The 126,695-nt window shown below is 39.4% G+C and overlaps 4 protein-coding genes across 4 annotated transcripts; 2 read left to right on the top strand and 2 right to left on the bottom strand.

The window, feature by feature from the left end:
- Nucleotides 1-34,879: 34,879 nt before the first annotated feature.
- Nucleotides 34,880-35,779, bottom strand: LOC124166921. The gene is made up of 3 exons (XM_046544635.1): nucleotides 35,658-35,779; nucleotides 35,345-35,416; nucleotides 34,880-35,182 (listed from the first exon to the last, which is right to left on the bottom strand). The coding sequence occupies exons 1-3, from the start codon at nucleotides 35,725-35,727 to the stop codon at nucleotides 34,953-34,955; spliced, it is 372 nt and encodes a 123-aa protein (XP_046400591.1). The 5' UTR covers nucleotides 35,728-35,779; the 3' UTR covers nucleotides 34,880-34,952.
- A 299-nt stretch (nucleotides 35,780-36,078) lies between these two features.
- Nucleotides 36,079-36,973, top strand: LOC124166918. Its single transcript, XM_046544633.1, has 3 exons — nucleotides 36,079-36,195; nucleotides 36,437-36,508; nucleotides 36,671-36,973. The coding sequence occupies exons 1-3, from the start codon at nucleotides 36,126-36,128 to the stop codon at nucleotides 36,898-36,900; spliced, it is 372 nt and encodes a 123-aa protein (XP_046400589.1). The 5' UTR covers nucleotides 36,079-36,125; the 3' UTR covers nucleotides 36,901-36,973.
- Nucleotides 36,974-60,422: 23,449 nt separating this feature from the next.
- Nucleotides 60,423-104,110, bottom strand: LOC124166601 (importin-11). Its single transcript, XM_046544193.1, has 19 exons — nucleotides 103,794-104,110; nucleotides 103,610-103,710; nucleotides 103,417-103,530; nucleotides 102,727-102,958; nucleotides 100,157-100,325; nucleotides 99,805-100,068; nucleotides 98,865-99,020; nucleotides 98,739-98,779; nucleotides 87,230-87,412; nucleotides 85,140-85,472; nucleotides 75,828-75,992; nucleotides 74,200-74,392; nucleotides 68,455-68,534; nucleotides 66,629-66,786; nucleotides 63,998-64,094; nucleotides 63,757-63,914; nucleotides 63,524-63,616; nucleotides 62,523-62,664; nucleotides 60,423-60,866 (listed from the first exon to the last, which is right to left on the bottom strand). Exons 1-19 carry the CDS (start codon nucleotides 103,929-103,931, stop codon nucleotides 60,762-60,764), a joined length of 2,922 nt encoding a protein of 973 aa, XP_046400149.1. The 5' UTR covers nucleotides 103,932-104,110; the 3' UTR covers nucleotides 60,423-60,761.
- A 3,505-nt stretch (nucleotides 104,111-107,615) lies between these two features.
- Nucleotides 107,616-122,694, top strand: LOC124166654 (ubiquitin-like protein 7). Its single transcript, XM_046544278.1, has 7 exons — nucleotides 107,616-108,075; nucleotides 108,424-108,522; nucleotides 108,628-108,734; nucleotides 109,097-109,230; nucleotides 116,839-116,986; nucleotides 118,929-119,204; nucleotides 121,421-122,694. The coding sequence occupies exons 1-7, from the start codon at nucleotides 107,856-107,858 to the stop codon at nucleotides 121,655-121,657; spliced, it is 1,221 nt and encodes a 406-aa protein (XP_046400234.1). The 5' UTR covers nucleotides 107,616-107,855; the 3' UTR covers nucleotides 121,658-122,694.
- The last annotated feature ends 4,001 nt before the right edge of the window (nucleotides 122,695-126,695 follow it).

Here is a 126,695-nt window from a genome sequence, read left to right as displayed (position 1 = left end):
AAATCATTTAAATCGCACTGCCAACACTCATCTATATAGTTTACTTCGTAACGGTTTCTAACAAACTTCTTTCTTGCCGGCTTGTGACGCGTGTACGCTTCTTGAGATTCCAACCACTCGCGAATTGTTTTTATCGATACTCCAGTCGCTTTATTTAATTTTTTATCTGTGGAGAAACCAGCAGGATTAGCGGGATTGTTATACACGCTAGCTATTATGTAGTGTCCCACTCTGCTCCGAACATTTTTGGTACCCTTTTTCGCTTGGTTCGCCTTGGAATCGCTCTCGGAGATGTCCATCGCTCCTTTGGAGATATTCTTTGCTCCCTTGGAGGTGTGCTTGGCTCTCTTGGAGTTGCTATTATCCGCTTCATTTTTCTCGGTGGAGAATCGCTTTCTATTTGTTCCTTTATTCGTGACCATGTCGAATCCAACTCCGAATTTGTCCTCTTAATTTCGGCTAACCGCCTTCTCATTGCATCGCTACCCTCATCTTGTCGTGATGGTGGTGAGTGTTTCACTATCGGAACGTGTACGGGAGATTTAAAGTCTGACACTGAGTCGAGATATTTATCGAGTATTCTTTTATACAAATGCCACTTGTCAATGTCCTTGAGTCCTTTCCTCGCCAACACAACTTTCATTTGCTTGTCCAATGTACTTAGCCTAGCCTTTGCATGGCTTCGATCGAAGACTTCGGGGCTCACTACGAGCATTTTTTTTAAACTCATTTTCCCAGCAGGCTACCGATCACACCGCTTAAAATAGAACCTAATAATAATGGTAGAAATCCGCCTTTTTGTACGAGAAGCAATCTTTTTCTCTTTAAACTCGTTCCCCGTTCAGCCAACGTTCTCAGCGTTTTTCGATGCTTGGATAATTTATGTTTCAATCCAATATCAATCTTATGGTTTCCGTTCAGCGTATTCAGGCAACAATCACAGATGGCTTTAATCAATTCGCTGTCGGAAGATTTTAATATCGCAGCGCGCAATTTCGGTCTTGCACACTTTAATGCATGGAGCAAATGTTTATTGTTCTTCAATCTTTTCATCGTGTTGGGGCATGTAAATGACGGTGGCCCCGTCTTCGGGAAATATTTTTGTTCTAAAACGGAATCTTTCGTCTGTATCCTGTCCGAGGTCCAATACTAAATAACCAAATGGTTCTTGCGTAGCCTGTTTATATACTCTCTCCAATTCCCCCGATTTTTCCGGATATACCTGCCTAGCCAAATGTCCAAATTGTAACTTATCTCTGGGATTTTTGAACGCAACAATATACTTTGAATTCAAAGAAATATTTCTCGAATGAGAGCTTTGATAAAAAATGTTCTGTGTTATGAGAAATACTGAAACGTTAAAATGATGACTTCCTCTGGTGAATAATTTACACACATCTTTGCTGTAGGCCCCCTCACTCATCAAATCATCTATAACGTACATAGTTGGAACGCCTTCAAATTCTTCAAAAGGTGGTATTTCAGAGTAAAATTGAACTGGTATTCGTATTTTAGGCTCACTTCCTGGGGCACTGCACCAAACCACTTGCTCTATAGGACTATTTAACATATGATTCAAGTTTTCCAGAAACTGCGTGACAAATGTGGTTTTTCCACAGCCTGACGGACCCGCGCAGATGCATGTAAAAGGATGTTTCCAGGCTAACGTCATGATTAATACTGGAATTTTTGATTAAAAAGTTCATTCTTTTATAATTTTAATCGTTACCGAATGCCTGATGATGCGTGCGTTTTCGAGGGATCTTATAATGTCCCCAAGGAAGCGTGTGAATTCCATCTTCACAAACGTATCGCTTGTCATCAAATGCGTTCAATGCAACCTTATTCATTTCCATAGAGTAAATTTGGTGTAATTTACTGCGGATAACGCACATTTTACGAAATTCTGTAGAATTTTCTTGTAAACAGTGGATATAATCATCGAAATTGATGCTTTTTGCAATAACTGATTTTGTGATTCCTTTTGCCTTCTTCTTTTCTTTAGATCCGTGAACTTTGTACGAGTAAAGTTTACTTCGCAACCCCACAAAATGGGTCATAATTTGTCCATCACATTCATCTTTAAATTTTCCTAACACTTTCTTGTTCTTTTCCGAATAACAGGGGTGGTTTTTTGGATAATTCGATGTATCAAATGTGTCTAGGTTTCTGAGCATATCACTGTAAAAGTCAGAAGTTTCAATGTCATATATGAAACTATCTGTGTCACTATAGGCTAGGGAAATTTTTCTGTTGTACTTGGGAAGCATTGTTCGGTAGTGAAAATCATACATTAAAGTCTTGCTGAGGTCTAGAACGCAAAAACCAATGTAAAGGGGAATATTCATTTTAATAGCAGTTTTTCTCAAATGAACACCGACAAGAGACTCAGTAAAGATTGTCCTGTCCAAGAACTGTGATTTATTGATTAGTTTCTCCAATCTTTTTTCACTAGATACTAATTTCATGTTTATATGCTTGCGTACATTCATACAACAACGTCCAAAAAGGGAATTTGACATGTACTTATAGAAATCCTTTTCAAAGTCACTTGTCGCCATTTTTCTACGATCTGTATTGAGATCAATGTATGGTTTCAACCAAGGGGATTGGTTGAACTCAATGGCTCTATGCACCTTTTTTAGAACAAGACCTAACGAAAGAGCCTGTTTCAGATTTACGTAGTGAATTATATATTTTGACTTGTCATAAAGAGTAGTTAAAAGTTTTTTGTGTTTTCCACCGGGTGGAATCTTATTTTCAGGACAAAGAGGAAAATCAGAATGTAAGTCGTGAAGGTTTTGTGGGTAATATAGATCGACTTCGAGTACATATCCGACATCACCCTCATCTGAAATATCCAGAATTTTTAAGCTTTCAATTTCCTTTGACGACAGCCATCTAAAATTTGAGTGAGGGAGGGGTTTAGAAAGAGCCCAACCATACAAGTTATTTGCATCCAAATATGTCAAGTAATTAATTTCTTTTTTACTGTCATGTGCCTCTACGTATTTATTATTTGCCACACAATATCTTTTGCTACATTGAGATATTCCTCCTCGGATTCCCTTCTCTATCATCAGTAACATGTCATAATCCGTCAGCAATTCCAATTCTATTCTCGTGAATTTTAACATCGCGTCAAAGGTTAACGATGGAGCCGTGTAATACCATGTAGGATCTAATTTGTACATGCTATAGCAGACGCTGCGAAAATTTTCAAAGACGTCGGCTAAAAGTGTCACATCGCTTTTCAGGTAGATATCACTATATTGTCCGAGAGTGTTACAGTTGAAGGTATTCCACACATTGATTGCATGTTCATAATCTTCGTTTGAAATATTTTCCATCGTAAGCCTACTAAAAAATTTTTCTATCGTTGGCAATTGTTTTTCATCGAGTTTTTCCCAAGAATCAGTGTATTCGTAGGGGTAAACTCCCTTTCGAGCGACAAGAGGTGTTTTTTCACCAAATATTTTCTTAGTAAATTTTAACTCTTTCAAATTTGTAACCAATGAGGCTAAAGATGCTGACATGAAGCGATAGGTATCGATAAATCTGATGCTGAAATTGTCATTAATAGATTTCCCGAAAGAAATATACTTTTCTTCTGAATTTGGAAGAACGAATATCTGTCTCTCATCATAGTCCAGCTCTCGTACAATGAAATGACCATCATACGCTGTCAAGTTATGTACGAAGATTGATAGAAATTTTGGCATTTTATAATTGATGTTACAATTATTGTGTGCAGGTCCTCTATACATTCCTGTCAAGTGGTCGTGATCCTTAACCCTATCCTCGTGCAATTCTTTTTCGCAAATGTGACACGTGTTAGCAGTTTTAAATTCTAATTCTTCCTCTCGAGTGAGAGGATTTATAGGAATTGTTTTTTTTGTAAATCGAATATACTTTTTCAGCCTCCTGTTTCATGCACTGAATAAAAACTCGCGCTGCGTTTGGACCACGATAGAGCTGAGGTTCCTCGCATCCTTCTGGTGTCATTAACAAGTAGCAGAAGCTGAACGGCTCGTGTTTTTGTACGTTGAGTGTGAAAGAGGCATGGGGATTTGGTTCACACGTGCTAACATTCTCGAGGAGACATTCAAAGTCTGCGTAAATCACATAAGGTACTCTAAAGGAATGATTGACATGCGTAAATTTCAAAGTTTTATCTTCTTCGCTAGGCATTACAATTTTTGTGGGTTCACCCGTACCTCGACATAGTTCTTTGTGAGCTTCGAGTCTCGCTTCGTCACTGTAATGAGTGAGGCAGCGTTTGCAAATAAAGATTCTACTACAATGTTTTGTAATTTGGGAGCGTACCAGTCTTTCAAAGTTCTTGATCCAGCAGTAGTGCGCTGTTGTTTCATTGGTGATATAAAGGAGGTCGCGATGATTTTCTAGCTCTTGATCTACAATTTTTATGGGGTAAACGTTATTTTTATCATCCAGTCCGAATACATTGACTGAAATGTTATTGATACGTTCGAATTTAGTAATATCGTTCAGTTGGGTGGGATAAGTGATGCAATCCCAGTCGTAAGCTTCATGAAATTCGTTAGTGTTAAAATTTGGAAACCAATCTGGACGTAAGACATTCTTTGTCCAAATTGCATATTTAAAGCAGCATTGATCACTGTTTTTAACGTTAATTACAGCCTTTTTCCTACTGATCTTTGTTGGGAGTGGAATGTAACTAGAGCCTCTTAATGGTGTATACTTGTTAATGCGCAATTCCAAGCCAAAGACTTCGGATAGGGACCATCCCGATCCTTTGGCTTGGAACTCTGACTTTTCCTTTAAAAGTTTTGAAAAAGCTGTGTTAATTATCTCCTCGATATCATCAGAGATGAGCACGCGTCGATTTTGCGTTTTAAATGAAGTTTCCAAATGCTCTCCCTCACTTTTTTTAAATTGACAAATAAGGACTAAATTAAACTTTATTGAGTTATTTTCCACAGTCTGTTCATTGATTTTGGCAATAGTCTGTGCCTTATTATCGTCTAAAAATGAAACTATGTCACTATTCCCGTCTTCTGCAGGAGTAATCCAAAATGTTTTTACTCGCGATGCAATAGCTGATTGAATTTCATTGAAACCTCTTCCTTGTTGCAAAGTTACATTACGTCTATGTTCGTTAGTATTTTCATGCGGTAAGGCTTCGTCCAAGCTATAAAACTTTTCACAATATATACAAAAACACCTCCTTTTTAGGTGATCTAGCTCATCTTTCATCAAACTAAAGGATTCCATATCGTCTATGACATCATTGTTCAATGCAATACGCTCGTGAATATTAATAATAGCCTGTTCTAAATCTTCTTTTGTTTTATATGTGTTGTTTTTGAAATTGTAGATAATGTCTCGAATGTTTGACATGATTGATGCGTAAAATCTGAAATGATTGAATGTACAAAAGAATTCATAAAAATTTGCATAAAGTATTTAATTTATATAGAATTAGGTATCTGAATAAAAATTAAAAAGCTTAGAGAATGTTTGATCATACCGCGTTTGGATTATGTCAAATCCCTCTAAGTATAAAAAATAGTATTCTTCTACTATTGTATACACTTTTAAACGATCAAATATACAGTGAGGAAGCATATCATAAAAGTAATTTAATAACGTATCCACATTATTCTGCATAACTGTTCGTAGGGGTTGCACAAACGATCGATCGATAAGCGTTCGATCGTTAAGCGTTCGAATCCATGCGGTATGAACAATATCTTTGGAAATAGTGGATATAGAAATGTTAAATAATGAAGTGACTGATGACATGATGTGAAATTAAAAAGGGTAACTGAAATAGAAGGATTAGATTTAAAACTGAATTCAACGAGGAACAGAAATTAATGGGAGAAATTACAAAGTATGGTTTTACTTACAATTTGAAGATGTATCTCCCGCAGATGACAGTTGAAGACTAAAAAAAACACGCTCCTTGATAGAAATATAAACTTTATTCTCGTTAAGCGGATGTGTGTAGTGAACGAGCAAGTGAGGAAGGTACGCCTATGCATGCCTTTATATACGGAATGGAACCACGATAATGGGAAACATTAGTATGCAGGAAGGAATTGAGGAGACAAACCTTTCACCTGCCTTCATTTGCATGCAAAAGATGCGTGTCGAATCAAGCATGCAGTTCTTTCATCGGTGACCGAGGTTGGCCGAAGGTATTTGTGATGCATTCATTATAATGCAAAAGGTGTGTGTGTGGAAAGTAGGACTAAAGGTCGTACGATCCATTTGAGAATGGAGTATCTCTTTTCAGATGCGTTTCTCTTACGTATTTTTCATTGTGAACTGCGATAGCTATTTGTAATTATAGTATTTTATTCAGGGCTGGGGAGACTGTATGACTATGAGAAGTTATTATATTAATAATTTATTTCTGACCCATCGTAAATTAAATTTATTTCTCGCCAAAGTCTCCATCGTAAAAATAAGAATGTTTAACAATCTGAACAGTCTCGCAATAATGAAAAGTGGAAGGAGGAGGGGGGGGGTACTCCCCATCGATGAGGGGGGTCAAATTAACGGTATTTGCTATAGAAAAAGCATAAATTAAATCTCTGGGCAGAACATACAAATCTACTCTACTCTTTTCCACACACTACTGTATTCTCTTGGGTCCTTTAATACGTCCCACATTCGCAATTCTTTCCCTGAGCTTGGCCTTTACCAAATAATGGTCTGAATCACAGTTCGGGCCTCTTGCAGACCTTATGTCAATGACTGAAGATGCATGTCTTCTGGAAACCAGAACGTGATCAATTTGGTTGACCACTCCTGTACCTGCCATTTTCCATGTTCCCTTATGAATACCTTTGTGAGCAAAACAGGTACTTTTGATTATTAGCCCTTTAGCTTCTGCTAGCTGGCTTAGCATCATTCCGTTTCCATTTGTTTCAGTATGTAAAGAGTGTTTTCCAGCTACATGCTGCAACAAGTCCTCTCTTCCTATTTTTGCATTGAAATCTCCTAGGAGAATCAACATATCATATTTAGGTATCTTGCTGCATTCTCTATCCAGTTGATCATAGAAGGCATTCTTCTCATCATCATTAGCATCTTCTGTGGGTGCATAAGCTGAGATGATAGATAAGTTTCTAAAACGTCCTTTGAGCCTTATCTTACACATTCTATCCCCCAGAGGTTCATACCCTAAGCAGCTTTGCTTCATTTTGTTATTAAGGATAAACCCTGTTCCACATTGTCCAGTTCTCAGTTTAGGCCCACTATAGAACATTGAGTAGTCCTTCTTATCCACTCTTCCATTTCCGTTCCATCTTATTTCTTGTAACGCCACTACATCTATCCCATATTTCAATACTTCTTCAGCGATCTCTGCCATTTTTCCAGCCTTCAACATGGTCCTTACATTCTATGTAGCTAAGGTCAATGTTGTATTCCGTTTTCGAGTTCCTGATCGTTTTCCAGTGTCATTATTCTTAAATCCGTCCGTATTCCGAGGCTTCTTTATGGGTTTCGTAACAGAACATTTTTTTACGGTGTGGGATTGTTAGCCCCACGCCCAACCCCCAACCTGGAGGACCAGGGTATCTCTTTTTGTCTGGCCTATCCCCTTTGACCTGTCCGGCTTGGGTGGCCCTACCAGGAGCTTTCGCTGCCTCCGGCATAGCTCTCAGGTTCACTTAGGCACGCAAGCCCCTTCATCACGACAAGATAGAGATACCAGCGAGGGGGACATAATATTTAATATTACTGTTTATACTTGGGTGGAGTTCGGTGGAATTATAATCTTCTGATCCTGTTGAAACCCGACAAACCTCAGGTGTAGATGGTACAGCATAAATTAACACTGTGGCTAATATTTTATAGATACCAGAATAAATTAATTTGTATACAATATTTTGTGTATTCTTTTTGACTTTCGTGCTTGTAATTCAAAATATGTACCAGAATATTTTACATTTGTATTATTTTTTTGAGTTCTTTTTAATTTACGAGGGCTATTTTTTTTCATCCTCCGATGAGTCATGAACATGGGAGAAGTTTAGAGTTTTATGTAGATGGGAAGGGCAGCAATTCTGCCGGGGGTTTAAGTGCTATGGAACATCTTCCACTTAGCCCTTAGGTGTTCAATAGCCCTTAAATGTTCCTGAAAATTTTGTTTAAAATGGCCTGTAATAACAACATTTTAAGAACTACACGGAAAAAAAAGTTTAGTTAGAATTATCGATTTCTGATGAAATTTATCAAACTTTTGGGCTCATATACCACATTAAAAAATTCAGTAATTATTACCAAACCAGTTTGATAAATTCTATCAAACTGGTTTGATAGAATTTCTAAGCGCACTAAGCGAAAATATAAGTATGTGGCCGATCAAGGCGAACGAACAAAAATTGTACTAATAAAAATATAGACACACGTAAAAAAGGAACACTCACAAAAAAACGTTCTGACGTTTCAGCGGATTGATCCGCTATCCTCAGTGCTGGAGGTGAACTGCTGCAGGCAGGGTAAGTTCCTCCAGTCGCCCTCCTTGGTGAGGTAGTGGGGGTGGAAGAAGGGGAAGGGGAGAGGGGGGAAAGGGAGGGTAGGGTTTGTTTTGGCTTTTAATGGGCGATGTTTAGCCCGGGCGTTTCAAACACCCTTTCAACCCAGATGTGGGCCATCTCCCTCGTCCTCACCTCGATGATAGTTGCCCTCTCTGGCAAAACTTCAATGAAGGTTAGGGAAAAACATTGGTCGAAGGTACTGTTGTGTGAGGAAGTGTGAATGGGGATGGGTTCATGAAAGGGGGGAGTTTTGCAGGAGTGCCTGTGGTTATTCATTCGGATGGATATGGGTGTGGTACATTCTCCTATGTAGTACGAGGGGCAAAAATTACAAAATAGCCTGTATACAACGTTGAAGGAAGTGCAAGACGGTGTGGAGGAGGATCTATTGATGACAGGTGAAGTGGTGGGGCGTAGAAGGGGGCAGCACTTGCAACGGGGGCGGTTGCATGGAGTCAGGGAGGAAAGTGGGGGCAGTGCGTGCCGTAGGAGGGGGCGGGTGGATTTTAAAATATTACCTAAGTTAGGTGCTCTTCTGTAGGCAATGGAGGGGCAGGATGGAAGAAGAGCAGCCGTGATTTTGTTTTTGCTGATGATAGGGTACAAATCTTTTAATATTTTTTTAATTTTTTGAGTGCCCGGGAAGAATGTGGTGGTGAGATTAAGTTTCCTGGTTTGTTCTTTTTTGGTGCGTGGGGTGTACTGTTCGGAGGGAGAGAGTATTTTCTTTTTAAGCAGGGGTTCTGGATACTCTCGTTTGAGGAGAGCATGATGGAGGTTGGTAAAGGAGGTTGATGAAGGTAAGGGAGGAAGCAGAAATTGATGAAGTGAAAGAAACGGATGAGGTGGAGTTGAGAGATGCAATGAATGTGTCTAGCGAATCACGCCCATGGGCCCATAGTAAAAAAATATCGTCGATGAAGCGGACCCACAGGAGAGGCTTAAGGGGATAGGATACTTCGGGAGAACTCCGCTGCAACGGTCTCTGGCATTTAGTTCCGAAAGCGACCGCTGCGTTTGAATTGGAGGGGAAGTTGACTGGGTGGAAGGGGAACTCGAGAGCGAAGAAAAATTCATGGTTGGGGAGAGGGACTGAACTCCCCTTCTGCGGTGTCAGATTTCGGTCCGCTGGCGGTCGGGATCTCGGATAACCTATGCAGACCCCACGGAGTTGTTTGTGTTGCAAAAAAACTCTTGAGGCCCAAAAAACTCTTTTTGTGTTCTTTGTGTTACTTTAGTTGATCAGCCCTTCCGTCGGTCTCTTTTTCTCTGGATAGTTCCCGCATTGAATTCCGCTCGCTTTCTTCACGGTGTCCCATTTCTATTCATCCTGTACCTCAATGAATGCATCGTAAATAAGATTGCAGTTTATAATTTATAATATAAAAATAAAATAGACCGTATGACTTGACTTATTTCACGCTGGTAACCAATATTGCACCATATAATTAATCGAAACGAGAACGCGAGAAATCGTGTATCACTTTCGTTAATTGCAGTTTCATTTTTCTCTCTACCGTTTGTTGTTGCAATCCTTCACAAAATCCACGTTTATATTACCTCAATACTCCGTTTTATTGCGCACTTCAATTATAATTTTTTCCTATGATGGCAACGACAGCATAATTTTTAGTACAGCTGGGAGGAATCCTAAATTACCTCTATTTCGAAAGCTTCAACTCCAAGTATGAAAGGTGAAAGTATGTCTTAAAATTCGAAAACTTTTACAAGTGGTCTATTTCATATGATACATATACGTGTTTATGATTACATTTATAAACATTCATACACAGTTATTAAATCTCAACTCCCCTGGGATCATGCAAAATTAATTTTTTCTTAACTTTGAAGTCTGTAGCGCTGTAATCGGCACTGAAGCTGAGGAGTCATGATATCCTCATTTTTTTATCTTACTCGTTTGAAAATGCCCGGAGAAAATTAATGTCGCGCCGCAGCACGAAAAATTTCGACTCGGTTCACAATTGGTAAAGGGTATTCAGAGGTGGAATTAGTAACTTCATGTATTGCGATCTCATTACCCTGTAAGAATCCCATCTCTAAAGGCCGTTTTACACGGTACACGGAATTGCGCAATCTGACGTACGTGCGAAGGCGCAATCAAAATTGCGTCGTGTAAAGCGGTGAATTGCTAGAACACATGCGAGAATGCGTGGATGCGAGACGGCAAAATAGCCACTTTTTTAATTTCGTTCATGCATTCGCGCAATTCCGCGCCATTTTAGAAATTAATGCAGCTCTAACCTGCGCAATTCCGTACCTCGTGTAAAACGGCCTTAAGGCTGAAGCCGGAAACTTTTGATGCGCGCGTGACTCGATAAACAATGCGGTCGCGCGGCTGAAAGCTATTAATTATTTCGATGTATGTATAGCATATTGTAAGCACTAATGGAAGTCGCACTTAAATTTGTTACAATATTAATTAATTTATAAAATTGGTCGAGAAAAGAAAAATGCGTCTTACTCAGCCATGCCATAATATATATGCGATAATCCAGGAAAAACCAGTGGCCGGGGCAGAAGGCTGCTGTTGGCCACACCGCGATATACAGGGATAAAATATTACCATATTTAGTCTCCAGGAGGCCGGTGTGCAAAGAGAAATGAAGGGTAAAAAGTTGAGGGAAAGTATTGATTAAAAAACATCAACTCCGGTACAATTATTTATTGTAACCAGGTGTATTCTGGCATATTTTAGGCAACATAAAGTTCAGGTAAAACTCTTTTAATTTATCCACCATTGCTGTGGCCCAAAACTGCTTTCCCTTTGAATTCTGTCAATTATAATCCCATGAGGAGACCACACAATAAAATCGCAATATTGTGTATCCCATATTTCCAGCTGTCCCTGTACTTGATAAAAATATCTGTTTCTCCTGCGTAACTTATATTTTCCTTCTTTCACTTCCATGAAGGTAGCTCTTTTATTTTTAACTCCTTCCTCAGGAGTAATATCCCTACAATTATAGGGGCACTTGATTTCAACCAAGCCTTCACCATCAGATATTACCCCATCAGGACTAGCAGCCAAAAAAGGTAATTTGTCATCAACAAAGAGACCTGCGGGTAAAACTTTATATTTGATTGAAGACTCATATTCCCTGATGGCAGATTTTTCGTTAGCATTTCCCCAATCTGTAGCCTTGTTTCCTCTGAAGGAAGGAAACAAAATATCGTCTGCCACTTTCTCCCGAGATGTTGTGGGCCTTAAATTGCAAATACGGCCAAAGAAAGAGGCCGTCAACCTTTTCCACATTTTCGCCTGCCACGTCGCATTGAGCATTTGCTCTCGTGTTTCCCTCTCCAACTTTTCCCTTGAGGTTTTATCCATTTTTAGTGATGATAGGAAATTATTCATGGAATCTTGGCAGGCCAATGCGATGTCACTTTGTACATCAGGAACAAGCCCATAATGTTTGTCTGGTCCCTCAATTCGCAGACGTTTCTTTTTTGAAGTTTCAGAGAATTCCAGTCGTCGCTTTCTTATGTACTCCCTATTCCTTTTGGAGGAAACAGAATTTTTTTGGGCATTCTCCTGGGCTCTTGCTCGTCAGTCCTTTATGAATTATGCCATGTACATCATCTTTCACATTGAAGGCTACCGATGCAATGGCACACCTAGTTTCATAGGCCCCCCTTAAACATAAATTTAACCTTTTCCCTCCTACGTACTTAGCTACATAAGAGTTGTAGGACTCCGCAAGATTGTTTGTCACGTTATATATCAAACTAGCGGAGTTACGAGATAATAGACTGTTGGCATAGGTGATATCCTCCCATATGCCGCAACTAATGAAATGAGGGACCAAGTTCTCCTCTCCTTCTTTGGGCCCTTTGCAATAATATTTGTCACATTTATTATGGTCACCAAAAACATGATTCGATCGTTGCTCTATGTCCTTCTGTAGGAGTTTGACCCTTTCCGACCCGGCCATTTTCACTCTGAAGGAGATTGCCCCACTCACAGCTACCCTCAATCTTTGCTAGTTATTGTTTATTGTTCTCCTGTACCCAACGGGCACTGCCCCTTTTGAATTTCTTGGCCGTCGTGCAATATCTTGCAGTCTACTGCTGTAATTTCTAAGTAGGTGGTTGACGCATTCTACTTTTTGCACTGGTAACTTCTGCCCATATGGCATTTCCCTAGACAGCCTTTGCATTATGCTACTATCACCATCACCTGTAATAAAGAGGATTTCATTACTTGAGAGCGATGTTGTTTGATCGTGAATGATTTCATGATAAAAATATATTAAATATTCAAGTTTTAAAATTAACTTCCAACTAAAGTATTGAAAGAAAATGAATGCATATAGCTTCTAATGAACAAATATTTTATGCACATTAGCTACGTAAGAGTTGTATGACTCTACAGGATTGTTGGTGACATTATATATTAAACTAGGGGCGTACAAAATAGGAGACGGTGAACTACATTAAAATGCGTTTTTCAATTCTGTGAGTTTGCGTATTCAAAATTATGTTCCGAGTAATTCAACCTAACCGAATCAACAAATCCACCAAAGTCTTATTGCAATTACCTATCCGTTTTTTTCCAAATGATCCTCAACTCTGAGAAGGCAATCGTCTACGTCTGATTGCTCAGCTCGTCGATATTCATCCTGTTCCTTAGGGTCCATTTCTCCACCATGCCAATTGCTGCATCCAGGCTGAGGTGATGATGGCCTAAGGGGAAAAAACTAATTTTGAGAAAACGAATTTGCTGACGGTGATGTAATTTACACGTTAATTATAATTAGCAATTAGAGCTCCATTGAATATTTCTGAACTATTATCAACTAAATCGTAGGTATAAGATATAATGTAATTATTTTGCAGCAATATTTACCTTTCCACTACACCTGTTCCGGAACCCAATGGCGATGATTCTTCGGAATGAACGCTTCCGGTTTCAACTGCTACAAAATAAATTTGTAATAAGGCTTCAGGCAAAGGAGGGAATTTTTATTCTCGTTATTTTTCTTGAAGCTTAAATAATTGGTACACTATTAATACAAGAGAGTCATTTTTTAAACGCAAAATGAATTGAATTTCATTGTGAAATTACCTGCTTCCTTAGGTTTTGGAGGGTGATATTTCCTCTTCTTTGGCTGATAACACTTACGATATCTCCACTTCAGGTAAGGAGTTTGTTTTTCCATAATCTGCTGTCCACAATCAATCTCGACACTGACCCGTCGAAAAACACAGGTCTATCTTGCTCTCGTAGAACGCTTGAACTCTCCAGCCTCCCAAATATTTTTTTTCTCCTAATATGACGCCCGACGTAGTGGAGCAGTGTGAGGGGAAGGAAGGCAAGGGATTGGTGGTGGGGGAGAGAGAGGGGAAGGAGAGAGACCGCCAAAGAGAGGGGAAGTGGAGGTGGGGAATCCTCCTCTGGAAGACGACAGCGCCAGGTCCCCGCCAGCGCTGGGATAGACGTTGAGCCGTAGAAAGGCCAAAACATCCATCACGCTCAAGAACATAACGCGATTCTGGTTGCATGCACGCTCTACCGGTATATATATTTGAAATTATGAAAGACGCAGCCTTGACTCAAATGTTTGATCATCTCTGAGTCTCAATTTGGAGCGGAGTAATTCTCACGAGAAAAAAGCGATTTTTTTGGGAAGTTTACAATTTTTTTCTCCCAATAGGTTTTTACGTGTGCAACTGTGAAGACATACAAACCAAGGCTACATATATCCTATATTTTTTAGTGGAAACAGTTCCTCGTTACATGCAAAAATGGCCCCCTAGCGACCTAAATGGTAGGTTGCTGCAACGGCACATTTCTGGCGTGGTATCCAGTCCCCTTAAGGGTTTGGGAATTTAAAAAAGAGTTTTCCAGGTGACCCATGTAGAGATTTGCGTAGGCTGGGGCCATTCTGGTTCCCATCGGGACTCCTCGCTTCTGTAGGTAGATGGTGTCGTTGAAGTTGAAGGCGTTTTTGTTTAGAATCAGTTCAGCTAATTGGATGATGAAGTTGGTGGAGGGAGAGTGAGGCTGAGGGCGTTGGGCAAGAAAGTAGTTGAGGGCATTGAGGCCTTCGTGGTGGGGAATGGAAGTATAAAGTGAAACGACGTCAATTGTCGCCATTAGGAGATTGGTACCGGTAGGGATAGGGATAGGGGTTGAGTTAAGTATGCTTAGGAAATGATAGGAGTCTTTTATGAAAGATGGGAGGGTGGTGACAAGAGGTTGCAAGTAGTGATCTAGAAGGGCTGATATTCTTTCGGTTGGGGAATTGCGGCTAGACACAATGGGACGGCCAGGGTTATTGGGTTTGTGTATTTTGGGGAGAAGATAGAATTGTGGAGTGTTGAAATCGGCAGGTGATAGAAGATTAATATCGGAGGGGCTAGGTCCTTCTGCGGGGCCAAAATTTTTAAGAAAGGAGAAGATTTCTTTCTTTCGTGGGATAGGAACATATAATGGAAAAAGGACAAAGGTGCAATGGTAGATGGTAAAAGCCAGAAAGCAGAGGGTAAAAATGCGGCCTGACTGGCACTCGAACCCAGAACTTCCTGGTTGCTTGTTGTGCTGCATTGGAACATGGGCAAAACCCACTTGAAACACGCGCCCCCGGTGAAGAACGCGTCACCACGTGACCCTCCCCACTCCACCGGAACGCTCTCCTCATCTCCTCACCTTCCCCACTCCAGCCCGCTGCCTTCCCCTCACACCACGCGATTCCCCCACTCCCGCGTCTAAACGCACACCTGCTCTCACACCACGAACCTTCCCATCCCATTCTGATCGAAAGCGTCACCTCGTGACCCAGCGAAGCACCCTCATTGGACGGAGGGAGGCCAGGGTTGGATATAAAAGACGCTGCCCGGACCATGGAAAGCAGTCGGGGTTGAGGAGGCCGCAGCTAGGACTAAGAGCGAGCATATCCTCATAGTTCCTACCACAGGCCCTCAATCGGCCGGATGCCCCGCAAACTGCGGGTGGACCGGCGCCGCACTCTGCCGGATGCCCCGTAAACTGCGGGTGGACCGGCGCCGCGCTCGCACCCTCCGCGAGGAGCGCGCACGCTGTCCCAGAGGGTCCTCTCCCCGGACACCGCCGCCCGCCTGAGGTCATCACCCGCGGAAGCAGACGGAGGACGAGGCCCATGACCCCGCCGTAGCGCCTGGACCCGCCGCCAACGCCGGAACCCCGCCAGAGCTGTCGCGGATCCACGGAGATTCCCAGAGAGGCAGTTCCGGACAGAGCCGGACCCAGCCACGCGGAAGCAGCAGCCGCGGACCTCGCTCGTCCTTGCAGACCCCCCCTGTAACTTTCTGATACTAATAAACGCACCTCCGGGTATTTTAAAATTCCTATCCCGGCCTTTCCTTTACTAAACGCCATGATCACCCGATCCCAGGTCTCCCTCGCAACCGAGAATGTCGCTGGAGCCGCGACATGCTGTCCAGGTGCCCTACCAGTTGAGCTACCGGGACGCTTAGATTTACCATGATTTCGGCGGGGGTTTATAGACAGGAAACTCCCTTTGCTTAGGCCCACAAGAGTAACCAATAGATGGCACTGGGGCAGCTCACCACCCGCCAACAGAGGGAATGGACGAGGACACAAGGTATATACAATGTTTTGGAAATATGAAATGCACGTAGCACGTAATATAAATAGTTCAAGTCAATATCAATACACATAGAGACACAAAAAAAGAAACACTCACACGGGAAAATAAACTCGGAAGCTTCCGAAGTACTAACTTCTTTCTCAGCCTCTGTAAGAATGGGGAGGAAAGGAGAGTGTTGGAAAAAGGAAAAGAGGGGAAGGTGTATGGGGAGAGGGGGTTAAGAAGAGACGTTAGGAAGCGACGTTCAAACCCGGAAAGCTATTGGTTTTGTAACTTTTTTTTTAATCTTCGCTGCTTTATAAACAAATAATTCCAATACAATTCGAAAAAAACTCTATATTTTGAAACTTAGAGCATAAAACCAACATCAAAAGCCACCATGATATCACAATTCCATTTATATCTACCACCATCACTCACTGAACCACCGCACAGTGGTCGGAAATCGAAAAACGCCGGACAAAAGTCCGAAATGGCTTTTTTTGAGGTAGACAATTGAAATTTGGCACAAATACGGGGAAATAGTTGCTGATTTTGAAATAGCAAGTCATTTTTATTAAGTCTCAGCCGTTACGGAGTTACGGAGGCTTAAACATGACGAAATTTCGAAAAACACGCCATTTATCATTTTTCTTCGAAAATGTAAAAAGTTACGCAGATGGTAGAGCAGTGGATGGATTTTCATGAAAATTTTAACATGTTCATCTGTCATTATAGTTTCTTGCCTGTACTTTGCCTAAGTTTCAGACATTTTTGTTGATATTTGTGTGCTGTAATGTATCAAAATGGCGGAAGCTTTTTTCAAGCAAAATTTCACTTAAAGCAGTCAATATCTTTTTTATAAGAAATATGTATGTCGAGATATTTCGTAATAATGCTAAGAAAACATATTTAAACGTTTGTCTGCAAAAGGTTTGGGAAAAAGTTTGCGGCCCTGAGAGAAAATTCGAATATTCGACCGCGCGTCGCGGTCCGGCTCCACGCGGCGGACCCCGGTAATATCGATTGCGTGTGATGGTTGAAGTTGTTTGCACCTAAATTCCTCAAATTTGCCTTTTCAAAGCAAAAAATACTTTTGTGGATTTCCTAAGGTTCTATATCGAAGATATTTTGAAAGCAGTATTGGTCATTAGGTCATAAAATGGCGGACATTTTGTTAGGCAAAAGTTAACATAAAGTAGTCATTATCTCTGGTTTTAGAAAAATGTATATCATGATTTTTTGTCAGGGTACTAAGTAAACATAATTTTAAAGTATTCTGCAAAAATCTACGGAAAAAGTTTGCGACCCTGAGAAAAAATTCCAATTTTCGATCTCGTTTCGCGGCCCGGCTCGGCTCAGCGCGGCCTCGAAACTCCGACTACCCGCACTGACGAATTTCTGAGGACCTTAATGTCCTGTTACTCGCCTTACTCAAGACATCCATGCTGTCAATGATAACCAAATGTCATATATTTATTATCATGGAGGGATACTATACGCTTAAGACCTGAAAAGAGGGAAACCGATTGTATTTTAATGCGTACTGAGTGGAATACAACAAAGTTTGCAAATGAGCATTTTAATTAATAAAAATATATATTATGGACGCAAAAATAAATTTTGTTGTATTTGACACAGTATGCATTAAAAGCCCAACCGGTTTCCTTCTTTTCAGGTCTTTAGCGTTATTGTAAACCTCTAGATAAAGACCTGAAAATATCGAAACTGGTTGAGTTTTTTCATTAGTATTGTATTGAATACTAAATGGTTTAGTTTTGAATTTATAATGTCACCATACCGCGAAGTGAATTTACAAAACATTATTTCAAATGTATATATACGTTCGTGATCGTCTATTTCATCGCCTGGTGTGGTCATAAAAGTAAAAATGAGCAAAAATTGGTCTCGATAGGCGATGGAAACTCTCAACTAGGAAATTCGTAATAATGAGTTGATCTTTAATAAGAAGGAAGCGATCTTTAGAATCGCAATACAAGGAGGGATGTTTTGGAAATAATAAAAGATTTACTTAAGGTATCGAGACCGAATTCTACAGGTTATCTTTGTGGCGGGCATGCAATCCGAGCGAGCAGCTGGAGAAATGACTAATATGAAATGACGATTATACCTGTGAAACACTACAGCTGCCCGTTTCTATCACTATTATTATAGGATAAGGACCTTATTTTAGCAACTGCTAGATTAGGAGAGGAAAAATGTGATTTAAATGCACGTTTACAGCACTATTCATAACATCTTCTCAACCACAATGTCCATCATTTATTAATAATATTTTCACCGTGGGAATAAACTGCCTCACGTTTGTATCCTGCCGTATTATTCTGCCCTCGACCTTGCTGATAAGGGACATGCAAATATCCTCACTTATCGTCAATTATTATCGATAATATACGGGAACATCGGCGACTAACTCCTTCTCCATCATGTTTAGCATGCTTATTCCAACGCTTTCATACCCCTTTCCAGCCAAGGCCAAGTTCAGCATTCCTTCTGTTATCTTTTTTTCGCCTCATTAATGTTCAAGAGGCCTGTGCAGATAATTTAGCCTGCTAAAAAAGACAGAATCCTTCACTTCCATAAGCTTCCAAATTTGTTTACATAAATATCGTCTTTTTCCTTTTCGTCCAAATGATATGCATCGTGGGACACCTCCGTCCAGTTGCATCAAAATATTTGCATCAAAATTTTTGTCCAAACATTTTGATGCAAATTTGACCGTGGGACACCGGCTTAACCTATGTGGCCTCTGTGTCAGTGCTTGGCGATGCTTTTCTGTCAAGGGCCCTGTGAATGGTTGGTTTCATCCAATTGGATGAAAATTTAGAACCTGTCCTATCCATTTGGACAAATAGGTGTTTTGTACAAATGATAGGACCAAAAGCCAGTTGGATGAAATTTTGACCGTGGGACAGAGTGCGCGTTAGTTGCATCAAATTTTGATGCAAATATTTTGATACAAATTTGACCGTGGGACATCGCACAGTGGGCGGAAATCGGAAAAAGCCGGACAAAATTACAAAATGACTTTTTTTGAGTTATAAACTTGAAACTTCGCAGGTATACTCAAAACTGATTAAAATTTAAGGATATGCACTTCATTTGACAAAAATTTTACCCGTTTCTGAGATAAACAGGCTTAAACGTGAGCAAATTTCCATAAAAACGCCCGCCTTCAATTTTCTCTGAAAATCTTCCAAAGTAAGTAGAAGGTGAAGTTATAGATGGATTCTTGCAGTATAAAAAACCACATAATCTGTTGGCATAGTGTTTTTTCTTTAATTTTCCGTAATCTTAAAGAATATCATCGATAAATTCTTACCGTGCAGTTACAAAATGGCGGATACTGTTTTTCGGCAAAGTTTTACATTGAGGTAGAGTTTCAAATGGTTTTTCGGCAAATTCACGCCGAGTATTTTATATGAGAGTATTTTTTGTGTTAAGGCAGTTATCTTGGAAATAAGTTTGCAACGCCGAAAATTACATTGATTTATCGATCGCGCGGCAGGGTTCGTCTGCGCGCGTCGGGAGTTGGATTAGCCGCGACGCGGTAAGGTTATTGAAACTGTAAGGGTTTTAACGCACAGCATTCACCGTTTTTATGTTTTTCTTCAAGACACCGATTCTCAAATGGTCTATGGTGAAGACAGAGGAGGTATTTTATCCGAGGTGAGTGCACGTATCATTGAAGTTCATTTCGTTTTCTTTGGATACGATCGAAGACCATGCTTCTATTAAAAGCGTCCAAACTTCGAAAAAGTGACTTGTTTTCCCGGGAATCATACAAAAAGACCTACCAGAAAGATACCAGCTGAGATTCATACCTTCTTTACTCTCCGATCCCTCACCCCCAGGATTCTACTGCGAAAGCGGTCGTTTTATGACACTGCAGAGCGGAGCCTTTGACCGTCTTAACGGGGTATGTCCACGGGAACATTTAATATCTAATAAGTATATTTGTATAAATTTGTACTATTTCAAATGGCTCTAAAACATCAAGCCTTGTGCCTTTACTGAAGGGGTGGAGAAAATGGTGAAGGAGTTGGATGGTAACGTATGGGCTGTTGAAGTTTCTGTGGCAAAATGATGGAGCTATTAATATTATATTTTGGTGAAAAACCAGGCAAATGCCTAACGATGATATTTAATTTAGGGGCTAACTTATAAAATTAGAGCAGGAAGATAAAGCTTTTTTAACACTTTTTTGGAATCTATCCGTTGGATCACGGGGGAGAATCACGAATGAGGTATCCTCCAACACATCATCACATTTGGCGATGCATGAGACCTTATTACGGATTAGCACACTGTTCCTTTTTTCTGCTTTGGTTATAATCAAATCTTCTTCGTTTACCTTCTAATCGATTGATCAAAATCAACTTGGTTGTGATTAACTTTCATACGGTGAGATGTACTTGGATTAGCAAAGGTAATATAATTATATATATCGCACAATTTTGTTTTCCTACATTCTCGCGCCGGAGGGCTACTTGTACGTCTACTACGTCGACATTTTTTTTACATCAGATGGAAGTTTTTTAACCTTCTAAAAACACATCACTAGTTTTTACTCGTCGGGACATAAGTCCCCAACAATGGAGGAAAATGAGGATTACACCTCGGGAAAATCATTGATAGATGACATTTCAGCCACTCAGAGGAAGTATCTCCGGAAAAGCTCGTCAACAGGTCGGTTGCAGTTCGAAGTTTGGCCTTAAAACTTTATGTTGCATATCTCTGCATTCTCTTCGGGTTTCCACCGCGTCCGTTACCTTTTGGTGATAACAGTTTCGACAAAAGCCAACGGACGCGGTGGAAACCCGAAGAGAATGCAGAGATAATCTGATCAACGCCACGAAAATCTTCGAACCTACTTTATGTTGCATGGTTGAAACAAATCCTGTATTAGGGTTGAAAATCAGTATTTAAATGAATAACTTGTTATCAAAGACAAAAAAATAGGCTTTGGACTGTTAAATTGTGTACGAAAAGCAATCAATATCTAATATACATACAATCAAATATTTTATAACTGTAAGCGCTCTTTCATTAAGATTATTATAAGCTGCGAGACGACGAGGGTCTCCGACGAGGGTCGCCTTGAACGGACTTCGTTTGGGACCCAGCCATTAAGCACATTCCTGCTGTCATCGGAAGAGTCGCTTAACAAATGATCTCTTTCGGTGACTCCAGGGTCGTGGGGCTGGTGGCGGCTAGGAGAGGCAGTTGTGGTTTGGCAGCGAAACAGTGTGTACGGCTTGGGCTGAATAAAGCAAGTTGCTATGTGTGAGAATTTGGACTTGTTCCCTGCTTTGTTTCCCCCGAACCCCTTTATCGTCGGCGAAGACGACTTACATTTGGTGTCCGAAGTGGGGGATCTTTGCTAAATATTAGGGGAAGCAACTGCATATCAAGTCACAAATAAATCAAGAATGACGGGTCGGATCAGCTTATCGGGCCGCGAGATGGACCTCCAGCAGGCGGTGGATGAGCTATCCGCGCAACTAAGGATTCTCAAGGAAGAGAACGAAGGTTTTCGGGCCCGTGCGGATAACACGAAGGGGGAAGGACAAATCACGGGGAAGTCATTCTCGATGGTATCCTCCATCGAGTATTTCTCTGGCGCCGTGGGGGAGAACGTGGAGACATTCTTCTCTCAAGTGGAGCAGGTGGCGAAACTTAGTGGTTGGAGCGACGACGACAAGCTAAGTGTGATCACCTTACGCACCCGCGGAGGGGCACTAGAGCACCTGCGGGCGAAGGAGAGAGCAGGGGCTGTTAAAACATATGATGACGCTCGGAAGTCTCTGTTAGAAAGGTACCGGGGGGTTAAAAACCGACGGTTCTACAGAGAGATGCTTGCTTGCGTCCGCATGGCACCCAGGGAGCGGATCGAGGAATTTGCGGACCGCATTCGTGAATTGAACAGCCACACGTGGAAGGAGGAGGAAGATGCCGCAGCGGCCGCGATACGCCAATCCGAAGCGGATGAAAGGGCTTTGGACGCGTTTTTAAACGGCCTGCCGGGCAGAGTGGGGGAACATACGCGTCTCGCGATGCCGGAAACCTTCGAAGCAGCCGTTAATGTGGCCGTGCGTATACGCGAGGCAGAGCGTAGGGCTCATCCGGAGACGGAAGAGAGAAACGTTTTCACGATGCGTGAGGGAGTCTGTCATGCTTGTGGGCAACGCGGCCATTTTGCGAGAGAGTGTGCAAACAGGGGTGGAATGCGGTGCTTTAACTGCGGTGGACAAGGACATTGGGCGAGGAATTGCCGAGTGGGAGGGCGGATGCGCGTCGGGGGGCGCGTTGAGCCGTCTTTAAACGTTTCCGGGGCCGAGCAGGCCGCCCGCCAAGGCCCCCGGTAAAGACTTTGATTCCATGTGTGCACCGTGAAGGGGGAATGGAGGACTTAGCGGTGATTGTCACGTGTGAATATAAGAGGCGGCGTATGTTAGTGGACACTGGGGCCCAGGTGAGTCTAGTGACTAAGGAGTGCTGTGGGGGACAAGTTCCACGTAGGTCTCGTTTTAGGATAAAGGGTCTGACGGGTAGATGTATTTGGAATTACGGAGAGGTAGTGCTTCCGGTATGGTTCGGAAGCGATGTGCATAATCTTCGGGCCCAAGTAGTGGACACCTTGGGCGGGTATGAAGGCCTTATTGGTATTGACTTCCTTCGTGAAACGGGGGCCGTTATTGACGTGAAAAAGGGGGAACTCTCAATTGGGGGGTCAATAATTCCCTTGACCGAGAGAGGAAGAGCGAGATCCGGGGAATTCGCACTGCGGTCAGAGGAGGCATTTGGAGAGGGGCCGGGATGTGCGGTGACGACCATGAGAGGATTTACGACGGGGGGCGTGGCTTCCACCGCCAGAGGGGGCGGGCCCGGAATTATGTCATGGGAACGACCGAGGGACGTGTCGACAGCCGGCCCGGAAGGGAAGCCAGAGGTCGCCGAGAGAAATTTTGACCGCCCTGGGGCGGGTAAACCAAGGAGGAGAGCTAGGCGGCAGCGCGGAAGGAAGCGGCGGAGGGCGGGCGGAATGGCTATCCTGCCGATGGACTCTTCGGTGGGACAGGCGGAGGGGTTGGAGGGGCTGGAGGGGCCTGATTTCGTGGGTCATGAGGGACCTTGGAGCCGCCGGCCACGTGTGGATGTGCCGGTTCGACTCCCAGCGGCGGAAGTAATCCCAGCCCGTTCATCGAAGCTCGTATCCCTCCTCTTACCCGGGCGGGAGTGGACGGAGGGAGAAGAATGCGTGTTGGAGCCGGCTCTCGAGATGGAGGAGTGTTTAGTTGCCCGGTGTTTGTGTCGAGTGGACGGGGAGGGAAGCGCGAAGGTGTGCGTGAGTAATTATGGGGAGGCGGCAGTAAATCTATGCAAGGGCACACTGGTGGCGACAGTGAGCGATGTACATTTTGTTTCAAATGAAAGATTCTGCGGGGATGATAGTGAGGGTGCATGCGATAGGAACGTGCGCTCTGTGGAGAGTACGAGTCTGTGCGAGCTTTCGGATAGTGACATTGAAGGGAAATTGACGCACCTGAATGGGGGGGAAAAAGCTGTTATGCATCCCCTAATAGGAAGGTACAGGCATTTGTTTTCATTAACGGGAACACCCCCTGCGACCCACTTGGTGGAGCATCATATTCCTACAGGTGACGCCCGTCCTATATATCGGAGACCCTATCGCACTCCGCATCACCTAAAGCCTGTAGTGGAGGAGTTTGTGAAGGAACAGTTGGAAGGGGGAATAATATCGCCTAGTCACAGCCCTTGGGCCTCACCCGTTGTGATCGTGCCAAAGAAATCTGAGGACGGAAAGCCTAAGTACCGGTTCTGCATAGACTACCGTGCTTTAAATGCAATTACTAAACCGGATGTATACCCACTTCCAAACATTACGGAAACCTTAGACTATTTGGGGGGGTGTAGGTATTTCTCGACCCTCGATCTAACGGCTGGTTATCACCAAATTCCCATGGCCCCTGAGTCACGCGAGAAGACTGCCTTTATTGTAAATAGCGGATTATACGAATACCAACGTATGCCAATGGGACTAAGAAACGCGCCAAGTGTATTCCAACGTATGATGGACGGAGTCTTCAGGGGAATGACCCCCACAGAGTGCTTGGTGTATCTCGATGACGTTATTGTATTTGGCGGGTCGATTGAAGAGCATGCAGCGCGGCTGGGCCGAGTGTTTGAGAGGCTCGAGTCGGCCAGGTTGTCCTTGAAATTGACAAAATGTCACTTTGCCCTTTCTCAAGTAAGCTATCTAGGCCACATTATCAGCGGAAAGGGAATTCAACCGGACCCAAGTAAGATTTCGGCGGTAATGGACTTCCCCACTCCCAAGACGGTAAAGGAGACACAATCGTTTTTAGGAATGACTAATTATTACCGTCGATTTATTAAAGATTATGCCATTCTCGCTCGCCCGCTTACAATGTTACTGAAAAAGGGAACTGCATTCGTTTGGGCTCCGGAGTGCGACGAAGCAGTGGAAGGGCTAAAACGGGCGTTGACGAGCAGCCCAGTGTTGGTATATCCAGATTTCTCCTTACCTTTCATCATAGCGACGGATGCAAGTAATTTCGCGATAGGTGCCGTCCTATCACAGGTGGTCAATAATGAGGAGCACCCGGTCGCATTCGCATCGAGGCAATTAAAGAAACCGGAAGTGAATTATACGACGACGGGGAAGGAACTTTTGGCCATTACGTGGGCGGTGGGACACTTCCGGTGTTACATCTACGGCCGGAAATTTACCATTTTGACAGACCACGCCGCGCTCACTTGGCTTTTTGGATTAAAGGACCCCAGTAGCAGGTTAATGAGATGGACTTTGAAATTGAGCGAGTACGATTACGAAGTAATTCATAAACCTGGTAAGACCCATGCAAATGCGGATGCCTTAAGCAGGAAGATTCACCAAGTATCCGTGGAAGAGGTTATAGATTTTCGGAAGGAGCAGGAAAAAGATTCCGAGTGTATTGAATGGAAAGGAAGAGAGGGATTCGTGGTCGATGGGGGTATACTATGGAAGGAAACTATAATGGGAAAAAGAGTAGTAGTGCCTCGCAGCTGCCGGGAGAAAGTGCTCCGTCAGTGCCACGACCATATACTGTCAGGACATTTAGGTGTACAGGCAACAGGAAGTAGGGTTAAAAGGGACTTTTGGTGGCCATCCTATTCGCGAGATGTCAAGAAGTATGTAAAGGGCTGCATTGCCTGTAGTCAGAGGAGCCCTTATGGTAGGTGCAAGGCCCCATTACAAGCACTACCAGCAGCGAATAGGCCTTTCGAATTTATTGCAATAGACATTGTGGGTCCCCTTCCGAAGACAGAGGAGGGTTATAGGTATATCTTGTCGATACTTGATCATTTCTCGAGATATTTAGTGATGGTACCATTAACAGATCAGAAATCTGAATCCGTTTCAGTGGCACTAGTGAAGCAGTGGATACTGAGGTTCGGAGTGCCACGAAGCAAATTTTGTTTGCAGTTTCGATTCACAAAACTGCATAATAGGAGGTTTAATTCCGTAAAAGGGGAGGGCGGATAGTTTTGAATTGCCATAGTTTTCTAGTGCCGCAACAACTTACAATCGGAATATTCTAAAAAATACTCCATTTGATATTGCTGTATAAATGCTCACCGCGTAAAATGTATCTTTGGATATTTCGTTTTTCGGCCCCTGGGAGAAGGGATTCATTCATATAATGAGGCAAGAATTTTAGCAATGAGTGAACCCGGTCCCAATTGCAGCCGCTATTTGTTTTACTTTTAAGAACCTCAACTAAATGCTAACACTTAAAACAAAACTTTCCTCAAACGACAATGCGTCTTGTTATTGATGAGACGACGATTACCACAACTATGATCAGAATAAGGTCTCAAGGAAAGACAAAACCATACATTAGATGATCCCCGGCCCCATACGTAAGACCCGAAGTAGAAACCTGGTAGAGCCGAAAGAAACCTTTTCATTTTCGACGTGGTAACAGAATGGGCCATTACTCATCCCGCTATCAAGCAAACAAATCAAGGTCACCAACCACCCCTATTCTCAAAAATGCTACTGCTGATCCATACCTCTTTGTGTTCGTTTGCAGCTGCGTGCTTAAGAATTCATTACCAAATACTTTTAAGCTTTAGTTACCAACTGTGGTGAATAGGCTATGACCGTTAGCGAAAGGCAAACAGTGCATTGTTTTTCAGTGTAGAGATCCAATCTCGCATTCCTGAACATCAATAAGATTTATACTGTCTCTTGAAGCGAAAAAATCTTCCCTCACGGAAAATCTCTTCCTCGTCAAAACAACAGCTCACTTCACCAACCTATCTGATGGCAAAACGATCTCCTTGGGAGGCGGGAGCTTTCAGTAGACCCAGGCCAGTAAGGAAAGCCTAACGAGGTGCGGCCATTAAAAATTCATAACTCCCCTGTAATCGAGATAAGTTACAATTCTTTCACCAAAAATAAATTTATAGTTTTTTCCAAATTTCATACGCAGCATATATGGACATATATCGTAAGATACGAAAGTTAGCAGGCGATTGATTTTTACCCTGCAAAATTCCAGATTTTCGTCCGAAAGATATATAAACACACATAACAACGTTGAAACTGAGTAATGAACAAATTAAAGTTTACCAGTATGGAAAAAAATGTGCTGTAAACATTTCCTGCAAGTTTCAACTTTATACTAAGAACAGTATGCCGGAAAATGGATTAGGAATATAAACTCGGAAAAGTCAAGTAACTAGCCGAAATTCGAGAAAATATTTTTTATAACAATTGTTACAAACTAAATCGAATAATTAATGTCTCCACTAAACGTAGCAAGCCTTTCTGCTTCAGAATGTATTTTTAGACTTGTGGAACGAGCAAATTAAAAAAATTGCCAAAATTGTTCATAGCCATCTGGTTAATTGTTCTAGAACTACACCAAAAACGTATACGATTTTTGTACGTGTGGTGAGCTCTCTATATATACTTACTCTATGGTTAAATTTAGAGCATATGAAATCAGTATCTACAAATTTGTCCTAGTATTACGACTGCTGTTATACCTCGGTCTTTCAAGTCTTAGCTAAAATTTGGTATTGCAGGTTTTTTCGTCGGCAGTTTGCCTCAAACGACTCATACAAATTTTTAATGCTCCAATCGCTCACAGAATTTGCTTTCTTCTTTCAGTCTATGGATCTCCAACAAAAATCACGTGCACTTATCTTTTACTAAACAATCACTTAATGAAAAACGTGTGCAATTTGCTTGTCTTCCATCAACCTCGGCTTCTGCTCAGCGATATTTCTATCTATTGTATCAATAGGTTCAAGTGTGACTTGGCAATAAACTGGATCCAGAAGCATGGGCGTACCCAGCGAGGGGCAGGAGGGGGCAGCTGCCCCCCTACGATCAAAAATCGCAAATGTCTTCAAGGAAAATAATAATTTTTCAAGCAAATAATTTTTAAAGATAATAAAGAGCTGCTACAGTTTCTTTAAATTGTTGATTTCATTTACCTTTTCCATGCTTAAATCTTACCTACAACTTGAACAATCATGGCTTGCCCCCCCTTCTTTTGATCCTGGGTACGCCCTTGTCCAGAAGAATGGGGTTGGAAGTTAATTCGCAATGTACTAGTGCCAATCCATACTCTACGCCCGTCTCCTTAACGCCTTTATTATTTTTTTGCAACTGCAAGAAATGGTGTAGTTCAAAATTTAGTTGCAAAAAGTGGGCTTATTTTGTTCAACGGCAAACATCACTTGTCAAGCCCAGTCGGGTTCAAACGTTGAACTATAAACAGAAGAAGTACCGACATCAACGACGAAACAGATAATGTATCGCTGTTACACAGTGGCGGATACAGATGGGGGGCGCAGGGGGCGCGCGCCCCCCCCCCTTGCGGGTCCGCCTGTATTGCCGAACATTGCAAAACCACAATTGTAACTTTTTTATATCATAAGATGGGATTGTCTTTTACATGTTTATAATCACTTTAAATAAAATTTTCATATACTTTGCCTGTGACTTGATCATCTCTTATTACGATAAAAGTAAAGACAACTAAAGATATGTTGCGCCCCCCCTTGAGTTTTTTCTGTATCCGCCACTGCTGTTACAACAAGTTATACCGACCGACGGGAATGTAGAGGAAGAAGAAGATAAGGGTGGAAGAAGAAATAAATAAGGAGAAGCTCAATAAGACCTGATTTACGAGTAAAACAGACCGTGGAGTAGACCTACTGGGGAAACTACGCTTATAAAAACACACCTAGTGCACTACCACATAGGTGCCGAGGAAACGTATGTATATTATGGAGAATAGTAAACCCTTTTTCCCGATCGTTGGCGGATGGTCAGGGGAGAGCTAGCAACCAATATGCGAGTTACGCGTCCAATAATGTTAGGAGAGCGCAACTATTTAGTCATGCATATTACGGAGAATACACTTCCAGCAAACTTTTGAATGGCTTTTTCTCAGAAACGGTAAATCTTAGAGAAAAAGTGTAATAACGATTTTGTAGATAATGTTTTTATCTATAATTTTGGTCTCAGCAATTTTTATCATAAAACTAACCGTTTGGCCAAAAAATGCAAAAAAAAACATATTTGTGACCTTTGACCTTGAATAAAATTTTTTGCACACACGGGATCGATGGCGACTTTTCAGGATTTCATTAGAGTGGTATACTTAATGTTCATGCAAATTTTCAGCTTGTTGGCAATTTATGCAAGGGTCAATGTCTATTTTGCCCGGGCTATATAAGGGATTGATTCACTTTTAATGAAATATTTCCGTGTACATTTCGTTCACTTCCTTACTAACTTCAATACCCTTTGTGAGCACCTGAGAATGGGGTTTATAATGAAAATGACTCTCCTACCTCCGCAAGTACCCTTGAGAGCATTAGACAGCAACGACGAAATAGAAAAAGCATATTGCTACCATGTTTTAAAAGAATGCAAATTGCATCACTTAACTCCTCACACTCTTTGACGTAGTTACCGGTGCACAAAACTTCCCGTCAAATTAATGCTGAATTTACTTCACCATACTAACCAAACACCGTACGTCTGCGTCTCGACTGCTTCACGAGCAGTCGGGCCGCAGACATCGGCGGCCAGCCGCATTCCTTGTCCAATGGGGATCAATTTAACATAGTCAGGTTGTACAATTGATGCAACTTGAGTACTTTAACCCTCGCCAAGAGCCACAAGTACGATTTCAGGGGTAGGGAAGCCCCGTGAACCATCCCCCCCACACAGCCAAACCATTCCACCATCGAAGAGCGCGGAGGAACCATCGCGCAAGGAAGATAGAGGAACATAAGAGTCGTTTGGTAAATTATACAGCACGCATAGTACAAATAAAATTTTCGGAGCATTTCGAGCCCAATACTTCAAGATTTTTTCTCCGCATCGTTTGTGAAAAATACATAAATATATACACCAATGTTAATATCGTCGTCTGTGTCACGGTTACCATCCATGTTCGCGTTCACCCTTGTCGGCGACGAAGGATTTTCAGTCATTTTTCAATGTTTACAAGTGAAATGGCAGTTACTCCCAAAGTTTTAGTTTATTCGGAATACAAGTGGTGCATTTATTTTGAATACCGCAACTTAATCCCATCTTGTGAATAGAAAATAAGAAGAAGTATTTTAATTTCTTGCCTGGCAAAAATTACCGGCAAGGCAATTTTTTTTAAGAAGATCACTAAGCATTACAAACACGCCGACTGGGAAGTTTTTCATCACGCAGTCACAACCGGGATCGAGGAAAAAATCGCCATCGCTGCGCTGAACACCAGGGGCGCAGCTAGGAATTAAGGCTGGGGGGTTCAGGGGCAACTAATGCCGGGGTGTGTGTGGGGTATGGTATACCCACCAGGATAAGCGGTAGGTGTGAGATTAATAAATTGCTGAATTTTAATGATGCATGGTTCAAAATGGTGAGTTTTACGGCTTTCTGAGGGATATTTTATTCATCCTTACACTATACTATTAGCACTATCAATCCAATTATGTGAAATAGATTACAGTTAAAAATTTCTCTGAGCTCTGGGGAGGGGGGTTTATCCCCAACTCCCCCCCCTCGCTGCGCCACTGCTGAACCCCACCGAGGCGATTGACAACTCCGTCGCATCTTTAACAGCGGTCGTCACGGCAGCTATTGATAAATCAGTGCCATCAAAAACAGTCCGGCCATGCAATCACCTCGCCTTGTCGGGCCGCAAATCACTGCAGCAATCCGGACCAAGAATCGACTTTGCCGGAGATACCAACGTTCGAGGGAGGAAGAAGATAAGGCGCTTGCGAATGCTGCTAGATATCACGTCATCAGCCTCATTGCGGACTTTTGGCTGAACATCGTGGGAAAGAAAAATCGCTTCCCTGAACATCGAGGACGGATGCATCTGGAGAATGGCTAAGGCGCTGAGGAATGAATCCTCAGAGGAGGCCCCACTAAGGACAACAACTGGATTTATCTGCTCTCCGGATGCCAAAGTGGATGCAATGGCTGATCACCTTGAAGGCATCTTTTCACCCTCACCGCCAACATCAGGGATCCCAAATCCACTGGGCACTCAACATCCTGCCGCCGGACCAGTTTGGATTTCGCAGTGAGCACTCTACGACCCACCAAGTCGCTCGCCTGCTGAATTTTATCGTGGAAGATTTCAATCGAAACTGTCATGCCGGTGGAGCCTTTTTCGACATCAGTAAGGCGTTCGACAAAGTGTGACACGAGGGTCTCCTTTGGAAGATGCATTGCTTCGGATACCAGAGATGGATTCTCCGTATCATTGATTCCTGGCTCCAGCACCGAGAATTCCACGTTGCGTGGGGACGGGCGGTTTCCAGGAATCGGCGTATCAAGACTCGAGTACCGCAGGGCAGCTTGCTGTCCCCCATTCTGTTCAACATCTAGACAGCGGATATTCCAGGAGACCTCTGCACAAATATGTTGGCAGTCTTGTATGCAGACGACGCGGCACCCCTAGCGAGGTCAATGAATCCCCAGATTGCAGTCACCTACCTGCAGCGAGCCACCGAGTGCCTTGGTACTCCCAAGTGGCGTTTTGGCGTGAACGAGAGGAAAGCACAAGCCATCGTTTTCTCTCGAGGACGAAGGTACCTGGCGAACTCCTCCTCGGGTGTGCGGAAGTCCTCTGGTAAGAATCGGGGGAATACCTTGGAGTCCATCTGGATCGCAGGCTCACCATGAAGCATCACGCCCGCCGCAAAGCAGCCATCGTGGGAGTACGGAGGCATCAGTTATCACTTATCATCAATGCAATGCTTGTAAACGTGAATATCCCGCAACACAGAAGAGTGCTTCTTCATAAGACCATAATCCGGCCCATTATTCCATACGCTGCACCAGCATAGATTAATGTAGCAAGAAAATCTGCTCAGCATATCCTGGAAGTAGCAGAGAGAAAATCGATCGGGTTGCTCTTTGTCTCGGATGGACACCGCATAATGACGCCCTAAGGCCGTTAGCGCGGATGGAACCGCTGGAGGAGACTCTTCGTTCCCAGGCGCAGAAATTTTTCCAGGAAGTCGCGGAATCAAAGATTCCGGAGCTGCGACGGATATCAGAATTCCCTGTCCGGCCCTGGGACAAATACAGAAGACCCTGCGCCGTAACCGGTCAAACCGAAGATCTTCCTCCGAAGGAACAAAAGAACGCGGTCCCGTACAAGATTTCCGGCCACAACACAGGAGGCTTTCATAGGGAATAAGTCCCTTGGCAACGTGTAACCCGAAGCGAGTCATAATCCGAAGAGCCCAGGGAGTTCTGAGCAGTTTAATACCAATATACCTAATATTAGAATGAAGTACCACGCGGCTCTCGTTCTACGATAAATACAACTCAAAGTACTCTCACGTTTGGTAATTGCTTACATATATATAAATATAAAAAGGGATTGCACGCCATTTGCAAATTCACTGCCTTTACTCATTTACAAGAATACAAAAACTGTTTAACTAAAAATTTTGTCGAAAATTTAAAAAAAGTTGATAAATTTGGGGGTGGTTATTAGACTTGTACCATCCCCGGCCTTAAATCCTCTCCTAGTCACAAGGACTCACGCGCTATCTAATGAGCACGGTGCGGAGAGTCGGGGTTCGATTCTCGGCGCTTCATACCATTTTCATTTTTGCCTTCGGTATTTTTCCGATATATTTTGTAAAAAACATTTCAAAGAAGGTGAATCGCAAGCATTCTTACGGCATAGTACCTTAGATCTCCGCCAGGGGTGCCGACTTAGAAAAAATATTCGGGGGGCCCAAACCAGGGATCTTGCCCCGGGAAATTTTATAAGTATTGAGTTTTAAGTTTTTTAAGCATTTTTGGAGAGTCATATGATCAACATTAGAACCCTAATAACTTTAATCTCGGTATCTGGACACTCCGGGGAAAATCGACGATCCTGACACATTTTTTTCTCACACCCATAACGAATTTTTGAGGGAACTGGGGCCCCCTCAGGCCCCATGGAGTGCAGGCGCCAATGATCTCTGCGTAGTACAGAGTTTTCGGCCGATTGAGAACGACTTCAACCCACGCTTTGAACCACAGGTAGCAACACCTACGCTCCTACGCCCTCTTCAAAAGTTGCTGTCAATCTCCACTTCCACACCCTCACCTTGTAATCGTCCCAAGTGTAAAACCTGCCAGATATTCTCTCCACCCCTGCCTCTATCTTCGAAGCACTTTTGATATTCACTTTTTGGTATGTCCTTGAGCACTCTCAGCGATTCGGCCTTTATTTCTTCAACCGAGGAAAAACGCCGTCCTTTCATGGGTCTCTTCAACTTTGGGAACTGGAAAAAGTCACATGGAGCCACATCTGGTGAATATGGAGGTTGGGGCATGACTACGGTATTGTTTTTGGCCAAAAAATTACGAACAAGCAACGACGAGTGAGCAGGTGCGTTATCGTGGTGCAAAAGCCATGAATTCTTTTTCCATAAATCGGGGCGTTTTTTTCGCATTGCTTCGCGCAAACGTCGCATAACTTCAAGGTAATAATCCTTATTAACCGTGCGACCTTGTGGTAAGAACTCTTTATGCACTATGCCATTAAAATCGAATAAAACAGTAAGCAAAACCTTGAAATTTGATCGAACTTGACGTGCTTTTTTCGCTCTTGATGAGGTTGAATGCTTCCAGGTGGACGATTGTGCTTTGGTTTCGACATCATAACCGTACACTCATGTTTCATCACCAATTATGACCCTTTCAAGCAAACTTGGATCGTCGTTGACGTCATTCAACAGCTCCTGAGCGATGTTCATGCGATTGTTTTTTTGGTCAAAATTCAGCCGTTTTGGAATTAAGTTTTCTGCCACTCGTTTCAAGCCCAAAACTTTTGAAAAAATGTTATTGCATGAGCCACTTGATATGCCAACTTCATCAGCAACTTCTCTAATTGTTATTCGGCGATCATTTATAACAATTTTTTCCACTTTTTCCACATTTTCATCGATTATTGACGTGCTGGGTCGACTGGTGCGTTCGTCATCTTCAACGTCTTCGCGGCCATCTTGGAAACGCTTATACCACGCGTAAACACTTGTTTTTTTCATAGCAGACTCATTGTAGGCTTTTTTTAACATTTCACACACTCCGTTACACTTGATTCCATTTTTACGCTAAATTTAATACAAATTCTTTGACTCTTAAATTCTTCGATTGTTAAAACAAGCAAAAATCGCCGAGCTCATAAAAACACGTCAAACCTTAGCGACTACCAAAGACAAAGTAAACAGTGAATATGGCTGAATATTTTATCATACTTTAGGGGCATTCATACCAACATAATAAAAAAAATTACAATCTGACTCTCCAGACCCGCGAAATTTAAAAATTCCGGGTACATTTTGAACAGACCTCGTATATAAATGTCTACGCCTATAATGGTGAAGTAAGTGATGAAAATGGAAGAGAGGAATTAAAAGTTAAGTGGCAAACGAGTTAGATGAAGAGAGAAGACTATTTAGAGAAACGTCGTGAGACTATGAGAAGGAGGTTATCGTCAATATATCTAAGGTAAAGTAGGGTCTTTTGATGGTAATCCTCAAAGAAATTTTCTTCGATCACGAAAAGCAACAGATTTGTGTAAGAAAGCCTAAAACTAGCCCGAAAAGACATGCCGACACATTCCGATAGCTTTTTTATTATAAGGAAAGGCATTAAGGATTAGAATCAATAGGAGAGATCAAACAGAAAGCCGGTGCTGGGGATTTAAAATGATGATCCTAGTCTGTGGCAGAAATTGAAAGAAGCGATTCACTCAAATATGGGATAAGGGTATAAAGTATACTTACATCCATGGTACCAATGATAGTAAGATAATTGGGATGGAAGGAATAGATTTGAGCCTAGAAAGAAAGTAATGATGGCTATGACCTATGATGAAAGAGACTTAACGAAAAATGGGGATAGGAATCTACGAAATATTGATACGTTCCATTGGAGAGTTTCGTCTGGATGCGTTTTTTTCTTTATGAGTTGTAAGAATAATATTGGTAAATGGCAAAGATATGTGAGATGGTAATATAAGGTAATGTTCGTCTGGCTTCGTCCCTCAGAGCGACCTTATGTTTTCCGCAGGGCGTTCAATTCGCTCTTGAAATTCAGAGTTCTGGTCTGGAAGTTAAGGTGAGGTAGACGTTACTTAAATTTATAAATAAATGAAATTACTTTTTAAGAATTTTAATCAGGTATCATTGGAGATTGATACAATGCGGGCCTTTATTGACCATTATGAATTCAGTTACGAACATTGATTTGAGTTTGCCTTCCTTTACGCTTCAGCTTATAATTGCCCCCAGCGTCAGGTGCACCACGATCATTGCTTTCGTCATCAGTGTCGATTGCACCTAGTCCTGTTTCATCTTCACCATCTGGGCCCCGAGCATCACGATCATCGTAACCGTTCTCTTCATTAAAATCTTCTTCATACACCCCTCTTGCCTCTTCGATAGTACCTTCTGCCATCCCTTAAGAAAAGATTGAGAGTGTTATACTGCATCAAAAGTTGACAAGGCGTGGGAATTCTTTATATACATACAACATTTAATATTAATACCACAAGATCCCTTTTAGTTAGGGTAGACGATAAAAATTTAATTACTCCTTATCAGCGATACAGAAAATCTTACCTTCAAAATTGTCATGGTGAGCAGGTGTAATGGCTGGATCTTTGACGGGAGCTGCGTCGGTCAGTCCTCGTTCTGTTTGGAATGGATAATATTGATTAAGATTTGCTGCGAATTTCGACGATAAATTAAGAAACAAAATGAAGTTTCCAATTTGAAATATAAATTTTTGAATAGTCCAAAACTGGTTGTTACATGTGCAGTTGATAGATTTTAAAAATTTAACCACTTTTTAAAGATCGTTTTTTAACCAAAGGATGAGGAATCAGTTGGAGGGACATTCCGCAGTTAAATGTTGATATATATAGCAACTCACCCGATGGGAAAAAGTTGATGCCGATGGCCAAGATTCCTACGAGGAGGAAGACTTTTGCGTTGACCACCATCTTGTCTGCAACACGGAATACACTTCGCTTGATCTCGAAGATCAAAGGTGAGGAGCACTGTGAAACCTACGGCTTATATGCGCTGAGGATCACCGTAGACCCAAATCGCCCACGCTGATGACTTCCCGTCCTCAATGTGATCACGTGATTTCGGTGATTCATTGCCGTGCTGATCATGACGCTCATTTCCGCTAGTTATTTTGCTGCCGTTGAATAAACAAATGAATATCACGCCGATGAATCACCGAAATCACGTGATCACATTGAGGACGGGAAGTCATCAGCATGGGCGATTTGGGTCTACGGTGATCCTCAGCGCATATAAGCCGTAGGTTTCACAGTGCTCCTCACCTTTGATCTTCGAGATCAAGCGAAGTGTATTCCGTGTTGCAGACAAGATGGTGGTCAACGCAAAAGTCTTCCTCCTCGTAGGAATCTTGGCCATCGGCATCAACTTTTTCCCATCGGGTGAGTTGCTATATATATCAACATTTAACTGCGGAATGTCCCTCCAACTGATTCCTCATCCTTTGGTTAAAAAACGATCTTTAAAAAGTGGTTAAATTTTTAAAATCTATCAACTGCACATGTAACAACCAGTTTTGGACTATTCAAAAATTTATATTTCAAATTGGAAACTTCATTTTGTTTCTTAATTTATCGTCGAAATTCGCAGCAAATCTTAATCAATATTATCCATTCCAAACAGAACGAGGACTGACCGACGCAGCTCCCGTCAAAGATCCAGCCATTACACCTGCTCACCATGACAATTTTGAAGGTAAGATTTTCTGTATCGCTGATAAGGAGTAATTAAATTTTTATCGTCTACCCTAACTAAAAGGGATCTTGTGGTATTAATATTAAATGTTGTATGTATATAAAGAATTCCCACGCCTTGTCAACTTTTGATGCAGTATAACACTCTCAATCTTTTCTTAAGGGATGGCAGAAGGTACTATCGAAGAGGCAAGAGGGGTGTATGAAGAAGATTTTAATGAAGAGAACGGTTACGATGATCGTGATGCTCGGGGCCCAGATGGTGAAGATGAAACAGGACTAGGTGCAATCGACACTGATGACGAAAGCAATGATCGTGGTGCACCTGACGCTGGGGGCAATTATAAGCTGAAGCGTAAAGGAAGGCAAACTCAAATCAATGTTCGTAACTGAATTCATAATGGTCAATAAAGGCCCGCATTGTATCAATCTCCAATGATACCTGATTAAAATTCTTAAAAAGTAATTTCATTTATTTATAAATTTAAGTAACGTCTACCTCACCTTAACTTCCAGACCAGAACTCTGAATTTCAAGAGCGAATTGAACGCCCTGCGGAAAACATAAGGTCGCTCTGAGGGACGAAGCCAGACGAACATTACCTTATTTTACCATCTCACATATCTTTGCCATTTACCAATATTATTCTTACAACTCATAAAGAAAAAAACGCATCCTGACGAAACTCTTCAATGGAACGCATCAATACATTCGTAGATGCCTATCCCCATTTTTCGTTAAGTCTCTTTCATCATAGGTCATAGCCTCCCATTACTTTCTTTCTAGGCTCAAATCTATTTCCCTACATCCCAATATCTTGCTATCATTGACACCATGGACAGGAAAACGTGCATGGGCGCAGGTAAGAATTAAGGCTTGGGGGGGTTTTAGACGCAACTAATAACTATGCGTGTGGGGGTATTACATACCAACCAGGGTAAGCAGTAGTTGCGGGGGTCATCCTTCAGAAAAATTTTAAGAATAATGGCTCAAAATGGGGAGTTTCTGAGGGAATTTTGATTACTCCTTACACTATTCTATAAGTAATACTGATCCAAACAAGTGAAATGGATTGATCTAAAATATTTCTCTGAGCTCTGGGGGGGTTTCATCCCCCTGACCCCCCCCCCTCGCTGCGCCGCTGAAAACGCATACATTAGTGAATACATAAGTAAGAGAATTAGCATTACAAATGAGGCTTTCATTAACAGTAATGAACTCATGAGAGGTTCGCTATGTAAGAATAGAAAGAAAAGGATGGTGAAGCGTTTTAATTTGAGTTTAGAACTTTGCGGTGTAGAAACGTGGGCACTTAGGAAGTAGGGCGAGAGAAGAATCGAAGGTATATGGTATGGTATTTGGGGTAGGCGACCGACAGCTGAGGTCATTTGCGCCATGAGGGAAGGATAGGTAGAGAAGGGTGGAGAGAAACCCGGCATCGCCATTAGCCTGCTCTTAACGAAAGGCGCAAAGGGGACCACGGCTTAACGTCCCGTCCGACGGACGAAGTGTTGCGCTTGAAATGTCCTCCACACAACATTCAAGCAGGGATCGGGCAGTCTCTGAAAATTCTCTTCCACCGCCGGGATTTGAACCCGAGCCCGCCGGGTGGGAAGCCAACACTCTAGCCACCACACCAACCCGATCCCCTAGAAGACTCGATATGTGGGTGTGGTGTAGAATGGAGAAGGTGAAGTGGACGGAGAGGAGGAGGAACGACGAAGTATTGGACGCGGTGGGTGAGGAGAGGCGGCTTTTAGTTGAGATAAGGATGCGAGAGAAGGTATGGATGGATCGAGTACTTAGCGGTTAAAGGATGTTGAAAACAGTGTTGGAGGGTAGAATGCTAGGTAACAACAGAAAGGAAGTAAGCTTTTTAGATAGAATGAAAGGGAGTAGGTCTTATTGTGAATTGAAGAGGGAAGTGCATGATGGAATGGGACGATCCCAGAATTCTTCTCAAATACTCCATGGAAACCTACCTTAATCGGTAGAATACTTTAATAAATAAATAAGCCTCCCTCCTCACCATACTTAAACGCTTCACGATAATTTCCTCCGCAACTTTTACTTCTGGTTTTAGTTCATGAAATTAAGCTCAACAAATACAAAACATTGCTATATTTTCAAAACTGAATTCTGTTGTATAAAAATATGGGATTAGACTAATCTTACCCTCATATCCAAAATCTATCCCTATACTATGCCGCTTGGCGCTTTATATATTTTAGGGGTTAAAATATCCCCTTATTTCCAAAAACTACATTTTTAATGTGTATTTTAGTAAAGTTTACTTTTGGGTTTGTTAAATCACGAATGTGCTGTACTTTTGAACATTTTGATCAATATTTCACCAACCCTTATAATGTGAAAATAATATTTACCATAAAAAATACATTTTTGTCAGTGTTCTAATTAAAATATACTTATTTCATTTTTTTAACGATTTTAACCTTACAAACAGCCTTTATAGTATTGCAATACTTATAAAGTTCTTATTTTGGCATAAATTAGATAATTGCTACTTTTTCCCATAGACATTTATTTACACAAAATACACGAAAATTATACATAAATCGACAAATAGTAAATTAATACAAATGCATATAAAAATAAGTATTTTAATCATCTTCATGTAGTCATCGTAATGATCGTGGTCGTCGACGTCATCCATTTCTTCTTCCTATAAAGGACATTCCTTACCAGAACACCAAGAATAAATCGAATTCCAATGTAATTCCACTTTTCTTCAGCCAGCCGTGGTATCAATTGATAGGATTAATGGCGTCGCACGCTAGGCATTAGATTTTTTCTTTCATAGTTCTAACCTTGCATGTATTTCTCTAGTAACTAACCATTAGCAAGTTTTATTATGAATAAGCATGTATATTTTGCTAGTGTGCGTAATATTTCTATGACCGTGCGGTGTGCATGTGGCGGTCCTCTTGCATGCTACATGTTGGTGATTTGTCACCCCCTGCCAAACACCCTAGAGGTGGCTCGCAGGGTATTATGTAGACGTCGATGTATACGAAATGAATTTTTTATAATCACATTAAAGAATGCGCCGTTGCATGTGGCTGAATAAAAGTGGAATTACATTGCAATTCGATTTATTCTTGGTGATACCCTTAATAGTTTTCTAAGGATATCAAATATCCAAATATGAATATCGGCCGCGGAAATGGAATCGAAAGGTAACCCTCCCATTCCCGTGCTAAGGGTGTGAGTAAACAAAAGTTTGGCTGTGCAATAGGGTGCCTCGTTTTGCCACTTTTTTTTAGGAGCGAATCGTAATACCCGGCAAAAGTTGCGTACCTGGGTGGGTACTACAGATATGATTTTTTTTCAAAATCGGTTAATATCTTCTGTTCGCCATTTTGTCTTGAAATTTCGAAATTTTCAACGAAAAACGTAAAAAATGTAAATAATTTAAATTTTGTTTCAGCAAGCACTCATTTTTTCCAATGGTGTATAACATTGGTCTTTCCTTGATATTTTAGACCAAACACGAAAGCTCTATTCCTTTTAATTATCGAGAAAATGACCTTTTATCGTGTCCCCGAAAGCAGTTTTTGCTGGTAGGCAACCCGCAACACGCACTGTCATTCTACTCTATGTATGCGATAAATGACGCGAAATAGAGATGTTTTTCAGTCAAAAACGTGTAAATGATGTCTGAAGTTGTCAAGGGTAGTCACTAGGATGAGTGTATGCTCTTTTATGCCATCGCCGACTATATTGACCATATTTTCGTGTAAGAAGATATCACTGAAGTTTCTGTCAAGGTATGTGCCGTTTAGAAAAAAGCGTCTATTTTAGTAGTTACGTAAACCAGAGTACTTCAACTTATCTCACGCTACATGATGAAAACAATATGGCAAATTAAATCCTATAGAGTAAAACGGTATTTCAGAAAACATAGGAAGACTTATAAACGTCTTTTACTGAGGAGGCGACGAAACTATTTGATATAACCTTCTGCAAATGTGCCAACTTTCCCAATTGTTTCTGTCACAAGAAAAAAATGTTTCTATCCTAGAGTACCAGTTCCTAATGGAACAGCGAGGTCCAAGAATAATCCGAATTGGAACTATTGACATCCCTACGTCAAAAAATGCGAGAAAGGGCTGAACGTACCTAATCATATAAATGAGAGCCTTAAACTCAAATCATCTGAATCAACGGTTGTCGTATTTGAATGATTGTGAATACTTTGAGGATACTCAAGTTGATGACGAAAACCATGACGAGTGGTGCGCTAAGGATGTGTCATTTATCAAACCAAGAGAAAGAAAGTCCACAGTCGAATTAGACTTGACTAACAATAAGACTGCCATAATTCACCAGAGATGTAGCGTAAGTGGGGGGGGAGGGCTGCAGCACACATTACATCCACTGTTCTTAACGCAGCTTTTAAAGCTGGAATTATAGTTCAAGACCAATATAGCGACATAACGTTAAGCGTTCTTGGGTATGACGGGACGAACGCCAATGCGGGTTGGAAGGGTGGTTTCCTGCGAAAATTGAAAGAAATGTCGGGAAAACCTATGCACTGGGCTATTTCCCATCTGCTTTTCATTGAGTTGCCGTTTCAACCTCTCTCCGCCCACATTGACCGCACTTTTTCCACCCCGTATTAATACACAGCTAACGTACCTAGTTTCAAAACTGCCTGAATGTGAAAAGCTCCTAGTGGTGTCATTTCATCTCATAAGTTGTGACTTGCCAAACGACAGCCCAGAAGAAATCTGAAATCCTAATAAGGAACTGAAGTACTTAGTCAAGATACCCCAAGCCATTGCGTCTGGAATATGTCCAGAAGGGCTAGTCACTATGATTCCTGGTAAACTAAATCAAGCCCGTTAGTTGACCACAGCTAACACAGTTCTTAGGCTATACATTTAGACTAAGAAACCTACCAATAAATTCTTCGAAATAGTAACATTTATATAAAAGGTCTACGTAGTGATGCAATGTAGGATCAGGACTCAATCATCTTTCACCGATGATGATCGTCACGTCTGTGAGACCATTCATAGATATAGATACTTGCCAAGGAAGTACCAAGCAGTAGTTTATTCATCCATCCAAACAAAAGTGTTTCCCGCACTCCCAGAAAATATTCTTCTCGTAGTGATAAGTGATCGTCGACTGACTGTCCAACAGAAGGCACAAAATAAAATTCTTAGAGCTATAGATCACGAAGTAGGTAATTTAAACCATGGCATCTGATGCAAAAGTGTTCCCCATTTGAATTTTGAAGCCATGGATTATGGAGAAATGATTCATTGGAAAAGCACCGATGTTTCTACAATCGTGCTACCAGTTGTGAGGAATATATCAAATGAAGAAATCGTTGAAAAACTGTCACTTCCTGAAAACACTTCGCCAGAATAGTCATTCGCCGTATATCTCCACCACACAGTGGCAGTGGAACGGACAGTGAAGCTAGTCTCCGAAGCTGCTTCCCATGCATGCGGCAATAACGCCAAGGATGACGTTATCAGATCCACTTTGATTTCACGGCAAGTTCTGCCAAAATTTCAATCGAAATCTCAATTTTTCACAATATTTCCGGACGGTGACGATTCAGAACAAACAAACTGGTCTGCATAACGTTGGTTGGTTGGGTAGAGAAGACGAAGGAGCCCAAGGTGGAGCCACCTCCACGTGATGGGCTCTGGGTCGCATGGCTAGATTCTCTGGATAGGTGAGCGAGGAGCTCTACATTTGCTAGATGATACTAAAATAAATCTCTTTTCTGAACGCAGGGGAGGTGAATTTGACCCTTGAGGGACATAAAACCGTCACAATGAATCCCGAATGATAATTTCCATCTTCAGTGATATCTTCTTACACGAAAATATGGTCAATATAGTCAGCGATGGCATAAAAGAGCATACACTCATCCTAGTGACTACCCTTGACAACTTCAGACATCATTTACACGTTTTTGACTGAAAAACATCTCTATTTCGCGTCATTTATCGCATACATAGCGTAGAATGACAGTGCGTGTTGCGGGTTGCCTACCAGCAAAAACTGCTTTCGGGGACACGATAAAAGGTCATTTTCTCGATAATTAAAAGGAATAGAGCTTTCGTGTTTGGTCTAAAATATCAAGGAAAGACCAATGTTATACACCATTGGAAAAAATGAGTGCTTGCTGAAACAAAATATAAATTATTTACATTTTTAACGTTTTTCGTTGAAAATTTCGAAATTTCAAGACAAAATGGCGAACAGAAGATATTAACCGATTTTGAAAAAAAATCATATCTGTAATACCCACCCAGGTACGCAACTTTTGCCGGGTATTACGATTCGCTCCTAAAAAAAAGTGGCAAAACGAGCCACCCTACTGTGCAATCAACCGGAAAGTTTTTCCCGACTTGGGAATGCTGTTGCAGGAATCACTTCTCTCCCCTACACTCACGCCTCTCCTCATTTGCATAAAGTCTACGAGGAGAGGGCGTGGAGAATGAGGGGGCCGGAAATGTAACGAGGGTATCGAAAGCCGAAGTGAGAAAGCTTTTTCCAGAACGCGGGTTGATCCTCTGGAAGACATCCGGAGGAATAAATGGAACGCTCACCTCCATTTCTTAGGGGAGGACTCGGGGTGGCCATGGGGCAAAGTGGTTTCGATAACGGGGCACACGTATTCGGAGGAAAGCTACTCTCTCTCTCTCAAGCACTCGAATAGCAAATTGCACCAAATTTTCCACAGTTCTTGTTTTAAAAATATTCCCTACACAGATAAAAAATGCAGAAGTACACGATATGGAATGTAAGATTGAATGTTTTGCAATTTTCCTACAGCTGCACGCCATGTAAAAATTGGTGAAAAACCTCGAAATGTATGTCAGCGTTTTAATAAAGTTTTGCAGCTTATTTTTCACGAATAAATAAATGCATTTCGCTACCATTTGACGATAAAGGAGCAATATTTTCAGTACGTACGTAACAACTATATATTTGGGGTCACAATGGCATGAAAATATGTTCTTAAAAGGGGGAACAAATTCGTATATAGCTTATCATTTATCAACTTTAACGCTTAAGCCAGTAATTGCTCGTACAGATTGCATAAAGTCATTCATAAGCCTAAATCATTCGATCCTTGGCCAATAAAATGTCCTAGGCTCCTATCGTGAACAGAATTTTCAGAACGAATCCTAGAGTGCTCGGAAATGGTCTCGCCTGAATCTCACGATTCTTCGGAATCATATAAGGCTATTTTGGATTTGTTGCCCTGATGGAAAGCTATTTTTGCGGAACGAAAGAGTAAGTTTAAGAAATAAATATCACGTCAATATGAAATTAAATCACCTCGAAGTCCAGAAAATCTCTATTTTACTTTTTGGATATAAACAATTAAAATTCTCAATATAAACGCAAAGAGAATCCGACTTATACGAAGGAGCAAGAATAGAAACACTCCATAAATGATGAGAACATGCATACCAGAGAGGATTCACGCGATTATGCACCCTTTCCAATACGGTACCTCTGAATCGCATGATTCTGAATATTCTACACTTGCTTGCATGCTCGCTAACACCCTTGACTGTGTTCATGGCCAGTGGTAGTGTGATTCAGGCATTACATAAGAACGTCTTGAAATATTTCTGAGCTTCATTTCCAAGGTTGGGGGTATTCGCGATGATCTATAGTGATGCGTTTTGCTGAGGTACCCAGAGAGCCACCAGTACAGTTACTCTCGCCTTGACTGCTATGGTAACGAGAGAGATGAGACAGTATAGCCATACGAGAAGGAAGCGATGCTGGATGGATCCCAAGGGGTGGAGAGGATCGATTGGATTCGCACTTCGAGTAGGTATGCCTTGCCTGCCCCACTTCAAATCTCACTGCGAATACAAGTCCACCTTGGACAGAACTCGAGACTGGACCGCGCTAGGTACCTAATCTTGGAGGCAGGGATCGCTTTGACGACGAGAGCAGAGAGTATTAGAGGGTATTAGGTGGAGTGCGCGATGATTAGAATTATATTCCCTGAAATTCGACGTACTATTTTAGATCCATACAAGAAGTCGGTCTGCCTTTCACTGATTATAAATGATCATTTCGTCATTCAGGTGATTAAGCTAGGTGGTAACATCTCTTTTACAGCATATTTCCAGATTTGCAAGACGTGCGTGTATAATAAGAAAATTTAGTTGATTGTATTAATTAATAAACAAAGAAAATTGGCTTATTAACAATACCGATAAAACTGATCTTGAAACCCAAGTAAATACCCAAAATTTAAGCGCCAGCATTAACACTTTCATTAATCACACACAGAAAAGGTTTTACGAAAAACCAAATTTTAGCAAACAGGTGGTGAGGGACACGAGTGAAGTAATGTGCCAGTAAAAAAAGCAGTTTCAAAAGTGATTGAGCATTGATTGTTAGCATCGTTCCATTAACACTCTGGAGAGAAAAATGAAGGAACAAATCGCCGATGGCTCGATGTCGTGGAATATTGTCATATTAGTGGGAGTGATATATCGACTTCGTCGTTTTCCAGGCATCGCTCAACCGGTTGCGGCACTTAAGATGGCATTCTCAAAGGTACAACAGAGTAAAGGGACAAAGTTGCGCCATTGAGGAACTGTCGAAACCAGTGCCAATTTTCGCTTGTGGGACATCTTTTCAGTGAACTTCCTCGCAAATAGGGTAGTTTCCTTCATCAAAGAAAACAAAAGGCATTGATGGCGATTCGTTACCCACCATTAGTGTATTCATAATACACAAATTATTTGGTTTTTGAAATACCGGTTTAGACGAATGGCAAGGGTCAAATTTTATCCTCATTTGAAAAAGGCCAGATTGGCGCCCATGCGATTCCACTCCACGTGACGTCACAGGGACCGAGTTTCTACACGAGAGGATAGGAGTTATGCATCGTCAGAGGCTACCAATGAGTCACAGAGCTCAGGGAAACATGTCTTAATAATCACCTATTAAAACTGGCTAAGGTCGGAAAGTTTTCTTCGCTTGATAAGGTATTAATAAACCTTTTTTAAGCCATGCGCTACCAGACAGGAAGGTACTCAGCTACCCGTTAGCATCCTGCGTCCTATCAGCGCTCAGAGCCTCGATCAAGGTCACCTACCAGGCGGGAGGGGGAACCAGAAATGCGTCGTACGGACTTTTTCCCTTCATTCCTACTTACGCGTCGCGTTTTCGCGCGCTTGAAATTTTTCACTTTTCATTTGATCGCGAAAAATAGATATCGTCATTTAAAAATCTAAAAGCGTGAAATACGTACTCCAGGAGTAATAATCTTTCGATTTAGGCAATAAAAAAATAATAGGAAACCACCCTATTCCCCAAAGATTACATGCACACATACTTCGAAATGTTCCTCGACGAGGTAAATAACATAAAAATATCCCAGGTTGGGCAGAAGGACAGGACACAAAAAGATTAAAAAACACTCACAGAACTAAATTTTCGGTGGTATACATCCACCTTTCTCAGAGTCAGGTAGGAGACTGTAGGTAAAGGATGAAAGATAGCTGAGGGAGGGGGAAATAGAGGGGAGGTAGGGTCCAAAGGGGGGGGGGGGAAGAGTGTGCTGAGGCAATTAACCCATTATTCCCCAGACTCCACATAGGGCTTTTACCTTCGGTTATTTCATATTTTACGGTTTATTTTGGCCTAATTAAGATTATTTTTCAGAAAAAATTATGATATTCATCATAGTATGTGATTTGCATAATGTTGCGTTTACGCAACGCTGGGAAAACTCCGGTAAATAAAAACAAAAAAAGAACTTTTCAAATCTTAGGTTGCATATTTTATTTTTCATCGTTTATTCTGATGTAATGTTCAATAATATTCTGCTTGGAATAAAAAGTAGCACTTTTAACAATATAACTTATCTTTGATTTGCACACTAGAAATCTTCGCCGGGAATTATAAGTATGCCTGCGGATGAAATGCATTATTCTCCCTTGACGGACATGCTGGGGTATGCCATTTTTCCTAGGGTGTCCTACATGTGGGCACCGATTTTTATGCCAAATGTCATCAGCAATTGTATTGGAAACGATTTCTTGCCTCAGTATAATTTTATGATCTCGGACCGAAATTCTAACAATGGAATTGCTTTGCCCGTGACTTTGGCGTAAAATCACCACGGATCCACCACTGCACTGCCAATACCATTTCGGAATAGAGGTTTTTTGCCCTTAATCTGGATACGGTAACATGCAACATAATTATCGAGTAAATCTACCCCTCCCATTCCCTGATTGTAATAGTTGATGACATTTCGATTTTCTTCAGAAATCTTCGTGCCTTTTTGTCCTTACAATGGGTTCCATATTCCCGTAATTTGAAGCAACAGCGATGACAGAGTTATCATGCCATCGCACTATGAGAATATGTTTTGACCCGTCAAACGAATAGATGAAATCCCCGTTAGGTTTTTTTGTCAAATCTCTCGAAGACATGAGTGCGCAGTTTTCCGTTCGATTTTCTCTTACTGTTCCCGTTGAAAAATAACAATTATCACTTAAAAGTTGCTAACAGATTGTAACTGCCGTAGAAATAATCAAAATACGCGGCATGAAATTTTTGTAGACTTACAAAAAATTCAGCAAATTTAGAACAACCCTTTCTCCTAGTGAACTTAGAAATCCTATAAATATCACTTTCAAGTTCCGCCTCACCATATGGCAAAAATTGATAGAGATAGCCTGTAGATGAGGCCAGACACCACAATGTATAACCTACTCTAAATTGTTCCCCACGAATGAACATTTTAGCTGCGTGCCACCTGAAATATGAAACCATTTGTTGGGAAAATTCCTAACTGAATGGAATTTTGGTATAATCTGTTGAGAAAAGGTCCGACTTTAAAAAATGTATTACTTTGAGTAGTTGAGAATTATCGGAGAGCTGTCGATATTTATTTAATTCATCAAACCGAATCCGCGTCATACATTGCCTCGCGACAGACATCTCATCTTGGCTTGTCCAGTAGAACTTAGTGCTCGGTAATATGTGATACACCGACAGCATTACGATTCCAATTTTTTTTTTAATCTGCCTTGCTCTGAGTAAATGTATGGTTATTTATCTCCTCAGCGTAGTTATTTGAGTAGCTCAAAATTAATTCAAGTAATTTTCCACTGAGAAATAAGCGACAGATCTCAATTGGTAATAAGTGTTTGAGTGAGCAATTGGTAAAAAGTGGCTGAGTATTAATTAATACTCAGCCACTTTTTAGCACACTTAAGTGTTTCTATTGCTTTTTTCACGCATAAATTCGGGACTACTACGGAGGTAGATTCTATTTTTCACATTTAGATGAACCTTTTTGTTCACTGCATCTTTTACCTAGGCGTGCGCGTTTACTGGACAATTTTTCTTTAGATACTGCTTGAGTAAACTGTGATTTGCCTTGCAGCACCTCATCCACATTTGAAATACTGAGAAGATGTAATCTCCATTTTAGTTCCAAAATTTATAAAATATCATACATCGCCTCTCCTTTTAATTTATATTATTCAGTTACCTTCTTGACGCTTCTTCTTAAATATTCGTCTGAGGCGTAAAAATAACGGGTAAAATTTTCTTTACTTTTATATCTGAATGAAACCCCTGGATGAATTATTTTGCAAAACGCCGAGAAAAAACTACTGCGGTATTATTGATATAATTACTGGATGAGAGATAAAGATGCATTTCAGAGGACTATTTAACTGATACGAACCCAACTGAAGCTAGATTATTAGCTTTACATCACCTAAGCGATAGAAGAAAAAATAGGTAACGCAGGATTGCACGGAGAAAATTCCAAAGAGCGACTAGAGGAACACTCCACCTTCCATCTTAATCCTGCTTCAACTAATACGTTTCTCACCCTCTCATTTTATCGCCTCTGAAGCTGAATTTAACGTCTACTAAGTAATACTTCCACCCAACGACATGGGAATGACATTGCCCTGTATCGGTTCCACGTGTGCGCCCAACAGTTCGACTCTACGAAGTCCCATAGTGTTCAATGTAAAATTCGTACAGATGGCCATCTTGGATTTCAAAATACCATTCGCCCTTTACTTTGTAAACTCACAACCTGTGAGTGCCAAAAATGAAGCTAAACTGCCTCAAAAAGACTAAGTTGTCGATTAAAAGCCATACTCACGAGTTCCGTTACCCTTTGAGAAAAGCCCTCTGGTCTACCAGAGAATTCCCATCGTTGCGTAAACGCAACATTATTTACAACAACCATATTTATACCAGTAACGACGAAAGTTCGTGACAAAAATAAACATTATGAATAAAGAAACTTAGAACTAAGAGAAAACATTACCTCTCATAATATTACTCAATAAATCCTGGTAAAAAATCATTTACAATTTGTAGTACTTCAACGCTTCGAAAAAGGCAAATTTCGAAGTAAAATAATAATTATTATTTTAATGAAAAATTTTACAAAAATAACTGAATAAGAACGAAAGGCACTTCAGAAATTCAGAAAACCTGAGAAAAAATTATCATGACGCAAAGGTTTTTTCTTATAATTACGATTCAATAATGTTGCGTTTACGCAACGCTGGGGATTTAAATCCGGGAGGGGTAATGCTTTAAATAGCCATATTAACTCGATGGAATTAAGTTTAAGTGGGTGGTCTGTGGGGGGAAGGGAGGCCAAAACTGAAACATTGTAGCAATCATTGAATTGACGCCGATGAGTGGCCGCATGTTTCGCCACCGGGAGGGACGGAAAGTGAGAGGAAGTGCATGATGCCCTGTGGTTGTTGATCCTTAGGTTAAGGGGAGTTGAGGATTTGCCTATGTAAAAGGAGGGACAGTGTTGACATTGAATAAGATAAACTACATTCTTGGAAGTACAAGAGACCGCAGGGGATGGTGGTAGACAGGAGACGAGACGACTGCGGGGATAGAAGGAGGGGTAAAAATTGGGCAGGTCTTGCATCTAGGACGACCGCAGGGCGAAGATGTACTATTGGGAGTAGTGGATGACTTATGTAAGGGGTTTTTAGAGCGGAATAAATCTGAAAGGTTTGCTGGTCGTCTGAGGGTGATAGTAGGGGGTTTGGGAAAAAGATTGGCTGTCGACTTATTATTTTTTAGAATAGGGAAAAGGTCTTTAAGGATAGATAGCAGGGATTTTATTCCAGGAAAGTATGTGGTTCAGAGGGAAAGGCCACGTGGTTTGTTTCTATTTTGCAAGGTTCTGGGGGGCATCTGTGTTTGAGAATTTTTTTATACAGGAGGGACTCTGGGTAGCCTCTCTGGAGGAGGGAACGGTGAAGGCTGCGAAGAAAATTATTTAGGGCATCAGAATTATTACAAATACGGTGGCCTCGAATGGAAAGGAAATAGGGGAGGGAGCATTTATTGTGGAGCAGTAGTGCTGTGGGGTGTTGGGTGTGGAATACCCGCCAGAATAAGCGGTAGGTGCGAGATTAATAAATTGCGGAATTTTAAGATAAATGGTTCAAAATGGTGAGTTTTACGGCTTTCAGAGGGATATTTTATTAATCATTATACTATTCTATTAGTAATATCAATCCTATTAAGTAAAATGGATAAAACTTAAAATTTCTCTGAGCTCTGGGGGGGGGGGGTTTATCCCCCGAAATCCCCCTCGCTACGCCACTGCCCCCAATCATCTGATGTAAGCAAAAGTCGCCATATTTTGGTTCGCAAGGGGTCATTCCATTACCCAGCCCCATTTTATTACCGGCACGCCGCGCTGGCGTGGAAGCGGCACCCATGAATTACGTGACTCGTTGCCGTTTAGGGGAGGGGATCTGGCCGAATCTCACCCAATTTCACGAGGGGTTAAGGGGGGAGCGGTCCTGGCAAGTATCACGTAATTTTTTTTCCGAAAGAAGCAGTGTAAATTTACGATACTAGTAATCCTAGATAAAAATAATTAAATAATCAGCAACAAATCTAAGCATATATTAACGTATTAACACTGAAAATACGCATTTTGAAAAATCCCATTAGAGATTAGAGAGCAGTGGCGAAGTCAGGAATTTCGTTCGGTGGGGGGGTCTCCATAAGTATAGGGGGGGGGGTTAAAAACAGGGTACTAACAAAGTGGAGGGTTTTAAACTAATTTTAACACTTTTCATAATAGACTCCATTTTCTAAAGAAATATTATGTAAATTTATAATTTTTCAGTATTTCATTATATTTTATGATGAAAAAATAATTGTATTTTTATATTTCGGGGGGGGGGGGGGGTCCGGACCCCCCACCCCTGGCTACGCCACTAGATTAGAGGGATGGGGTCGAGCCAAATATCACGATATCTCACAAAGGGGGGGAGGGTCCTAAAATCGCCAAAATTACCTAGTCAAGTAATTCATGGACACCGTCTAAGCTCTTCACCGATTGGCTGACTTTTTAACGGCCAAATAATTTAACTCCCTGGCACGGCTATACCATCTACGAGGAACACAAATATGAAATAAGACAATTTGAAGTAAAACATTTCCTTCGACTTGTAAACATTATTTTCATTGGAATCATTGCACACAGGCCCAGAAATAGGTCGGGGTAGAGGGGGCACCATAGGCGGCAGATTTAAGGGGGCAGCATTCTTTGAAGTTTCTTTCAATATATAACTTTCCTAATTAATTACTTGACAATTATTATTAATTTATAGATTACTAAGCAATGATATTAATAAAATTTTTGAACAGCAAACATACAGAGTGAAACTTGAACTGCTACATCTCAAAAAAAGTAGCTTACGGATGTATTATATTTTATTGGTGGGGGAGGGAGTGAGAGGGGATCAGGGGAAGCGGCTGGTGGGGGAACTGATCTTTGCCTAACTGGACTCCTAGTTCCTGAACTTCCTCCACAGCTGACTGCATCGCCACCAGATGGTATAGAAACTTGTGAACAGAGCATTAAATAAAATATACCAATGGCAAGCGGAATTCCATCATTCTACACAAAAAAATTGAAAAAAAAATAATTTTTCAAGTATTCATTATTAAGAATGATTAACTGGAAAAGAGTTATCTGCTCTATTCTGTATACAATCTTCATTGGAGAGTATGTAGGAAATGACTAGGTAATACCAGCAATGAAACTCAAAAGCCAAAATGGGTTTCAATGGTAAACCAAATAACCAAATGGGTTTTATGAACTGAACCTACTGACGTAATGACTAAATAGGAAAATTAATGAGGATAGATGTTCCACAAAGCTGTTATAATTAGATATTGAAGACTTTTTTTCCAACTTCTTACTCCCTTTAATATGTAATACCAGATTTGTAGGTGTGAAAATTAAAAAGAATGATCGAAGCAGATGATTACAAAAGCAAAACAATGAGAAAAAGCTAGACTAGTGTGAAAACAAAACAAACTCAACTAAGTATGAACAAATCACTCAATGACTATAAAGTTAATACGTACATGTCTCTCACAAAATCATAACTTCGTTCATAAACACCATAATTCCTTAAACAAGGCAGCTAAAGCATTTATGAGGAGAGGGTGTTCACATTGAGATGGGGTGAATCTTGGGGGGTTCACTATTAACAACCTTTATGACTAAGGCCTTGAACCAACTAACTTACTTGATTTATTGAAGAGGATTAGAATTTTAGACAGATGTTTCCCAGTCTTTAATTTTAAACAAAGATAGTCTCACATAACTGTCAGGAATAATAATGCAGATTTTCAGAGTAAACACAATAGAAAATTCAACCCTTTACAAACATTAATATTATCACAAGTTCTTCGTGACCAATCAATGCCACAAAAAATATTTAGAACAGTTTATTTGATTGAGTTTCAAACTGTGGTGGGCTTCAATAAAATCAGCCCCTCATAAGTATATAAGGCATTCATAAGAGTCCTTTAATTTTCACAGCATCCCTACTTGTTATATAAAGTTTGCAATGTCTTCAGAGGCAAATCACTTCCTAAATCCAACAAATAGTTCTCAAATAAACACAGTATTTTAATAAACAGGGTTATAATAAAAGAATGATGCAGTTTCAGTAATTCATAGCAAAATAGTAGGAAGAGGTGGCAGATATTTTTCAGGGGCTGCCCGATCCCTGCCTTGAGGAGGCCAATTCAAGTGCAGCGCTCTGTCCGTCATATGGGACGTTCAGCATTGGTCCCCTTGGTGCCTTTCATTAGGAGTAAGCCAATGCTGACGCTGGATTTCTCTCTTGATGAGACACTAAGGGTACAAAATAATGGAATTTATTATGTGAAAATTTCAAAAAATTTGAGACGAAAATTTCAAAAAATAAAAAAGGAAAACTGTAAGTATCTTATCTTTTCATTTAATTCATGTTCAAAACTGCACCATTATTTTATGGCAAACCTGTATATAAAGGGAATTACTGTTTCTATACTTTTACCATTAATATGCAAATGCAAATAATTTTGTAGCATTTCAGAATTTAAAATTGCCTCTTTGCAGAGCATTAAATACAGTTATAATAACTCCAGGCTATTTTTAGGCACTTCACTACATCATCCACATCAACAGAGTAACATGTGCAATATAAGAACAAATATATGATTCAGCAAATGCAATGTCTCCTAAAACAGATTTGATAACAAACAAATGCAGGACATATATGTAATTACCCCTGGTAATCTGACAATAGAATATCCATTGTATTATACAAACAGAAATGTGTCAATATTTGAGAGAGCTCACGAAAAACAATCCTCACAAATTAAAAGTCACCAACGGAATAGGTTAATAGATATTAATTTTAACGAAACACAGTACCAAATGCAGTAAGAGCACAGCCAAACATAAATGAATACCTTAAAAATGAGGGTGAAAAATTGTAAGAAGCATGCTCTTTGCCCACTAAGTATGAAAATAAAACCTAATGGATTCATTATGGGGCCACCCAAAGCATTGACTGAACGCTGGGTGACATAGCCCAAAAGTTTTTAATCATAATGACGAGCACCCGCAAAAGTTTTAACGAAGAATCCTAATGGATTCCTTATAAATTGATTAATTATGCTCGTATGCATTTTTTTATTCTTTTAACGCAAACCACATTGAATTTTTCTTTTCGAGCTAACTGAATTATTATGGGTACATAACATGTTCCACGAATTCAGAGAAGTTTTAAATAAACAGCATGCATGTAACACATGAATATTACACACCCAAGATATAAAATCAACTTTCGTAGATACATATATCAAAACACAAGTGCAAGCGAGAGAGAAATTTGTTCGGCATTTCAAGTAACCCATGCATGACCCCGAAAAATTAATTCTATTTTATGTCCGGGAGAGAGCTGAAAAATTGATTGCTTATTTCCATATAAATCTTACGATACCAAAATATTTGAAAGAAAGGACAAAGAATTTGAACATAGCAACAAAACAACACAATCAAAACACACAGATTTTTAATTAATTTTCATTGTCGGGACATTTTAGAGGAATTTTGCAATGACTCAAATGCGTTTCCCAGATGAATACACAATAATAAAAATAGAACATGAATTTGAAACATAATGAGAGAAATAAAACACTGAATGGTAAGCAGATATCAGAACACAGAAGCAATATAAAATGCGCACTCCTTTACAAGTAACTGCTCAAACATTTTACATTCTCACTAAAAACTAGAGTCCCTAAGTAACAGTAATATGTACTTTCGAAAATGAAAGAATAAAATATACCTTCTTAACACACAGACATCAGGCAGTCTCATAGGAACAATGATACAATCATTGGCAGGTTACAATGCCATTAGATGCAATTGAATTTGCATCGAGTAATCCATTTCACATATCTACACAAAATCTAATTAATAAAAATGTGTTAAATTTCTCTCAGACCTGCAAACATGCATGATTCGACGTTCTCCTCCAATGAATTGGAAAGCCAGCTCTCAGTGAATTAAAGTGAGCAAGAGTAATTACTATAATGATACGTTTAAAAGGGAGATAGAAACAGAAAAAGTCATGAAATGCAACATGTCTGAAAGGATACATATTAAACCACATTAACTGCAATGACCATAAACAACACATTAAAAAATATTTTATCATTTTAACCTTCCCCATCCACCAAGGAACTTCAATGAAAGTGAAGCAGTCACAAACATAATGATTATAACACGCCCACAGTCTTGTTTTATCTTACTCATAGGAAAAAATTATCTTCACGTAATTGGCCTGCCTGAAATATGGCACATCTTAACCAGTATCACATATCCAGGACTTAAACATGACTTATGTACATGAAAATTTTTTGCTAAAGATCATTCTTGAGTCAGGATAATTTGAGGAAAGATCGTCATGACCTGAATAGTGGGAAAATCAATGCATGCACTGAGGGTGTATTCAAACAATTGGCGATTTGTTTAATGCATAGAAATATCTCGAAACTCGCTCATCAATCCAATAATTATTATACACAAGAAAAGTAAAAGAATAGGACTCTTAAAATGTATTCTCTCTATCATGTTTCCAAGCTTCTGGCAGCTAGACATGATACAAAGAAGGCCAACAATGCAATTTCTCCTTTCTCCGTGGTAACCCCAAAACAAAAGCTCCAAGTAAACAAATGGCTTTGCAATTCGCCACAACCTCAAATTCATTGACATACTCGGGAGTAAAAATGTCAAAAGGGACGACTGGAAGGTCAGTGAATGTTAGAGACTGACCATGTCCCACTCCAAAGCAATCAGCTCAACTCCTACTATTGGCAATAAATATATACCCACCAATGTCCAGAAAGTCCGCCACCAAGAGTTGGAAAACAGAATACAGCAACAAATAATTTATGCTTAATTAAAATGCATGTGCATAATTCAAAGTCCGAAATCACTGGAGATGGCCAATAAATAGACTGAGAGTTGATTGAAGTAGGACTATCCACTGAAGTCCCCTGCACTATAATTTAAGATCACCAAAATGGCATTAACCAGCATCAACAGGGGTCTGTGAGTAACAGGTGGACACAAGTATATTGATGAAGCTTTAGAAAATATTTCAGCAGCATATTTCAGCTTTATATATAATGTTGATATAATTTTCAGTTTGCTAATGCATGGAATTCCAAATGATATAACATTACATACAGAGTTTAATGCAGAGAAAGGCAACCAATACTCATAAAAACTATCATTAACAGACTTACCTCAACATTCAGATATCAGAACAAAACTTACTTATTAAAGAAAATTTTTATTAGTAAATTTAGAGGTGAATTTGATTGTATTCATTCAGAGTTATTCCTCTTTTACACCAACTATTAGGTTTTAGCCCGCCTCTGTATTGGCAAAATGTGCACAGATTAAAATTATTCATGGAATAGACTTAAATGCAAAACATAAAACCAGGCAAGAGGTGAGATTAAAGTTCTGATGGTTACACACAAACGCCGAGGGCGAAGTCAACATTACACCATTTATTATATCAACGTGGTGCCAATCAAAAAGCTCTTTCAAAAAAGTTTTTAAACTAAAAGAGGTTTCATGCAAATGTTGAAAATAACTGACGGTTGTTAAGACTAAAATATTTTGTAGCCTTCATTTCACTTTTAGATATTACATATAACTACAGCACACGTGATGCCACAACAGAACTCCACCATCTTGAAAGGGTTAACTTGAAAATACCTAACCTCATGACAATTAAAATTCTGAGTAAGTTAAGAGCCAAGTTGAATTATTTTCTCATAAGTAATACATGCCCATGAATAACTGCATACCTTCGTGAAGTTTATAAATCACGTGATAAATCAGTCCAATATCAACTACATATAACCTCGACTAAAATGTGCATTTTTTACTCTATTGCCAAATTCTGCAGCCGAAATATTGAAAAATATGCAGGACTGTAATCATTCAGATATTTCCAACATTATAATTTCACAAAAAATAATTTGTGAGACTGAATTCAAGGATTTGACAGCTTCTGAAACTGGAGAGAGAATGCAGAAAAATTTTAAAAAGATGACAATGGGCAAGTGTTTGAGGGAGACTTAAAAGTGTAGTGAGCGAGTGAAATTTGGAGTGAAACCGGAGGAATTGTCACCCCAATTGTTCACCAGATCATTTAGTTAAAGATCGTTAGCATCATCCTCTCAACACATGCTATTCCACCTTTTCTCCAAACAAATTCCTCAGTACAAACTTACATTATCACCTTGGAATTCTCTGATCAAATACAGCACACTTTTGTAAGCATTTGCCTGGATCTCAAACGTGAAGCCTTACACGTGAGAAAATACTGAGATAAATTCAAATTTGAGACACAGGATAATGTTTACAGGTATGCATAGTAATAAAATATTTATTCAGTCCATATCGAAGTCCAAAGCCTCCTTTTGTGTCAATTGCAATGAATGATAATGAAATTAGCATCATAAGTCTCCCTGGGGTTTGATTTAAAATCCACCAAACAAGCTAAGCAGAATCATTGACTATGACGTTTGGGCCCGATAGCATACCTAATCATGATTGCCACAAATTCAACATAAATAAAAATTGCAGCAAGAGTTCGATTCACATTGCTGATCAATGAGTAAATTGGACATGCAATTCAACCAAACATAGTCATTCTTTCATGCAAAATAGAACTAACCTCCATGACAGTATCTTGTTTGTAAACATGTTTCTAATTGAGGTAGACCCCACATTCTACATATCCTCCATGGTTAAAAAATAATTTTAATGGCACCATTACAATCCTGGTGAATCCCACGAGGTATCCTAGCCAGTAATCGCAAATGGCTTTAAATAATAAGTATTATGTATTCAAATATATTAAGCAGTTATCAATGCTGCTCTTTTAATCAGTGAATAACACCCTAGAATAAATCAAATATGTAGTACACTATTACTCTTGACTTTATAAAGATTAAAAGTTATAGTAGTCTTAGATAGTACTATGTACTGTTATGTGAAATTGAAACAAACAGAATTATATCATTTCTAGATATAAATATAGGTCTTCCACCAAGGAAAGCCTATGCAGGTCAAAATTTTCAATGGTTGAATGTACAGTGGCAAAACGCACACTTGACACACATTATCATACCCTGTAAAATAAAAATGAAAACTAAAATATCCAGGCATTTAAAAATTCCAGTACATATATGCATTGGCTAAAGATATTTATAGCAAAGGCAGCAGAGGCCTATACATTAGCCTCCTTAGAAGGGAGGCTAATGTATAGGCCTATGTATATAATACTAATAGCTCACTATATGTTCTGCGCAATAATCATGATATTTATCTAAGATAGCAAAGAAATTAAAACGATTCCAAGAAGAAATTTGTTGAAACTTGTAGCCTTACTACAATGAGGACAATATTGATCAATAGGTTAAAGGATCGGAAATGTGGGCACTGAGGAAGGACGATAAGAATAGACTGGAGGCATTGAAGATGCAGTTGTGGAGGAGGAAGGAAAAGTGGACGATGATGAAGAGGACTAGATGATTATTAGTAGTGGGCGTAACTTGGTGTAAATCATTTATCGTAGGAATTGGAGAAATAAAAACTTTACTTTTTCCTCATGGTGATTTGTGATCGACCATGGCTTTGTTACAGCGTAACATTATAAAGGTGTTATTATAAAAATTATGTAACGAAACCATGGTTGGTCACAATAAATTGCCATGTGGAAAAAGCAAAGTTCTTATTTCTCAAATTCCTACTTCTAGATGAGATACAATGGAGACAGGGGGTTTTGATGGAGCGAGAACTGAGCAGGGAGATTAAGGATTAGACGAGAAGGGGAGGGGTGGGTTGGAAGAGAATAGGCTGTGTTCATAGAATGAGAGGGAGCACTCCTCATTGTGAATTGAAAGGGGGAATTCGTGTGAGAGGGGAGACAGGCCAGAATAATTCACAAAATTCCCTAAGTAAACCAACCTAAACCAGAAAAATACTTAAATACATCACATTAATTGATTATTATAGCTCCTGAGACTGAAAACAATATTTCATTCACTTGGAAATTCATTGCATTGAAATGTTACATCCTGTAACACATCTAGGCACTGATAAGGAATTGAGCAGATTAATCAGCTCAGTCAAGGGATACAGAGTGCTCACAATATGACCAACATACTTATTCATGATCAATTGATCAATGATTGATTTGAGTCCTAAGCCAATAGTGACAATTATTGCTAAAAATTCATGTTGCTCACAGACCCCAGACAACACCGTGATCAGTAACTTATGATGCTGAGAAAGCAATGACTTGAGGATGCATACAATAACTAACAATTAGAGATGTGCGAATAGTATCCGCGAATACTCGAATACCTCGAATATTAGAAAGTATTCGATATTCGAGGTTTCGAATAGTTATGCGAAAAGCACCGCCTCGAATACCTCGAATACTTTGAATTTCGCGTCATACACTGTCGCACGCACGTCGTTGGTAGTTGACTCGGAAAAATGTAGAGAACAGTAGTCATTTAGTGCTCGCAGCGCCGTTTTACGCAAGTTGACGAATTACATCAAATTCGTGGATTTTAGCGGTGAAAAGAGTTCGACGAGGGGAACCGAAAATGGTCGGGTGAAAAAATCCGAAAATCCCCGATTCCCCCCACCAGGAGAACCTCAGTGCCGTGGGATAGCAACCTTAGGGCATTTCCCACGATCCGCTATCCCCCTCCATTCAGCACTCGCCTCACCCACTCTGACGCTTTCCTCTTCTCCGAAATCAAACAAAAGGTCCCAGCTCGCGCAGGGATCGCATTACGAAGACCCCTGCTTCGAAAAAAATATCGAGTTACGAGAACAATAAAAACGTGTTTCACGCCCTCCCCCTTTTTCTCACCCACTGACCTTTTTCTGGCTACCTGCTTCGAAGTTCCCCATTTCTGGAGGTCAACTGCTGTGTGAGTACCGTGGGATACTTACATTAGCGCATTTCCCAAGATCCGGTATCACTCTCCATTCAGCACTAGCCCACCCCTCTGAGGATTTCCTCTTCTTCGAAATAAAAAAAAGGTCACAGCTCGCGCAGGGATCATATTACGAAGACCTTAGCTTCGAAAAAATACCGGGTTACACGAGAACAATAGAAACGTGTTTCCGGCCCTCCCTTTTCTCCCCCACTGACCTTTTTTTCCTACCAGCTTCGAAGTTCTCCATTTCTGTGGAGGTCAACCGCTGCATGAGTCATCTATTAGCACAAAAGGTGTCTAAGAATGACTTTCGTCAATTGATGTTACACCTTTATTGAATTGAAATATTAGTAATGTGCGCGTAATTTCAAAAAGAATAAGACCAAACACGACGTATTTCTGAGTTTATTTAAGCATTTTACGCAAAGAAATAAATGTCAAAATACGACGGAGACTTAGCATCAAATTAAAATCATTAGAGATTAGTAAATCAAAATTACTCCCCAAAATCTTGTGTTGCCTGCTGCATAGGCAACCGAGTCAAACATTCTAGCATTCATCATTTAGTATTCGAGGTATTCGAAATTCGAGGTATTCGAATATTCGAGCAATGATTTAATATTCGAATTCGATATTCGAATTCGAGAAATCTGCTATTCGACCCATCTCTACTAACAATGAATCAAAACAAAATATCAATTATAAAAATAGGTAGGAGGATCTACTAATTACAACATCTCTTTCGAAACATACAAAGGGGGGAAAGATACCTACTTTTGAAACTTCCACTGCATATTAAAAATATGTCTCCAGTCTGATACTCATGGAGTCTCATTAGATCAACAACCTTTACTGAATAGTATTAGGCACTCGCTATATAAACTCTTCCCAATTTAGCAATAGATATAATGAATATGTATTTCATGAACATAGCTGCCTTTTCATTTCAAGGTATATAAGAATCAAGGTTAAATTTGAAGGCAACTGTCACCGTTCAAAAAAAATAACATAAATAAAAAAGTCAAGGCTTACAGACAAAATATTTTATGAACCATGAGGAGAACATCAGGGAAAAGTACACATCTGTTGTTCGATGAAAGCACAAAGAATAGGAAAATAATTCCCTTAGCAAATTTTTCACTCAACAGGCATTTCAGTAGATTCCTTATAAAACATAAAAACAATTGATACTCTTGAACAGGCAGCAAATATGAGCTTGGAAAGAAGATAAAGTCCTTTTCCATTCCCATCATCACTAATGTGTTCCGAATAACAAATATTCGGATAACTGATGAACAGCATAAAAATTTTATGCTAGCAGAAGTGCTGGTAGGCATTTTGAGATAAAAGAACTATCCAGCATACATTCACAAAACTATGTACTCTTTCGTCTGCTCCATAGTTTCCACGTCAACAGTCTGCAACAAATCCTCATACTGCACACTGCCAAGCTGATTTTTCAACTCCATGACCTGGAAGGGTGATTTTCCAATTTACATCAAAGGATTATGCAGTAAGCAGTCATATGAATACGAGCAGGTTACCCAAAACACATATTCAATAAGCAGCCATAATTGAAATGCCTCTTCATTACCAGTAGACCAAACAAATGTGTCAGCAACACACAAGTTCCAAAGAAATGGTCAGTTTCTCCCTCTCAAAATAAAGCAAACCAAGGTAATCCAAAGCCCTGGTTCTCAAGAACCAAGCATCTGCGATTCCAAGACGCACCATGCGCAGTGGCGTGATCCCAGATAAGGGAAAGTGGATTTTGAGCCACAGCAAGACATCTGAAACCATATACATTGTCAGCCACCACTCTTATGATCATGATCCACTTCCAATACTTTGGAGAGAGCTTACACGGATGCAACTAACGTGAGATCGCACCATTATACACATCACTCAGCCACTGATGGAAACCAGAGTTAAAGCTCGGCTGTTTAACAGTAATAATAATTAGGTATTTAAGTAAATGAAAGGTCGTAGCACTTTTCCACAAGAATTTTTAATGCGTACAACGCGTTTCGGCTCACTGAGCCATCATCTGGTACAAGACGCTTGAACACATGTGAAGATCCCTTTTATACCCTTGAGAGAGGAGAGTATTGGAGAAGGAGAGGATTTGACATCTTTGAGGATTGGGGGGGGGGGGGTGGGACCGGGTGTACAGAGTATAGACAATGGGGAAAGATACAACTACGGGATGTGGAGAACCCACGTTGGAGGGAGGGTTCTGGTCATAACTGTAAAATGACGACACGTGCGGAAGACCATAGCAAAACAGGAGGAGGGGGTGTTGAGAAGAGTGAAAAAAAGGGGGGCTTAGGGTAAAAAGAGGCCGCGTGTCTTTTGAAAGTGAGAGGAGTAAGTAGCGACGCAGGAAAAAGGCGGGGCCTTTTTCCTGCGTCGCTACTTCCAACGTGGGTTCTCCACATCCCGTAGTTGTATCTTTCCCCATTGTCTATACTCTGTACACCCGTTCCCACCCCCCCCCCCCATCCTCAAAGATGTCAAATCCTCTCCTTCTCCAATACTCTCCTCTCTCAAGGGTATAAAAGGGATCTTCACATGTGTTCAAGCGTCTTGTACCAGATGATGGCTCAGTGAGCCGAAACGCGTTGTACGCATTAAAAATTCTTGTGGAAAAGTGCTACGACCTTTCATTTACTTAAATATGTCTAACTTCCACCAATTGAAGCCTGAATCTGTTGAACTTAATAATAATTATCTCCAACAATAATACTACGCATATATTTCCCAACAATAAGGGAACCAATCCATCAGTGGCAACAACCACCATTATCCACATGAATTTAAAATGCACACGTCCAATATCTAGTAATTATGTATGTACGGCACAATGATCCTTTTAATGCCAACACTATTTTTGGGAAGGGAGACAGGCCTGGATAATTGCCAAAATGCCCCACAAAAAACCTCCTTAGCTGCAGCAATACTTTAAAAAAATAAAGTGCATACATACTACAGGGCTCATGATTAATGCTTGATTTCACAACTATACAAGGTCAAAATTGCTTATTTTGAAACAAATAAAAAATTAGGAAGGTGTGATTTCCACCATAGCAAATGGAATTTCTATCGGTAGACATTAATTAGATTCATACCTGCTGCTGGAAATAGTCCCTCAAAACAACAGTATGCACTGGATCTTGAGTGGCTAATCTCTTTCTTCTCAAATCGTGCTCCGTATGCTGCTCCACTTCTTCATATTGAAACGATCCTGATGAATCAGAAATCATTAAGGAACTGAAACAGAATGAATTGAAAACATCAAATCCTTTCTGCAATTAAAATTCTGAATTTACTTCAGAAACTACAAATCAACACTCAATAATGAAATAGTGAGCATATAATGAGCCCAGACACGGAATGCAGGACGTGAAGCAAGACGGAAAGGAAAAGTAAACGTAAAAAAAACTACTTACGAGTAACAATATAAATTCAAAGTTCTAATTCCTTATCTGAGCATACAAAAGGGATGAGCACTTACAAATTAAACCATTTGCCCACCACAATCAACTATTGCTGGACATGAAAAATATCCAATTCTACTCCAAAATTGAGTCCTATTCAACAACGTTTTCAACGTCTTTTCAAGGGATAAGGGACACTTCATTCCTCTGTTTTTACAGGGTGCTTTTTTGCGAACTTCATTGAAATACTATTTAGTAACAGGCAAAGCGCAACGACTGGGAAATGGAGTGCTAAGGGTTGAACATGAATACCAAATAAGATGCAATTTCAATGAGTACTATTTATTATATGTATTATCCAAAATAATAGCAAAAAAAGGAAAAGTTGATACATAATTTTTATTGCACTTCTATACAGTTTACGGAAACTAATCCTTACCAAATCACTGTACGAAAGAAGTGACTTTGTAAGCAGTCATAAAGTCATAACAGGAATGGTATCAGGCCCCCCCCCAAAAAAAAATGTTGTCCAGGGTAATCAATAAACATTAAGTGTCAATATTACACATTACACGTCCATGATGAAAGATTATTGGAGATAAAATATATCACATCATTTCCTATTTGGACGATAAATTTAGACATAAACTAAAAAACAAGGAAATTCTCTCAATTGTTTCTACTTCACTTACTCTAATTGGGCACCCATCTCATCAGCCTTTATTACATCATTAAGAGCCTCGGTAACCTTGAGCAATATTCCACAAAATTTTTCCAAAACCACCCTACAGGGATTGTAAAAAGAGAGACATTTTTAGAGCAAAAACCAAAATTATAAAGAAAATTAAGTGTGCAAATTTAATACCAAAGAAACAAAAATCCATGTCACAAATAGTTTTCCATGGTTGAGATTAAATGCACCAACCTTGAGCCAGCAGTTAACAATGATGATAAAGCTAATCCTAAAAGCTTCCTCCTTTCCAACTGTGTGACAACATCCATTTTATCAAGCCAAACATCCATAAATTTATCTAGCACCTGTTCCTGAGGCAAATTTGCATGCTGGGACACTTTTTCTACCATCTGCAATTCAAAAAAAAACATTTAAAATAGTTGATGCCTTGAATTTAGGATTCTGCTTTGCTATTTTCTCAAATAAAACTTACCTCTCCAAAAACATTCCGAGATCCCAAAAGAACTCGGGCCACAATAGATAAGTATACCGACATGACCATTGGATACTCCTCCCCTTTATGCACAGCCCTGAGAAGAGAATGAAATCAATACAGGAAAAAAAATCACCGTGATACTATAATTAAAGAAAAGAAATGAATACTTTATTATGGCTAACATAACTATTCAACAATTTGCCAGTGTGATTCAAAGAAGACCAAATACTGGAGAGTTTTAAGTCAAAACTGAATACAGTTGGATCCGGATTTAACGTCTTTGCATTTAACGTTTTTCCGCATTTAGCGTTTATTTTTTTGGGTCCCTATTCATTCCCTATTAGGACAATGTAAAAATTATCCGTATTTAGTGTTTCCGCATTTTGCGTTTTTCCGCATTTATGGTCGTAAAAATTTGTCCCAGTCAAGATTTTTTTGCCCGATTTAACGTTTTTTCATGACGGTTCATCCAAATCTTCGAACTTATGCTCATCAACAAGAACAGTCTCATGAAAGTTAACCAAGAGTCGATAGAATCTACCGGGGAACGCTTCTTCAACTGCTTTCTTCCGCGAGCACAGCGCTGCGACCTTCAACTCTCAAGTTGGGTGATTTGTCTTCTCGTAACGTTTCGCTCCCCTTCTGATCCAAACACCAGGCACTTTTTGTATCAGATCCGATCTAATGGAGCAAAGTCGTTCCTTAATATCCTCGAACTACCTTATCCTTCACTTCTTGAACTTGACTTCGATGATACGTGACGACTGATGACATGAGTTATCCTCCGAGGGCCGCTACAATAATGGTTTTCTCGTTATGTTTTCAATTGATGGCTTATGCCCCTTTCAACTCTACTCCTTACAGGCAGTCTATTATTAGCCCAATATTTTTCCAGTCGGCTACTTTCTCTTTTCAAAAGAGGAGGCCCAATATCAATTGCGCAGTTCACTAGAAGATTCTTTCTGTATTCCATTCCAAGGTCAGTTTCCACGGAGGAACAGCGAAAGAACAGAGGAAGTGTTTCCCCTGTCATGACCGTGAGTGTGAGAATTCTTTCCCAACAGAACAACATTATTTTACATCGTAATTTAGATATCCCGGAGCCAATTTATCGACATGCGGCTGGTTGATATCGCTGTCGATTCAAAAATATTTATCTGGTGCTAATTAATGTCAAAAGAGATTGACAATCGGAGTTTTGACGAACTATCACGGACCATGACTAAATAAATCGCTCATGCTGGAAAAAAATCACCGCATACTCACGGTAGAATAGATGAGCGTGGAAAAATACGAAAATCTGGCAGGTATCCCTTGGTGGTTGACTTCGACATCATAGCCCTGACGAAATTACCAAACTCCAGAGGCACTGACAATTTTTCGGATGAAATCCAGTTCTGTTGAAGATTAAACCTTTTCACTTAACAGAGTTTAGCTAATCGTTATTCAAGGTCCAACCAAATTTTATTAAAAGCTGCCGAGAAACAAGGCGAGTCGGAGTCAAGGTGATCAGCGTGCCGCGTAAGAACTTCTCCCGGCTCCATACGACCTGCATAAGGCCGCGGATATATGACAACGAATCTGGTGTTATCATCGAGTTGAATCACCATCGACTTGTACGCATACTAAAATAAGATTCTACTTTTTTGGATGACCTCGAAATCCAAAATGTGCGCATAGGAGGCTTTTTAAAAGCTCATAAATCCCTTGTTTCGCCGAGGCAACAGAAAACGTTAAGTTGGCAAAATTCCAGGAAACCTCCCTACTAGATATTTGGTAGTTGAGAATTCGGGATTAGCGATCTTCTGCTGTCCCTTTATTTCACTCGTTCCTCATGATTTTTCGAGTACCTACTAACACCTTTTCTTATTATATTAGAAATGCTATAGTCACCTACATGTCACTTTTACAGAAAAAATTCTAAATTTCATCGAGACCACTGAAATATGCATAAAAATGGAATCACTAATGCCCATAATAATAATCTGTGTGGGAATGCTTTTAAGTTGATGTTTATTATAATTTTCTTAAAATATTTCATTAAACATTTGTCATCCTCTCATTACTTATTTTTACTACCAATTTTTTTAGCTGATTCCTGAAAAGTATTATCCAACCTTCATAGGGCAGAGAACATTTCATTAAAGAATTTTTTGCTGCATTCAGCACCTTTTAGTTACTTATAAATAATATTTTTTATTCAGAAAAAGCCATTCCAATCATTACAGACCCTAAAACCTGAAAAAAATGGCAGGTCCTCATTTAGTGTTTATCCGCATTTAGTGTTTTAAATTTTGTCCCCCCTCAAAAACCTTAAATCAGGATTCTACTGTTTATACTTCCTTAAAAATTGTTTTCATAGGAGTATAAATGATTGATGTCAACTGATAATGCTGTGCTATGTTTAATCTCAAATGCCACTTCAATGTCGTGTAAATCTTCTGAAAATATATTGTGTTATGTCCATCTTAAACTACTTTTACAGGTCTTAAACATTTACTTACAAGTCTAAACGACCAATAATAATGATACTATCACTATAGTTTTCCAGAAAAATGGATTGCATAAGGAGAGACTCAGATCAAAGTATTGTAATGCAATGTTGCAATCTACATTTACTTCACTTACTCGAATATTCGAGGGAGCATGGGCTTCAGAAGCTCCATTGATTGGGCAGGCTCTGCCCTCAAACATAATTCAAGTAAGTGCATTGTCATCACTATGCCCTCCGCCCTCATGTCAGACAGCATATCATTACATGCACTCACAACTGTGGCGCCATATTCCTGTAAAAGGATAAAATATTTTTTTTAAGAATGCAGAATAAAACTATACGTGCAATGATACATTAAAAAATACATAGTTCCAAACTAAGTACATATTAAAGTCACACTAAATCCCAATTCCTACTTAATCAAATTTAAAAAGTTACACTGGCAAAGGAATAATGTGTGAAAAAATCTACATGGTTACAAGCTAATGCTCTAAGCAAGGGAGTCTACTGCACAGCGATAAAAAATTTCCAGATATCGATTTTTTCCAAGGGTATTGCTTTGTTTTCAAGGGCGATATATCCAGCAATTAAAGTAAGCATTCTTGGTTTGTCTGTGCATAGGGTAGAAATAATAGACCACAGATATAGCTGTAAAGTTGTCATGCTAAGTGTAACATCTAGAGATGGCAACAACTTGTAACGAAACATATATGCAAGTTACCCAAATACAATGAGGTTAAATAAACCATTGACACATTCTGTGAGACTTCTGTTGATATATCTACACATCAGGAAAAAACAGTATAGACATCAAATTAAGATTCACACAAGGAAAGACAAAAAGTTCATTTAGGGAGAGAGGTTAACAGGATATGCACCAAATGTGTCCAACTCTGTAGACAATAGTTTCATCAGCAATAAGTTCCATATCTTAAGGGAACAAGAGAAAAGACCGCTCTCAAAACATGATATAGTAACAAGATTTTATTACAAAATAAAGACCACCAGCCTTCTATGCAAAGCAAAGGGCAGAATTACAGTAGGAACCCAATGCAGGGTGTACCAAATTAACTGCAGCTGTGGCAGTGCATACATCAGGTTAACATGCCAAGCCCTAAAGATATATGGCTATAAGAACACCAGAGAGCTGCAAGAAATCAACAACTGTTCATCTCAGCCATATCTGAACACACCTGGAGAGGGTCCAGTCACAATATTGGTTATGGCAACGTAGGAGTTATTGCCAAGGAAAGGAAATACTACCTACGAATCATTAGGGAAGTGTAAGAGATTATGAAATCCAGGAACATCTCCAACAAGGAACACAGATCCTCAAACTCGTGGGAAAGAGTGCTCAAACCAATTAGGGAGAAAAGAAAAATGCCAGAGAAGATGGACTAAGGATGGTACCTATCACCTAAAGATACGTATGAAAGACGGCCGATACCACCACTCTACACTTTATGCAGCTCAGCTCTATAGAAGTAGCTATGGAGCTCAATTCCGGCAAATCGGTTGTCTACAAAGATGGATACAAGCAGTGCATATTTTGTACACCTATGTATCTGCCTAATATTCACCAAACTGTGAAAGCCTACCTCAGAATTTCAAAATGTAAAACATTACTAATAATACCAGAGCCAGCACAAGTAGCTTAGGTTCAAACAAATCAATTCCAAACATACATGTAAAATGGACTACCTAATTTTAAACCGTGGTACAATTTATGATATGTATTTCTTGTATCTATGATGTATAGGTATTCAAAAACATTAGGTACAACCAAACTTTGAGATAATTAGTTGAACTATAGTCGATACAAACTAATTTGATAAAAATTCTTTTAACACACCACAAAGAAATTGCTGAGGCACAAGAATTCCAAAATTAATAACAAAGCTCAAAATTAAAAACTTATATGATAATGAAAAACTACTAGTACTACCCAGGGATACCATACCTTTAAAAAATCATTTGGAGCAAGAAGTACATAAGCTTGAATAATATAGAAACACGTACGAAGATTTTCAGAGGAAAATTCTGGAAATAAAAATATTCAACTTGTAGTTCATAGTACATCACTAAAATCACATGGCACATCTGAGACACTAATAAATATAAAAAACATGAGAACATCTGTCAACCTAAGCAGGTCTCAGACAAAATATATACACATGCAAGATTTAGCAACATTATTGCATAATAAATTACAAAAAATTAAATAAAAAGAACTTATCCTCATGAGCAATAATCATGGCCAACGACACAGTCAACAAAAGTCAGTGAATCAAAAACCAGCACTTTTTAATTTCTGACTCCTAAATCTCTTATACATAAAGCCAGCTTAATGTAGTCTCATAACTCTTTTTCTGACCAAAGCCAAGTACCATACATGTCAAAATATATTGGTGAATTCAATTGATTATTAATAATGATAATAATATTTTCTTTACTGCTTACAGGGGTCCCTAATAATAAGCAATTTAATATAGAACAGTTATAAAATAGGAGACAAAACCACCAATGCCCTAGATACCGAGGCAGAACTAGAACCTTCACCATGGCAGGCAAGGACTTATCCCTGCAGCCACCAAGGCTGGCAATTAACATCTCAAAAAACAAATTAACATGTAGCTCTGACTGCACCACAGCCTTAAAAGTGTTATTAATTAAATAAACCAAACACTTCAGGGGCGGTCTGGGGTGCTTGGGGGCCCTCAGCTGGGGCTCATGATGGGGCCTCCCTTAAGAAATTACTCCTTACCATGGGTCCTACCTGAGAAAATTTTAGGAATTTCCATGCCTGGCAATGGATTTTGATGCTATTCTGGGTGTTAAGAACTAGATAAAAGTTAATGAAAAAAGCAATTTCATAAGAAAAAATATGTACTGTCAAAAGTGAAAATTTCACAGCTTACAAAATTTAATAATGTATAATGATTCAATTAATTAGTGAATTTTTTCTTTGAAATTGCCCCGAAATCTAAGAAACCCTCAAAATAACCTTTTCAAACAACCCATTCAAAAACGCATCCGGTTCTCTTTTATCTTCAAACACCTTCATTTTATTAGTTTTTTATTTAATCTTTTGACACTGAGTATTTTGTAAATAAAGCAGCCAATAAAAATGCAGAATTTTATAATTGGAAAAAACCTAGAGTTAAACTAATCTGAGTATTTTTTATTATACTTTTCATATTTGCTTCAGGGTTAATGCGAGTGTTGTGGGCGCCCCCTAAGGCCCTCTGCTATCGCTGACCACCCGACCTGGCCCGACCACCCCTGAAACACTATTCATATGAACTAGACAATCTACCTTTCTCCCCAAAACGAAAATATTATACGAGCAGATGGCACTGCATTTCGAAAGAACACCATCATTGGAATGATGAGATTGAAAGCGGTGTCACAGCTACAAGGTATTCTGGGAGATTGAGAATACGTACTCTAAATGATATCAGAAAGAATTTATCATGTACAAAACCTTACTTCCATTTACTGCTGCAAAAAAAAGCTGCGGAAAATGGCATTTAGCTTAAATTTCCATGCAGCATATTGAAGTTTTTTGGAGGCTTGGGAGTTGGGCTGCTGTTACATAATAAATGATCTGAATACGGCAAAGGGTATGCTTACATTTGACTCAATGTCATTCATCAGACCCTGGAGCCTTGTTCCTCACTTAAGCCGCCGCCGCCGCAAGCCTTTAATGGCATTTGCTCTCGCAAGAGTGGTTTTCATTTTTAATGTGGAAGTTGATCAGTATAAGCAATGAAAAAATTAACGTTTTGGCGCACACCAACCCTTGCTCGTGTAGTCGTCATATTTCCGTGTCAGAAATGACACTGCTTAAATACCTAAACGCCATTATGATGATAAAAAAATGGTCTCATGTCTATGCTTGTCGCAATTAAAATTAATGAAAAAGTTGACGCCATATGATCACAATGAAGACAACAAAATATACAACCATCACAAAGCCCCGAACCCTGGTCCCCCACGTGGTAGCCGTAAACGCTAACCACTACCCCACCTGGCCCGCCTTCTGAATGATGCGATATCATGGAACTATATGCGGCTTGTGAGAAGTACCGCATGAAAATTAATTAATTACAGCCAAACTAAGGCCCATTCAACAGAACCACTACTAGTTCAGGGATGTGTTCACCATTCCGAAGGCCATAAAAAATATGGCATTGAAAAAGGCGGTGCAAGTTTCGTGGTCTCCCCTTGCTAGTGTTTGGTAATGTTTCCTATGAGATCATTAGTTATCATCTGTAATACAGTGGAACCCCGATTTATCGTTCCCGCATTAATCGTTTTCCCGCATTCATCGTTCGCCGCTCCTGGTCCCAAATTAAGTTCCATAAAGACAATGTAATAATTTCCCGCATCTATCGTTCCCCGAAGTATCGTTTTCCTGCATTGATCGTTTGATAAAAATGAGACGAAGTGTTTACAACGTGTTTTTTATGGCTAATAGCAACAGACACATAGTTTGAATCTTCCCCAGGAGATTGAAATGCGATAGGGAGAAGCAGAGTGCCGTAGGATAGTTACATTAGAGCATTTCCCAAGATCCGGTATCCCCCTCCATTCAGCACTCGCCTCCCCCCGGTTGAAGCTTTCTTCTTCTCCGAAATAAGAAAAGGTCCCAGCTCGAGCAGGGATCATATTACAATGACCTTAGCTTCGAAAGAAAATATCAAGTTACTCGAGAAAAAAAGAAACCTTTTTCACGCCTCCCCCTTTCTCGACCGCTGACTTTTTTTTAGCTGACTCGCTTCAAAGATCCCCACCTCTGGATGTCAACTGCTGCATGAATCACCTATTAGCCCAAAAGGTGTGTAAAAATGAATTTCGGCAATTGGTATTATACTTTCATTAGATTGAGATATTAGTGATGTGCACGTAATTCAAAAAAGAATGATACCAAACACGACGTATTTCTAACGTTCTTTAACCATTTTAAGCAAGGAAATAGTTGGAATAACACGATGGTGATTTCTGGCGAATATCGATATCCTCGCAGCTGATAGTGAGCTTCACGGCAGTTGATGCGAATTTTTTTCGAAAACAGGGCGTCTGGTTACAATTTACGAGTTATGCTACAAGTCTCACTTGTCTGAGGTGCTAATGAAGCGATATCTTCTCAGGATATTTTGTTTCTCCCTACTAGCAATCTGAATTCATCTGCTCATCTAGAGCTACGCTACTTATTGTTAGAAAAGAGTGGGTAAGTTGCCTTCTCTATAGGATAAAAAATTTCATTGCGCAGTCATATGGTCATGCTTCACCCTCTGCAGTAAGCTCTGCCTACGCCGTACGCGATAGAAATAGTGCCGAACTTCACCTCGTACAACAGTGGTTCCATACTTTCCGGGATGGATTGACTTAAAACTAGCGAGTGTTTTCCGTGTGGGTTCAATGGAGTCCGGTTTCATTTTCATTAGTTTTATTCTTATTCGTCTTCGGACCATGGCCCTTCCGAAGACACAAGTGGGAACTTTAAAAGATGAACTGAAAATAATTGATGATGAAGAAAAGAATCCGGGCTAGAAATACGTGAATATTGCAGAACGCCTCGGTATGTCCTGTAGCACATGATGGCAGGGGTGGGGGTAGAGCGAGATCCCTGGTGAAAACAGGAAGTGGGATGAAGCCGAGGATCAGGTGGGCGTGCCGCTGACGATTAACGCCACATTGCCTCAATCATATTAAAAATTTAATTGCTAGAAAGGAACATTTCAAATAATAAACTGTTTTTGGCCTTCTTGATCCATCTCATAACCAATCACTGCGACGGCAAAATCAGTTGTTTGAGGCATAACACGCACATTTCTCTCGTAAATACATGTACTTGAAATGGCATTTGATGGATAAGAATTTTTACATCAGACAGAAATGCATAATAGCAGTGAAAATTCCGAGTGGAGTGCAAACATTTTTTAGCAAGGCGGCGTGTTCCTTTAGGATATTTGAAAGAGATATAAGTCGAATCATCAATATGACCTAAGTGTTTCGATAAAGTAATAATATTCCTGTAATCAGCTAACATCTCGTTTGAATCCATTAATGAATATCATAATTCACAAAAATCCAGCGGATCCTGGGACATACGCAACCTGGACAAACATTCCCGCATCGATCGTTTTCCCGCATTCATCGTTTTTTTCATCCATCCCCCTGAAAAACGACAGATCGAGGTTCCACTGTAATTCTGATTTTTAATATTTCTACTTCTAATAGATATTGATTGAAAATGACTCGTAATTTTGAGACAGTTGTTTCTTTGAGTGCTGATTATTCTTGTTTGTGGAGTCTTTCCCAAAACCAGCTAGTGACAGACGATCGGAGTTCGCTGTGTCTGGGGCTTAGGTTCAGAATCTGGAAGATTTAAAGATGTAATGCCACAGGCTTTTCAAAAATTATTGCCAAAGGTGAACTAATTAAGCTTTCACATGATCCCACTTTCTGCCATCCACCATGGACTACTCGGAACCATGACTTAACCATGGGCCTTAATGGCTGGCTTCCAACACATCAAATTGCACCTTGGGTGATCTCACACCATGAGATAGAAGTTGCAATGCTGTTTGCCATGTAAATGTAGATGGGGCCCAAGCCACATCAACAGTTGTTGACAGCCCCACGTGGATGGATGGCACAGGGCAAAAATCCATCCATCTGAGAGTGCCAATCACCTCCTCTTCCACAAACCTTTCTTCCATGGCAACTCATTAAATGGCCTCCATGGCTACCCACCATCTCTCCCACCTCTTCTTCTGCAACTCACCCCTCTTTCGTGGTAAATAATCCTCCTTTCACAGTGGATCGAATCCCGCTTTCAAGAATGCTGGTATGTTTTTAACTGATTATAATCCCCTCAGGAATAAAAAAAATAGTTTTCAATAAAAAACAGGAAGTTGGCAAGAGAGAGAAAAGGGCAAGGCTATTCATTGAGGAGGCTATCCCATTCTCGGCAGTCCCATGGTCTGTTCATTTAACACATTGCGCACCGGGGTAAGCTAATGTTTAGAATATAACTTTACCCAATCAAACGTTATGATGCATCAATTCATTATGAATAACGAACAACAACTGAAAATGTACTAAACAATATGTATTCTACGCTTTAAAATTGTTTCGGTTGAGGCACCTAAATGACGAGAATCTTCGTCATCCATCTGGAACGTTTGGGAAAAAAATTACGAGAATTCTCACCATCCGTACACAACGTGTTAATATCAATAAAATCATTGCTATAAAGCTTTCCAATCAGCTTCATCCTCCATGGCTACATCAATACACAACTAGCTGACTAAAATTCAATCACAGTTATTCACAGTATTGACCATCTACAAGTATTTATCACCACAACAAGAACAATGTTACTGTTTATTTAGGAATTTTGTCCCTTATTGCTGAAATATTGGCCATAGAAAGTGAGTGGCGAGGATCATCAAACATCAGCTCGAGACAAATGCATGTAACCAGCAACACACAAAGACAAACTACATTAATTACTCACCCATTAATTTACAAACTCAAGAAATTTGTGTCCCATCAACTTCGCACATTAGTAGTTCTAATGTATTTCACCACTTTTGACTCAATTTGTTATGATTTCAAGGGATCTGTACATCCCTAATTTAAAAGTTTATTTGTACTCATGAAATATAAAACTTTCAAGAAACTTTGGGCAAACCTAAAAGGGGTGGCATATTCCTGAAGAGCAACATCAGGTCATTGGTGATGTACGCAGAATTTTCAAGCACAGCCAACCATAAGTCCAGCCCATCTTCGAGGAGGTATACATGGCAATCTTGAGCAACATCAGTGCTCAAACGTATAACAGGCAGTAAAAATGGACTCAGAGACTCGCATTCAGATCCCAAGGCCTGAAACAAAAATTAAACAAACCAAATTTTAACAATGAAAAATAATCCGTAGTGGAATTGCCTTTAATCATAATCATAATTAATTCAACATTAAACATAATACAATGTAATAGTCTTCGTCAAAGAAAAACTAAAGCTAGAATATACAATTTAGAGTATTGCTCTCCAGAAATTCATTGAGTGAATAGAAAGCTTGAGTCACTATCCACGAGTGAAGAACACCTTTAAACTTTCTTTAAGTACAATTTCTTGCCTCTTGAGGTAAGTGGTTGAACATGCAAAGTTTAACATGGTCAAAAGAATTTTTTGTAGTTGACAGCCTACAGTGGGGCTGTAACAGATTATTTTTGAGCCTTGTGTTGTAATGGTGGACATCAGCACCAGTTTATGGCTGTCTAAGTTCACTTTTACATTTATTAAACATTTAAATATATATAGACCGTACAACGTCATAATCCCTTGCTGCCTGAATAGTGGTTTGCAGTGTTCCCTTACATTAGAATTGGTAATAATCCTAATGTCCCTTTATAAGCCAATAAACCCTTTTCAACATAGGAAAGTGTTAAATGTACGAAACGGCAGGAGGAGGCACAGCACTCAAATGAAAGGCTAAAATATGAGCTGTTACAATCAAATCTTTAAATCCTCAAATCCCTCAAACACCAGATATGATGTGAAACTTGAATCATTGCCATTTTTCCAAGTCTCAAATCTTTCAAATCCTACTAAAAAAGTGAAATACACACAGAAGTTAACTGAAAACTGTTAAACACAAGTTTTATTAAAGCCCTTCATCCAATTAAAAGGTAAAGTTAGTCAAACATTGACAATACTGAAATTTGAGTGGTTTCTGGATTACAGGATCCTCATCCCCTACAATTACTTATTTTTACTATGAAAAGATTTTAGCAGTTTCAGTACACTCTCACTCACCACCATGACAGATAGAAGGATTTCAGTACTTAACGACTCAACGTTCAAAGCTTTTTGGTCATCATTGGTATGTGAGGAAAGCCCAGAAATCACCATCCAACCACCGAATGCTGCTAATTCTTTTATATCATACCGCTGCAGATTGTAAGAGGAGTACAAAATTTGCATGCAAATGAACAGGGAAGGAAAAAAGGCCCAAGAACATTTCAAATAGCAGAGACTTAAAGTTGCTGTATTCACAGCCATTACACTATCACTTACAAAAATGGAGTTAGCTCTGACTTGATGTTCTCAGTTAACCTAAGAAAAAATTTTGACATTCCCTTCAAGGCCACAAAATATTAGGATACTTCATAAAAATAAGTTCAACGATTGACAAGCATTTTTAATCTTACAGGTGACATTCAACAGTTAAATTTCTGTGAGGGGCATTGGAAACATTCCAACTTCTTCAATTTAACTTATACAACACAAGTAGACACAATAAAGCTATTGGCATTACCTGCACTAAATGTACCAGGGTTGACACAATGGCACACCTTAGCATATTATGCTCAGCAGATTCTTCCCAGAGTAGAGGCAAGTATCTCACCAAAGCAGTCGAATGGGGCCTCACCGCAGCTCCAACCCTCTCAACAATGAATGACAAAACATATAAAACTTGCATCTGAAATATTGAGAAGGGAGAAACATTTTAAACGATTACTACGCCTTTCCAGACAGAAAATATAATTCTCAGTTCATAAATGTAAAAGAGGCACTTTGAAGGAGAAGATTAACGCCATTCCTGCAGTAATTTTCTAACATGTAGTCACTACCAAGTACAATGAAACTTCCTATTTAAGCCTAGAGATTTTACCCAATTAGTGACAGTATAAAGGCTGCCCATTTTTTAATATACAGTGGAAGCCCGGTTTTGCGAGTACGGCTTTTTACAAGAATCCCATTTTTGCGAGTGATAATCTTTGTATGTACCTCCAAATGGCCCATGTTTTACATGCAAAAGAAATTGGATTTAGCGAGGTCAAAAAGTACTTTCCGCTGGGTTCACTCGGTTTTATGACAGATATTTCTCGAGGGTGATGCACCGCTGAGCAAGCATTTACTATTATGCTTTGTATTATCTGTTTATTAAACAAAAAATACAAGATGTGTGTCAGATCTACAACACCTAAAGTCAGTACATCCAAGCATTTATGTGATTTACGGCCTTGAGTACGCTCCGCGTGCTCCTATTTTGCATTCTTCTTTTGTTAGGCACCGTTATCGGTGGGAGGGGAATGGGAGGGTGATGACAGTGGGAGAGGGAGATGTGCTACTGTTTGAATATATGCATTTGTCATTGTATTAAATGAAACAAAGCCTTATGCTGCTCTAATAATTAAAATTCATCCCTATCACCATGTTTTTGTTTTCTTTGGTGATTCCCAATTTCACAGGTAATCATCGTTATTCGTATTGCGCGGGCCCTGGAGATGGCAGTACTTCAGCATAGCACGAAAAATGTCATGGTGCCCAGGGTGCCTTCACAGTTCGGCACTGCGATGACGCCGCAGCTAGCAAGCCAATGAGAGCCCGTCTTTGACAATTGATATTGTCATGTCGCCAGCTCACTGCATCGTCGCAGAAAAATCTGGCTGTGTGTCTGTGTGAAAGTGGCGATTTCGAATTGGTTTTTTTTTTATGAGAAACTTAGGTGTACAAATATGCTGGAGTGGCACCGATGGGAGTGACGAATGCTATTAATTTCCATTATTCACTATTATTTTGAAGTTTTAAGCATAGATATTTCATATCTTTCTGAAACATAAGACAAATGTTAACCCTAGATTAGGTTACAATCACTGAGGTGCATAGATTAGCATAACACATACTCGTCAATGGTATCACAAGCAAATTACAGCATGAGAGCTCCTTGCTGGTACTACGGTCGTTTAAATTCCAATTTATATTTTATAATTTTGCCCTCATCATGTGCTCCGCTGAAGCTATTTAGACAACATGGCTGAGGCAATCTGTTTGAACAATAGTTATCATACATAAATGTTCCTGATAACTTTTCACATAACTAATGTTCACTGAGCGTATTTCATTTGATATTTTTAGTATATTCCGAGATAGGAAATAAAACTTAAAGGTAATAGTAATGCATAGGCATGGGCTATCACTACATACATGATTAGTGACTTTATGGTTGCCATATTAACTTCCAAAGCTATTAATAGTGAAGAAGAATATTTTAAGAAATGAAATTACGTGAAAATGCACAAAAAAACGTATGTAATGTGCATTAGGCTCGAAATCACAAGATGATATGCTCCCAGGCTGATTTTTAGGAGCAGATGCTTTTCAACCTTCATTTGTTCTCGCAACGCAGAGCTGTGAAGGGGCAAAATTTGTTGGCGGGGCGGGAGCTCTTGTGGTGTCGACTCAATGCAAACGTGTGAAGGCACCCCTAATCAACTAGGTATTTACTAGTGTAAATGAATACTCAATGGCACTACTTTGCGGTAGGTTATTGAATTTGAGTAATAGAAACTGCTAGGAATAGGTGCCTTTGCAGGAAATATCTTCGACTACCGTATCATGCTGTATTTCAGTGAACATTTGACATTCGAAAACTGGACAAAAGTGATATTATCATCTTCCCAAAATTATCCAAACACTTCCACCTCATACCAAATATATTGACTCCGACTAGTTGCGCTGTTTTAACAGATTTATTCAGCGATCAAAAAATATAAGAATGGGGAATAAAATCTCCGAAACTGGAGGAATTAATATTATATGCGATTGAAAATCCCCTGTTCCTTTCTTTACATATGTTGATACTAGTGATGGGTCGGTTCGATTCCTCGATTCTTCGATTCCTCGATTCTCGACCAAGAACCGGAATCGAAAACGAGTACTTGCCAAGGTGAAAAATCGATTCCGATTCCATTAGTACTTCAAACAACAAAATATACGACCGCGTTTCCAACAGTCATTTGAATTTTCGCGCCACGTAATCGTAATGACAAAATACATATCTTCCAGGGATGTGCGAGTACTCGAAAATTCAAGTCGATCGAGTAGTTGGTACTCGACTCGAGCGTTTCGAGTAGCATTACGAATGTCGAGTCGAGTAATTAAGGTTACAGAGCTTTCGAGGCTAGTAGGTCCAGCAATCTGCCGAAAGGAAGCGCTATCATGAAACTCATGTAATAATGCAGTTTTTAAAGCCGATAAGTCATTCTAATGCCTTGACCTGGTAGTTTCAGCTTGCCGAATGCACTATAGTTGTTGACGTGGGCGCCGAATATCTTTACGCCAGCCGCGGCGGCCGATCGTCTTCCTACCCGGCGCACACTGGTCCGAAATCGGAAAAAGCTGGAATAAAGTCCAAAATGACCTTTTTGGGGATAGAGGCTTGAAACGTAGCGTAAATAATCATAAATCATAACCAGATATAGATTTATATGCCATTTTACATAATTACGAACCTTTAGTGAGATACAACGGCCCAAACATGACCAATTTTTCAATGCCACGCGAGATATCGTTTTTCCTAAAAAAATCTTTGAATTTATCCAAGTGGTTTTGCATTGGTATGAGTTTTATGGAATAAAAAACGAAACATTCCTTTGATCTGGTGCTTTGCCTATACTTTCAATGGCTTTTGAAGATTTTGGCTCTCATCTGTCTGGTTTTACGACGCAAAATGGCCGACCCGTTTTTCGCATGAAATTTGACATAAAGTAGACATTATCTTTCGTTTACGAAAAACATAACTCGGAAAATTTGAACCATAATATAAAGTAGGGATTTCTAAAGAGTAATTATTAGAAATCTTGGAAAAAAAAGTCTGCGACGAAGGAAACGAGCGATTTTTTAATCGCGCGTCAAAGCTCAGCTACACGCCGCGGAACTCCTAGGCTCGGTAACTGAGGCCGATTTCTCAAGTTTTTTAAAACATTAGTCTTGAAAATCGTAATTTAAAGCATGGATAATCGTCTTCATTGACTTAAAACACTAAACTGAGGATGTTAAAAAGGATTATGTATAGATTGACTTGAACAATTAGAGCATTACTCAAGTGAAAATACTAAAGATTGGATATTTTTCGGAGCTATCCCACGCATAAGAAATATGCCCTGGGTATTGAAGTAAAGTGAAGAGATTATTTCAGCATGCTTAAGAGAGAGAAAAATGAACTGTTTCCGTGAAAGGCAACAACCGATACCCTTTTTCCCTTTCCAACTTTGCCGAGGTGAGTCGCGCGGAAGGGGGAGTTTTCACACCACAAGGCTCTTTTAGCCTTTTTTATTACTGCGTCCGTCCGATGTGATATTAATTTGTAGCGTTTAGTTTTTTTGTTGAACTTAAAAAAAGCAAGAGATTTTAAGGTTGATTAAATAACGTGAGAAGTATAGAATTTTTTTAGATCTACAAAACTGAAGTTTAGTTCGTTAGTCCGTTCGCTTCGTCCACTTGAATTCCAAGAAGATTCAAGATCCAAAAAAAATCGTTGATATAATTTTTAATAAAAATTCCAAAGTCTCCATAATCTTGCAATTTTGGCAGGAAAGTACTTGCCCAATCACACAAGTGTGTAGCAAAAGGCAATTTTCTGCAGGCAGTAATACTGAAACGTGGAGACGTCAAAACCTGCTGGCTGAGTATGTAGAATAATAAGTTTTACTGCTTGAGAATTTGAAAGGGCCAAATATTACATGATTCATATATTTAGTATGTAATCTTTATTACAGCTATGAAAATTTCTGTACTCAGGGCTCTCCTTGTAGTTTGGATACATATATATATGGTCAACATATTATGAGTGCCAATATTCTAAAGTAATACCTATCATGTAACACCACTTTTCAGGTATTTTCTGTTTTGAAATTTAGCTATTATATTTTAATTACATAGTGATGATATGGAAAATGCTTTTGTCAACTGACTCTTTTATAGAGTGATATTTTTTAAAGTGGTTTTCTTGTTGCCTGGAATTAAGTCATATTTTTCTTGGAGCCTATGGCATCAGAATCGATGGAATCGGTATCGGTAGAATCGGAATCGAAATGTCAGAATCGGAATCGGGATCGGAATCGATAAAATTTTGGAATCGACCCATCACTAGTTGATACCCAACCAGAATGTGCCTGATAATGACTCTTTACCTATTTAACTTTGTTAAATACCACGGAAACAAAAGAAAAACTTTAAATACGAACGATTATGGGACTTCAGTGGGTTAATTCAACACCTTCGGATACAACGAGCACTCGTTTTTATGATTGTGATTTTCGAGGGATTATGAGCACTCATAAAACGGGGCTTCTACTGCAAATCCATGTACTCCAACCAAATCAATTAAACCAAATAAAAAAAAATTGTAAACCAACCAAAACATCAATTATTCAAAGCAAACATTTGCAGATATAATGATGAAATTTATGGAATTAATACAAGTAAAATACATCAAACAGTGTTCCGAATCTATGATTATGATTGCAGAGTTAACTCAGAAACTCAAGGCTAAAGACCAAGAATTTACCTGATAGTATTTTATATTTATTTAATGCAGATGAAAAGTTAAGACCGACAATAAACAGGTGAATATTAATTTATGCTACCAATTAAAAAAAAATCAAATTCTTCATTAAACTTCTTTCAGTACCTTAAGCTCTGTTTACACGAGGCATTTGCCCATGCATCGATACTGCGAAACAATTGCTGATAGATTCATAAAATTAGACCAGGGGCTATTACCTGGACATAAATTAGCGTATTTGCACAAATTTGGATATTCACACAATGCAATTTTTATGGTGAATGTGTTAGCGCATCTATCAGTGCATGTGAATTCATCGTGTACACACAGCATCACCAACATTCAATAACATATGTATATGTAATCCTCAACAACATTCCAACAGTTAACAATTAAAATTCATCATATTATAATCACACTAAGGGATAAGATCATTTGGTGGCTTAAAAGTCAGCCAATCAATGATGACCTACACTGCCGGTAGAATAAAGTGGGGTGAAGTATCCAAGGGTACACTTGCAGAGAAAATGTGGTGGCTTTTGCTAACATCTAGCGATTAGGTCAACATTGTTAAGTTTTCATGATTTTGTTGAAAATATGAGATGATTTCATTAATATTTTGTCGTTTCATCTGCCAGCAACTGAGGAATGGTGTAGCATATCAAGACATGCTGTGGCGGCGAGTAACAGAATCACATTGGAGAGGAGAGTGAGGGTGAAAGTGTGGAAAAAGCTGAGGTGGGAGAGAGAGAGAGAGGGAAGGGAGGGAGGTTTCGGTGAACGGACTCAAGAGGCCCATTTCTTCTCTCCGTTACTTTTTGAGTCTCCCAACACACTGAATCTCTAAGGTCATAATGAATCCATTAGTTTACTAATTGTCTTTTGATATTAGGTAATCTCTCATTATTTGTGGGTATTTAATTAATACAAAGAAATTAGAGCGTCAAAAAAGAATTAATATAGCAAAGACATGACATGATAAGTCACTGACAAAACATCAAGAATCACTCAATATTTTTTTAGGCTGCAATTAAAATCTGAGCTGAAATTAAAATCATTAAAATGTGTAGATGTTTAATTGAAGAAATGTTTTTGTGAAAAATCTGGAAAACAAAAGTGAAAATCACTTTTGAGCAACCCATCACACTCTACCTCAACTGAAGGGTCCCAAATTTATCATTACTATCCTTTAGTTAACAAGGAAGGAATATTCTTCCTACCCCTAATCCCTTAAAATTAATCACGCCATAATACCATTTAGATAATATCTCATAGATGCTTTGGCATTTCACTTAAATAAAATGAAATGTTCTCCAGACGTTATTTAACAATCAACAAATATTTTGAAATACAGTCGGATCCGGATTTAACGTCTTCGCATTTAACGTTTTTCCGCATTTAGCGTTTATTTTTTTGGGTCCCTATTCATTCCCTATTAGGACAATGTAAAAATTATCCGTATTTAGTGTTTCCGCATTTTGCGTTTTTCCGCATTTATGGTCGTAAAAATTTGTCCCAGTCAAGATTTTTTTGCCCGATTTAACGTTTTTTCATGACGGTTCATCCAAATCTTCGAACTTATGCTCATCAACAAGAACAGTCTCATGAAAGTTAACCAAGAGTCGATAGAATCTACCGGGGAACGCTTCTTCAACTGCTTTCTTCCGCGAGCACAGCGCTGCGACCTTCAACTCTCAAGTTGGGTGATTTGTCTTCTCGTAACGTTTCGCTCCCCTTCTGATCCAAACACCAGGCACTTTTTGTATCAGATCCGATCTAATGGAGCAAAGTCGTTCCTTAATATCCTCGAACTACCTTATCCTTCACTTCTTGAACTTGACTTCGATGATACGTGACGACTGATGACATGAGTTATCCTCCGAGGGCCGCTACAATAATGGTTTTCTCGTTATGTTTTCAATTGATGGCTTATGCCCCTTTCAACTCTACTCCTTACAGGCAGTCTATTATTAGCCCAATATTTTTCCAGTCGGCTACTTTCTCTTTTCAAAAGAGGAGGCCCAATATCAATTGCGCAGTTCACTAGAAGATTCTTTCTGTATTCCATTCCAAGGTCAGTTTCCACGGAGGAACAGCGAAAGAGCAGAGGAAGCGTTTCCCCTGTCATGACCGTGAGTTAGAGCATTCTTTCCATGCGGAACAACATTATTTTACATCGTAATTTACATATCCCGGAGCCAATTTACCGACATGCGGCTGATTGTTATCGATGTCGATTCAAAAATATCTATCTGGTGCTAATTAATGTCAAAAGAGAATGACAATCGGAGTTTTGACGAACTATCACGGTCCATGACTTAAAGTAAATCGCTCATACTGGAAAAAAAATCACCGCATACTCACGGTAGAATAGATGAGCGCGGAAAAATACGAAAATCCGGCAGCTATCCCTTGGTGGTTGACTTCGACATCATAACCCTGACGAAATTGCCAAACTCCAGAGGCACTGACAATTTTTCTGATGAAATCCAGTTTTGTGGAAGATTAAACCTTTTCACTTAACTTAAAGTTTAGCTAATCGTTATTCAAGGTCCAACCAAATTTCATTAAAAGCTGCAGAGAAACAAGGTGAGTCGGAGTCAAGGTGATCACCGCGCCGCGTAAACAACTTCTCCTGGTTCCATTCGACCTGCATGAGGCCACGGATATATGACAACGAATCTGGTGCCATCATCGAGTTGAATCACCATCGACTTGTACGCATACTAGAAATAAGATTCTCCTTTTTTGGATGACCTCGAAATCCAAAATGTGCACACGGGAGGCTTTTTAAAGGCTCATAAATCCCTCGTTTCGCCGAGGCAACAGAAAACGCTAAGTTGGTATAATTCCAGAAAATCTCCCTTTTACTAGATATTCGGTAGTTGAGAATTCGTTTAGATTTCGGGATTAGCGATCTTCTGCTGTCCCTTTATTTCACTCATCTTTATAGATGCAATGACGATTTTTCGAGTACCTACTCACACCTTTTCTTATTATATTAGAAATGCTATAGTCACCTACATGTCACTTTTACAGAAAAAAATTTAAAATTTCATCGAGACCACTGAAATGTACGTAAAAATGGAACCACTAATGTCCATAATAATATTCCGTGTGGGAATGCTTTTCAGTTGATGCATATTAAAATTTTCTTAAAATATTTCTTTAAAACAATAGGGTGGTTTCCTTTTATTTTTTTATTGCCTAAATCGAAAGATTATTACACCTGGAGTACGTATATCACGCTTTTAGATTTTTAAATGACGATATCTATTTTTCGCGATTAAATGAAAAGTGAAAATTTTCAAGCGCGCGAAAACGCGACGCGTAAGTATGAATGCCCGGAAATCTCTCCGTGAGACTTATTTCTGGTTCCCGCTGCCGCCCTGTGAGGTGACCTTGAGGCGAGGCTTAGCGCTGATACGACGCAGGCTGCTAGCGGGTAGCTGAGTACCCTGCTGGCTGGTAGCGCTTGTCTTAAATAAGGATTATTAATACCTTATCAAATGAAGAAAACTTTCCGACCTTAGCCAGTTTTAATAAGTGATTATTAAGACATGTTTCCCTGAGCTCTACGCCTCATGCATGCATTGGTAACCTCAGACGATGTATAACTCCTATCTTCTCGTATAGAAACTAAGTCCCTGTGACGTCACGTGGAGTGGCATCGCATAGGCACCAATCTGGCCCTTTTCAAATGAGGATAAAGATGGACCATTGCCATTCGTCTGAACCGCTATTTCTAAAACGAAATAATTTGTATATTTTGAATACACTAATGGTGGGTAACGAATCGCAATCAATGCTTTTTGTTTTCTTTGATGAAGGAAACTACCCTTTTGTCATCCTCTCATTACTTATTTTTACTACCCATTTTTTTTAGCTGATTCCTGAAAAGTATTATCCAACCTTCATAGGGCTGAAAACGCTTAATCAATGAATTTTTTGCTGCATGCAGCACCTTTTAGTTACGTAAAATAATACTTTTTATTCATAAAAAGCCATTTCAATCATTACAGACCCTAAAACCTGAAAAAAATGGCAGGTCCGCATTTAGTGTTTTAAAGTTTGTCCCCCCTGAAAAACCTTAAATCAGGATTCTACTGTTTATATTATTTCACAGAGTATCACACTTTTCCACTAAAAAAATTCTAAGGTCGTGGGAGAGAACTTAGGAATAGAATTTACATGATTCACATGGACAACAGAGAGGTAAAATGATAATGACGTAAAGTGGCGATATACACACTCACACCAAAATGATGCGTTGCTCACCTTAGTATCGCACTCATTTGCTTCCCTAAGAACAGAGAAAAGCAATCCAAAAGCTGGCTCAAGGAAAGAAAGAAACTGCTCCGTGTTGAACTCAAAATCATCAATAGCCAACTTGAGTGTGTTTGCCGCAGCGATGCGCACAGCCATATCTTCCTCACCAGACAGGAGGGGCAAGGTTGCAGCATACAGCATAGGACGCAACTCCCTCGACATTTTCACCCCAGCCCATTGGCCAACCAACCAGGCCACCCTCCTGCGGATTATCCTGTAGTTCGGATCCCTGATACCCAACTCAGTCACCAGAGTGGAAGTAAACCACCTATCAAAGTCAACCTGAGGAAATAAATGTGATTACAGTAATAAATCATACACATACATATCATATCCGCACTATTTATACTAGTATTTAATTTATTTATTATTAATTTAAGTATACGGGGACTAGCTGCGGTGATAACTTTTACAGAGTCACCCACAATGCACAAATTGTGCGAAAAATCCACAGAGGAAAAATCATTCGCCTTGACCGGGATTCGAACCCGGATCCCTCGATTTCCGGCCGAGTGCTTTAGCCAGTTAAGCTACCGAGGCGTCATTCTCCCATGTGGAAATTTGTGGACTATACCATTATTATTAATATTAAGTTAATCAAACTTGAAGAAAATATAAGACTTTGATTCCTTCCATTTTGGTAGTTTGAGTGACTTCACTTCGGTAAGTCCTGAACACACGAACAACTTCAAACCATTCAATCTGATTTAAATATTAAATTTGAATCATAATAATAATAATGATTTATTCGACGTTAAACACAATACAATGTAATAGTCTTCGCCAAAGTCAATGAAATACTAGAGCTAAATAATACAATTCTGAGTACAGCATTCAAGAAATTCATTCGTAGAGTAGAAAGCTGGGCTACATATCCATAGGTGGAGACAACGCTTAAACTTGGGTAATGAACAGTCTCTGGCCTCTCGGGGTAGGTGGTTGAAAAGGCACAGCTTTACATGGTCAAAAGACTTGCTTGTTGTTGACAGCCTACATTGAGGCTGAATGAGATTATTTTTTAGCCTAGTGTTATGATGGTGAACGTCACTACCAGTTTTATGGCTGTCCAAGTTCATTTTTACATTTATAAGACATTTAAATATATATTGACCACACAATGTCATTATGCCTAGCTCCTTGAATAGAGGTTTACAATGTTCCATAGCTTTTGAATTCTTAATGATTCTAATTGCTCTTTTCTGTAAAATAAATAATTCTTTAGCGGAGGAAGAATGGCCCCAAACCTCAATGCCATAGTTTAAGTGGCAGTGAAAAATGGCAAAGTAAACTGCTCGAAGATATTCAGTGGGAATGAGAGTTTTCAGCTTTCTTAGCATGTATGTATATAACTTTAGACAATTTTACAGTAGTAGAGGAAGTATGACAGTCCCATAGTAGTCTGCAGTCCAGGTCAAAGCCTAGTAGCTTGATACAAAGTGGGGCTTAGAGAGAATACCATCTGTTGGGTTTTTTCTGTATTGAGGGCAAGCCCTTTTGCTGAGAACCATTCTTCAGCCACGGAGACATGTCTTATGTCATTAGGAGACCACTTTTTGGTCTCCGTAAGAATGCTGAATGCAGTAAAATGAATTTCAGGCTCACTACGGGATCTTAAACCATTTTTGTCAGTGGTTGAAAGCTTGCACTAAAATGATGAATATGTAACCATATTTCTCTTCCCAGGTTGGTAACTACGCTGACAGCTCCTACATAAATATGACTGATGACCTAGTCACGAGCACATCTCATAGGCAAGTCTCAGGCAAACCAAACTCTGAATTCACTAATGTTTAAGGCCAAAATGATGAATAAGTGAGCAAGTAGTTCATCTTTCAAGTGGTAGGACTTGGTTTGAGACCTAAGTGAGGAGAATTTTTTTCAAAGTATTTAGATAGTATTTCTTTTATGGCTTTAATACATACTTCAACTTCAGTATTATTATTATTATCACATTGCACAATTCAAACGCACCACAACCGTACACAAATTAGTAATTATAAGGTCCAAGCAATATTAAACAGAAGGGACCTTCAACTAACCTCATCATAGAGATCAAAGGCTGCAAGACCAACAGCATTGTACACAGCATCTTTTCTTAAAATTCCTTCCAAATCTGAAGGGGGCACTGGATCATGATTACTTCGAATCATTTCCAGGAGAACAGATGACAAGATTTCTCGGTGCTCATGGAAGATCGTAACAAACAAAGTCTGTGTGCAGGGCTGTAATTAAAATCATCATCAAAACAATAAATTTAAAAGAATGCTCATTTATTTTGTTTGAAACGAAAAGCTAATTCTTTCCAGCATGTTCCCAAATTTAACACAGAACCCAACCACTCCCAACGACAACTGGAGCCAACAGTTATGTGACAAAATACCAAGCCATACAAGATGACCTGAAAAAAGAATTGACTTCAATCAAGCATCATTACAGTAAATCAACTCACTTAGAAATACTTTTACTCCCAAAAACGAGTTCCAGCTGAATTGATTTTTCTACACATAAATTCAATTTTTTTGTATAAACAATTGTAAATATGAAAATAGGTAAATGTAAAAATTAAAATAAACCGTGTAAATCTATAATTGCCTACTTAACTATTTTACAATTAGAGATCTCACAAAATATGAGTTTTTACTATACACCATTCTTCCACAACAGCCACTTTCTTCAAAGAGTATATATGTAAAATATAAAATAAATACACAATATGTACAATATAAAATATCTAGTGTATTTAGGCCAAGGGCAAAAGGAGCATTTTGCATTTGCTTAAATATCACACAAACCTGCTGAGCTTCTTGCTGCTAAGCTAGAGCAATGGGCTCACACACATGACACATGGCTGTTCCCCAAATTCATAGCCCTTTTTCTAAGTTCTACTGTGTCTCCGCAAAAACAAGAATGAAAACATAGAACTGAGCAAGATAATGCCTCAAATGTGGTTTTGCATAAAAGAAATGAGTGACTGAGACTTGTTTCCAGAAATATTGGAATTTCAAGGCCCAATCAAAGATGTACCACGTTTTAAAATTAAAGAAGTAAGACAGTATGACAGAAATACAAGCTAAACACTAATGTATTAACAGCCAACTTGAGCAAAGAAAAATGCTCACGTACCCTTGAGAATAGCATAAAATATGCACACTAGTCCACATAAAACAGACAAAGGGTCTAGCCGGTTAAGATGGTGAAAAGTGCCCCCCGATGTTTTGAAAAATAAAAATTATACACTTAAAGTCCATCAAAAATTATGTGTTTCCCCAAAGTTTCAGGCCTTAACAATGGATAATAACCCCAAAAAAAATTGAAACACGATTTTTAGTTTTTTTACTATATCTCCAGTTTTTATTTTTGTAAAATCGTAATTTTGATTTTAAATTGTAAATACAATTGCGTTCTACCGCCTTGATGTTTTTCAAAATTTTAGCAGCAAAAACTAAACTTTTACATAAGTTTGAAATATTAAAAATTAAATTCAAAAAATTAGGAGACAATAGTCGCGCCGAAAAAAATATATGTTGTTAACCCTACATCAAAGTATATTCCTAATTTTTTTCAGATTTTTAAAATTGGTGGAACACTGTCAAAAACACGAAAAACTGCTTTGCGCCATTTGCATATATGTATTCCAGGGGCCTAAGTCTGTAACTTCGTTTTCTCCCGAGTTGGGAGAAAAGAGACTCGTGAAGCTCCAGTTTCATCCAACTGAAGTCTGTAACTCGTTTCTCCCGGTAACGGAGAAAACTTTCTCCCAGCGTAACGCGATTTGGAGAAACTGACGCGCCCTGGACGGGAGCTTCGGAGTCACCCGCCCGGGACCCGGCGATTCATTTTCTCCATAGGAGAAACGAGGAAAATACCAATGGCGGACCGTTGTGGGCGATCGTACTGCGGTTCTAATTGTATTCTAATATGGTTTTTTACGTATTTGTGACAAAATAGAACACAAAAATGCATTCTTCAAGTTAGGCAGGCAACTTATGTAGTGTAATTTGTGACAAGAATAGAAATTTTTGTATGGCTGCATTTGCAAGGAAACTACGTGCAGTGAACTTTCATTGTGCCTCTAGTATAAGTGAACTAAATTTGTGTCCTTAGTGTACCCCTTAGTGAATTGATTGCACATAGACGATGAAGTAAAGAGTGAAGTGTGTTGTGAATGTAACATCTTCGACGAAATTATTTCGCACGTATATAATTTAGGCTACGAATCAACTGTATACATTACGATGAAAGGTATCTAACTATGTATTGCGAAGGGGATATGTTTCATATTTGAACTAGTCTTACTTTAGGGATACATCGAACGCCTGTTAATTTTCATTCGTTTGTTCGCTTCTAAGTTCTGTTTGATTTTATTACGTATTGCATCTATTTCCAATTCCCGTTGTGAGATGTGAGGTTTTGGCAATGTTTACATTTCACGCATTTCGTTGTGTTGTTGCTTGTTTTTGTTTTGGTCATGTTACGGTGAGAGTGATAGTGAAATTCGAAGTTTGTTGGTGTTACAATAACTGGTTTAGCAATTTGTTTCAACCTATTCATTTAATTATCATCGCAATGTTAATGTGAAATAACGTAATCTGATTCTAAGTCGTTAGTGATGAGTAGGAAGTGAGGTGTAAAGAATCCTTTCGAACTTCAAGGAGTGCAAATTCTTTTAGTGTGTGCAAAGTGATTGGAAAACCGATTATCATGTTTTATTAGTGTTACATAATAGTGTTTTATATTTATTGTGAGCCAAGATATTTATTGAAACAGTTGATTCCGAATATAATGATTATAAGTATTAAAAAGATAGAAATGTGTGCGTTGTAGTGCTGTATGTGATATGATGAGCAATAAATATGTACAAGTAAGGGTAATTTTGCTTTGTTTTCTCTATATTGTGGCGAAACGCCTTATTTGTATTTTTGTTTTGTTAAGTGGTTTAAATTTTATTTATATTTTTCTATGTAAGATAAATTTGGTATCAAGGGTATTGTCTTACAATTCAAAATTTGTGCCTCGTTGAACAAATGAGAGATGAAAAAAAAAAGAATTTAGTTCGCTCGGTCCCCGCTAACGTCGTCAGTGTACATGTGCGTTGCAGACGACGTTAGTGCGGTGAACACTGGGTAGGGGAAGAATGGATAAAAGGCCGTGCACGGAAGAGCACAGGTCTCAGAAAAACAGCGAACAAGTCAGCTGAGAACAGAACGGAGAGAACAAGGTGACGCACGCTACGGCTAAAACGCACCCGAGAAGGCTGAGGGCTGTGATTAAGCGGAAGGAAGGTTCCGGATCGCCGAGGGGTCGAATTTTGGAAGAAGCACTGGCCACGTGTAGCAGACACAATAAGCCGGCTGCTGGCCCGAGTGGCTTCTGGTCTCGATCCCCGCCACCGAGTGAACGAGTAAGCTTATACGCCCCTATTTCCCTTCTAGTGCAACTGATATTTGCCAAAGTAGTGTGTCCCTTAAAAGAAACCAGTGAGTGTTTCGTGCTCTCTCTCCCCATCTCTCGTCTGAAGAAGAGGAACGATAAGTGATTAGTGTCAATTTCTCATTGTTTTCTCCTTGGTTCACGAGTGTTGATTTCATTATTGTAAAATATTTAAATCGCCTCTAAGACTAAAACATGGCTTTTGTGCTACAAAGGCGTTACTGAAATATGCGCAAATTCATTGTATGATTTATTGTATGTTCGATGATTTATTAAGGGTTTCAATTTATTTGTGTTGAAGGGTATAATTTTTTTTGTGTGTTTCTTTTGGAGGGGTAATTCAAATGTCGATGGGGTTATTTCATTTCATTGTATAGTAGTCGGTTCATTAAAAGTCATTTATGTTAAAAGAAAAAGAACCGGAAAGAAATTTATTTAAGGTAGCGATTCTTCTGCCCCCCACCAATTTTACTGTCTTAATAGCAAAGCCAACGGCGCTGGTCGCCCGAAATCTCAGAACCCTAAAAATTTCTTACGTGTCGTCCCGTTTTTGCTTCCCACTCGTCCTAACGGGTAGCGGAGGAAAGGAGGTGGGGAGGGGTTTTGGGCTGAACAAGACCCGAGAGGCGGGACCGGCACAATATATACCTCTAGTAAACCATTTTCCCCATGTTTTCGCTATTCTACGCTGTCAGTATTTGAAATTTTTAAAAGTAGCGAGGCAGGTTGTTGTGTTTCCTAAACTATAACATTTTGGGAGATTGTAACATATGTTACTAATTGCTGGCACGTAGGTATTTGCAAGAATAAATATGTACCATTCACACATTTATCTTAACGTTATTTTCTTTACGATTCTTTTCTGCATAGTAAAGTTTTTCAATTTTCTTTTTCCACTCCCACATTGTGTATTTCAGCTTTTCGAGGATAAATGCATGTAATACTGACGTTGATAGTTATGTTTTTCCATACTCATCATGCATTCACCAATGAAAGTAAGCATCCGAAGTGCAAAAAAATATGCCATATATATCATCAATGAATACAGCGGCCGTTTGTATACAAGATTACCTACATCTAAAACATAAAAATGCTTTAGTGTTACGCATTAGTCTCTCCTTTTTCAATGGTATAATATACTCTTTTGTGTGTACTAATGAACAAATATATCTGCGATGGATTTAAATCGATTTATCCACTATCAATTATAATTTCGATGCATCAATTTCTTTTATTTGAAAGTTTAACTTTAATGATGAACGAGTAGCCCTTATTACAGGTGAGAATCGTTTGATTTCCCTCTCGTTTTTTTATTTGAAACAAAGCTTTTCTATTGGTTCTTCACGGTATCGCCGGCTTCGGATTCAATATTTTTCATACCTATCTGCTCTTCCTATCCGATACCGAGAATTAGAGTTTTCTCCGGTAGCGGCCAGGAACTGATGTTTTCTCCGCCGAGTTACGGACTACAGTCGGGAGAAAACTACGGGAGAGTACACTTTCTCCGGAGAAAGGAGAATTCAAGTTACGGACTTAGGCCCAGCGCACACGGTGTGACTGTTTTACAACTACCGTTGCAAACCAGTTGCGCGCGCAACTGTTCTGTGACCTCGACAATGTATTTGAGTGGGGAGGCGCACACGACGCGACTGGTTTTTGACGATCTCAAAACAGTCTGAAACCAGTCACATACAACCGTGGGCCCGCGGTTGCAGTTGCGTTGCAGACTTCAGTTGCACGAGACCACGTGGTGTTTTGGTGGTATTTTGACGGCTGTATAGTGTCGATCTCAAAATAAATGATCAAGAAGTCAACATGAAGCTCGTTGGAGCAGTAGAGAAGCATGACGTCATGAACAAATACAAACTATCTAACGTCTTTGGTGTTGATAATAGTTCACAGCGTCTTCTTCGCCTGACTCAGTGGTAGTAAGCGCTGACGGCCAAGGCAAGGGCTAAAAAACAACACGGACCGCACTAAATAAACACTTCACTGATTGCACAATGGACGACACTGATTTACAACCAGCCCTTTGTCATTACACCCGTGTGCGGACAGAAGTTTTGTTTCAGTTGCAAACTGGTTGCAGACGCAACTGATTCCCAACTGTGGTCACAAAATAGTCGCTCCGTGTGCGCTGGGCCTTAGGCCCCAGGCGGATATTTGAATTGATTGTTGAGAGCAACGATTGTTGATTAGTTTGTAATATTATTGATTGAGGCTACAGATTAGCATAAACAATTCCTATCACATTTAGATTAGTCGTAATTATAGGTTATAACCATACTGCTAAGCTTTAAGTTCGTCTTCCAGCTTCGAGAAATACAATGTCTGCCGTAAATGTTTTTCTTTCATCTCTCCTGACTTTAATTACCCTTGAAGTCATCGACAGCATTTGAGCCAATTTACTAGTAGTGCGACAATATGACTGAATATTTGGGGACCAGTGATGAAGCGATGACACTTCATCAATGTTAATGCCAGTATATGGGCCTTTCTCTGATGCTTAACTTCTTATCAGTCAGAGTTAAACAATAGAGACGAGTCACGTGCAGCACCGAGGGAGAATATTATTCGTATAAATTGCTTAAAGAGTGGCTGGTTTCTATGAATGAAATGTTTTCTATTACTGTTCCGCTACAATGAAAGTGTACATGCGTGTACAGGGGCGGATCCAGGATTTCTTTCTGAGAGGGGCACAAGCAAGGCTGTATCCAGGATTTTGTTCAGGGGGGGGGGCACAAGGATACCTTGTTATACAAAACGAACGAAATTATAATGGGACCGTATTAAAAATCTATCATATTTTTAAGGGTCTGGGGGGGGCACGTGCCCCCGTGCCCCCCCCCCCTGGATCCGCCTATGTGCGTGTACATTGTAAGAGTTGGTCCAATTCAGTGGAAATAAGTGGGGCAGTCGAAGGATCTCGTCCGTAGAAACCGGGTATCCGCTGAGACGGAAAAGGTACCAGAGTCACCATATTCGGTGGGAGCATGGGTGGCATTTGAGCTTGAGAAAAGTGCAATTATTGTGTCCCATTGGAACCAGTTAGCTGCCCTTTACCTCACAAAGTTGAGTTATAGAGGATTCCATCACTGAGTTGAGGAACGCAAAGATTTAACTTCTCTGTTTAATCTCCGATAGTAAACAACTGATAGAGACAGAGATTGTGATGTTAACGATAGTATAACGTAATGTTTATCGTAACAATTTATCAATAGAGTATTTTCGATTAAATAATTTCTCTTTTCTATGAGTGGTAACATATAATGGAGATATCGTTTAAATTATTTTTAAAATGTAACATAAAGAAATCATTTTGCGATAAAGCTTAGCTACCGTAACATACGAATTCAGTTTTAAATTGCAAACCCATTCTATTTCTTGGTTTTTCAAATGTGGACCGTTTTAAACTTCATAGGTAGAGTATTACGTTAAAGCCAATATAACTGTTCTAACATAAGAGTCAATCATGACTACAAGGGGACAGAATATGGAAAAAAATGAGTATGGTGTGGCATTCACTGCAAGGAAATAACAGAAAAAAAAGTTGCTTGACACAGCTTAGTTTATGAAGGAACTTCTAAGGGAATTAATGAGGTTGCCTTGATTAATGATATTTTGTGCCGTAAATGCTGTACTAGTGTAACTTAAGGCCGTTTTACTCGGGTAATATCATTGCGCAACCTTACATATGCACGAAGGCGCAGTCATAATTGCGTCCTGTAAAGCGATGAATTACTAGAATGCACGAGAAAATGCACTGTTTTGAGATGGAAAATAGCCCCTGCTCTAATTGCAGGCTCGGATTCTCGCATTTCAACAAATGTTTTCAATGCTAACCTGCGCAAAGATTTTCCCCGTGTAAAACGGCTTTTATTCATATTTGAAAAGACAATGTACTAATTATCACCGCTTCTCTCATATACGCACAGTAATTAATAAATTGGCTCAAATGCTGTCGATGACTTCAAGGGTAATTAAAGTCAGGAGAGATGAAAGAAAAACATTTACGGCAGACATTGTATTTCTCGAAGCTGGAAGACGAACTTAAAGCTTAGCAGTATGGTTATAACCTATAATTACGACTAATCTAAATGTGATAGGAATTGTTTATGCTAATCTGTAGCCTCAATCAATAATATTACAATCTAATGAACAATCGTTGCTCTCAACAATCAATTCAAATATCCGCCTGGAATACATAGATGCAAATGGCGCAAAGCAGTTTTTCGTGTTTTTGACAGTGTTCCACCAATTTTAAAAATCTGAAAAAAATTAGGAATATACTTTGATGTAGGGTTAACAACATATATTTTTTTCGGCGTGACTATTGTCTCCTAATTTTTTGAATTTAATTTTTAATATTTCAAACTTATGTAAAAGTTTAGTTTTTGCTGCTAAAATTTTGAAAAACACCAAGGTGGTAGAACGCAATTGTATTTACAATTTAAAATCAAAATTACGATTTTACAAAAATAAAAACTGGAGATATAGTCAAAAAACTAAAAATCGTGTTTCAATTTTTTTGGGAGTTATTATCCATTGTTAACCCTTTGAGTGCCACCGGCTTTTTGGTGGGTACTCCCAGAAGTGCCATGGGTATTTTGCTAATTTTGTAGGCCTTTTTTCAAAACTTAATAATTTGCTTATTTATAGCTGTTTTTGCATAATTCTTTTTGTATTTAGGAGTAAATTCTTTCTTACAAATAAAAATTAAAAAATATTGCCCTTTTTTTCTTTGTAAAACGCAATTGTTGTAGCTGAATCTTGATTTTACGAGATTGAATTATTTAATTTTTCACTTTTGACCCAAAAATCGAGACGTAAAATCCTTTCTACATCAACAAAACAAGAGTAAACATAAAATTTCATTGTTTTCCTAGAAAATTATCACATAATCGCAAAGTAAATTGCACAAATTTTTAGTTTTTTTTTACATTTTATTCTTGCAATGACAGTTGCATAAAATTCAGGAGATATCAAGAAAATTATAATACGAATATTTTCTCACCCATGAGTCTTAAACATGTGAAAACTGTATGACAGAGATATCTGGATTAAAATTGCAAAACTTTGCGGTAATTATTACAAAAAAATTATTCACAGTTACACTAAAAGTTATTAAACGTATGTTAGTTGACATTCATACAAAAAATTGCAACATTTCAAACTTACTTCCAAATGAAATAAATGAATGTAACGTTATTCACAAATATGATAGGAAACACACAGTCCATGTAGACCTTTTCCACATTTAACACAAACTGTTCTAGATCTGTGGACGGGGCCGCCATCTTTCCTACTGCATACTACACAAACTTTTTCCCTCCTCCCTGGCAATTTCCTTATCCCGCATATTCCCGTTGACACTGCGCTGGGAGTTGACAGATTATTCTTTGTGAGAAACCATTCACCCTCAATACTGTCTATTATTTCAGACATAAATTGCAATCTTGAATTTTTTTTCCAGGATTGCTTGATTTATAGATGATATAGGCATTCAGTACCATTCTAGAAACTACATTGAAAACTACTTTCTTCCAGTATTTCATCGATCTTCTCTCATCTAAATAACCATAAAGCATCATATCCGAAGTATCAATCCCACCCTTATACCGATTGTACTGCTCAATGATTTGTGGCCTTTCCTTTGGCAATGTTTGACCCTTTCGAACAACGTAATTGCTTTTGGCTATCGAGTTAGTTGAAAGTAATAACACTGGATTTTTCTGTGATTTTTTTTCTCGGTATCCAAGGAGGAGAAGCTCTTCCCATCTAACGTACTTTTTTTCACCCACGCTGAATTTTTCTTTGAGGGGTTGAGGAATTCCTTTCCTATTACGTCTCAACGTACCAGTTAAAAATGTTCTTTTTTTGAACAAATCACGAGCTAAATCTATACTTGTGAAAAAATTGTCCACTACAACATGATACCCTTTCAAAAAATAGTTTCCAGCAATCAGTAAATTGTTTACTACTACATGCCGTAAACGGTGTTTTTTTATTTTTTCGCTTTCTTCTTTGGTTTTTGCCCCTTTATAACAATAAAATGCCAGACAATAATTCACCACAGAATCGCGTAGCATCCAGAATTTTATTCCCCATTTATGATGGTGCTTGTTAGGCAAATACTGCAATAGCTGGGAGTGATTTTTAGTGCCTACTAATGACTCATCTATACTTAGGTACTGATGAGGGGTAAAATGGTGGCGAAAAACATAGTTAGCATGATCAACAATGGGAATAAATTTAGCACAGGGATCGTAGAGTTTATGACCAGGTGGAAATAGTTTCGTATTGTCTGTCAAATGGAAAAATTTCAGAATCAGTTGAAACCTATTTCTGGAAAACATCTTTCCAAACCAAGGGATAAAGCGAGAGTTAGTAGACCAGTAGGAAAAAATGGATGTTCTTCTCGTGATACCCATTTCCATGAACACCGCTATAAAAGCCCTCATTTCCTCCACTGTGACTGGACGCCATTTCTGCATTCTCGAATTTGGTGACAGTCCATCATGTGAAGCCAAAAACTGTTCAGCGTACCTGTTAGTCTCCTTCACAACCAGGTTCCAGAATGCTCTTGTAAAGAAGAGGTCGAAGTATGCGATTGGAGGAGAATTTTGAGGCGGAAGACGTTTGGGCCCAGGAGTTTCCAAAAATTCAAAACCTGGAGCCTGGGGTAAATCACAATTGTCCTGAACTGCAACAAATTCAGGAGAACGATCACTGCTTCCACTTCCACTTTCAAGTTCATCAGAACTGTCACTATCATCACTATAATCAATTCTTGCCGGTCTCTTCTTAGCAAATAATATCACACTTTCATCTGAGTCTGATGTCAGTTCCTCTTCACTCTTGTTTCGACGAGAATGGGCGCTGTCCTCACTTAGCACAGAGTTGTCGTCACCATCACTTAGCGAATTTATATATTCAACTAGTCGGTCATCATCGACACCAAGCGTAAATTCATTTCTCGACGTTGACGCACTTTACTGAATCAATGGGCTTCTTCAATTTCGAGGAGGCAAAATGCGATTACAAACCCGCTCGTCGCAGAAGAATACTGGCTACGCAATCAGAACTGTGAGCTTTATATAGGTGGGGAAATGTCATTGTGTAGAAGATAGCAAAAGACGGCACACAATGTATTGTTTTATGCTCACTATCATCATATTTCAATTACTACTGTCTTAGATGCCATGAAAACGAGGTTGGAAATCGGAGTCACATTGTCGACTCAGCGCTCCAGCTGACCGATACACATGCTGCGAGAGATAGCACGGTATCAATTACATAGTATCTTCTCTTCTCTCTTTCGGTGCTAAATATCAAAAACACGATTGAAATGGCACATTGAGTTACAAATGACCTGTTTGGAAGTAACTGAGCAGAGATATAAACCTCGTGTCTTCCTGTAACGATCATATATCGTCGCGCTGTGAAAAAGAATGCGACGTGCTTCGCAGGGGAGAACATTTTTCAAATAAGTTAAAAAGAAATAGGTGTTCGCAAAAAATAATACAACTGGTAGAACTAAAAAATAGGGTGTATAAGATGGTAGTCAATTGATTTTAGGTGACCAAACAATGTGGCTTATGAAGTACAACATCAAGAAGCTGTTTCGTAAAGACCTAAAATGGTCCTCGGAAATTTCCATCCGTCATATGGTCATATAAATTAAAAAATATGTTGATCGTTGCAATTAACAATTCAAATTATAATGCAACGCGATAAAAAAGAAACCATTCTGGTATTATACACAATAAAAAATATTGATTGTATGAAAAAAATATTGTTTTAGCGGGCTTCATAATAGACGACGATATATCGTCGTTGGCACTTCTGGCGCATTCTGCAAACGACGATATATCGTTGCGTGGCACTCAAAGGGTTAAGGCCTGAAACTTTGGGGAAACACATAATTTTTGATGGACTTTAAGTGTATAATTTTTATTTTTCAAAACATCGGGGGGCACTTTTCACCATCTTAATCGGCTAGACCCTTTGAAAACATGCTCAACAAACATTCATGCAATAATAATTGAGAAAATAACCAATCTCAAATAATCTGTACGAAATATTTTCATTCCATCAAATAGAAAAATCAATGCATACTCTCAAACTGTATTTCCAAGATTCCCCTCCTTCATCCGTTGCTGCAAGAAAAACAAATTGGTTAATAAACAAATCGTAACGTAGGATGGGATGATTCACAATACTGAAAATAGTCTTCATGCTCACCAAAGCCTTCTGGATTTTCATCCCACAACTGCAACTCTTCACGTGTGAGGGGGAAGTACTGAGTGACCAATTTATGGCATATTTCAGTCAACGTAGGAGGTACAAAAAATGCCAACTTTATTTGATGTGCTTCCACAGTTGCAGGCTCTTTAGTTTCTACAAGTAAAAAAGAAGCATTTGCATGAAAAATACAAAGAAAACACGCAACTTCAATACTGCTTCTTCATCAAACTGGAACTAAATATATAAAACACTAAAGTATACAATAAACACTAAATAAGGATCTTTAACTCTACAATCATGTTGATGCAAGCCAAGGCCTAAAAGTACAGTCAAATTTATTTAATCAAACAAATAATAAAAGTGAAACATATATAAATTTAAAAAATACACTAAAACAAAGCTGAGTACATATTAGTCAGATTATATTGCTCTAGGTGAAAGCTTCTGCTGCCTACACGGATAGCATTGACATAGGCTATAACTTAGCTGCTATTTTTTTCTGGCAATTAGCTGAGATTTGAATAATTATCCATTTGAAGTGTTTAATTCAAGATTCCAGCCATGCTAGATGGCCGATGGAGCAGAATGGAAACCAGAAAAGCCCTTCAAATTAATTTACAGGAAGGCAACATATTTGATACCTATACATATCATCTGCAGGTACTGCCAAATTAGCATAAATATCTTACAAAAACTAATGAAAGTTATTTACCTTTTCCAGGTGCTTGAAGTGAGAAAGTAGTATAACCAGTGGCTACAAAATTTTTGCCAAACAGAATAAACTTCTATGAACTTAAACATAATACAGCAATTGTAAAAATTCAAGCCCATTGCTTGAGCAGCAGTGAAATTTACATGGATTTCTAAGGGGAATTTTTCTCAGGGCAATTCATGTACATATTAAAGCATGCCGAGGGTATAGATGAGGTTATCTCACCTTCCACTACTTTTGATGGTTTATATTCAATACATATCAAAATCCCTTTTATAAGATTCAGTTGCTGAATGACAAATCTTTCAAACAGCAACCCCTCTCCAGCTGGGGTGAAAATGTAGTAAACAGAAAACTCTAAAGTCATTCGAATAAATGGAATGAATGAGAAAGGATGGTGCTCCAAAACATCAGCTAACACTTTGGTCAGATGGATTATGAACTTCTCACACAGCTCTGGCAAGTGGCTTTTGTTCTGAAGAGACTTCCCTGAAATAGTAAGATACAATATGATACAAAATGATTCAAAACTTGAGTAAAAACTATGTAAAAAAAACAAAGATGACACAATACTTACTACACTCCAACATGGTCTTTGCACGGTCAAACACAACTTTCAAGAAAGTGACCGCATCAACAGATTCATGTGGCCTCTTGAATCCATGAACAGTCAATTTTCTCAATATCCTCAGGGAGAGAAGAGCTTTTTCCAAGGACGATACCATTGCAGAATCATTTTCAGACATCTGCCAAAAAAGCAAGAACGATGACATTATTTAAAGGATAGCTTGAATAAATGGAGACTGTGGGTAAGTCACCATCTTGTAAAATTCAATACCTAAAACTTAAACCAGGTGTTAGGAGTCAAAAGAGATAATCTTTTAAAAAAATCTGACTCTGTATAACCTTGCTCAATATTGATTTCATCCCGCTCCCATGAGTACCTCCTTCACCTATCAGCCTCACATATCTTTTCACTGGCCATTTAGGGTTGATATTTGATAATTACAATTTTATATTGTGTACTATAGAACAGCCACGGAAAATGACAAGCAGGCAATATCAAATTTCAGTAGGGTGGAAAAATTTGATAAATGAGAAAGGGGAGTAATTTGTAGTTAATTTTTACTCTAAACTATTTTTATATAATCAGTTGCATAAATGTCTATTCCTGCACCTTAAAATGGTTTTGTTATGAATATTCTATTGCATGAAGGTTCAACCTAAATGAGTTAATGCCAAATAGTGAGTTCATTATATTTACTTCAAATACGTATATGTTTATCATTCAACACAAGAATGTTGTAGTTGGCATTGTAATTGCACTGAATTGTTGAGGCCTTTACTTTGTAGAATTCCATATTTAATGTTTGGAAGGAAATTTCTTAGCTTTTCTACAAAAACACACGCTTTATTGCCGACTAGTTTCGGTTACACTGTACCATTTTCAAGACTGTAGGCATTGTAATTATTAGGCTCATTGCTTAACTGACATTATTTATCATTTATTTATTATATTATACATTTATATTTATTACATTACTATCATTTTTCTCGCTTCTGCTACATCCCACTTCGATTAATGCAATAGGGTAGTTTCCTTCATCAAAGAAAACGATAGGCATTGATTGCGATTCGTTACCCACCATTAGTGTATTCATAACACACAAATTATTTGGTATTTGAAACACCGGTTTAGACGAATGGCAAGGGTCAAATTTTATCCTCATTTGAAAAAGGCCAGATTGGCGCCCATGCGATTCCTCTCCGTGTGACGTCACAGGGACCTAGTTTCTACATGAGAGGATAGGAGTTATACATCGTCTGAGGTTACCAATGCATGCATGAGGCACAGAGCTCAGGGAAACATGTCTTAATAATCACCTATTAAAACTGGCTAAGGTCGGAAAGTTTTCTTCGCTTGATAAGGTATTAATAAACCTTTTTTAAGCCATGCGCTACCAGACAGGAAGGTACTCAGCTATCCGCTAGCATCCTGCGTCCTATCAGCGCTCAGAGCCTCGATCAAGGTCACTTCACAAGGAGAGAGGGGGAACCAGAAATGCGTCGCACGGACTTTCCTACTTACGCGTCGCGTTTTTGCGCGCTTGAAATTTTTCACTTTTCATTTAATCGCGAAAAATAGATAACGTCATTTAAAAATCTAAAAGCGCGAAATACGTACTCCAGGAGTAATAATCTTTCGATTTAGGCAATAAAAAAATAATAGGAAACCACCCTATTGTATAAGATCTAAAGAGAATTAACTTAAGTTGTTGGAATACCACACCTTCGTGCAGACATTTTTTCTGGAATGTGCCATACTGAAATGAAGGTGCATTTTATATGCTATCAAAAACGGTAGTCGTCACTTCCCCAAAGATCATCTGAGTCTGTTTCAAAGGAAATTCTTCTCTTTCCAGTATCATCAGCCATAGTATTGAAATACTCTAACTACAGCCTTTACAAAGTAATTTGTCGATGAAGCAGCGGACATTTAAAAGAAAGTACAGCAGACTCCCCATTATCCAGCTGCTGATTACACATTTTGTGGATTATCCCTGAGTTATTATGCATGAGTTTCACTCTCCTTAGACGTTAAATATCCAATCTTTGAAAGAAATAAAATCATATGCAAAAGCACCAGGGTTATTGCACTCCTAGCACTTTATGGAATTCTCCCTCCGTGGCACTGGCAATGAAAGGGAGAGCTGCTAATCCTCTTGGTTTTCTATTTGCCACAATCTCCTTCTCTTCCTTCATTGTTCATAGACTACACTTTTGACTTCTACAGGGGATACAGAGGAGACAGGAGGTCTATATGGAGCAAGCACTGAGCAGGGAGAGTTTACTGAAAACCACATAAGAGGGATGAACGTTCTGTAAGTGGCGAAGGGAATAGCACTCACAGGTACAATGACAGGGATCAGGCCTTATTACAAATCGAAGAAGGATGTGGAAGGGGTGGAAAAAGCCTCGGAGACACCTTCAAATTCAACTCCATGTAAACTTACCATTTCCAGGAGAAAAAATTAATAAATGGCAATAAGTCACTAACTCTGGTCAAGGATAAACAACCACCATAGAAAGTATTAAGGAATGTTGAAACATAACTACCCCATCGGAAATGATTTGGCAATAACATACCAGCTTCAAAAAGGTTTCCAAGTGGTTGTTCCACAGCTCATAGACAAAGCTAAAAACAGTGCTGGTGAGGTCTTGAAATAATCTTCTATCACCAGCAAGTCTTTTAGACGACAATGTTTTCACAACATGGTGAAGAGTCAGAAGGACCCTGTGTTGAACTAGCTGATCTTCACTCCTTACAGCATTTAGTAGAGTGGGAACCAATTCCGGCCACTCCCTGGGGCAATCAAACCTTAATAAATAATATAATACATAATAATTAATATACTCACTATAATCTTCAATGACAGATATTTCATGCATTTAATTACATGATAAACACCATATTATCAAGACCCAAGTCACTTGGGCAGTTATGATTAATAATGGTAAACTTAGGCGAATCCGGTATTAAAATGAAAGGACTTGTTTTCTCCCCTTTCATATGAATATAAACAGTTATGAGATTACTTATCACCGAAAATAAGTACAATGGGCAAAGATGATACGGCACAATAGCCATATTCTCTATTTTCCCAGTTGATTATTGGTGTTCAGAATGATAGTAAATGGTTTAAACGATGATTGGATCCGAATCGGCAAGAAGAGCATTAAAATTAAGGCTTTCCCTGTATCATCGTTGGATAGCTCCAAAAAAAAAAGTACAAGGACAACAACAGACTAAAGTTCCACAAATGAATAGCAACATACCGGGCTACTTTGGAAACTAAGACGGCAAGTTGTACAGCAACTTGATTCACTGGCTCTCTGAAGTTCGACACCAGTCCTTGTCGTAGAGTTGACTTTTCCACCTCGGAAATGGCACTGATCGAAATAGAAGGAAATTAGATCATGTAAATTGGCAACGCCATTTACTACAATCTACATACTTCCAATATATTACTTGGGGGCTGTTTTCCTCCAATAACGATCCACGCCGTTTTTGAAGCATAAAACGGCTAGCCACCTAACGTTGACATCTATGGAATGATCTGAAAATATGTTCTTCGAAGGCAGAGAAATTTTTCAGTTTAAAAATGAACAGAGACACATTATAAAGGAGCCATAAGGTTATAATAATCCGTTACCAGCAGGATAGCATAATATCCTGGCTCAGTCTCCCACTCCTTCAACTTTGTTTCAGCCGGTTTGAGGATCTCGCTATTTTGACTTGATGCCCTTTGTAGGGCATCCAAGACCATTGATCGGGCAATATTTATATCCATGTTCAGCTAAAAAATTTCCTTATAACAGTCATGAGGTACTTCGCCAGGTTACGACTAGATAATAAGCAAACTTCGACCATCATGGTAAATTCATTGTCATTCACAAGTTGTCCCTATTGAAGTACACAAGATTTCGGTAACTCGAACTTATCGGACCGACTGGACCAGACTTGGCCCGATTGGACCCACAGATATATACAATAGATTGGCAATGGGAGTGGGGGGGGTGAAGCCATGCCTTTCTGCTGGCGGCCATGTTGCTTTCACCGACCTATGCGTTTGCGTAAGTAGGGAACTGGAGGAAAATTACATTGTGAAAGATAATGGCGCATTGATTACGGCTATGAACTATAGAAAACGTTTTCATTTTCGTTTAAGATGTATCCAATTAAAAAGAAAGGGACCGATCTTGACACTTACGTGGTAAATTAACCAATCTTTGAGCGGAACATAACCGTGACGAAGTTATGAAATTGGTAATATAAGCTGAGCTAAGATTAATACTAATTCGGTTCCTGCTCAATATTATGGAATTGGAATCCATATGCATGAGTTATCTCGAAAAAAAAATATTGTAAATGTAGAAGGGGCGTAGCAGATGGGGAAAATGGTTAACTACGTCGTCTGCTAGTGTAGGAAGGTAGCCTACAATCGTGAATACATGGTATTCTTAGATTTACCAGCGACGTCACACTATTCAAACAAAATAATTCGAAAATTCCAAAGGTTTGATGCTTCCACTTACTGTATTTTTGTTGTCAAAGAGTTGTTGCTCAGTTAGAGTTGTCAATTAGACGAAAAACGTAGAAGCAATGCTACCTAACCTTTCACTGCCATAAGTAATCGGGCCAAAAATATTACGTAATTAAATTTGATTCAACCTATTTAAACCCATTATGATCTAACTTTCTGAGCAAGGCATGCTGCTTGGTGCTGTAAAATGCTTTTCTGAGGTCGTAAAGAGTCAATGCGATTGAATTCCTATCCTTAAGCATCAGAAATATAATTTACATTATTTTATATAGGCAGTGTTTTGGATTTCCCCTCACGATCACCCAATAGCGAACTTGAAAAGAAGTTATTGGCTTAAAAAACTCAACGATTTGATCCATGATCATCAATAATCAGTTTCATGTTGTTATAATATTCGAAGGGGAAGCAGACTATAATATAAATCTTACATCATGAGGGGTACGTTTTTAATTAGAATTTCTATCTTACCGGGATAAGTGATTATAACAGACACCATGTTCTATATAGAAGCCACAAAATGATCAAATACCTGATAAGAAACGTGGGGATACGTGGGGAATACGTGGGGAACTCATATAAAGAATATTTGCGGCATAGCCCTGAAGAAATTAGGATACGTCAAGCGTATTGTGGGAAGATTTTCGGATGAGAAAGTAAAAGAAAGGTGCTATTTCGCTCTCGTCCGACCGCACCTTGAATACGCAGCGAGTGTATGGGATCCAGTGCAGAAAGACTTAATCCGCGAGCTGAATAAGATACAAAGGAAGGCTGCGCGTTTCGTCAAAAACCGCTACGGGCGTACAGACAGTGTTACCCAGATGTTAAGCGAATTAGGCTGGGAGCCGTTGGAGACTCGGAGGCTGCGCGCTAGGCTTAGATTGCTTGAGCAATTGAGAATGGATATATTTAAGAGCGACACAGAGAACATAATCTTAGAGCCACACTATATTTCCAGGTCCGACAGAAGCGATAAATTAAGAGAGATTTTTAGCCGAACGGATAGATATAAGAATTCGTTTTTCCCCCGAACAATAAAGGACTTTAATAAACGCTTGTCCCAACCTCGTTAGAGCACTTCTTCTTTTTTTTTTAATAACTGTAAACGGCTGGTGTCCTAACACCCCCTGCCACACGCCTTTTAGGCGGCTTGCGGGGTATTATGTAGATGTAGATGTAGATAAGTGCTACATGGAAAGGTTGAATTATAATAAATGTGACCGCGTCATTTCACCGCGAGCACATGCAAACCATTATTTAAGCGATCGGTTTCTCGGAATTTCACTCAATAGATATTAACAAAGTCAAAACTTATGCTTTTGAAAGAAATTCGTTAAGTTTCCAGATAGAGTTAAAGGTGCATAATACACGCTCTACATATCTAAATAAATAATAATACTACAACGGAAATTCCGATACAATGTAATAATGCAACAGCGGAAAGTATATGACATAATGGAAACTGGAGAAAGTCTTTTCTTGGTAAACACAGAAAACACAACTGAAGACATCATGATGATTCCGTCATCAAAACACAGACACCGAGACAAAGACTTTCAGGGTTCAAGGCGAACCCTGATGAGGGTACAACGCACTGGGGCCCGGAACCTCCCGGGGAGGGGGAGGAGAGAGGAAGGAAAAAAGGATGGAGACGCCGTCGCGATCGGAGCCCGCCGGCGCCTCCAGGGAAAGGAAAAGGGATGGAAGGGAGGGAAGAGGGTTAAAACACTCCAGTGCTATGGAAGCAAAGGAGGCCAAAGGAGACACCGAGACAGAGAATGCACATGTTATTAACCCCTCAACGCCGTCATGCGTACCCAGTACGCTTCCTGACCTACTGTATATAATTTTTTTTCTCCGCCAGATATTGTATTTTAGATTAAAACAAATTGCTCTATCTTTTGAAGAAATGCTTTCCCTCTCCAATAAAATATTCATAACGACTTTAGGCCTTCAGAAATTTTTAAAATGATTCGATGAAATTCGTTTTAAACCAGCACATTGACGACTTCGGTCGAAAAACTCAACGCCTATATTTATTCAAACGCTTGAAAAATTATTATATAGTAGCGCACTACATTATGCAAGTTTACAAAAAATTTTAATGATAATGATCGTATATTATGAACGATATAAATTATTGAATGATAGTATGCCAATAAGGTGAAGTCTTCTTAATCTCATCCGGCCGCTGGGATGGTATTTAAATAAATGCCCGCCGCGCTTGAGGGGTTAATTACCGATCCTAGAGATATGAAGCTACTGCATTTGAAATGATATCGCTTTCAGAAACTCCGGTAAATATCCGCTTCCGTCACACACCTTTAGAATTTGTTTTGGAGAGCAATTTGCATTTCAGCAAAAATAACGTGTCACAGTTTCATGATGCTATTTCTACAACTATGTGAATTTTGCCAACAATAAATTTAAAAAGGTAGAGCATAACCTGCACTTCACGTGATATAAATTTCGTGGCGATACGTACAAAAAAAAGGCTTTGGAAAATATTTTCATGCTCTGTGAGATGGAAGCGGAGACATTACTGAACGCAAACCATGCTTTCCTTATATCTATTATTTACGCGTGTAGAGACACATTTTCGCCCCCAGGAAAATTTCCCCTCGTAGTATACTTAAATGTGCACCCCCACATAACGCAGTGGTTCACCATTCTTCTTTTAAAAAGCTCCAAAAGCAGGAAAAGTAGCCTCTCAAATACACGTATGTTAATGGCACATGAGCAACGGTCGGTGAAAGCAAGATGGCTAGTTGCGCAAAATTCTTCTGCCGCCCGGCTTCAGCGCCACCGTGAGGAAAGCATAGGCACTGCCAATCTATTGTATATATCTGTGATTGGACCAACCACGGACCATCGTCACAATCGTTTGGTTGCGAACGATACATCGATCACAGCATGCGATAAAAATATTTGGAACGTACCAAAACGAACCAAACGAACGAACGGTTCGTTTGCGTTCCTGATTCCCATCTGTGGTTCACGGTGGTTCCCGTTGAGGATCTAGTGGGTTGCGTGGAAAAGAAGTGTTGTAGAGGAGGCATCGGAAGGGCTAAAGCGTAGAAAAGTCTGAATAAATCTCTGAGCACCGTACTTCAATAGTGTTGAGCAGTCCTCACATTCTTATTGCTTTTGAGGTTGCTTCTAAAAGTCGCTTTAATGGTTATAAGCGTATGCAATGGTCAGGAAGACGAGCATAAAATGAGTGAGGGGGATGCCAAGCAGCCCAACGATCCGACGCAGCTGACGCTGATTTTGGCATTGTTTATTTACCCGGAGTGCTTTTTAATGAAAGGATATGTGAACAGTGAGCTGAGTACGGTGGATGACGTGAGAACGGAGGCCTCGAGACTGTCGAAAGTCCCTAAAGAGAATTTGAGTAAGTTCCAGTGGTAACATTTAGACTCGATAGGTTTTAGCGGTTAAAGTTGTTTACAATTTTCATTGATGTGAATATTGTTTTATTCACTTATTTTACTGTCAATGGTATTAGATTTTACCCAATTCTTCATCTAAAGGAGCGATAGGCCGAAAAGGTTCTCAAATGTAATTGCTTTATTTTTCCTAATTTTTTTACTGGAAATTCAATCTCTCAAAGTTAGGTTCTTGATTTATGTATTTTTACATCTTTGTAGTAATGCATTCTTGAATTCCTGTCACACCATAGTTGTCTTGATGACTTTAAAAACATTTGTTTAGAACTGCATAAAAATTTTGTTTATTTAAGTTGTCACCTTCAAGGAAGAGATTTTGAGGGATGAAGCCTCTCTCAAAACCTATGGACTTCGGACTGGAGACACATTGATGATTACGCGAAACTTTATAGGTAAAAATTCTCTGAGATCACTAGTTAGAGATCTGTGTAGATAATGCACATATCGCACATTTTTATAATGCTTTTAGTTATTTATGATGATCATATTTTTCATAGGGAAGGAACCTGAAAAGCCAAAGAAGTTGACGGAGGCTGAATTTCAGACACTGGTGAAGGCCTTCAAGGGTTTCAAGAAGGATCCCAAAAGCAAAGCAGTATTTGAGGTTCGGTCATGCACGTATATATTTATTTTCAGTGATGTCTTTCATACTTAAAATTGAATTTTCCCCTTTAGTTTATGTTGGGCAAAAGTTAGTGCAGTTTTTGACCATTTTTTCAGCTTGGGAATCTTTTAATTTTCTTATTCTTTGTTTTTAAAGTAATGTATGCATTTGTTCTTACTTTCAAGCCCAACATTAACCTGTGCACGTTTACTGATAACCAGATATAGGACCTAAGAAATGCAGTTGTTGTATGTTCATAATGTTTGATTAAGATGGTAAACATGTAATGGTTTTTAGTTTTATTGAGAGAATTTTTTAGTCTTGCCATGGTAGTACTTCATGAATTATGTTTTCGTTTTCAGAAACTTGGTGACATTGCTTTTTTTCAAAGGGTTGTGGATACTGCTCCAGGTTTGGAAGATGATGTTTGTGGCTATTCGTTGGTGAGGAATCCTCGTTTATTCATCCAAATGGGAGATCCAGACGTTCTGAGGCGGTTAGTATTTTTGGGAGTAATTTTCATCCTTGACTTTATACTGACTCTCCTTAAGCCTTTCGAGACAGTGGAGTTTTCGTCGTAGCATGACTGCTGTACTGAGCAGCAAGAGACTCTTCTTTCCCATGGTACGGAGCATTTTTGCGAGACATTCGTTAAGGTCTCCCGGATAATCACAAGCTCTCAGCTCCAGCCTTGTTCGACCCCTCCCAGCAGGGACTCCGCATTATCTCAGACTTCAAGAGTAGTTGTGCTCCCTCCTTTCCAGGTTTACGACCCTACCTGCGGTGTTGGTTCGCGGTCAACTTATGGATTGCTTATATGTATTTTTCACATGGATAATTGTTGCTTGCACGTAAATTGCAGTCTTTGAGTTGAATTCCTCATTTTTTTTCTGAGCAATGTCAAATTTGAAACGAAGTAATAAGGTCAATATTAATGCATTTAATGCAGCAACAATTTCCATGTCTATACAGAACTCGAGATATACTTAAGTAAATATTTATTGTAGAATTTCGTTTAAAAATTGTAAACTGCTCAAAAGACAAAGAATTCAATTCTTAGTTTATATTTCTTGAGAAATGGAGAAATATTTATGTCGAAACCTGACTGGATAAACAATTGTATGACCGTGGTCTCTTACCGCTAAGAGGGGTAATATATGACGAAGGGATGGGGTACCTGCTCATGGATTTCGAGGGTAAAGCCTAAACCCCACGGTGTTGTATCCCGAAACAAAGTCATCTTACACCCCCGACCGTCATGAAAGGGGGAGAGCTAGGAAACATATATATATTCGGCATTCATTCATTTGCGCAAGAAAACCTCCAACAAAAATATGCGGCTTTCGTCTCCCGGGTCAAGAAATGTCCACACGTATATTTTCATCTTTAGTAGGGAAAAGGTCAAGAAGTATATTGCTTGCATATGATGATTGTGCATTATTAGGACCCCAAGGGCCTTGCCGACCTCGGGGGCTGCCACCTACGACACCTGCCCTTAAAGCTAGGTTTACACCTGCGAGAAAAGTTGCGACATAAGTTGCGCGAGTGGTGTCGCATAGTGTAAACTCACAGATGCAATTTTTCCCAAGAGTTGGACGCGAGTTATTTTGCGAGCTCTCGCACGAGCCAGTGTCACTGTTGGTTGCGACAGTTGGTATGAAATCCGTTTACATGTGACAGCATTCGGTGCAATTTCAACTCGCGGAAGTGGTCCCTCCCGTACCATGGTCAGTAGTTTTTTTACAATGTCACGAAGTAGACGTGTGCAAACTGCCGCTACAATAGTGTTACTTGATTATTGGTATAGAGTACATAAACAGAAAAAAAGGAAGAGGAGTATCTGGGTTAAATTGATAGAAGGCAAAATTTGAGAGCTTGTAACGCCAATTGTAACCCTCTTACAACTACCAATGCTAAATCTCAGAACCCAAAAGACGAGGGTAGTACCGCGTTACATAAATTTGCTCGCGACTAGCTAACAGTGGAGAAATCATTTAATTAAAACTAAAAGAACCACGAGGATTCGTCCGGGACACCTCACGCAAGGGATCAATAAACCAAAAGAAAAGAGAATCACTTCTATAAAACAAATCGTACCACAACTTGGGCATTTATTTGACAATTGCACCTTTTGGGTTTTCTACAAAATGACAATTGCATTAAACAAAATAAGAGTTTCCCTGATCCACACTAACGACTCCAATCCACTGACATCACAATTACCCCTGCATTTGACGAACCTCACACACATGAATAAATAAATTGGAGACAAATGTCCACTGAATAGTCCCAAATATGGGTTCCCCCAAAATTACAACAATAAATTGATCTTTCCCCTTAAACCAAAATGAAACCAACAGCCACATACCTTACGCTAACACACACACAATCATACAACCCACACACTCCGAAGTCCATGCTTCATCACTGAGAATTATCTCAAGTCAGGAGAGTTCAAGTTAGGTGCGTCCAGTGGGAAGGTTGCAGGCCGAGAGAACGGTTTCCTTCGCCACGCTGACTACCTAGCACCCACAGTGTTGCCGTTTTTCCCAACACCGCGTAGCAGACGACACAATTTGTCATCTGTTCGGCCCGCGCGCGCTCTTCTCCTTACGCGCGGGTCTTTAAACTGGCATCGCAGTTGGACCGCTGGCCGCCCGTCGCCCAAGTTACTCCGCCGTGGTCAGCCGCGGAAGTAAAGTGGCGATCTTCCTTAAGACTGCCCTCAGAGAGGACCAATCTCTTCGCTGCAGTCCTGCGGCATGCCTGTAAACTTCCAATTTATCTCCCTCTCCTCTCAACATTCATGCTCCACAAACACATAAAAGAAAACACATTAACACACATCACACACGTAACGTAAGTGGCTATCTGGCCTCAATGCTCCCCCCTTTTGGGACACGCGAGACGATACCGAAGAACAACAGAAACAAGTGTAATGATTAATTACATAATGAAAGTAAAGTGGATTGAAGTCCCAAAAAGAACATACATATTCATAGTTTCAATTAATAATCTCTTTACATTATTTCCATACATATTATATACATATTTTTTTTTTATACATTAACTTCTCCCACCTGCTCTTCGACCTCCAACCTTCCCGGACGCACTTTACGCATTACAAGCTTTCACGACTTTAAGTAAATGAGTTACAAATAGAGGACTCTCAACAGTTTATGAATTTCATCAGGATGTCTGCGACAGAGCTGGAGAATCTGCTCTACTTTGTTGGGCCATAAGTCCAAAAACAGGGAGGTAAAAAACATAGTTTTCCATAGTCCAAAAACATAGTTTTGAGGGAATCGATATCAGCGAGTCAGCGGCTGATAGTATTACCCCACGTTTTCTTGCCTCTGATAAGTATAATCGTTTTTATTCGTTATATTGGCCTGTTTACGTATGTGTAAATATCCACAGTAACCAAACGGATGGCACAGTGGTACAAATGGCGAATCTAGCGGGAAAATATTATTTATCTCAAAAAACATAGATCTTTTGTCGTGAAAACATTCATAAATGCGAAATTATAGACAAAAACACAAAATAACACTATCACAGGTCTTTTCAAGGTGGATTTTATGAAAAAATTAATTTAATTTGCAAAATAATTTCATGTTACTTAACACTTACAGAAATATCAAGAAAATCATTAAAAAATTGTATAGTAATGGGCTTTTCTTAATTTAATGAACTAATTACGTTACAAATATGCTCTTAAACATAGGATGTAAACGTAAAATCGTTTTTCACAGAAAGTGAACTGCGGAACGTTAGTCACCTTCATCATTATTACTCTCCCAACTCTCTTCATTTCCGACATTTACCGACTCCACGTCCTCCATCTCTTTAACATTACTCATTTCATAGGCGCAGGTAATATTGGTTCCCTGAGAAGCTGTCTGGCATCCATCGAGAGGGAATAACAATGCCTTGGGTGCAACCAGCTAATACTGGAAACATAAGGTCAGATGTGACTAATAGTAGGTTAAAAGCACCTCTCATTGTGTCCTTTCTTGAGTATTTTAGCGCGTGATTTTCTTTGAATTTCCGAATATGCTTATTCCTTGCTTCTTGGACGTCTTCGAAAAACAATGCAATGGGGGCAATCAATCACTTTTGTCCCATGAATTATATTTTAAGTACCGTGAAAGGCATGTAATACCATGAGTATGACGCATGTATATTTCTTCTGTTTTTTTAGCATACTTCTCAAATTCACTTGTACTTATGGAGAAACCACAGGAAAGTGTGCTAAGAATTGTTCCAAACCAATGAAATAATTCCACCTCTACTCAACTAATGCCTGATGAAATGTCAGGATTCTTTTAACGTCAAAATTCTGATACTTTGTACAATTTCTTCCCGTTTATTTCGATGACCAAGGGCATCAGTGGAGATATCTGTGCCTTTATCTTTTGCACTTCTTTCCCAGTTACCTCATATATTTCATCTTCCAGAAATAATTTAATGGGTCTACAAAACCTGATCGAAGACGGCCTGGTATTCTGCCATAAGATGTTGTTTTTATCATTTGATTTTAGCGGAAGAGGCAACATAGAAATGGAAAACATATAGGAATCATCCACTGAACCTGATTCCTTCCAAAATACAAATCTCAGCTTATATTGCTTGTGGCTACTACTTCCATGTTAACTCCACTTAAATATCATCGTATATTTGAATTCATTACCAGACCGAAGGAAGTTATGAAAGTTCAATTATAATTTTCTTCAAATTTTATAAGAATAGCTGATACTAGTAAAGTAGTAAAATTGTACATCCCAATCTACTTGAGAGAAAATTTGTGCCACTGAAGTGGTACAATGCATAGCTATATGTTTGGCGCTGTACTATCTATGCACTATCTTCGTCATACAATCTCTATTTTTTAGGTGACTCTTATCATTCTCTGATGTATTTATTCTTCTTGCTAATGTCACGCAAAGATTCCTGATTTTTCACTCTGCTTCTGTAATCTTTCAGGGTCACATTCCACAATATTTCGCTTTCTTCATATAACGTAATATATTTTTTTGTCTCTATAGAGACAAAATGGTCGGACTTATAAGTCCGACCATTTGTAACTGCTTTGCTCAAGGGGATTTTCTATCCTTTTCCCTTCATCCATCTACAAAACAACATGACACAAAAAAAAACAAAAAACAACAAATTACAGGAGACTCGAGAGACAACACAACTACACTTCAGCCCAACTTCCGCAAAATTGTCGGGAAATATCTCCCACGGTTTGATCAGGCGACAGTGCGAGCGCGAGAAATTGCTAGAGCTAAGTTTCATGTTTAGACTTGCGAGTCGAAGTGTCAGACACTCCGCCGACCAGCTCGCGACACTGCTCGCCGACCCGTTTACACTTGCAATTTTGACTGTCAGACAGTAAACTCGCGCAATTTCTCGCAGGTGTAAACCTAGCTTAAGGGCTGGGTCCCGCAATTCCATCCGAGGCTTGTTCGATCGAACTCCATGTTTTCAGGGAAGAGATAGTTGGTAGGGTTTCCCTCTTCCATTCCAACAGTGCTTTATACGTGACACCATCATGTGGACTACCTTTCGTCTGGCTCCTACCCTTTGACCTATCTGGCATGGGTTGCCTTACCAGGAATAATTGTGAATTGATCCTGCCAGCACAGTTTTAGGGGTCATAGGAACGCGCAAGCCTTTTCACCGCAACAAGGTTGTAGCCCAAGGATGGAAAAGTTTCAGAAGGAAGGAGAGGTAGGCACGTTATGCCAAAGTTAAGTCGCTGTTGCGCAGCGAAAGAGGGCAAGCCATGTCTAAAATTAAGGCTAAAGATGGAAGGATGCTAACCGAACAAGAAGAGGTTCAGTGTAGATGAAAGGAATATGTGGAGGATCTTTATGACGGAAGGAACAGGCCTGAAAGATTGATTATAGAGAAAGAAAGTGAAATGGTGGAAGATAATCTTGTGCCGGGGATCTTAGATGCAGAAATCGAGAGAGCCATTTGTGATATGAAGGCTAGAAAAGGAGTGGGGATGGACAATATCCCATGTGAGCTGCTGTAGAATCTAGGGAGGGTAGTAAGAAAAGGTTTTTTGAGGTAGTTCGCTGAATGTATGAGGAGGGTTGTTGGGCAGAAGATTTTGTGAAGACGGTTCTAATTCCACTAACGAAAAAGAAGAAAGCTGTTTAATGCGGAGATTATGGGACTATTAGCCTAATATTGCACGTGGCAAAAGTGGTCTTGAGGATATTGAACAGATGAATGGAGGCGAGGGCAAATTAGTATCAGTTTGGTTTTAGAAAAGGGAAGTCAACTTGTGATGCAATGCGATGAGGTCCCTGGTGGAGAGGAACCTAGAATATGACCTGGACATGTATGCCTGCTTTGTAGATTTTGAAAAAGCATTTGATAAAGTGAACTGGGTGAAGTTAATGGATATTCTCAAGAAAATAGATGTAGATTGGAGGGATAGGCGACTGATTCGTAATCTGTGTATGGCCCAGACTGCGCAAGTGAAGGTAGCGGACGGAGAATCTGTTTGGCAGGCGTGGGCCGAGGAGTGAGACAAGGCTGTCCTCTATCGCCGCTGTTCTTTAACGTGTACACTGAAGAGATGGTAATGGAAGCGTGGGATGAGTTAGAAGCTGGAGTGAAAGTGGGAGGAATGATGTTCAAATTAGTGAGATACGTGGATGATCAGGCATTGATTAAGTAATCAGTGAGGGGGCTTCAGGCTCTAGTGGACGCGTTATACGAGCACTGCAAGGAATATGGGATGAGGATTAGTCACAAGAAGACCAATGTTATGCGGTTTTGTAAAGCCTCACGAGTGAAGAATGTTAGCCTTGAGATAAAGGTGGGTGGTGAAAAACTTGAACAGGTGGAGCAGTTCAACTATTTAGGCAATATGGTAGAGGAAAACAGATACAGGAGAAAAGCAGGAGAAGCATCTTCCAATATCAGGGAAGTAAAGAGAGAAACATCATTATCTGCATTCATTTTTTTGCCTAAAACATACGTGTTATCAATTCTCAGCGTATTTGGGTGAAGTATTGGTTCACTTGCGTGACTTCCCAAAAATTATACCCCAAAATGTGTACCTTAACCTCATTTAGTTTTCGTGTCTCTTTCTCCATCACATTCAAAAGTATCATTAACATAGAGAAAAGATACTTTTTATGTTAGTACTGAAATTTAGTTGCGTTGCCGTTATTGTAAAATAAGTAGTAGCGTGGAAAGGACAATGCAAATGGCTAATTTCTAATGAAAGTCTGCAGAGAAGAAGAGAGTCAATTTTATAGTAATTGCAGCACCTCACACCTGGTAGGCATCAACGGCATTGATGACGACGCATCTTCGATTAAATCATCGGCTGAGAGGTAGATGGAGCGCCGTACCTGGACAGACACCCGAGAAGAATATAATTCGATCATTATTTAGTTTCTCTCTCTTTCGCACTAATATTTATTTCTGTTTATGGCGCACCCTGCACAAGCGCTCGACAAATGCCCACCAAATCAAAACCGCTCATCTACTACTACAAGGGCTACTAGATGAGCGGATTCGATTCGATGGGCGATTGTTGAGCATTTGTGCAGTGGAGGTGTTGATATACTTTGTGGTGGAGACAGTTATTTTAAACGGGCTTCATGTTTTAAATTACCAAAAAAAGAGGTTTTCTTGAACAACAGTGTTTGGTGCTGATGCAATTGTGATGATGTTCCTCTTGGCAATATGCATCAATGAGAGTCTTCATTGAATTGAACCTCCTTTGCCAATACCTGGTGAAGTGCTTCAAAGTATCATGCTCATTGTGGAACTACCATTTTCTGAGAGTCATGGACCGACCATACCTTTTGTAATACAAGGCTTTCTGATGATATTGGGGAAACTTGAACAAATTTCCATTTATTCTCAGTTCACACGTTGGTAATATTTCTGCATTTTTCTGGTTACATATTCATTAGTATTTACATAGTTATGATATGGCAGCTGTTGGAGATGATCCAGAATTTTTAACGTAGCTGCCTTAGTATTTTTTTATACAAACTTATGATTAGTGAATTTACAAATATGTACATATTTCATTATGTGCCAACCACATCCATAATTTCTGCAGGGCCATGGAGCATCATCCCTGGGTTGTAGTGGCTGCTTGGAATTTCATCGCGATCGTGGAGGAGGAGAGGGTTAACATGCCCGATGCCCCAGAGTCCTCCACCAATCATACTGCTCTTAGTGATGATGAAGACAGAGAGGCGCCGCAGGTATAGTTTATGATGATCCTAAATTATCGTGCTATTTTCTCCATTTTTCCTTTTCCATTTTTGCTACATCAAGGTGTACGTTTATTTCAATGCATTCACGACTAAATGTGCAAAATAGTAACTCTCTTTTACTTTTTCATCTGAAAATCTTCCCACAACACGCACGACGAATCCCAGCCTCTTCATGCAAGGCTCCACCGTGAAAATCTTAAAACTGTTGGAAGGGTGCGGGCCCGCCACCTCGAAGTCGCGGGTCGCACGCTTTAAATTGTGTGGGTTCTTACCCTTGGTGTCGGGAAGCAAATATTCACACAATAATATTTTATCTTTTTACTCAAAGTTTATTTCTATTCAAAAGCCAAATTTCCAAATTAGTTCAATGAAAATACATTAAATAATTATGAATTTGTTCGTCTAGAATAGCCAAAAGTTAAGATATTACCAATGTCTCGGGAAAGAGAGGAGCTGCTGGTGATGGTACGAGTAGATAGCGCGGCGCTTAGGCATAGCATGGGCCATACGGCCTGCGCTTCATTATGCCATTATATAGGGAAGTGGAACCAGGATGTTTTCGACTATGAGGAATGGGAAAAGGAAAGGAGAAGAGGAAGGTTAGGCATTTTTGAAAGTGAAAAAGTACAAATCCAGAGGCATAGTTTTTCATAGCTAGCTATTCTGATACGTCACACAACAACATGTTTGTGTGTATTTTGGGAATGGAAATCTTTCATTTCCGGATCACTACACTGTGAAAATTCAGACACTTCTTAACTCCCCTGGCACCCTGGTCCATCCATTTTCCCATTCACAAGGTCTTTAGCCAAAGCTGAATTTTGTATATGTATGTGTATACATATATAGTTAGTAATATATAGTTATGTCTCTCCTGACATCACATGTATGGTGATGTCAGGAGAGACTAACACTTTCATTGCTGCGTTTGCATTCACGGCACATGTTGTGTTTGTTAAATTTTTAGTTAACCTGCGGCCTATGTTTGTAATAAACTTAACTACAGAAGGTAAAAGCAAATGACGAACCTTGATGTTGCAATGTAAGTTCTCACGTTAATGATCATATTTGCCCTGTACTAATCACTACATATCTTGTAAATACTGCTCTTGAAGTAATTTAAAGACAATATGATTCTACTTTTGGCTCAATATGAGAGTATTTATAGCGATAATTAATGTAGCAACACGACCTGGCGGACAACACCGATTGTTTATTTACCTTGAGCTGTTGCCCTAACAATATGCCCGAAAATTATCGGACATCATTTCTTAGTTTAAGTTGGGTCTCATTATGCAACCTGAGTGGAAAACTGGCGCTGTGCCATCATCTACTAGAACTTGACGACGGAATCACCCCCCACCACTTATGTAGGGTCGACTGAGAATTGCATGTAGGGGCCTCTTACGATGTAGGGACGGATATGTAGGGTCGACTAAGAATATGGCCCTTAGTCCCCGCATGTGGCTCTATGCATGAACGTTCTCTGATACCAATTATAAAATTTCAAAGTCAGTGTGATCAACAATTTTGTATAGAAGGTAGTGTCATCAGCAAATAAACGATTTTCACCATGTCTTTTTTAAAATCTAGATATAATGTGTAATAGGGCACATTTTAATTGGCTTTCTTAACAATGAGTGCAGATCAATCAATTTATGCTCAATATTTGTAATGGAAGCTGTAATTGATTTGAAAGATCATATCATCACGAGTATTAATTTTGATCGACAGCCCTAATTGTAGCAATTTTTTTCCTGTGAAATTCAGAGCACTCTGCTGCCAGCAACATGTGTGGCAACTTATGTAAACCCATGTCATGACTGACAGCGCATCTTGTGGCCAACTGGAGAATCTGGTATTGTAGTGCATTTTTGAGTTCAATTCATCCGTGGGTAAAGCTATTTGTCATTCATTTAATCTGCTACAGTCTCCTGATCAACTGCCATCCAACACTCCTGGCATTGGTCCACGCCTCCGCGATGAGCCTGTGGTCACTGCCACGCAACTGGCGGCTGCCCTTGCCGCTGCCTTGGGAGGGCCGTCTACTTCGAGGTCTCCTCCACCAGCACCAGTCATGCCCCCAGTGTCAACTCGCACGCCCATGTTTCACCCTCCGTCTTCAGGCCATGACTTTGTGACCCCAGAAATGTTCAATGAAGCAGTTCGACGTGCATATGCAAATATGCCCTCTAGGTCTCAGGATGTAAGTACTTAATATGACTGTTGTCAGCATATTGTCAATCTCTATGTACGAGGTGTGTTCAAAAAATATCGCGACTTTTGTGTTTTTTCAAAAATTATTTATTTATTCATGAATATCTATTTTGTCCCCTTCAAAGTAATCCCCATGAGATATTATACACTTGTGCCAACGGTTTTTCCAATCTTCGAAGCACTTCAAAAAATCATTTTTTTTTATCTTGTTCAGCTCCTCCTTCGATGCCGTCTTTATCTCGTCAATCGTAGCGTAACGTCGTCCTTTCATGGGTCTCTTCAGTTTAGGGAACAAGAAAAAGTCACAGGGGGCCAGATCTGGGGAATACGGTGGCTACGGCATCATTAGTGTGTTGTTTTTGGCCAAAAAGTCGCGCACAAGCAACGATGTGTGAGCAGGGGCGTTATCGTGGTGCAAAAGCCAATTTTTGTTCTTCCACAAATCTGGGCGTTTCTGGCGGATTGCTTCGCGCAAATTGCGCATAACTTGTAAATAATATTCCTTATTGACCGTTCTACCCTGTGGCAAGAACTCATGATGCACCACGCCCCTGCAATCGAAGAAAACTGTCAGCAAAACTTTCACATTCGACCGAACTTGGCGCGCTTTTTTCGGTCTTGGTTCGTGCGGCGGCTTCCATTGAGATGATTGAGCTTTGGTTTCCACGTCATAACCATAAACCCACGATTCGTCACCAGTTATGACCCTCTGCAGCAAATTTGGGTCGGCGCGGACCCAAACCCAACCCGACCCGTCTAATGCCCAAATCATTGATAAAAATCGAATGGCACGAGCCAATCGATATGTTTAGTTCCTCAGCAACTTCTCTAACGGTGATTCGACGATTGGCCAATACCATTTTCTCCACTTCATTAATTTTTTCGTCTGTTGTTAAAGTGCTCGGGCGTCCGGCACGCTCTTCGTCGTTCACATCTTCTCGGCCTTCTGAGAACATTTTGTACCACCGATAAACGTTGCTTCGGTCCAAGGTAGCATCTCCGTATGCCACAGTCAACATTCGGAATGCATCCGCGCACTTAATTTCGTTTTTCACACAAAATTTGATACAGGTTCTTTGATCCATGGTAAAAATCGAAGACGATCCAAAACACGTGCAAGCAAAGCAGCTGTCAACAATTAAGTAAACATTCAAAATGGCTGAGCTTGTCGGCATAAGTGACAGACATGAGTACCAACATAACGCCACCAAAAAATCGAAATTCGATTATACGTAACCCGCGAAAAATTCAAAATTCGCGATACTTTTTGAACACACCTCGTATGCTACACATATTTATTTTAGGAGTAGGTTTGTGTTTCTACTATTCTCACTTCAGTCATTCCTCGTGTAGCACTTGCATAGATGTGCTGTGGAGTTTCATCAAATGATGGATGCCGGAAAATAATATGTTGGGACCGCAATATTCAAAACGATCAATGTGGGAAAAAGATACTTCGGGGAATGGTAGATGCAGGAAAAAATTACCTTGCCCTTATGGAACTTTATTAGGGACTTGGAACAAAGAACGATGAATGCGGGAAAACGATCAATGCAGGAACGATAGATCGAGGTTCAACTGTAAACCACTGTTGCTGTAAAGATATTGTATGCTTGAGTTTGAATTACTATTGCTCAAAATTGTCTGAATGATTTTCTGTTCTAAAAAGCCATCTGAAACGAATAAATGAATTCAATGGTGCTGGGGAAATGGTTACTTTGTTGTAGGGGATTCGTAATGTAGAAGTTCTTTGCTGGTTGCATTTTCCCAGTATGAGCCAGGAATTCATATAAATTGAAGACATGAGTAACAAATGTAACAGCTGCAATGGACTACTGTTGGGATATTTTATGGCGGGAAAGAAAGATGTGATCGTAATAACAAATAAAACAGGTTTGACCTGGAGCTTCTGGGTGCCAAGTGTTGTTCCTTTAGGCCAGAAATAATGACCATTCAACTAGTGCTATGGGCCAGTTGAGGACTGTTATTCACTCATGCTCGTCCACTGGGCTATGCCACCTCTGTAGGCTCTTATCAGCATGGCATCACCATCCAGTTCTTGGTTATTGCATTCCCATGTCTAATTAGTCGAGCCATTAAATGGGGATGCTGCTCTCAAAAATTGAAATCAATTAAACTATCAGCATTTTTTTCTTGGTTGGAAAGGAGTTTATTTTTAACTGGAATAAAATTTTGTTTTGTAAGGGTGCATCGTCCAGTCGAAGGGTGCCTGAAGGCCCTCCAGAATTGTCTCGAGAACAACTCGCTCATCAAATGAGCCAATTGCAAGAATTGGGGCTTGTGGATGAGGCTGTTAATCTAAGAGCCCTGAGGATCACGGGAGGGGATGTCCAAGGAGCCGTGGACTTGATCTTTGGTGGTCTCTGGCTTGGTGATGAAGGCCCTGAAGTCGAAGTGGAGAGCATGCAGGAATCGGAGTAATCTGGAAGAGGCAGTATCATTTGGTTGAGCAATGAGTAAAGTGTTGCTCCCATGTTTCTGTTTGTTTCTTGTTTTGTCTTGCGGTGTATGTACTGTCTTAGATCATCAGTGTATAGACATATGTGTTCATTGTATCTCAGCTTGAAGATCTGAATAGAGGGAGAATTTTGAGGTACAATGGTTAATGTAAACTCAGCAAATTTAAACTTTTTTAAATTGTTTTACTGAGTGATTCATTGGTATTATCATCTTCGTATCGTATTGATCTCAATCTTGGTTTTTATCTAAGTTTCATTTTTCTTTCTAGGTATATTTAAAATTTGATGTTTATTAATTTCTATCTCAATTATAAGTGATTATTTTCAGAATTTTCGTCCTAATTATTATGATGTATTCATTGAAATAATTCACTTCTAGGTACATACTTTTGTCCTGAATTTTGCCAGAGACCATTCATCCCTCTGTTGGGTTAATTTTTAGGCTTCCATATTGTTCTTTTCCTGAATGTGGACGCATCATTGTGGATACATGTAAATGAGAAGTGCTGCTTTGTAACCTTGTTTCATTGTTACTAAGCATCTTCTCCCTGAAAAACAAGTGTGATGTACCAATTGCCATTATACAGGTGTGTAATATGTATCACTCTCCAAGTTGATGCACGTAACAAGTGCAGGTATTTGTTTCTTACTGGAACTTTGGCTCATTGCTTATGCATTCCATGTCTGCCGATAGTCAGCTGACTTGATCAGCTTGTGCCGCTGATGTAACTTTCATTTAACTGTTTGCACATGCCAGAAGAATTTCTATGTGAAGACCTATGTCAGATTAATGTTATGGCTGTTGAAAGATCTCACCTACCATCTCAATTAATTTAAAATCAAATTTTCAAAATGAAGAAAGACTGCCTCTATTTCTCCTATTCACCATTTTCCTCATAATTATATACTACATGTTTCTTTCTCCAGCTCTTACTTCCGTGTACTCTGTGTTCTTTGTCAGCATAATTGTTTTTGGGGATTAAAAATTTATCCTCGCAACAGTGTGTTCACTTTATTAAATGCATGAATTCAAAAGAAGCAAATGGTTGCATTTATGCATGTAATCTTTTAAAATTTATTATTATTTATCTGTTAATGACCATCCACCAATATGATAGAGATTCAAAGCAATTTCTCTCAATGGTGATATTATATACATATGTTAATACATACGTTATCAGAAAAAAAGCGGGAGGCATTCATTTTATCCATGACATTTTTCCCAACCTTCCTTTCCCTTGCTCTTTTGAAGAAGGCAGCCCCCCCAGCAACACCTATGCTTACCATCCATTCATTTGTGATTCATTGAGGACATTATTGGAGTGAAAGCTCCCTAGATGGAGTACTCCCAACAAAAAAAAACTTGGAAAAAGAGATAAATTTAGACAGCACAATTTTTCACTTAATTTCTTTGCAGCATAAAGGCCTGTTTACACGGTACATTAACACGTACGGGTTAACGTCTAAATGTATAAATGCGAGAATGAACGCCAAAATGCACCGTGTAACCACCCAACTTGTGCGCATGAATGTACAGAAAATAGAACCTGTTCTAATTTGGTTCATGCATTCGTTCATGTTCCGTTCCAGTCCACAAAAATCATTCATGCAAACAGACATTAACTCGTACGCGTTAATGTATCGTGTAAACAGGCCTTGAGAATGCTATCGGTTACAAGATTGAACCATGAGGAGCCAGGAATCAGTAAAATGAAGAGGCCTGAAGAGGAAGAATTTTGGAGTGAAAGCAAGAGGATGTATAGACAAGATGTATGAACAGTAATGGTGAAGTTGGGATAATGCTGAGAAAGAGTTGGAGTGGATGTGAAAATTTTCCTGCAGTACAGAAAGGATAATTATGGTAAAAATAGAGACTAAACAGGTAGGTACTGTAGTGTTACAGGTTTACATACCTATGACACTCAAAGGACAAAGAAACTTAAAGATGTCAATGAAAGTAACATGGAAAAAATCGAACAGGTGAGAGAAGAAAATCTTTTGTGTAAGGTGATAGGAAGGTCAGGTGACTGATCAAAGGCCAAGATGGAAAGTAAAAAATAGGAAATCAAAATGATAGAGGAGAAAGGCTCCTCACAGAGCCAAGTTAGTGGTTGCCAACTCACTGTTTAAAAATCACATGAGAAGTTATGTAGAAAACATCTCATTTGCCACAAACAATGGACTTCATTTTAGTGAAATTGAAGCTACCCAAAGGCAGAAGTCGACAGTTACCATTATCTGGTGATGATGAAATGCCATCTTGAATTAAAGAAAGCAGAGAAGAATAAATGTCAGGTAAAAAAATTACAGATTAATAAAAGAGTTACAACATCAACAGACAATTCAAGAAGCAGTGGAAAATACAATATGAGTAGATCTCACTGAGAAGTTAGTGTAGAATGTAGTTAGTGTACAAAAATTATTTAAAGTTGACTGTAAGAAGCCACCTGAGAAGTTCTGGGAAGAAGAAAAGTTGAACCGGGGTATTTTCATGCAGGGGAACGATGCACCTGGGTAGAGGTGTTGAGATTGAAAATATGTGTCAATTTGGGCGAACTGCCCTTGGTTTAAACATGGTTAAAAATCTAATGCTAAAACTATAACTTAACCCAATAAAACATTACAATACGTCTGTTCATAATAAGTAACAAGCAACAACTGATAGCATACTACCAAATTCCTGTAGTACGCTTTAAAATTGTACAAGTTGACGTGATTGAATGACAAGAATCTTTGTCATCCATCTGGATCTCTTGGGAAAAAATGACAAGAATTCTCACCATCCGTACGCAACGTGAAAAGAAAAACTCAGAGATCACGATAGAAGTCCTACTCCCCATTGAAGAAAGGAGAAAGTACAATAATGCAAAAAATGAAGAAGGATAGGTTTGATAAAAGAAAATATGGAACCAGATTTGTTGCAAGAAAAATGGATGAAGAACTTCCACAAATATTTTCAAAATAACCTTGCTCAGGGGAAAGTTCATCTACATAATACCATGCACCTCAATAGGCAGGGGTATAAGGACACCGGCTGTTAGCAAATAAAAATACATAAAACGCTCTAACGAAGTTCTGCCTAGCAATTCTTTAAGTATATTGTTCGGGGGAAAAACAAACTACAGTACCTATCTGTTAGGCAAAATGTCTCCCTTGATTTATTGTTTCCGTCAGACATTGAAAAATAGAGGGGTTCTAATACAATATTCTCCCATATCATTGGGAAAGGTACCTATCTACTATCAGTTGTTCAAGACAAACTAAGACTAGTGCACAGCCTCTATAGCAGCTCTTGTTGAAGTCAGAATAGTGAGGAACCATTTCAAGGAATGCAACACAACAAGGGACATGAATGGAAATCTTCTGATTGAAAATGAAGATAGGGAAGGATACCAGGCAGAATTATACATCTGGAGCAAACAGCACAAAAATAATCAGAGAGGAAAGTGGAGTAGAAAAGGATGACTTGGGAGCCAGCATCTTAAGATCAGAATATGACACTACTGTGAGAGACGTGCAAAGGAAGAAGGTTGCAGGAATATTTAGGGAATCAAACCATGGAGCTGCGGGATTCTGAGAGACCACAATGCCATCCAGGTTCATTATCACCTCATGGCATTTTTACCAAGGTTCACAATGCTGGATGTTTGGTCCTTGTGGTCCACCAAGGGTGGCAAAACAAGGGAATAAGAAAAAGCGCTGCAATGGGGTTGACCTATCGGTTGTGGCTTCTATTTTTAATGACTGAGTGATTTACCTGAGACTGGATGTGCCACAGTTGCTTCTTCTTAAAAAAAATTATTGCATTTTGAAAGGGACTGACAAGAGTTACTATAATTTTCTGTATGGATATCAAATTTTTACATGGATATTGTAAGAATTTTTGCGATCACATTAATAGCATGTATCTTGTTTCGAGATGAAAGCATTTACCAATGTTATGTCTGGGTATGGTATTCGAAGAAGGCTACCAACAACGAAGGCCATTTGTGCCATGAGAAGAGGAAAGGAGGAGAGAACTGTGGTGTGGGCATTAGCCTGGTCTTGACGAGAAACACCAAGGGGACCACTGCTTAACATTTCATCCGATGTAGAGAGTGCTGTACTTGAAGTACACACCACAGAGCAATCAAACAGGGTATGGGTGATCCCCAAAGTACGTATCTTCTCCACTGCCAGGATTTGAACATGGACTCACAGGGTGGGAAGACAACACTGCGGCCACCACACAACCTCATCTCCTGTGTGAGCCATGTTCAGCGCTTGGAAAAACATCGCCCACGTGGGAGGTGTCCCATCAATGCCAAAAGTATGCAATTTCATCTCCATGGTGCTCCCCCACTCACACTTAAGTTCTTTCCTTCTCATCTTGCCAGTTGGTGCATTTCTACGGAAGAACATATTGGTTAATGTTACACAGTTCCTGTAAAACCTAGGTTCCTCTATATACTCGGCACTTACAAAAATTGTCTACTGGCTCCTGCAAATTCTACACGCTCTTTGATTCTAATAATGATGATAATTACTAAGAATGCCAAGGTATCAGCCATAAAATGAGCCCTTAGGGAAAGTTTTAGTTTTGATTATGCATGTATGTATGCATATCACGATAGACAAAAACTGAGTCCAAAAACTTCCTCGAATCCATACTTGAAACACAGGCAGTTATTTAATGGATCCATGCAGGGAAAACTGAGTGCACTTTTAACCATCTTTCATACGCACCCAATTCTTTTGCTTAATTTGTATGAAAAAATGTGTACTGTACATGGAAAATTATAGTACAGCAACCTCTGAAACAGGGATTAATGAGAAACTTAATCTTGATATGACTTGTGAGATAGTGAACACCCGGTGCATGAACTAAAAATTTGCACTCACTCTCAACTTCCTAATGAGTATTTTCAAAATAGGTATTTTTATAAAGTATTGCCTTTATAATATGTTTTTTTATATTTAAATGTATAGCTTTTGGTGCTAAAAAAATTTGATGTCACAAT

Source organism: Ischnura elegans, chromosome 10 (assembly GCF_921293095.1).
Source record: "Ischnura elegans chromosome 10, ioIscEleg1.1, whole genome shotgun sequence".
Lineage (NCBI taxonomy): Eukaryota > Metazoa > Arthropoda > Insecta > Odonata > Coenagrionidae > Ischnura > Ischnura elegans.
The sequence above is the reverse complement of the archived record's forward strand: the minus strand, read 5'-3'. Positions and strand labels throughout refer to the sequence as shown.

What these genes read in the sequence shown, in the direction of transcription:
- LOC124166921 (XM_046544635.1), bottom strand. Translation starts at nt 35,727, where the DNA reads ATGGTGGTCAACGCAAAAGTCTTCCTCCTCGTAGGAATCTTGGCCATC. An exon ending in CATCAACTTTTTCCCATCGG is followed by an intron (nt 35,417 to 35,657) that starts GTGAGTTGCTAT and finishes CATTCCAAACAG; the next exon opens with AACGAGGACTGACCGACGCA. An exon ending in TCACCATGACAATTTTGAAG is followed by an intron (nt 35,183 to 35,344) that starts GTAAGATTTTCT and finishes TCTTTTCTTAAG; the next exon opens with GGATGGCAGAAGGTACTATC.
- LOC124166918 (XM_046544633.1), top strand. Translation starts at nt 36,126, where the DNA reads ATGGTGGTCAACGCAAAAGTCTTCCTCCTCGTAGGAATCTTGGCCATC. An exon ending in CATCAACTTTTTCCCATCGG is followed by an intron (nt 36,196 to 36,436) that starts GTGAGTTGCTAT and finishes CATTCCAAACAG; the next exon opens with AACGAGGACTGACCGACGCA. An exon ending in TCACCATGACAATTTTGAAG is followed by an intron (nt 36,509 to 36,670) that starts GTAAGATTTTCT and finishes TCTTTTCTTAAG; the next exon opens with GGATGGCAGAAGGTACTATC.
- LOC124166601 (XM_046544193.1), bottom strand. Translation starts at nt 103,931, where the DNA reads ATGGATATAAATATTGCCCGATCAATGGTCTTGGATGCCCTACAAAGG. An exon ending in TGAAAATCCAGAAGGCTTTG is followed by an intron (nt 98,780 to 98,864) that starts GTGAGCATGAAG and finishes TTTTTCTTGCAG; the next exon opens with CAACGGATGAAGGAGGGGAA. An exon ending in CTCCAAATGATTTTTTAAAG is followed by an intron (nt 66,787 to 68,454) that starts GTATGGTATCCC and finishes ATCCTTTTACAG; the next exon opens with GAATATGGCGCCACAGTTGT.
- LOC124166654 (XM_046544278.1), top strand. Translation starts at nt 107,856, where the DNA reads ATGGTTATAAGCGTATGCAATGGTCAGGAAGACGAGCATAAAATGAGT. An exon ending in AGTCCCTAAAGAGAATTTGA is followed by an intron (nt 108,076 to 108,423) that starts GTAAGTTCCAGT and finishes TGTTTATTTAAG; the next exon opens with TTGTCACCTTCAAGGAAGAG. An exon ending in TGCCCTCTAGGTCTCAGGAT is followed by an intron (nt 119,205 to 121,420) that starts GTAAGTACTTAA and finishes TTGTTTTGTAAG; the next exon opens with GGTGCATCGTCCAGTCGAAG.